Source organism: Pholcus phalangioides, unplaced genomic scaffold (genome assembly GCF_987345545.1).
Source record: "Pholcus phalangioides strain wild (caught in Gottingen) unplaced genomic scaffold, Ppha-v1.0 ptg000013l_1, whole genome shotgun sequence".
Classification (NCBI taxonomy): Eukaryota; Metazoa; Arthropoda; class Arachnida; order Araneae; family Pholcidae; genus Pholcus; species Pholcus phalangioides.
The window spans coordinates 8,669,212-8,799,793 of NW_028301606.1; the positions used below are offsets into that span (position 1 = coordinate 8,669,212).

The 130,582-nt window shown below is 35.3% G+C and overlaps 1 protein-coding gene across 1 annotated transcript; it reads right to left on the reverse strand.

Annotated features, from left to right (window-relative positions):
- Window positions 1-396: 396 nt before the first annotated feature.
- On the reverse strand, window positions 397-99,554 carry LOC149078564 (diuretic hormone receptor-like). The gene is made up of 12 exons (XM_089240683.1): window positions 99,365-99,554; window positions 47,757-47,879; window positions 45,212-45,309; window positions 40,500-40,600; window positions 38,048-38,168; window positions 33,725-33,875; window positions 22,889-22,976; window positions 13,466-13,532; window positions 11,941-12,026; window positions 10,281-10,413; window positions 5,931-5,972; window positions 397-2,722 (listed from the first exon to the last, which is right to left on the reverse strand). The coding sequence occupies exons 1-12, from the start codon at window positions 99,456-99,458 to the stop codon at window positions 2,459-2,461; spliced, it is 1,368 nt and encodes a 455-aa protein (XP_089096809.1). The 5' UTR covers window positions 99,459-99,554; the 3' UTR covers window positions 397-2,458.
- Between the last annotated feature and the right edge of the window lie 31,028 nt (window positions 99,555-130,582).

Below are 130,582 nucleotides of genomic sequence, written 5' to 3' on the forward strand. Positions count from 1 at the left end.
TTGAGTACGTCACGTTTCCGATTCTCTCTCTCGAAAAAATTATCCAACATGGAAAAAATGTTCAATTATTTCTAATTATCACAATTTCTTTTTCAATCAAATATGGCCACCCATGATAATAAAGACATAAAAAATTCATGCACAGTATGTGATTGACACTAATTATATTATTCACCAAAAGAGGTCTTAAAAAACGTCAATCTCGGTTGCAACAACCTTTCGGTTATCAAGACAAAATTTCGTATAATCTGCGATGTCGTTATAACCGAGTATGTAACTGTATATTTAATAAATCTGGTGTCATGCTTTGTATGTATTCATAAATATCGAATTTTAATAAATAAGGAAACAAGTACGAAAAACATTCATTTATTATTATTTTCTCTATTTTTTGAAAATACGCAGTCACATACAAATATCACACAAATACAACTGTTTTTTTTTTTTGTTCTGCAAATGACGGAATCGAAAGAAAACATCGTGGATGGTGCATTACCAGAAGCTCCTGAATGAAAAATTGTGAACCTCACCAGGAACAAATCGATCACAAAACGAGGATGGGTATCCAGGTTCGTAAGTGAGGAAAGGGGAGGCAAGATGGACAGCTACAGAAGGACAGTAGGTATGCGGGGTGTCCAACAAATATCCATGAATGGTTTAAAAATTCATAGAAACTGAATAAATATGTACATTTTTGGGGAATGCCGTTTGCGCAAAGTTATTATCGGGAAAAAAACTGGTTCAAATTTTTGTCGATAGAGGACGCTGCACGGAAGCTAATTACTAGAAATATGCTATATTACTAGAAGTAAGAGTACTATAAAAGACAGGTCGTACGATTTCCTGAGTTCTCTTCTGCTGGCGTTACATGAGATTTTCATTGTGATGTTGACATTGGTCGCTAAACCGCTGTCGGTGAAATTCTTTTACTTCAGTCACGAATTGCCGGCTGAAGTTCTTTACAAACGTTTCGGATACAGAAGAGGTTGAAGAGAGGTTCGGGTATAGATTTCTGCAATTTGCTTTCGTGCAATGCCCTCTATCGACAGAAATTTGAAGTTTCCTTTTTCTATACCCAAAGCAATCTCCCTTCACGAGGATAACTTTTTCACAAACTGCATTCAAATATACCGATTAATTCAATTTTGACAAAGTCTAAAATTATTAATGGATTTATGGGGGACAACCTGTATATTTCACATACAGGGTGGGCAAAAAAATCCGCAAACTGAAAATTAAAAAAAAAATTGAAAAATTATCGCATTGAGGTGCGCTTAGCAGAGCCATTGAAAGTCATTAAGACGGACTCGGCGTCAATTTTTTCTCATTTCGCCACTGAGTTGTGGGGAAACACTAGCTTCAGTGCATTCAGCAGCGTATTTTTTTAGCTATACCCCAGGGCGACAAATTTGAGATATGAGTAGTAAAGAAAATTAGTGGAATGGGAGAAGCGTGGCAAAATTTGTGTACGATAAAAAAACCATAAATTCACCTCTGTCTAGAAATCGAGTAGCCTAGATTGTGTATTAGTATGGAAGTGACCAAAAGAGTTTTACCCATAGAGCAAGGGGCAGCTCTTGACTGGCGTGACCTACGCAGCCTCAAGAAGCACAATCCTAGCCGGGGTGCCAAATCTAAGTTGAAAATCTTTGTCCACCGAAAAAAAGCATGGGGGGGAGGGGGCGCAGAATGAAAATTGGTCCCGCGTGGGTAGAGATTTTTTCTCGAGCCGCCAGAGTAGAAGGTACCGAGTCGGTGAGTGACCCAGAAAGTTAAACACTGGGCCAGTAAATGACCTAGAGCATGTGCAAGCATGTGAGTGACCCAAGGAGAGCGAATGATTAGGACAGTGAGTGACAAAAAAAAGTGTCCTATAAAGTTTGTGAACATGGGAGTAACCAAAACAGTAACCTAGAGAGTGTGTCACCATGGGAACAACCAAAAGAGTGACTTAGAGCGTTAATGTCAGGGCCAGTGAGCCACCAAAAGTGTGACCTAGAGATTGCATAAGCATGGAAGTGACCGAAAGGAGTTTCCTAGAGGGTGTTCCTAGATAAGCATGGGAGTGACCTAGAGAGTGTGTAAGGATGGGAACAACCAAAAGAATGACCTAGAGAGTGAAGGACCAGATCAGTGAGCCATCAAAATAGTGACCTAGACAGTGTATAAGCATGGAAGTGGGCAGAGGCTAAGCGGGCTATGGCCCAGGGCAGCGAATTTCAGGAATGCGTGGTGAAGAAAGTTAGACTGGAATGGGAAAAGGGTGGTAAAATTCAAGTAGCGCGCCCACAGGAGGCAAAACAATAAATCCGTCTTTGCACCCTGTTTAAAATTTGAATAAAAGCCACGCATCCCCTCTGCATAATCCCTCAAACACTTTTATGACAAACGTTTTTACTGACTTTATACCCACACTGTATATATAACATATAAAACCCATATGTATATATATATAGTTTTAGACCATATCTTCCCTGCAGTTCTCTTCACTGTTTTGGCGCGAGAAGCAGTCGGAGACGTTGGCGAAGGAGCAGTGAGCGTTGACGCAGATGGTGGTCGTTGTCAAGCTGACAGGGCTGTCAGACTTCAACGTCCTACTTTGCTGGTGCTTCTCGTGCGATGACTTCATCGTTCCGTATCGCATCGAATGATGACGCGACGATTTCCGGATCGAACGTCTAGTTTTCCGCCTTTCCAGATGATGTTTCAAGGAGTTTTGAACCTGAGGTGTAATGAACGATCCAAAGAAATAAATACATTCATTTTTTCATGCTCATCTATAAAATTGATTTTCTGTGTGTGTCTGTGTATGTTCTCTATACAAATCTACAATTTTAGATCTATCGTTACCAAACTTTGCATATATACCAAATGGGACCCCGACTTTAAAAGCTCGTCAGAGCAGGGCGAATGCCCGAAATGAGTGAAAAACTGTAGGGCAACAATGGTTTTTTTGGGTCTCAACAATCACTTTCGGAACGTTTACTTTGGTTGCTGTGGTTCCTAGCAATGCGTTCCAGACATGCCTATGCCTTTATAATGGTTTGCCATTTCTTTAATGTTGCCAGTATTATGCTGCATGATAGTTCATGCATTTGTGATGGTCTGTTCACTTTTTCAATCCTCTCAGTAATTGAAGAAAACCGGGGAAGCGCCGGCTATTACAGCAAGTATATACGGTCGAATCCCGTTATAACGAACGCCAAGAGACCGGAGGAATCACTTCGTTAAAACGAAATTTCGTTATAAAGGAATTCCAGGTTACCTAGCATTGTTCCTATGTAAACTTATTTCGGGGATTAAAAAAGTGTTCGTTAAAACGAGATTTTCACTAAAACAGTATTCGTTAAAATGGGATTCGACTGTATATACATACAATATTCTTGGGAAATCTCTGATTGGTGAAATTATTTCTTTTTTGGTAAATTTTGGAATTGATTTTCTGATAAGAGTTTTCCGACTGTAAACTGAGGAATTTGATTTCCTATCGCATAACTTGATACGATTTCAACGGCAGGGCTGTCTCAACAAAATCTTGAACCTATGGCCAAAATAATGCTCTGCCTTCGCCACCTACAGTTGTATAATTTCGAAAATCGTGATACCAGACCTAATACTTTTTTTTAACCGTACATGTACCTCGTAAACATTTCTATGAGGGATTTCCAACGAATTGGTACATGCAGGAACGTGTTTTGGTTGCATATATGCTTGACCCTAACGTACTTATGTTATCAAATTTAAGCTTGTTTCGTGTTATGCTAATGCTGTCACCTGTCTCCCATAACTTGAAGTGAAAATGGCAAATGTTTGAATTTTTTCACTTCGTGTGAGTTTCGTGTTGACGGCCTGCTTGCTCTCTGCGGAAAGAACCTTTTAAAACGAGCACCAAATCTCATTATTATGGGGGGCTTGGGGTGGGGGAGGACTCACAAGATCCAGGGGTTATCGGGCCGTTCTCCAGTGCTGGGGTTCATGTGATTAAACAGCGATGGATATTGCTAATCAGAGAAATATATTTTCTAGCTAAGTATTGTAAACTTCTTAAGCCATTCCTCAGGGCGTTGGCCTTAAGTGCAAAAGAGGGGAGGGGGCTAGTAATAATGATAGTTGATACTATTTTCAAGTACTGCCACTCCTTGATACAGGATCTGTTTCGCAAGTCGAAATCCCGTCAATTCATCAACTTAGAAACAGAAAAATGAGGCAGGTCTGATTGTAGCATTTTTGCCAAATATCGTCAAGGTCAATCTATAATTCCACACGAGTGCCAAATATTTTTGTAAATGACCGTAAGTCGGATAGTGACTGTGCATGAACTTGATGAGCAATCGATGCCCCCCACATCCTGCAGCAAGACCCGCAGAGAGCAGGCAGACTTAAAATACGATACTGCACTTACAGGAAAATGCAAGAATTTACCATCTTCAATTCAAAATATAGATGACAGATGGCAGCACCAGCAAGAAGACGAAACAATCACAGCGTAAATACCTTAGAGGCCACACATACACTCAGAACACACATTCCGGCACGTACTCATTCGTAAGGAATAGTAGGTTTATATCATAGGCGGAGATAGACTTGGAAGTCTGGGGGGGGGGCATGGTCATTATTGCTGGGGGGGGCAAGATGATGATGATGTCGATTCATTTATACATATACATTAGATTTGTCGACTTCACCTTTGATGCTGGGGGGGGCAATGCCCCCCACGCCCCCCGTATCTCCGCCCGTGGTTTATATACGGTTGAGTAGTAGCGAGACCCCTTTTTTGGGATTTTTGTCCAACCCTCAGGTCAGAGGGGCCCTCTATAAAAAAATCATAAAGAACCTTCTCGGGCCCTCATCCTGCAGCCCTGTCAGCCCCACCCTCGGGAGGGGCAGAATATCACTTCGTTTGTGGACCCATGGGGCTGTTATGAGGGCCCTGGCTTTGGGGCCGTTCAAGTATTGCGTCATCATCGATGGGGGGGGGAAGGGGTTTCCGATTTGCTGACTTTTGATGACAATGTGGGGAGGGGGTTTTGGATAATGCTTACGTCATCAACCACCCTTTATGAAAATATGAGTTAGGATTTAGAGGGGCAGAGCTGATGACGAAATTTTGCTGACAAGGAGGGGGGAGGGGGGTCAAAAATGGCTAAAAATTTGCTTACGTAATACAAATACTTGAACGGCCCCTTTGAAGATGCATAGAGCATGGATTGACCAATCCAAAAAAATATATATATATATTTAGGCGCCAGCCTAATCTCTTAGGAGCCGAGCGTGGAATTGTGCTCAAGAAAAACGGCCCTAAATAATGTTCTCTTTTACTTTCCCCCATGGGGCCGTTCAAGTATTACGTAAGCAAATTTTTAACCATTTTTGACCCCCTCGCCCCTCTTGTCAGCAAAATTTCGTCATCAGCTCTGCCCCTCTGAATCTTAACTCATATTTTCATAAAGGGTGGTTGATGACGTAAGCATTATCCAAACCCCCTCCCCCCTTGTCATCAAAAGTCAGCAAATCGGAAACCCCCCTCCTCCCCCATCGATGATGACGTAATACTTGAACGGTCCCCATGTTAAAACACGTAGCATAATGAAATCAGAAAGTTTTGTGTTACCCTCTTAGACTCTAATTTAGAAATGTATTCCAATTTAATAACCATATTTAGAAAATTTTAGGCGCAAATATCGATTATATATTCATCATGGCGACCTGCGATTTCTTCAGCCGTGGTATAAGATATCATAGAATTAATTATTTTTATATAATAATAATTTTTACAATTTTTATTACATAATGATGCAGAGATCCTTTTAAAAATAGACTCTTCTTACATTTCAATGGGTAAACACCTACCATTTCATGAAATTACAGTTGAAAAATGTTAATAATGGCTAAAAAAAGTTAGATGGAAAACGATAAAAGTGATTTCTTACCTCGCCATTCAAGAAACAGTATAAAATAGCCACCGAGAATCCCTGTGCATATGCATGAGGACAAAATGGAAAGACATTTCGGTAAATTAACATGCAGAGCAGATTTTGTTTTTGAATTCATAAAAATTACTTACGGCAGCTTCATTTCATACAAATATTCATTTTTGAGCAAGATAGTCTTTCCAAAAGACGAATTAATTAATTGAAACAATTTTTTCCCCCGTGTTTTACGCGATGAATGTAATCCCCGTTGAATTTCTGAGCTGATTGAAAAATCACGAAAATTCCCGTAAAGCTCTTCTAACCACTTTAAATCAGAATAATTTAATTAATTTGTTTTTCCGTCCCTCCCCCCTCTTAAATTTCAGTAAAATATTTCTCGAACATATAATTATTAAGTTTTCTAAAACGGATAATTTTTTTTTTTCTGTAGAAATTCCATCTAAGCTGAGAATTTAAAAAGTGTGGGTTGATGATAATACTTATAAAGGCAGGATTTGAATCAATGTAAGGTTTCCATTAGTGGTTTATTATGATTGGTCCTAGCGCTTCATTCTCCGGATGAATGATTATCGAGTTTCTAAGCTCGTAAATGGCTACTTGATGTCGGACTCTCAGTGTGTGTGCGTGTACAGGGTGCATAGGTAAGCCCTTTAAACCTGGATTAATTCGCGTACCTTTGATTTTAAAAACATACATACCTCAAATTGGAAAACGGTATCCAAATAACGTATAGGCCTCAGATGCGTCATTCATAATGCAAGGAGTTGTATAGTTATTAGAATAGAGAAATGAACGTTTTATTTGGTCACCTTGTTCTAAAAATCCAATTAGGAAGTTGTTCTGTCACCCTGTCTCTCCTGCGGGGAAAGAAAAACTTATGTCTTCAAGTGGTAAATTCGCTGAGATATTTGAATTCGAAAATTTATGAAAATGAGAGAAAGAAGAGTATATGAAACGTAGAATAAGCTTCTTCGTTACTTTATGCTGTTCTTCTTCCTCATTTTCATCGATTTTTCAATTCAAATATTTCAGCATATATTGCACTTCGAAACATGAAATTTTTTTGCTGGCTTCAAGAGAGACAGGGTAACAACTTTCTAATTGGATTTTTCAGGACATGTTGACCAAATAAAAAGAGTCACTATTTTTATTTCAATAACTATACACCCCCCATGCAATACGAATGACATCTGAGGTCTACACCTAATTTAGATACTTTCTCAAGTTCAAAGTACGCTTCTTGGAACAATGGTTCGCGAGTTATTCTAAGATAAAGGGACTTTCCTATGTACCCTGTATAGGGTATGGCAATGTTCTCCCTGCAATTTGTGGAGCAGGTGAAAAAGTATTTAAATAGGTGAAGTAATTTGAACACCGACGACAAAATACATAAACAGGGAAAATAATTTACGGACAGGCAGAAAAAAAATAAATAAGAGCACTGATTTGAGAACTGGAAATAAATAAATATACACTGAAGAGCCAAAAAACTGGTCCACCTGCCTAATATCGTGTAGGGCCCCCGCGAGCACGCAGAAGTGCCGCAACACGACGTGGCATGGACTCGACTCGACTAATGTCTGAAGTAGTGCTGGAGGTAATTGACACCCTGAATCCTGCAGGGCTGTCCATAAATCCGTAGGAGTAAGAGGGGGTGGAGATCTCTTCTGAACAGCACGTTGCAAGGCATCCCAGATATGTTCAGTAATGTTCATGTCTGGGGATTTTGGTTACCAGCGGAAGTGTCTAAAGTCAGAAGAGTGTTCCTGGAGCCACTTTGTAGCGATTCTGGAAGTGTGGGGTGTCGCATTGTCCAAGTCCATCGGAATGCACAATGGACATGAATGGGTGCAGGTGATCAGACAGGATGCTTACGTACCTGTTACCTGTCAGAGTCGTATCTAGACGCATCAGGGGTCCCATATCACGCCAACTGCACACGCCCCATACCATCACAGAGCCTCCACCAGCTTGAACAGTCCCCTGTTGATATGTAGGGTCCATGGATTCATGAGGTTGTCTCATGGATCCAGTCATGAGGTTGTCAACACCCGTACACGTCCATCAGCTCGAAGCAATTGGAACCGAGACTCGTCAGACCAGGCAACGTGTTTCCAGTCCTCAACAGTCCAATATCGGTGTTGTCGGGCCCAGGCGAGGCGTAAAGCTTTGTGTCGTGCAGTCATCAAAGGTACACGAGTGGGCTTTCGGCTCCGAAAGCCCATATCGATGATGTTTCGCACGCTGACACGTGTTGATGGCCCAGCATTGAAATCTGCAGCAATTTGCGGAAGGGTTACACGTCTGTCACGTTTAATGATTCTCGTTGGTCCCGTTCTTGCATGATCTTTTTCCGGCCGCAGCGATGTCGTAGATTTAATTTTTTACCGGATTCCCGATATTCACGGTACACTCGTGAAATGGTCGTACGTGAAAATCCAAATTTCATCGCTACCTCGGAGATGCTATGCCCCATCTCTCGTGCGCCGACTATAACACCACGTTCAAACTCACTTAAATCTCGATAACCTGCCATTGTAGCAGCAGTAACCGATCTAAGAACTATGCCAGACACTTGTTGTGTTATATAGGCGTTGCCGACCGCAGCGTCGCACTCTGATTGGTTCCATATCTCTTTATTTGCATACGCATGCCTGTACCAGTTTTTTTGGCTCTTCAGTTTATATATACATATGTAAGAGCAATAATTTTTTCGGACTGGCGATAAATAAATAGGAACAATAATTTGCGGACTGGCATCAAATGAATAGGAGAAAAAATTCCCGGCCCGCAAAAATAAATAAATTGGAAAAGCAATTTGTAGGCCAGAAATTTATTAATAAATAAGAGGAATATATAATAGGAGTACGGATGTAGGCAAAAATACATAAATGGGGAAATAATTTGAGAACCGGTAAAAAAATACATAGGAGAAGTAATTTGCAGACTGGCACATAATACATAAACAATATAATCGTAATAACCGTATAAATAAATCCAATAAATTTAAAAAATCGTATAAACCGTTAAATCTATATTGATGCAGCGCTCACACGAGTTGGCCGAAATGTTCCACGGATCGGCAGGAAATTTTCATTGAGCGGTGCCAGTTCGCGGATCACGCTGTAAAACACGTTTTAGCCCATTTATGCTGTTTTTTTCCTCAACTTTTCTCTGTTTTTGAATGCAAATATCTCATAGAATATCACACTTAGAAACGTGGAATATTTTTTGTTAGCCTCAGAAGAGACAGAGCAACAACTTTCATACGGGGTTTTCGATCACATCGTGTCCATATAAAAAGTTAATTTTTTATTTTATTTTAATAACTATACATCCACTTGCAGCATGAATAATGCGTCTGAGTTTTCCACATGTTATTTGGATACTTTTTCCTAATTGAAAGTATGCCTGTAGGATCAATGTTTCGCCAATGAAATGCGGTGCGTGCTGGTAGCTAGCTATGCACCCTGTGTTTTGAGTAGTTCGTTGTATTACTACTGCCATACTTAGCTTTAACTTGACCTACCATTAACAGATCATGCGAGAATTATCTATTTATCAGATATAGGAGTCCAGCTTAGTATATTCAAGAAGTATGCATGAAAAATAATAATGATAGGATGTCTCTACTTTTAGTAGAACTCTATCTGCTAAAAGGGGAGTGGTGATAATATATATATATGGAACCTCAAGTTAAATTTTTTCGATCATGTGCAATTTAAGTCACTGGCACCAAAAAGAGGGAAGAAAAATAAATTCTAAAGTAAACTTGGGAATGGGAGGGAAAATATTACCACACCCACCCTCACATACAATACCGTTGCAGAGGAAGAAGGGACGATTTTTTTTCAATCCCTAATGAATATGTTCATTATGCAGAATTTGGAAACCAATCCCTGAAAGGAATAAATTTCTTCGTCGATGCTCATGATATGAGCAAGGTTGCCATATTTTGGCGACTTCCGAACCGTGGTAATGCCAGTATCCCTCAAATAACTGGGTGACCACCCCGGGCTCAATTGCAATTATTTGACTTGACGTGTACTATCATCCCTCTTATTTTTGCGGTGGAGTTCTAGGTCACCCTGTAAATGATGACTTTCGAATAACAGCGTTTTTTCTAGCATGGCAAATGACGTAAATGACCGATCTCAGCAAAATCAGAAGTCACACGGCCTCTTAGCCTGAGAGAATCTTATTTTTCAAGTGATGGGTTGCAAACACCTAACCAAATACTCATAACCGCTTTTATTTTTGTTTTTTAGAGAAATAAATGGCACTATCACCTATGATTTTGGTGCAAAACTATTTGCGATAACGATAATACCGTGCGTTACAACTCACTTGCGTAGAAACCAACATTGCTTGAAGATAAGCGAACAAAACTCTAGCTACCCTCTGGCTAGGTGTTACAATTACGAATATGTAAGTCAAACCAAGAAGTGGTATCAACACTAGAAGAGCTTTTGCCGCTTTCCTACAAGAAAAAAAAAATAATATTGTAGATATAAATAGAGTATTTTTTCAATCATCTCATTGAAAGTGAAGGACGCTCAATGCGATCACGTCAGGACTCGGGGTTTCTGATAATAAAAACCGATTGATTATAATAGAAAAATTTCTACTTATATTAGAAAAAAAATCCCGGTTGTGTGATGACCATGTATCGTTTAGTCGAACGGAATGTATGGAAACATGACAACTCCGTTTTTCTTTCCAATATAACAGGTTTTAAAATGTTAAATCATGCCGTTTTTTTCAATTTGTTCTAAAACCAGATATCTACTCCCCCCCCCCTTGAGTTATAGCCATTAAAATAATTTTTTTTAATTCAGAAATTGTAAGGAGTATACGACAGAATGGTAATGTATATTAAGAATTACAATAGCTTTTTATAATATATGGTGCATTTCACAGATTCCCTTGCTGAAGTATTTTGGCCAAGGACTTGTGAATGTGGTCAGTTAAAAAAAACTGACCATGAACTGAAGAAAGTAAATTTTTTTCACCTTCACATGCCTTTACTTTTGAAAAGGCATTGCAAAAGCAGCGCTAGATGCACATGGACCATAGCGGCTATTACGGCCCGATTAGGACATTACGAACCTGAAGTTTCTGTCAATAAGGAAGATTCCTGACCTCCTACATAGTCTAGCATAGGGGGTGCACAATCTTTTTAGTTTGCGGGCCAGATATTTCTGCCGTTCGCGGGCGAGCTTTAACTGAGGGGGAAGGAGGACATGAAAGAGGCAGCTGCCCTGGGTGGCTAAACCTAAGGAGGCGGAAAATTTTAGTCGAAAAAAAAAAACTACTTTAAAGAAATCAAATTTTACAGTGAGGGGGTGGGAAAAAATTCACGTTTCCCCTTCTCCAAATTGCCAGGTATGGCCCTGGACTGTATGACCAGTATTTTACAGAACTTTCCCATAATTTTGGCCTTTCCAACTTTTTTCTATACAATATCTGATTTTTTTTGGCAACTAATTTGCAACTTTGCTTGGCTTTTAACTACTTTTTTTAGTTAGAATTGACTATTTTACTTGCATTTGAAAATTTTTTTGGTGATAATTCGTGACATTCCGTATGGATCCCTATTTCTCGTGTTTTTGAAGGAAATATGGTTAAGCCTAGGTATTTATCGTGTTGTGTGTGTTGATAATTTTTTTCCGGAGTACCTTTCGCGGGCTGGATGGAACCCCTGGGGCACATTGGGCCCGCTTGGTGGATGTTGTGCACCCCTGGTCTAGCAGATTGATAACGATATATAATAGGGGAAAAATGAGTCAGTGTGCGTGCGTTATAATTTGTTATTAAGACTGACTGTCGATTATCTTCATTTTCAAGTTTTCCATAGTGTATGTTTATTTCAAAAAATGACACCATTCAATACAGAAAAAACTACGTGATGGAGATTTTTTGCAATCATATGTGAATTCAGCAGCCCAAAATGGGCCTTAAAAAATTATTTCATTTAGGTTATAAAAAAAAGTAAAAATTGTCATACCTATACTGTTCAGATTCTGCCGTATTTGTTGCTTGTAACTTTGTTATAAGCACGTACATGATCTTTCCCAGGAAAAACAAGTTGATCTATAAATGAACGATAAAATAAGCTATTCTTTTCCTTTTAAAAAAATCTTAATTCTTCTATATGGTGATACAAAAACAATATATATTAATACAATTTTTTTTGTTAAAAATATTGTTTTGCTATACAGCTATATGTTCAATCAAAAATACACATTTTTGACGTGATTACGTCTTTTAAATAATCTGACGATGCTGGGAGCATTCGCCAAAAAGGTTGCGTGATGAAATTCTTTAAAGCAGCTCATATCTCAGGAAATACTCAACGCAAGCCATAAACAATAGTACCGTCAGATGCACATTGCAAAGGTGCATCTAAAGGCTGAAACACACTAAACTGACGTGGCGTGATTTCACGTGATGTCAGAGACGTTGTGAATTCCGATTCGTGGAAATTCTGTGATGTGGGAATTCCACGTCACATAATTTCGACGAATAAGGTTTCACAAATTCAACATCGTAGTGTGTGTTTTGGTCTTGATGCATCAGACCAGTGTGCACACCGTATAATGTCTGATATGATACTACGCCATCTGACGTCACGTGGTTACACGTCACGTCATAGTAGTGAGTATCCGCCTGAAGGATATCATTCCAGTTTCAATACCTCTTTCCGTCTGGGCATCAGGCGTGCGCCCCTGATTCATAACAAATATTTTTCCGCTCTATCTCGAGCAGTTCACAGTGGAAATAGACGACATTGGTATCGTTTGCTAGCTATTCCAAAGACAAAGCCGATGATCATGACATAATTACATCACGTCAGTATCTACCACGCGATTCAAGGCACAAAACAAAGCGTATTCACGTCAAAAATTGCGGCCGTGTCCATGGCACAGCCTACCCCAATTTCTCGAATTCAAATTACAGTGAAAAAAATTTACTACAGAAGTAACTCTGCTTAAGAAACTGCTTATTGCATCCGAAAACTAAATTATTGTCCGAATAGTTTGAGCGAGATACTTGCGTGTTTTTCTTATAATATTTTTGTTCTTTTTGCTAGTGTTAATATCCGTGTTTGTGAATATATCATCAGTTTTCCCTATAGGCTATAAATTTATCACTTTAAAAAAATTTTCAAAAAAAAGTTTTGTTGAAGGAAAGAAATACTTTTCTTCTGAGTTTATTAAATTTATTCAGAAAAGATTATGAAACTAAATTTAGAGAGATAACTAAAGATTATGAAACTAACTTTATGAACTAAAAAATTTACTTCAAGTATATCTTTCCAAATTAAATTGAAAAAAATTCACCTCAATGACATTGAAAGAAATAAATATTAGTAGTTATACTAGTTTCCACTAAGTTTGCGCAAAGATGGTTTTCTTTAATGATATTATAAAATTAAAATAATTTTCTAAAGTTATTTAAGCACGCAAATACATACGATTTGAAAACATTTTCGATTGACTCAGAAAAAATTATACTTATTTCATACATACCATAAGAACTGTTGCCATCGGGAATATAAATATGTAGTCATAATTGTCTCTGACTTGCCATAAGCATCTAAAGTGAATTAATGGATAAAAAAAAATGAATATAGCTGAAAATAAATTTTCTTTCGAAAAATTATTCTTCCAACGTTGAAGTCACTTGTAAGGTTTAAGAATTTTCTCCTTTTGAAGTTATACGATGTAAACTATCGTCATTAAAATTGACAGAAAATGTTCAGACGACCACAAGTTTTAAAATTCTTTACTAGGTCACGTGATCCAAACATTTTCTTCCCCGTCTTTTTCTTAAATCATTTTTTTCTATTTCTCCTTAGGAATTTCCCTCGACGTTTTCAAACAATTTTTGAAATCTTGACATAATCGAGGAAATCTTGACAAATCACGGGCCTCGAGGCCGAATAATGACGGGGCCCTCCCCCTACAAGTGTAACTCAATGTCTGTTAACTGACATGAAAGGTGATGGTAACTTTCGTGATGAAACGGGCCTACTAATAATTACTACTGCTAAATCACACATGCAACTCGTCCACATTAATTTGTGGAACTTCTAACGAATTGGTTCATGTTGGAATGTGCGTGAACGTACTGGGAACCTAAATATGTTGTTTGTTACTGTGTAATGTGTGTGTGTGTGTGCTAGTTATGTGTAGTGCTGCCATCTGTCATAAATTTTTCAGACTATGCATGAAGTGTAATGATTGAAGATTTGAACAGTTGTAGGCCTATTGATTAGAGGCCTCACGGATCGAGTCCCGGTGAGCCCACAAGGCGGGTCTACATACGCACACACATCTTCCATCTCACAGTTTCCAAAACTTTTTGTTCCAGTGTCACCCCCCTTCTTCAGAAAATTTTTCTTCTCATCCCCTCAACTGACCTAGGATCAGATCGAGTCTATATTAAACCCAAAGCTTCTACCTCCGGATCCTTCCATCTCCCAGCAAGAGGCGATATTGCTCACTTTGGGAAACAATGTTCTATCTGAAAGATGAGAACTTGAAGACGATTAGAATTCAACAAAAAACTTCTTCGATGGAGTTTGTTCAGAAGTAATGAAATAAACCTGAAATACCGTCTGGAAAATTCTCCATATTTTCTGGTTGGGTGCATGTTTTAGCTGCCGATGAACCCTTTTAGAACCCTTTTGAAACTGAACATTTTGCGTCAAGACAGGGAAGTAGAAAGTCTACCATGATATTAAATCCGGCTTTTATCGTGATAGGTAGGGTTCGAATACCTAAAAGCGTGTTTAATATGGATGATCTGTGGCTGCATTTAAAGCACTTGATTTAATCCTTTTTCAAAAAAAAGTAAGATAAGGCTTATCAATCTTATTTCAAAAAACCGGAGTGTGTTAAGTGTATGGAGATGATGGCCGCAAGTGAATCGTCAGTTCATCGGTGTCACAAAAGTTTGAAACAATTTCAGTCTAGAAAATGCCTCCAGGCACCATATTTGGATGACCCGCAAACTATTTTTCTCATTTATTTATGTTTTGCCGGTCCGCAAATAATTTCTCCTATTTATATCTTTTTTTCGATCCTCACAATATTTCTCCTATTTATATCTTTTTTTCGATCCTCACAATATTTCTCCCATTTATTTATTTTCCGCCGGAAAGTAAATCCTTTCACACATTTCCACCGGTTTACGAAATGTTTCAACTATTTTCACCGGTACACAGCTGCAAAAAGCTTGAACACTGGCATAGTGTGTATTATACTACATTACAAAGAAGTTCAATGCTGGAAGATTCTGATTAGTTATTCTGAGAAGCATTCAATATATATTTTATTACTGTACTTCAGTTTTTTTGTGTTAACTTAAAATTGAAATTTAATTACAATCGATTCAATTTTTATATTTTAAAGTTTGATTTTAATATTTAAATATATTTTGAATTTAATTTTATCGGACTTCTGTTGATATATTTATCACAAAAATTCAACTTAATTACGTGGTGGAAAACTTAATATATACATGTATTTATAACAACTCACAAGCAAGATGATACAAAGGCTACAGACAACACACAAGAGCATGGAAAGATGCATGTTAGGCATCACAAGGAGAGCCAGAAAACGAATCACTTGGATAAGGAACCACACAAACGTATATGATATCATAGAAAGAATTAAACATCTAAAAATGGAAATGATCTGGACATATTTCAAGAAGACAGGACAACAGATAGACCACAAGTATTCTGGGATGGTACCCCCGTGGTGTTAAACGTCAGAGAAGGCGTCCCCACACAAGAAGGATTGACGGGATCAGGAAAGTGGCTGGAGTCAACTGGATGATGGCTAAAGCATCAGACAGAGTAAAATGGAAAAATTTAGACCTTCATCCAGCAGTGGATTGAAAATGGTTGATGATGATGATATATAAGCAAATATTGATAAATTACGGTGGGGTTCGAACCCGGGAACTCATGACGCTAGTTCATCATTATGACCATTCGACCACCACAGCGGTAAGATTTTGGCAACAAATTGGGATTATATCTATTCGACGAATCGGCGATAAATCTGGTAAACTCGTCCTAATCTAACCGCACGTTAGAAAAAGGAAGGTGGAAGAAAAAATAATATATAAAAGGAAAAAGTACAATAGAGATAAGGTAGATGAGGGTCCTCTTTTTTTTTCACCCTCTCCCTACGCGTTCCCCGCATGCTATAATAAAAAGATACATTAAATGTGTGAAAAAACCCCCATCGACTAGAGTATGGAAAGAAAAAGAAACTTCAGTTGATAGGGTTGCTATACAGCTTCGCGATGGGGGGGGGGGAGAGGGAGAGAGAGAGAGAGAGGGAGAAGGGAGGGAGAGAGAGGGGGAGAGAGAGAAGAAAGAAAACACAGACAACACTTGTTTGAATTTATTCCACTGGCGTTTCGACGCAGTATTACGTCCGTGATCGTAGAGCGGTCAATTTTACGGATGAACTCAAAAACTGCAATCTGAGAAAAGTGTGTTCAAAGCGTTTTTTCTTGTATTACTTCTTCTTCTTATTTTGAAAGAACAAATTTACCGTCTAACACGAAGTTGTTTGCATTCGATTCGCAATTGAATGAGATATTTTTTTAAAGTCATTTTTGGAGGAAAAAAGGAAACGACTTTCAGGAGTGGTGACACCCTCTAATATAACTTCGTCGTTGAGATTCATGTAGAGTATTTCAGTATTAAAAAAAAAAAAAGAGAAAAGGTTAAATAGTTTGGATCGCCGTCCCCAGCTTTCCAACTGAGTTAACGTTGCCTACAATGGACGAGAGGAGCACGATGACAGCACTTTATGTCGATAGACGGATGAAGATGTATGGCTGTCACCAACATCGGAAGGCTGATCGATAAATTAATTGAATGAAGATAATGACATGAATTCCCTTCAGGCACGAAGGGAGGTCGGGGAGGTTAAACAACATGAGAATGAACACCAGCTAGTGATAATGAAACGCACCTGTATATGTAAGAACTAATCAATTATAGAGCTATCGGAAATCAATGCAATCAATTAATAAATCAATGGTGGGTAAATTACCAATTAACGAATGAATTATGGCGGTACAAAAGAGAAATAAAGAATGAGGATATTATCGGATGAATAAGAATATATTCAGCTCTCTCTCTACTGCACCTGTGGCTTTTCCTATTAAGGAGATGGCCGAACATTCTGTTTAATCTATGTGTAGTCATTGAGAGGAATGTAGTTCTATGTTGTGTTACCAGACCTCCTCATTTATGAGGACATGCTCTTCTATTTTTAACGACATTCTGAGAGAGTTCATACGTTTTCAAAATTTCCCGAGTTGTTCACATTTTTAGGGATTTTTTTTCTATTGCACTATGAAACAAAAATCTATTCGAATCTTCAGTAATGTTGAAGGATATCAATTAAGAAGCTCCTGTTTAACATTGCCTGATTGAACATCAGGAGTTGCAATGCCCCATTATCCATTCCAATACTTACTCACCCCAAGTCACTTCAACTAGAGCTCCTTGAAAATCCAGACCGACTCATTCGCCATCTTTGAGCGAATGCTTGACGCTGTAACTTTACCACACACCAACTCCGGTCATATATTGCCATACGGCAATTTCCAACCAGTTGAGTAGGGTAGAAATTAAGCGCAACAATAACGGAGATATTTGAATTTGAAGTTTCCAGCATATATCACCAATTATTGAGGGTGTGGTTCACAAATTTCGAAACGTAAATTAAATTCAAACTTGTAAAAATACTGTGTCACAATAATTGTCAAAAAATATTATTGCTATTTATTGCTAGTACAAAAATGAAATAGACGAGTCTATTCTATTCATGTAGAGTTTCTAAAAATATCAATTTTTGAGCCAATGGAAAATTTGCCAACACAGTGATTATACAATATGTAGATAGGTATCACATATAAAAATCAATATTTTTACCGCAAAAAAAAGAAACTTTTTTGCAAATGAATTTTCAGAAGGGCATCTAATTTCAATATTTGGAAGTTTTAGCATACGGGCGGAAGGGGGGGGGCATATAAGAAGTTAATTTCTTTATTTTTATGTAAATGACCCTTCAAACAAATTTTGAGATTTTAAGTAATTACATTTCAAAAACTTCTGTAATTAAAAGTATGTGTGTGTTTTGAAAATCAACGGTTGTATAAATATCTTTTTGTATAAACAATTTAGGAGGCTTCCTGTAGTATATATATAAAAAAAACTTTTTAGCTATTTTAACTTCATAGAGTCATCAATAAAGATGACTAAATCCATCGACGTGAGAAAATAGCCTAAGGTTTGATCCCGATGATAATTTAAAGACAAAAACGACAAAGTTTTAGAGGAATTTGATTAGATTAAATTTACAGACAGTGCAATGTTTTAATTAACTTAACTAGTTCTCCCGTCGAAGGAGCTAACTTTTAATAACTTCACGGTTATAACTGCTTAAGGTCATGTAATTACTGAAAAAAAAAAAGAACAACAAAGACGTCTCTTTTTCTGACATTTCATAACCTAAACTTTAAATATCATCTAGTTATAACAATAATGATAATAATATCAGAAACTAATATTGACGAATGTCATTTCCTTTGTATAATATACACATATTTTTACGAATATATCTTTTCTTAAAACTCCAAGTGATCAATCTTCGTCAAAGTCTAGACTAGACAATCCTCGCAATCTGAGACACTCAAACAAATAAAAATAAAACGTACAAAACACCGATATATCGCTCTTCTTTTCTATCATAATTCCCACAAAAAAATGAGACTATAAAATTTGATGTCTGAGATACGGAAACGATAGAATCTCTTTTACTCTATAACCCGATACAGATCTTCTCACGCAAACCTGATTTTTATCTGAATATTTTATAATGTCTACTCCCCATTGTCAGATTATTCTGATAATAATGTTTTATTATTATTATTATTAGAGAACCATAGGTATGAATAATTTATTGCAAGGTTTTGATGGACGTTATTTAGTCCGTTTAACCTAAAATAACTAAAAAATCGTTGCTTATATAAAAACGTACTTTTAGTTAGAAAAAGTATTCAAATAATGTTCCCCTATTTGACACACGTCCTTTTTTCTACTTGGGGTCGTATATGTATCGAGACGCAAAATTTAATTATTTATACCACCCTCCTATTCTCTAACTTCCAATTAAAAAGTTGTTGCTTTGTCTTTTCTGTGTGTGTGATACCAACGAAAAAAACTTCCATGTTTCCAATTGCAATATTAGCCATGATATCCGAATTCAGAATTACTGAAAATGAGGGGAAAGAAAAGCATATACGGAGGGATACTTCTCCTTGAAACCCCCAGGCTGGGCTCTTCCACCATATTTGGGTGAAGTGTGGTGTCAATATTATCGCCACAGCTAATAGCTGTTCGCTATGACGTTTTTTAAATGATTAGACGTCACTTTAAACAGAAAACTGGTTTTGCAACTCTAAGATAGAGGACGATGAGTCCACTCGGTTCTTTCCAGGGGCCTTATTGAGCGATAAAGTATATTAGTCAAGACTTTTCCGCCATAATTGTGACCCCCGTTAGCTATGACAACCCATGAAATCGCAGTCATGATGCGGTAATCACTTTTTTTTTTCAAAATTTGACAGAAAGAAACTATATATTATTATTTTTGTAGTTTTTCTCTCAATTTTCTTCTTTTTTCTCTCTCGTCACATGGAGCTAAACCAATATAGCTACCATTTTTATAGCCGTGTATCACACATTGGAGATGGATATGGTGCCTACAGGACCGTCTTATATCAGCAGCACATCGGACTTTGGCCAGGGATCTCCTACCACTCCGTAAATCGGTCGGCCAAAGCTCGAATCATTTCTGAAAATCGGACTTCAGCCAAACTTCTCGGCTATTTCGTGAATCGGCCGCAATTTGGGCTTTGGCGGTAACATAAATTTTCTTTGAAAAGTTCTTATTTGAAAAAGTCTTCCTGGAGAGAGAGAGAGAGAGAGAGAGAGCAGGGGCAGACTTTTAACACGACGATTGCTTCCGCCATTTTCTTGGCATTCAGTGGAAATGCAGCGCATATTTTTCGAGTTAAAGTTATTGAATTCTAAAAAACATAACTTCTCTCGGTTAAACATATTAATTTTAATTCCATACTTTTTAATTGCGAAGTTATAATTACATTAAATAACTTATGATAGACGAGTTTTTAATTATTTAATAACAATAATTCAGAGCGCATTCAAAACTTATCAATGAATTTCGAACATCAATGCCATTAATATGGTCTGAAAATATTAAATTGTTATAATGCCATTCCTTCCTACAAAATTAATCTAATCAGCATTATAATTATCAACATGATGTATTGAAACATCCGGTTCGCGGTAACACTTTGGCATAGGCTTCGAAACTCAGAAATTTGATGGATTTTAGAATAGGTGAATTATGTTTGAAATATTTCGTGGAGTTATTCGTAGGCCAATCGAGGATTCTGATGAAGAGTATAGTATTCAGGGAGCAGCATACATTAAATACATACACGCGTACAGCATCATACAAGACCGCAATTACCCAAATTATTCAGAGTTTCAGTTCCGGGGGAAGCTCCTATGACTCATTTGTATCTCCCCACTTGGTGTGGAGTTGCATCGAAAGGGCTTAATGGATTTATTGACTGCGGTGAAGCCTTCTGTAACTAAGATTCATCCAGTACAGTAGCTATTGGTCAGATCATCTCTTATTGCCGATCAGATATGTTAAACGCATAACCTGTGGAGCAGGGGGGAAGGGTGTTTGCTCGATCTGAATAGCAAATGCACTGAAAAACTTCGACCAAATACGTGGCTGTTGTTAAAATCACGCACAGAAATGATTAATTTGAAAAAATAAAAATGTATTTGAAGGGTACGCGTGTTTTTCCCGTTTAATCAATCTTTAGTGTCTTTGAAAATATTTCTCGTGTGACCTAGGTATCGATAAAAAATACTTATTATATTGAATTACAGAATATGAATCAGAGTTTACTAGAAATTTTGGTAGATGGAATTAAATGTTATTAATTTTGACAGTTAGTGCACACATTCTGAGTGAGCTTTATACATTAACATTTCATTAAATAGAATTTTATAAATTTAAGCTTTAATTTCGTTCAAAGACCGTTGATTTATCAAGAAAAGGTAAAAAGTTCACCAGTTGGCATTTTGGTTGTTAAATCTTAGAATCATTTTAGGATGCCCGGGAGCAAAAATGATAGATATGTGAAAGAAATAACGAACATTGGAAATTTCATATAATCTTGAATAACTCGTGAAATACGGTAGATAGGATCATGGAAATAGTGTAGTGGAATAGCAATATAAGTACGCGCCAAATGGTAAAAAAAAATTAGAACGGCACCTGGTGGAAAAATAAGAACTTTTTGCGTTATCTCGAAATTGTATTTTTTAAATATATGACATCCATATTTTTATGGGCATCTTTTTATCAGCCACCTCGTTGGGCATTTTGCCTGTTGTGGCGTTGTATTTGCATTTGTATTTATATAAACCAAACCTTTGGTGGAGCACAGTTTGAAAACCACAGAAAGTGGTTATGCTGCAGTTTTCTTGCGGTTACAATCTGGTGAAGATTTTATGACAAACAGCAACGGTGAAAACACAAAACTATTACGTAACTGTTTCTGTCATCGAGTACAGATAAAAACGCACATATATTCAAAACTGAAATGAATAAATATTGAATTTCTCCCATTTTCAAGAGATTTTTGCTACCGGTACACACCAATCAACTTTTACAGCTCATGACATTCGGCGGAAATTCTTCTGTTGTTGAATCAGATACTGTCCGTTTCTTGACGTTCCTTTACCCGTGGGCCAGTTTCGTCATAGATAGAACGAGATTGTTTTGACGTTTTATTACTATTATTTTATATATATTTCGTCGGAGAGAAAATCATTTCTGTAGGGATCTGAAACAAAGTTCTTTTCAAGAAAAAAAAAAAAGAATTCAGGGAAAGACAGTATTGGAATTCGAGGTACGTTGGAGGAAATATTTCCTCTTTCTGCGTTCAAGAAACAGCGTTCTCCCGTAGGTTTTACTGTAAATAATGAACATATTGAAGTAATGTAAGATTCCCTAAATTTAGGTTTACCAGATTATGAAAGGATGACGCTCGCACGCGCACTCTTGACAACATGTTTTACTTATGGTTATAACAGATGGCGCCACTATATCATCAAACACCAAAAGTTGTTTTCCAACTAAAATATAACCACATACAGTATTTTTTTGGAAAACTTTTTTAACGGAGGTAGTTTGTTTAGAATCAGGCATTGAATTGTCGTTTTACTCATTTTATTTATTTCTGAATGAAAGAAGAAAGGGGACCATGGAAGGAGTCAACAGTTCTGGCAAAAATGCTTTATGTCGTTGCTGCTTGAGCTTGTTGGGCAGCAAATTCCACTACTATTATAATCCTTTACGTGGATGATTCCCATCAGTAATTATTTTTTCTGTAATAAATTCGGTTCATCTCATTGTACAGATCAAGAACTGTTGAAGATTCTAAGAGAGATGCATGAAAATGACGAGAAGATAAAATGTGATAACATAAGCAAGAAGTCATACCAAATTCTGCTCTCTTAAAAATCAATAAAACTTAAAATAAATAGTCTTTGTAGCATTTTACTTCTTTAAAGGCAGTGCATTTCAGAACAAAGGCATAGCTATTCACTGCCTATTTTACAACGGAGTACGGAAAGTGATCACTTACCAAGGTTACGCAGTCAAGCACACTTTTCAACATATCCCATATACTTGGGATATGTTGTTCTAGCAATTTCAACTTAATAATTAGGATTGAATTTTTTATTTGGGATTTTCCATGTTCCACGGCCTACAGTTTAAAGTACAATCATAGGCACTTACTCGGAAGTATGATACACCAAGTCCTTGCTCGTAAAAGCGAAATACGATTTAGTCGATGCCCATAAGATTGCGATCACGGCGGGGAAACCTGAAATGAATTTAGGAATAATAAATAATTTATAATTATAGATCAAAAAATAATTCAGAAAATAATATTCAACACTAGTGGGTAATATTCGGAAATTAGATACATACTGTTCCCCCTATTATTTCTATGATTTATTCTAAAATCGAAGTATGAAGAATATATGAGTGTATATGTAAGAATGAGAAAGAGCGAGAAAAGAGGAGAGAGAGAGAAAAAGATAAATAATTCGAAGCTCAAGGGGAAAGGAAAAAAAAAAATATCGAAGTATCGAAAATTTAAATTATCCATTTCATCAATATAGGTGACTATATTTTCACGAAAAATCAAAAATTCTTCACGTAATTTATTTCATTTGAAAATATTTCGAATTTTCATGTTTCTTTTGTTTGTTTCTTTTTTTTGAATGCTCTCAAACGTTGTACAAAATCTTCAAGTTGATAAAAGAGAATGCGATATCCCAGCTTAATAACCCTAATTTTTTTTTTCTAACGTATCTGTACGCTCTGCAAGTATTGCAATACAAACCTTCCTTAGATTCGTTTTCATCCTCTTTCTGAGAAGATTCAGCGCGTATGTCTTTATTCTCTACTTCTTCTCGAATGTAAGGCCCCTTTCACACGGAGCGGATGCGGATGCGGACGCGGATGCGGATGCGGAAGCGGGTCCGCATACCCTTTCACACGAGCACTGAAGATGCAGGTGTTTCGCCCGCATCTTTAGGTTGAAATTCGTGCATAAAAACTATTTTTTCGCAATTTTTGTAACTGTTTTTCTCCTTCACCCCTGATTCAGTGCCTATAGGCAGCCTAGAGGTATTCTTTGGTGGTTTAGTCTAGAGCCACATAGAATATGGGAATAAAGATATCTTCATTCCGATCCTCACAAGTAGTCGATGGGAGAAAATGTCTTAAAATATTTTCAAAAGATTTTGAAAACAAATCTGTCTTTCCGGAAAAATATGAAAGAAAAATTCCAAAAACATCCAATGTTCGAAAAATCCAATCCAAAAACATCCGAAACTAATATGTTCCTAAAAAAAAAATTCAGGAGATATCAAAGAATTTGCAAGTAGAAAAAAAGGGGAGGGGTGGGGACGTTCAAAATGTCTGTGCTTAGAAATATTCACATCACAATTCTGTCTTAGGCCGGGATTACAGTATAAAAGTTTTATAAAAGTTAGTTTATAAAACTTGAAAAATGCAACCGATAGGCCGATCAGTTAAGTTCGTTCGAATGTAACAGATGTGTTTATTGATTACATTTTTCAAGTTTTATAGTGTAATACCAGCCTTAGGCCGGGATTACACTATAAAAGTTTTGTAAAAGCTCTTTGATAAAACGTGAAAAATTCAACCAATATTATCTTATTGGTTGAATTTTTTGAATGCAAAATGTGTGTGCGTGTGCACCGGTTGCATTTTCTGGAATGCAACCGATGCGCCTTTTGGTTGAATTTTTCAACTTTCATAAAAGTTCTTTTATAAAACTTTATAGTATAATCCCGGCCGGATTACACTATAAAAATTTTATAACAATTATTTAAAAAAAGCAACTAATAAATTTATCGGTTGCATTAGAGCAAATGCAACCGATAAATTTATTAGTTGCTTTTTTCAAGTTTTATAAAATAACTTTCATAAACCTTTTATAGTGAAATCCCATCCTTAGATTAGTCATTTCTGAAATATAAAATTTCATTTTTTAAGTTTATAGACTGAATATCGTGTAAAATAAACTTGTAGGTATCGAGGGAACCACCAAAAATATTCAAGTGCTAGTGTCTTCAAACGACTTAATCCGGCCCTGAGTGAACGTCGTACGGGGATAACGTTGTTTAATAAAAGTATTTTTTTTAAAGTTTAAAAAAATTAGATTAAAAATTTAAAAAAATAACAAATATTTAAAATAATATTTCAGATATTTTTAAATAATTTAAAAAATTTAAAAAGAAAAAAATTAAAATTTTTAAATTAAATTTAAAAGTTATTAAAGTATTTAGTCAATTAAATATTCGTAATGAACAGAACGGGTTATAATTTTGGTTCCGTCAGTGGCCGTTGTTGACAGGTTTTATTGTATAAAATTGTGAAATATGGACAAAAGGCAGTTAAAGTTGCTATATCTCAATCTCAGAACGAAACAAAGGGATAGACGTATGTAGGTACATTATATTAATGAGCAGGGACCATCATATGGTGTTTTATGATGGTCATTTTATCATTATGGCAAATAATTAAAAAAAATTCCGTGAAAAATCTCCTTCAAAAAGTAGCCAAAGATGCGGACGAATTCGCTCCGCATCCGCATCGTCTGAATAGCCCCGAATAAACCTATTGTCAAAACTTCTATGTGCGGATGCGGAGCCCGCACTTAGGTTTTGACACATGCGGACGACGTCCGGACCCGCATGAACATTTCCTAGGTGCGGAGATTTTTCGGCTCGTCTGAAAGGCGCAGTATATTCCAATTGTTAAAACTTCTTCCGGACCCGCATCCGCATCCGCTCCGTGTGAAAGGGCCCTAAGCATCCGAAAATCAACGATGAACAAGCGTACGAACCTCGTTTGTACATGGTGGGAAATGTTGTTAAGCTGCTACATTGATGTTCCAAAATAAATGATCAGTAATGCTAGAGGGACATGAATTCCCAAAACATTTTACCATCCAATAAACGGAGATTTCAGCGATCCTGGTTTTAAGCGTTCCGTTCGGGAAGAAATTGATCGTCACATACAACTTTCGTATTTCTTAGGCCGGCATTACACTATAAAAGTTTGATAAAAGTTCGTTTATAAAACTTAAAAAATTCAACCAATAGGCGCATCAGTTAATGTCGCTCGAATGTAACAGATGTGCTTATTGGTTACATTTTTCAAGTTTTATAAAATAATTTTTATCAAACTTTTATAGTGTAATACCAGCCTTAAGTACAGTAGTAGCATTTGCATCTGCCATTTGCAGGTGCTAATTAAGTCACCCAAGGTCCAGTAAAACAACAGCTACAGTGGAAAGCCAAACGCCAGTGTCTGGAACTGGTAACGGAAGCATTGTTTCTTACTTAAAGCCGCAACAAAAATGAATGCAGATTTTAAAATGATGATAATTTTTTTAATATACACTGCATCTTCTATTCTGAAAGAGATAAGTCAACGATGGAATAAAGAAAAGGGTTGCTAAGTGTTATCCTGGAATTCTAAGAAAAAAGACATTTTGCAAATAATGTATCTGAATCATACTTCGAATTACCCAAAATATTAAAGGAAAAATATCAAAATAAACAAGTAATTTCATCATTAAATTGAATTAGAAACTCAAGGTGAATTCTTGAAATTCGAATTAACCAAGTTTGAATTAGCCAAGTTTGCCTGTGTATCTAAAGAAATTTGCAACAATTAAGTGAAAATTCGATTATGAAGACACATATCGGTGTTTGAAATTTTTGACTTTTGCCACTTTTTACGAAAAAATATGTTTGAAAATTTATTTCAAAATGTGTTCAAAAACGAATTTTAAACACGGATATCCGGTGAATTTTCATTCAAATTTCATTTGGTGGATATTTTTGAATGTAAAGAAAAAAAAAGTCACAAATTTTGCTGATCGACATTTTTTTTGATCGTTATAAAAATTAAAATTTTAATACTTCCCACATTTTGGATAATAAGACACAATCAGAGCAGAATTTTTTTTTCCACTTTGCTCATATTTCGCTTTAGTTTCGACAATCGTATAATTTCTATTCCTTTCAGACACCCTTCGTGAAACAAACCTTACACAAAATAAGATGTACGCATTTTCAGTTCGAAGAGAAATATACGGTAAATGCTATATCTCCGATTGTTCGTTCGGCGGCAATGATTAAGTGCTGCTGTCTGTTTGCATTATGGAACAGTATTAAGCTACGCATTTCGCGTCCCGGACACGAGAAAAGAAACAGAAGCTTTGACATGACGTTAAGAAAACATGGATCTTTCCTTGTAATGTCCACAGATTCCTTTTTCCTGTGACCAATTCGTTTGATGGTTGCGGCGTCTAAGAGTCTGTGTCCTGTCACTGTGATGTTTACTGTCAAACAACGAGGAATGCACCGAATACGCGTGCCATTACGTGAGACGGACGTAAAGAAGCCCCAGAGATATTAAGTAAACGGGAATTACAGACGAATGCCTAAAAAACAGCTTCAATCCAAGTGTTTTGCCACAATATACAGTATCCTCATTTATAAAATTACCGGTTAATAAAATCAGCCGCTTTATAAAATCAATTTTAAAAATGAAACCAAATCGGTACCGATCACAATAAAATTTCCATTTTATAGAATCAATACCGCCTTTAAAAAAAATTAAATGAATTTTATATACAAAGAGAAATTGTGTGTAACTCAAACTCTAAAGGAAAATTAATTTTTTTTCAAATTGAAATTTAAAAAAAATTACATGAAATTAAAAGTTATGTAAAAATTACGAATTTCGTAGTTTATTGGCTGTATTTTTTGTTCTATCGTATCCACCACGGTTTTCACAATTTTATGAACGTACGTAATTTTGGAGACTAGTAGCGCTCATAATGATGCGGCACCTACACATTGACTTAGAAATTGTTCAGGAGCGCACAACAAGAAGTTGGAAAAGTGACAAACGAGAAACTTGGAACTAAGAGGTTAAAGGGGGTTTTCTACTTCTAAATTGAGCACAACTCCGATTTATCGCTATTGTTGGCAATCAAAAAGTATTTTGCAAGTACCGCAAAGGGAACCGCAAACGTCTATGGAAAAATCGAATACAAAAAAACTCAATAAATTATTTATTGATGCAAGTATAAATTCATCAATGTAGAATACATAATATTTTTACTTGGTAGAATTTCCCTTCCGAAAAATTCAGCTTTTGATTCGCCGGTTATAAAAATCAGTCGCTTAATAAAATCAAAATAATCAGGATGAAAATGATTGTAATAAGTGGCGGGTATAACACAGAAGAATCACGGAAAGTTATGCGAAAGAATTCACCTTCGAAATGGGCCGAGATAAGAAACGCATGATATATATTAATTACAACGTTACGACGGCCTTACTCTCATGAAATACGTTTTTATTTTACATTTATTATACTTTTTGGATGATGATAATAATAATAATGCTACAGTCTAATAAAACATGCCGAAGATGATCTCAGGTGGAATGGACTGAGGGGGGAGAAAGAGAAGAAATGTTATAGTAGGTACTACGGGGTCCTGTGTTTGACGTTAATCTGTGTTTAATTAAACATTGCGGTGCTCTGTTCGCTTTTGCATATTTAATAATCGGCCTTTCAATATGCACGAGGACAAGATGAGTAATTAGATGCCGGGCGGCTTTCTAAACGGGGGTGAAAGAGGATGAGAATGCCAGAGTTGAGAATATATTTGGAATTCTCCGATGATATTTCATCGAACGACGACGAAGACATTAACCTGTATGTGTGCGAGGATATTTAGTTTTTTTCTTTGTCGAATAATGCTATCATCGGAGGAGACGCATAACTACTCGTATCAAGATAGAGCCGTATTTTTATTACAACGCGTATATATTTTCCGTCCATACTTTAGAATATTTAACAAAAAAAATATTGTTATTCGCTGAATTTTCCAAGAGCAGACTAAAAATAGCACGAGAAGATGTCTTTGTGTCAGCGTGAATGGTTACAAAAAACCTGGTTATAGTCTACGAAAGGCTTGGAAAATACCATTCGCTGTGAAAGATTATTTGTTCCGCGAAAGAGTATTGTCGAAAAATAAAACTGAACTTGCAATGAATGATAATATTTTTCTCTGAGCTAAATCGTTAGTTAACAGAGTGCTTATACAGTATTAACTTAATTGGCTACGGCTCAGGATCACAGCTACATGGGCCAAAGACGATTCCCTACCACCATCATATCTGATTGAATCGGCAAAAGTAATCTGATGCAAAAGTTGGTGACGTGATGTAGTTTTTAATCGTTAATACTTTAACCCTTAAATGCTCAATTTTTTTTTCAAGCTGATAATTTTCTTCATAGTAGATGACACGTATGAAAAATCTGAAAAATCTTTCAAAAACCAATCTCAAATTTTACTGCTTAAACAGGGCCTTAAAGTTGTCATACAGAGCCTCAAAAATCACCCATGAAATAGATGTATTGAAGTAGTATCAAATTCTGAATATATACAGGGTGATTCAAAAGTCAACGTACCTTTTACGGGAAGGTATAAAACACAAAAGCAAAACAGAACAGAATCACAGGTTTTTTTTTGTGCATAACTGTGGATGGTAAGGCCTTTGAGCACTTGCTGTGGAACTTAACGTGTACACGTACTGTCCTCGTGTAAAGTATTGCTAAATAAAGAGTTTTTCCGCCCATTATTGACTTGTCATTTCTTCATCTTCGGTTATCCTCCAGCTGATCAGGTTGGGGTTTCCGGTCATGCATTCCTATGTGATTCTGTTTTGTTTTTGTGGTTTCTACATCCCCCAAAAGTTTGCACGTTGAGTTTTGAATCACCCTGTGTAATACATTAAATATATATAAAATAAAATATCTTCTTTGTGACTCATACTATAGTAAAAAAAATTTGGGTTGCTAACTTCAAGGTAAAAAAGAAAAGAAATGAAAGCAAAACATTTTACCAAATGTTCACATGGTCTGCAACAAAGAGTTGTTTGTTCGTTAATTATTAGTCATTAATTAATTAGCTGGACATCTACCAGCTAATTCAAAATACAAAATTGAAAGAAAATGACCTCAGCATATGTGCAAAGTTGATTCTGAATTTTTATATTCGAACGGGCTGCACTAATAAACGTCTAAAGGGCCCTTTGCATATATATGCAAAGCTACGCATTTAAGGGTTGAAATCGGAAACTAACCGGCTGCGAAGTAGAAAAATTGAGCATCGGGTCATGGGAATTAGTCACATTTTAAACGATTATTTCTTAAGAACAATACGGCGTTGGCTAAATGTCAGGTCAAATGTCATAGTGTGCGTGGATAGATCTCGTTTAGGCATAACCAACGTTATTAAAGTTACATGAATGAATCTTCAAATTGGATGCCAGACCGTCTGTAACGAACCATCATGAAAACAGGTCACAATTTTAACGCACTGATAGGTCAAAAAGATACACATGAATGTGCGTTATCTAAGAATAAAATCCACCGCCACATCCAAATTTTGAGTCTGGTTGTCATATCCGAGCATTTACATGATACAAATGTAGTAAAACCCCCTCGTAACGGTCATCCCTCTGATGCGGCCACCTGCGCTGTGGTGGTCGAGTGGTCATAGTGACGGACTCGTATCGCGAGGATACGGGTTCAAAGTCGGCTGAAGTGGGTATTCTGCGGTTCCCAACTTCGAGGTGCAAATGCAAGTTGATCTCCCCGTTAAAAGTTTCGCGCAACAGGCCTACAACGCTATAATTATTCATTCATTACGCTTCACGCTCTAGGGGTCGTTCAAATATAACGTCAGCATCGAGGAGAGGGGTTTCGGATTTGATGACAAGGGGGGAGGGGGTTGGAAGATTGCTTACATCATCAACAACCCCTTTTTTGAAGAAATGAAATATATTCTAAGCTGATGACGAAATTTTGCTGACGGGGGGGGGGGGGTCAGTGTTTTGCTGACTTTTGCTGACAAGGGGGGAGGCCAAAAATGGTTGAAAATCTGCTTACATAATACTTGAATGGCCCCCCTGTTAGTTGAGGAAAAGAAACTCATAGTTTAAAAAATTGATTGCAGATGGCAGCACTACACAGAGACAAACTTTACGGAAGGTTCACTATACATACACACACATTCCAACATGTACCAATTCGTTAGAGGTTGCGCAGAGGAATATGGAGGAGGTGCATGTCTGGTTTAGTAGTAGTAGATTCGGCCAACACTCTTTTACGGCCGAATAATAATTTCCTCTTGTATAATAAAAGTATGCATTTTAAACTCCTGATTAATGATCAAACTTCTCTTGCGGATGAATTTTTTTATTCCCACCGATGTCCGCAAAAGAGAGGTTTTACTGTATCTCGATAGATTGTCGTTTAGAGTTCAATATACGACATTCTATCAACTTCAACAATGTGAAGATACATATAGTGAAAATTAAGTTACATAATCCGGATATCGTTTCCTAAATATGTTTGTGCTGAAACTTTTGTCGAGAAAAATAAAAATTTCCAGTCACAAAATGGTGAATGTATCAATAAATGAAATCCACGAGTTGACCAATAACGTGTCCTATCGGGCAGAATCGAAACTATTCGGAAATATCCATTACCATAGCCACTAGGTAAAGTTGAATCCTTTTTCAGGAGTGATGCAAAGTCACTCTGTAGAAGCAAAGTAGATACAGATTACGGCAATTCTAATGTAATTTTTTTTGTAAGAAGATGCGTCTCATTCTTTTCAAGCATTTCAGAGAAAGTGATTTTATCCATTAGTTCCTGTGGAGGTGTCTGGTAACTCCCGTGATAAAGACTACTACCAGCCATATTTCTTCTCCAAAATTTTCACTATTTTAGAGATGGTGTGAAATGACCCTTAAATTGTCATCATTACTATTTTCTTATACAAACCATGGGTTAAATTCACTACAGCATTCAACCGATAGAGTGATGATATAGGGGTTGGGGTGTATGGGATGTTATAATCTCATCTACAGCACCCCCGATATACGACTGAAGGCTCAAGGTTGAAAGAAAGTGATTTCCGTCAGCTAAAGTAGTCGTTCTCAACTTGAGGCCATATGCTTCCTTGTGATCCTGCGATACTCTAAGGGGGCTACGGTTAAAAACAAAGTGGAATGACAACCATGATAAGTGGTAAAAAGAGGCCACAGAGAGCTGCGAAAAAACTGCATACGTGAAGAAATGGTGCTTTCCAGTAAAATATGGCGGAAAAAGGTGCGACTACTTTCAAAATCCAGCAAACCTGCCCATAGAACCATGACTACTTTAATGCATGGGACCATGCAGGCATGGCCCAAGAGATTCATATCGAAAGGGGGCCCTATACATGATGAAACCTGGAACTATGATTTTATAGGGTAAGCATGTAAAATGTAAGCTGTTACTTCCAGCCAAGTACGCCACCCCCCAAAACATCATAATGCCCGGGGGAACCCCTTGATGTTGAGACAGTCCTCCATGAAACCAAGACATAATGGTGAGACATAATGAAACTTTTGAAGGCCATTTCACACCATCTCTGACATAGCGAAAATTTTAGAGAAGAAATATGGCTGGTATTACATCTTTATCCCGGGAGTTACCAGCCACATCCACAAGAACTAATGGATACAATCACTTTCTCTGAAATGCTTGAAAAGAATGAGACGCATCTTCTTACAAAATAAAAAAATACATTAGAATTGCCGTAATCTGTGGCTACTTTGCTTCTACAGAGTGACTCTGCACCACTCCTGAAAAAGGATTCAACGTTATTTAATACCTAGTGGCTAGTGTAATGAATATTTCCGAATAGTTTCGATTCTGCCCGACATAATTCAACTGTTGCCGAGGGGTCTGAAAATAGACTTCACCATAACATATTTTTTGACTAAATTTACCGAAAAAAAAAAATCAAAAATCAGTTTCATCTGTAGAAAGGGTTTCACTCCTGGAAAAAACGGGGGGGGGGGAACTAAGAGGAAAATGTAATTCAAACAGGAACTATGGGGGAAAAAAAATGTCAAATGTCAAGAAACAATGAACAATAATTGAATTCACAGCTCTAGGATGTTGTTAAAACGGGATACGCGACAATTGTCTGCAGCTCTTCAATTTTGAAAGAGTATCTAAGTTTTTTTTTTTCTCATGTACATTACGGGACCAAATAGAATTTTTACTTAAGCTTCTGTTGTCAGTGGTCGGTCTCGAGGTGACTCAAGGTAATGGATCGAAATCTTTCTCGGAAGAAACGAAGTAGAAAACTCCTCGTCTATTAGAGCGTGATTTTAGTAGCGCTAGTTGTGAGAAAACAAAAAAAAAAAGTTCCCGAAACACTCTTTCTTCTTTTTTATTTTGAAGAACTTTGACTTCTTTTTAGCGGAAATTGGATGCATCGACCTTTTGTATTATGTTTCAGGATCACTTGTTCTATGATGAGACAAAAAGGAGTTGGAGAAGTTAGTTAGTTAGAGCTGTAAGAAGAGGGCGCGCATATCAATTGCAGCTTCTCTATACCAGATGCTTTTATTCGGCGAAGAAGAAATTCCCAAAACGACAGCAGTAGAGACGCTATAACGTACTTCATTATCCGAATGATCGAGAAGAGGTGACGTTAACCGAAGAAACTACAATAAATTATACGAATAGAAATATTCAGACACTTCTGCAAAAGTATTCGTCTCATTGATTCCGTCGAAGTCTTTCTCCGGGCGTTGAAGAAAGGTCACGTGGAACAAATAATCTTCACTGCCATACAATGTTGTTTTTAACAAGGTTTTCTCTCTCGACACTTTACGATTTCTTTCTTTACGCTTATTTGTTTGTTTGAAATCGAAATTTTTGCTGAAAAACCTTTCTTTATAAGGCAGAAATTATAGAAAATGATCTTACTCTCAAATATCTGGGTTTAATTCATGCTGAATGCTGATAGCTCATAGAGCCAAGAGATTCCAGAGAGGTTGGTTACAGCTGAAAAATTCTTTGAACAAGAAAGATTATTTTATACTCACCATGTAGATGTGAGTAAAAATGTATAAATCTAGAACATATAAATTCACTTACCCCATCCAATGATTGCGTAAAACCCCAGTGGTATATTTTCCACGGAGAACGTCTTCACGACCAACATGTACAGATAAAGCCCTTCAACGAACATCCAAAAGAAATTCGTACCCATCAAGTATATCAACAGAATCAACAGGAAACACGCCGCCTTGTTAGGAATTAAATGAAATCATTCTTCTCATCATCACCATTAGTATATACAACAGAACACTATAAATAATTCAGTAAATAATTTCTAGCAATTCGTCTTAAGTTCAAAACAGATATATAAGTACAAGAAAAGTAAAGAGAACCATTACCACTGCTGTCAAGATACTGATGAGATAATTCTTATAAACAAAGAGAATTTTCCAGAGAAAATTCTAGGATTCCAAACATCACGTTAGAGTAGTTTTAGTTGGACTTTTATAAGAATATAGGATTTAAGAGAAATCTCACGCTAGTTTATAGTAGACCAGCCAGACTTGAGATTTAAAGGTACGAGAAGAAAAAAAAAAAATGTTTTCTTCCCAGACGATATCGATCCAATTCACAGAAAACAGAAACTGACAAATAGACCGTACATAAGTATAAGAGAAATAGCGGAAATTCTCATCAAGAAAATGCAAGTGATTGATCATGAATCGCTATTCCTGCACTCGACATACCCATTTATGAAAGGTTCGAATCGAAATGATGGAGATATCATCCATTTGCTTCCGGACGGAAAAATTTTACTGATTTTTTTTTGTCCCATGCTGATATAGGTAGTTTCAGGAAATGACTCCTCCCCCCCCCCCCTAACTTTGAAATGATATAACTTCGAAATAGTAATTCGTGGAAAGATTAAACAAGTTATACGATCAATACGCAGCGCTGAAATTTTAAACACACCGGCATGAAAAGCCATTCACGACTTTGGCTATAATAGATGGCACCGCAGTCGCAGCGATGTTTAAACACGGTCCAGAAATAAAGATTGTTTAGGCCATAGTTTCCCAACCGTTTTTGTCTCATCGCCCCCTTCTTCAGAAATTTTTGTCCCCCATCGCCCCCAACACAATCTAACCCATAGGATCCTATGCTATACCCGTAGCTTCTACCGCCCCCCCCCCGGAACATTCCATCTCCTCCCAGGGAGCGTTAACGCCCTCGTTGGGAATCACTGGTTTAGGCTATTGCACGTTCTCTAGAGAAATCAGACAAATCTAAAACACGATACTCATACAATACGAAAATTCAGGCACATACTACTTTCGTTTTAAATATGGAAGGCAAATGGCGGTAGTTCTCGAACATGAAACATGCATAATTCCACCATAAATACGTAACAAGATCATGTATATACAGCAAAAATTCCCTCTTTTGTGGACACCGAAGGCACAAAAAATCCGTAAAAGAGTGGTGACGACATCTGGGGGGGGGGGGGGTTTCATTGAAGAGTTTGAGAGAAAAAGCAAGAAAAAAAACGTAATTAGTTTTTGGTCGTAATAAAGGGGTGTACGCATCTAAGGAGTTACCATTTTAGAAATTCCTCAGAAGAATTTTTATGATAATTGCACGTACGGTTTAGTCGTAGTAACTAATGTCTGTTTTCACTGCCGGAAGGTGTCAGGAAGTTTATCCATTATAATAATCCATTGTAATATGATTTAACCGGTATTTACCAAGTTCACCTTTATCGCATGTTTAACCCTTTGAGCGGTTTTAAAAATTTCACTGATCCTCATTATAACTGCTACAGTAGAAATCACTAAACGCTCTATAAAATGCCGCGCTTTTTTTCAAGAAGAATATTTTTCCAATTTAAGAGAAATACTCTAGCTTTTCCTATACAACCCCGAAGGGAAGGGGGAAAAAACACCCTCTCTCTCATATTATCACACTTTCAACACAAAAGCTGACTCCGCCCATTGGCAGTTGATCTGACCATTACCTCCTAGATACAGTATAACTCTGACTTTATAAAGGGTGGTGGGAGAGGGGGGGGGGGAGGATGTGCAACATGTTTGCGAACAAATCCTGCCTTACAGAGGTAGCTTCGTCGTTACCGAAATAAGAGGGTTTTAAAGAAGCGAGATATTTAGCCAATGACGCAGCAAGAGTTAAAAGACATTACACTGAGACCGCGGTTCCATCTATTAGCCAAAATTATAACTAATTTCGCAAGCTGGTGTGTTTAAAATTCCGATCCTTCTTATTGAAACGTATCATTTGTTTCATCTTTCTACCTGTCATTGTTTCGAAATTTGTCAAAGTCATTGATTTCAAAGTTAGAGAATCTTTTTATTTAGAGAATCTTACAGACACCCTGTAGGTTATTATAATTTGTACTTAAAGTGGAACCTCTCGATGACGGACACCAATGGGACCGAAATTTTTGTCCACTAAAAGGGAGTTGTCCGTTAATATACAAGGTGTCCTGTAAGTGCTAATGCGGCCTTTATCTCATCGACCGTCCATCGTACAGGTATGATTCCAATTTAAAAAATGCTCAGTATATGCTCAAAAATTACCCTGCACCAGTTTTGAGAGTGAAAGTACAGTTTGCCACAAAATAAAAAATCGATATTTTTATACCGTCCCCCTAACTTTCAATTAGAAAGTTGTTGCCCTGTATCTCCCGAGGCCCTTTTAGAAAAAAATCCATGTTTTAAGTGCAATATTGGCTAAGATATATGAATTCAAAAATGAGAGAAAAGAAAATAACAGCAAGAAACTAACAGACACAAGGCTCCTTCCCCTCATTTATGCTTTCTTTTTTTGAAACTTTTTCTGTTTCTTTCAAAGAAACTTGGAAGTTTTTTTGTTGGCCTCAGGAGAGACAGAGCAACAACTTTCCAATTAGACAAGAGGACAGTATAAAAATTTAGATTTTTTTTTAATTTTGTGATACACTGCATTTTTACTCTCAAACAGGTAAAGGGTAATTTATGAACGCCTTTTGAGCATTATTTACGATAATTGATGAGATAAAGGCCGCATTAGCACTTACAGGACACCCTGTATAGCGAAATACATTGCAGCCCAACTTTCACGGGCACCAAAAGTGTCCATTAACGTGATGCATCCGCTAATGGGGGTAAGTCCGTTACGAGAGGTTCTACGGTGTATTATACTCTTCCTTCACGCATCCAATATTTATCAATACACATTTCCTTCTGAATTCACTAATTTGATGAACTAGAAGCGTTGGTCGGAACATCGTGAATAATAAATCATAATAAAGTCTTCAAAAGGACACGCAAATGTTTGTAGTGAACTGAGCTTACAATCTGTGCGCAAATCGAATTTCCAAAAATTTGTAATTCGAATCCTTTCCGGACAACTCCATTGGAATCATCAAGATAAATTTTCGTTCAAAGTCTTCGGTTTCTTCTCGTTTGAAAGTCGATACGACGTCCATTATCAGAACAGAGAAATCAAAGTGTCGGGAAATCACTTCAAATACAAGTTTCCACCATTAAAATGGGGAACTAATTAGGACTTTGATAACATTATGGACACAGGGTTTTCTTACTCTCGCATTCTCCGGAACATTCTTACATCAAGGAAAAGATATTCATTCGGTGATGTAAGGTAAAATATTGGAATTTTTTTTTTATCTGAAGGTCCGACATCAAAAGCGTTTACTTGACAGTAGAAAGTCATAGCAGCTTGTGTGATTTTGGATCCCCTCCCAGTTAAGTAACCGGGATATAATTACAAACAAAATAACCGGAGCATGAATAACTCTTTTACAGATCGATGGAGGAGAACAAAACAATGTTCCACGGACATATCTTCCAATGGATCTCTAATTAAAACTGCAAAAGAGAGAGAGAGAGAGATGCATCATGAACTCGTTACTGCATAGCTTGCAACCCAAGCAGACAACGCTCCCAAGATAATGCAATAGGTTGGCATTATTATACCCCTCTAAATACCAGTGTAATGAGAGAATTTTAATTAGAACACGCCTAATAAAGATATGAAATAATAAAGAAGAAAGATATGAAATAATTAATGGCAGGTAAAAAAAAAGGGGAAATAATTAGTATTTTTGATGAAATATTTCATACAAAAAATCTTTGCAAAAAGTTACTGAAAATCTGATTAAAGATTAATCTATTGATTTCTTCTAATTAATTAAAATAAATAAAATCAAAACAATAATTAAACAGCTATTAAAAATGATTCTTAATTGATGTTTTTTTTATGTTAAAAAGAAAAATGTTCAATTATTATTTTTTTGATAATTTTTTCAATTCTAACCGGAGAGAGTAAGAAGAAAAGATGATTAGTGGGACAATTTATAATTAGTCAATAATAGGCAGTACGTAAAAAATAAAAATGGCTCACCTTGTGCTCATTTTTGGAAGGAAGTGATTGAAGAGTTGCCGTGATTATCCATATCAGATCAATCATGAAATAGGTTACCATTAAGTTTGCATGGATGTGATTTCTCAGGCAACGGAGGTCTCTGAAATCACAGAGAGACTGTGATCATATAGTAATCATGAATATTATAATGGTAATAGCTTAAATTAGCACATAAGAAAATTATCAAAATTTTAAAAAATATACATATTAAAGTATTTTAAAAAATAACTCATGGTCAGACTCCATTTTGGGATTTCGCCCATTTGTTATCTTAGCGAACGGGAGACGGGAGAGGGGGGGGGGGAGATAACATAATCCTTACGAAAGCAGCTAAAAGTTATATTATCCTTATTATTATTATCATATTCAGTCAAACATGGTTATAACGACATCGAAGATTCCACGAAATTTTGTCGTTGTAACTGAGGTTGACGTTTTCGAGACCGTTTAAGTACTGAAATTATAATCGGATGCAATCAAATCCTATTAAATTACATAAACTTATTAAAAAATTGTCAAAAATTTTACCATTTGACGACGAAATCACCAATTATTACTTTAAAAAAAATCTGACGGAAACTAAAATTCTACAGCACGTGCAGCCGCCAATTCTGATCAAAAATGTGGAGAATTGGTCGCTGATTCTCGCCGAAATGTTACCAATACTCGGTGTAATAGCCAATTATTGAATAGAAATCAGAATTGGCGAGAAATGAAATGCTACTACAAGTCTGCGTTAAATTAAAATTTTAAATGTATTTCTCTGAAAAAATGTTGAGGAAGTAACGGGAATGTCTCGAATGAATATGTTTCATATCGATAAGCAAGTTGGGGCGTCAAACATGTAATAACATGTAATGAATCTTTTTTCATCGTTTTCAACATCAAACGAATATTCCCTCAATGTAATGAGCTCTAGTTCTAGGAATTTCTTGAGACAACTCTCATAAAATCGGTGAAAAGTGTCTTTATATCCAAGGTCGTTCACGACGTTATAAGCAAGGTTCATTAACATTTTTCTCTGCAGGCTTTCCCAAATCGTTTGCACACAGCTGATATCTCTGCAACCATTGACTTTAGATAAACGTACTTTCTCAATTACAAAAAGGTTTTGAAATGACGCACTAAAACTTCTAATGGTGAAATGTAAATACGGTTTTGAGAAGTATTTTACAAAAAACACATATATTTACAAAAAAAAAAACAAAAAAAACAACGATATTTTTGAAAGCAATATTAACAAACAGAAGATATTTGTCTTTGAAGTTTTCAGCATCTGTTGTCAATGATTGAGGGCGTGGTGCACAAATTGCGAAACGCAAATTGAATTTAAAGTTGTGAAAAAATGTAGTTGTTGCGAATGAAAAAATGAAATGTATGTGTGTATTGTTGAGTTCATTCGGTTTGTGTAAAGTCCCTAAAAATGGCAATTTTGAAGCCAATGAAAACTTGTCAACACAGTAATAAGTTGGCAAAACCCATATTGATTTTATATGTTTCATACCCCCCCTCTATAAATATTAATTTTTTTCAAATTATTTTTCAGAGTTGGATCTTAAATATTAATAATTCGAACCTTTAGCACATAGGGACTTAATATAAATTATAAAATTAATTTTTTTTCATTTTTTATGTGTACGATCCCTCAAACAAATTTTGAGATTTCAAGTAACTACACGTCATTCGAAAACTTTTTGTGCAATTGTGAAAGTTTGAAGGTGTGTTTTCAAAGTCAACGGTTGCAAAGATATCTGCTGTGTGCAAATCATTTGGGTCAGATTATACAGGGTGATCAAAAAACATCGCCAAACTGGAAAGACAATTTAGGCATAAGGTCACAATCCAAAATCATATAGGAACATAGGTACTCATACTCCATCCGGAGCCGCTACAGGGAGTTGTTGCGTCACTCACTTTTAAAGCAGTCCCGAACTAAACAAGCATGAAGTCGCAACAACATAATGCATTAGGAGCCCCACATTCAGGCATGCACCAATTCGTTATAAATTCCGCATGAACTGCATACTTGATAGAACTACTTAACCCTACATGCACCTCGTACACATTCCTCTGCGGAATTTCTGTGTGGCCCTAACGTATTTATGTTGGCAGAGTTGCGACTTCATGCTTGCTGAGTTCGGTATTGCTTTAAAAGTGCGTGACGCAACAATTCCTTGCAGCGGCTCCGGATGGCGTTTACGCACCTATGTCCCTTTGTGATTTTGGATTGTTATCGTATGCCTTAATTATTGCCCTTTCAGTTTGCCGATGTTTTCCTGAATCACCCTGTATAGGAATCAGCCGTAACCGTCTATCATTGACGTTACAGCTGAGTTGTCGTTATAAAGGTCGTTAAAAAACCGCATTTGCATTTATTATTATTTCCGATACAGTAGTTATTGGTCGATTCAAAAAATTGATGTGTACTTACCTGAAGTATGAGAATATGAGAAGAGCAAATACCAAAGCTACAAGAGATATGCTATAGCCAATGTAGTACACTGTGGAAGTTTCTTTTATGTCCCAAAGCACCTGTTCCAAAAGAAATCTCTTTATTGATAACACGAGAGCCTATTGAAAAATTCTAGCTCATATATTTCTCTGTATATAGCCATTACTTATTAATAAGTCCGTTTGACACAATGGCATTAATTCGAGAAAAAAAAGAGGTTCATAACTTCTTGCATTTCAACAAGACCTAAATACTTCTCAGATTTTACATTTCTTTAATTTGTAAAGTATATCGAATCCAAGAAATATATTGTACATAAAACTGGAAAGAAAAGAAGAAATGACTAAAACATATTTAATACTCTCAAAATGCTGAATCAGCTTTCCCGTTCTATCCTGGCGAAGAATTATCTTTTCAAGTTCAGCGGAAAGGTCACGTTTAGCGTTAAAAGCATCAGTATATTTGTATATTAAGGACCGTACGCTTTCTATAAAGCAGGTGTCTCGTGGGCGAAAAAGCTTTCATAGTTTCAGATGTTTTTGTTTATTTTTGTGCATTTTTTGTCTTTTTGTTATCTGTTTTCCCTATGTACTTTGTCATGTGTTATGTTAAAAAAAATCTTTAATTCAGTTGCTTACATAAGTCTCACCTTTATAAAATTAGAATTTGAAGAAACTTGAAAAATCTAAGATTTTATGCGATTTACAGTAAACAAAATGCAAATTCGTCAAATATGCAATTCAATTTTATACCGAAAGAAATTCACCCCGTGACATTTAAAGAAATATTTTCAAGATATCGAAGGTTGAAAATTTTTTTTTCAAAGTAGTAGATGGTATATAAAATGTTAAAATTTTTTACAGTCAGTACGAATTTTGAGTAAGCTCGCTGATTTGTCAAGATAAGGCAAAAAAAAGTACGAAAATTTTCCACCTGGTGGAATTTTTGGTTGTTATTATCATGCAGTACATGTCCGATTTAGCATACTTAGACACTTCTTCCATCGCTCTATCTTCATCCATTCAAAACTTATGAACACTCGAAGATTTCGCATACAATGACATACGCGCAGCCTCTTACAATCAATTGTACCTCTAAAAATCATTTTGGGATGCCCGGGAGCAAAATTGATAAATGTTTAAGAAAATAAAGAACATTAGAAATTTCATATAATCGTGAATAACTCCTGAAATATGGCAGATAGAGTCATGAAAGTAGTGTAATAGTATAGCAATATGGGTACGCGTCAAATGATCAGAAAGGTCAGAACGACACCTGGTGGGAAATTTAGGAACTTTTTGCGTTAACTTAAAATCTAAGCAAATTGGCCAAAAAATTTCAACAACCATGTCTTAGGAATGTGTTTAGTTAATGAAAATCATATTTGGTTATGTGTAACGTACGTGAAGATGTTGAAAAAAAATCAGTGTACTTAAGTCAAGCGCGATCATTATTCGGTATTTTGGTGCCGAATGTGTGCCGGTGTATCAGTGTTTCTCAACCGCCATGACACGGCCCAGTATCGGGCCCTAACACTAGTCACACCAGGATGTGAGTGATTCGCAGTTGCATTTTCCCATTAATTTCTCGTTATTTGTGTGTATGACAGGGCCTTTCACTTACGCGAAAGAGATTTACCGGGCTTCCAAAGAGTGAGAGGCTTCCTAAGGCACGTACCACTATTCCCTATAAAATTTTTATATTTTTATTTGCCAAATCAAAAGGAACCTTCGTTGGCAAGGGATTTGAATTCACAAAAGCTGCGGCTCATGGGTTAAATGGTATTTTGAAAGGTATATTGGTTGAGAAGCTCCAGAATGCTTGAAGGAAATGGTTAGGAAAAAATGCAAAAGTGCATTGATGCTAGAGAGGTGACATGGCTTGAGAAAACGCAAAATTTCTTTGACTACATGCACAAAAATGGAAAGAGAAGAAATTAAAGGTAGTCTGTGTTTTTCGGAGAAGCACTAAAAAGTGTTTTTACGTGCATAAATCTGTTACGGCAAATGTGATAAATCGGTTATTATGCATTATCACCAATCGTACCGGTAAGTTTGATAAATTTATCACTATTACTGGTGGTTATGCATAATACGTAAGTGTCGTTGGTAAATTTGATAAATGTTAAAAAAACTAAACGAATAATAAGTTGATAAAATGGTACGTAATATCGAGGTACAATCATTAAAATTTGTTAAATTGCAGTTCGTTACATTGAGGTCGGATTGCAGAATTTGTTAGGAGTTTGTTATATTGAGGCCTTATTGTATACGCACGAAAGCTTGTAAAAATTCGTTAAATCAGAGAATTTATCAAATAAAACTTCGTTATAGTGGAGTAAAATCGTAAAAATTTGTAAAACAAGAGTTCATTATATCGCGGTCTGATTTCAGGATTCGTCAAATAGGAGTTCTTTCGGGATATTCGTTAAATCAGAGTTCAATGTATCCGTTTCAGGCTCTGGCTCACAAGTATGGTGATTAAAATAAGAAGTCACGGCAATGGGACTAATTTATCATTTATCAATGCGAAATGGCGATTATGTATAATAACCCTAGATGTTATGAATTTAGCACGATTTATTCTGTTTACCAACGACGCTTGGGTATTATACAAAATCACCAGTACAAGTGATAAATTTAGGTAAACTTATCAAACTAACCAAAATGGTGCGTGAATATGCATAATGACCAGATTCATCACTTTTACCGTAACAAACTATTCTGTATTTCGTACGAGCAAAAAATAATCATCCATCTCTACTGCCGCCACCTGGAGGCCATTAGCTGAAGTTAAAAAAAGTTTGCAATGTCTCTACTCAGTCAAATCACGCTACAGTGCGTGTTTTAAGATAAAAAAAAAAAGATTTCCTCTCTATGGTATAATGGAAAGTGCGCTTGCCCGGTATGCAAGAGGTCCTGGGTTCGATTCCCGGTGGAGAGGAACAACACTTTTTTCTTGTTCACCTTGGTAAAACATCCAGAAAGCCTATTGAAATCATGTATCTTAGCCGAGCAAAAATACATCATCCATCTCTATTTCGTATTTGCTGTGAACATATTGAGGTTCAAAAACATTTACTGCAATTTGGGCACCAATATCTTTGCGGAGCACTAACACATCTTGGGCGGAGCACAGTTTAGGAACCACTGCTTTACATACATCTTATTTCTCACATGAAGAATCATTAAATCAGAAGCACGTAAGACACATGTTGTATCAGTGAGTTTTCATTAATTCATAAAGCTAAGACGTTGCAATTATGTATTATCTTATGCATAAATTGAAGCGTGATGATGAAAATTTATTCTTTGTTGCTAACACAATGGTTGAGGATGACATTTCAATAATTCTATGATTTTGAAAATCTTAAGAGCGGGTCTCCACCACCTCCACGGGTCGCATGCATGTGCCCTACCTTCGAGAAAGCTTATATAGTTACAGCATTTATAAAAATGCAGAAAAAACCCCTCAGAGAAGATACTTGGGCCTCGACGAGAACCGAAGATTGGGGGCTTTGGGTGCAGTGCACCCCCTTCCCATCCCGCTCGAGAGGACAGCTAAAAGAGAAACAAATACAAATACAACGCCACAACAGGCAAATTGCCCAACGAGGTGAACATCATGGATCCCCGAGCTATTTTTTGGAGGCCCTACCTACTACTGCTACACCACATATGCACCCCCCACACCCCCCCCCCCCCACCGCGGAACCCCCAACGAATCGGTACATGCGGGAATGTGCGTGTACGTGTAGTGAAACCTGACGGGAAGTGTTTTGTTTCTCTGTAATGCTTGTTATATGTAGTGCTGCCATCTGCCACCAGTTTTTCTAACTATGAGTGAAGTGTTATGATTGAATGATTTATCATTGTAGGATTGTTGCTCTCTGTGGCGAGACTTTTTAACGGGGAGATCGGCTCGCATTTGCGCCTTGAAGTTGGGAACCACAGAAAACCAACTTCAGCCGGACACAAATAAGAATTCCAGAACTGGTGAAAGAAGTGTAAAATTTCAAAATTACTTTAGAGAAAACATTTCCGAGCTAATTAGAGAAATAATTTTAGAACTATCGAGCATTTTTTTTCCTAATTATTGTAAAATAATTTAGAATTATTGAGAAATTATTGAAAGAAATGTTTTCAAAAGATTCATATTTAATGAAAAAATTCAGAATAATTTCAGAATAAAAGAAAAAGTAATATGTCAGAGTTTATGGAAATTTTTAATCAAACAACAAAACCCGAATAAATGAAATTCTCCAATAATACAGGGCCCCTCTTTTTGATTTGGAGTACTGGGTTCCGTCAGTCAATACGTCAAGACGCCACTGTGTGAATCTAGATACCATAGTATGATTTGCTGACCGCAGAGTTTCATAGAATTTTTTTTTTTTTTGCCCACAATGTCTGAAAGGTTGAAGACCCGTCTCAAGAGGTCAGATTATAAGCTTACCAAAGAAGTGTCATCATTTCTAAAAATTACTGAACATTACAACAGGAAATAGAAGAAGCAGAGGTAGTACCAAAACGGCATTTTATCGCGGTAATCAAAGAAATTCTTGGATTAAAATGTCAACAGGGATTTACATTCATAATCAACGTACACAGAGAAGTAATTAACGGACAGAATTTCCTGACGTTTAATTTTTCAAACTGGATTAAAACATTGGAAAAACGAGAAATAATAACCTGAACTGTTTCATCTTCTTTGATAAGTGGGCGACAGGACGAATAATCGGATTTGTTGGCCCACTGTCCACTTTTTTGGCAGTATCTTGTCGCATTTCCTGTAAATTTATAATATTTTACATATATCTAAAACAAAACATTACACATATTTAAAAGTTAAAGGACGTTACAGGCAATTTGCCAAACCTGGTGGCAGAGAAATTAAAAAAAATATCAAGAAAAACGTCCATAAGAAAAGATAGATATCAATTATACAGGGTGATTACTTGATTCTCCCGTTGCCGCATTTTACTGGCGAACCGTTTTACTGTAGAGAAATGTTTCCAATCAGGGAAAGGTATCCAAATAACGTGTAGATCCAGCCCCTCTTAGAGATAAAAAGCCTCCGCAGTCTACTTAGGACGTCAGTAAGTAGTCCATTTTCCCTCAGAATATTAAAGGGAAAAAAAATTCACTGCTCGTACCAGTATCATCGTTGTGAGGAAAAGAAATGATCAGGCTAAGAATTGGCGATTTCTATGCCCCTAATTGCCTATCTTCTGAGGCCGACAAAAAAAATTTAACGTTTCTAAATGCAATAATCGCTGCGATATTTGAATTAAAAAATCGGAAGAAAGTTGGGAAAGAACAGCATAAATCAGGGAAAGAAGCGTGGTATGTTTGTGCAATTTTTTTCCATAACTTTTCGTATACATAGATTTTGAATTCAAATATTTCTGCTAATATTGCACTAAGAAACAGGGTTTTTTTTTTGTTGGCCTCAGGAGAACAGCTTTCTACGTGGGCGCGGTAGCCCAGTAGGATAAGATACTCGCCTGAAATACCACAGGATGTTTAGAGGTGTCGCGAGTTCGATTCCCGCTTCGTCCTTGTCAGAAACTTTCCTGACACAGGGGTACAACAGAAACGGCGACATGACCCCGGAAAAAGATTGCTACCGCAGGGAGTTCCACATCAAGGGGTTAGAGCACCAACCTCTCGATGAGTATGATAAAAAGGCTGCCGTTCGGTGTCGGCAATAAATTGTAGGTCCCGGTCTAATTATCCCTCGTGTGCAGAAAATGACCGTGGTGCGAGAAAAATTATCAATGAGCTTTTTTACACAGTTTTATCAAGACAGGTATTCTGTATAAAATGTTAATTTTTTTTAATTTTAATAACTGTACAACCTCTTGCAACTCGAATGACGTATCTAAGTTCTATATACACTTTATCTGGAAATTTTTTCTAATGGGAAGTATGCCTCTAGATTCTATAGTTTAAAATGAATGGTTCACTTGTAAAATGCTGCAAGAGTAACTAAGCAATTACTCTGCATGTAGTCTCAATACAGGCTGTCCCAAATTATTTGCACAGAAGACATCTCTGCGTATCCGTTGACTTTAGAAACTACTTTCAATTACAAAAATTTTCCAAATGACGTACGTTTACTCAAATTCATAAAATTTGTTTGAAAAGTCGAAAACATAAATAATGAAGAAATTTAACTTTTTTTAAACAGTTTTTCCGTAAGCCGAAACTTCCAATTATTGAAATGTAGATTCCCTTCTGAAATGTCATTTGCAAAAAAAAAAATTAATATTTTCAAATGCAATATTTGTTGGCATATTAAATATATAAAATCACTGTTTTGAGAATTTATCACTGTTTTGAGAATTTATCACTGTTTTGAGAATTTATCACTGTTTTGAGAATTTATCACTATATGTTTTGAGAATTTATCACTATATGTTTTGAGAATTTATCACTATATGTTTTGAGAATTTATCACTATATGTTTTGAGAATTTATCACTATATGTTTTGACAGCTTGTCACTATGTTTTGACAAGTTTTCATTGACATTAATGATACCATTTTATGGACTGCACACTAATAAAATGAAATCAATCATTTTATTTTTTTAATTCCCTACAAATAGTAAAAAAATATTTTGAAAATTACAGAAATTTTATAACTTTGAATTCAATTCACATTCTTCAATTTGTGAATCCCACCGTCAATCATTGGCCACAAATGCTCAAAACTTCAAAGTCAAACATCTCCGTTAATACTAAATTAAAAAAGTATTGAATTTCGTGAAAATGTCTTCTTATCAGAACCGCATATACATTTCCCTCATTTGAAGTTTCAGCACCTGTTGTCTACATAAATAGTTAATTTTTATATTTTTTCCATGTATACGACAGCTTGGAAAATTTAAAACATTTTGAATAATCGCTTGCCATCTGAAATCTTTTTGTATTTAAAAGTATATTTCTAAAGTCAACGGTAGCAAAGATATCCGCTGTGCAAACAATTGGGACAGCCTGTATGTACAGCAAACCAAATACTAAATGGAATTATACCGAAGGAACTAAAAATACTTTGAAGGTAACAAACTATGACTATCATCAGATGAGACTGGATATCTTGACACGAACATCATGCATCTTAGTTCAATTTGTCGATTGTTGGTAGACAGATTAAGTTATATAATATCGTTTTATTTTGTAATTCCTCATTGATTTTGAAATTTTATCAGGAAAAAAAAAAAAAATTCTTACGGCTTGTGTCGTACTCGACGCCATTGAGGTTGCGGAAACAAGGTATGATCGCCCACGAATCAGAAAGCGTTGCTGACCAGCAGGATAAACCATCCCATGTTACATTGCAATAAGTAGCACCATCTGAAGAATTAAAAATATATATATATTAGAAATTAGTAGGATGTATCATTAATTTGATTTATTTAAATCTTTCATCGTTGATATTTTTTCAGTAATGTATGTTCTTCACTAATCGGTCAATGGTGCGACCAGTTTTCCCATTAACCCGTCGCGACGAAGAAGGACGCGTCGGTGTTGGCGTTTGCTGTTGGCGAAGAAAGTCACTGGCGTTTCTTCCATATTGGAAGCGAAAAATAGCCACGTCAGCTCTAATCGACAATGCAAGTGGTTCTCAAACTTTTTCGACCCGAGGCTAATTTGCCCTATCATCGTATATCCATGGCGTCCCAAAACGGTCTGAAGAAGAACGATCTTGAAAGCACTGAACAGGTGCACATTGATGTCACTAGTTCTTTACGACGACACCCCTAATAAAGATCAATCACGTAAGAACCGTAGCTGGACAAACCACAAAAAAAATTCTAGGCACCAGAAAACATTTTTAGGTGACAAAAAAAGCTTACCCGGAGAAAAAAGTACAAAATAATGCTTCTTTTTACTTTTTCAAATCATAGTGACCCTCTTTCTTTCATGTCGACAGATACACCGCTGTAAATTTGAAACATGCTGTGCTACTCACAGCTTGCAGTTCAGTAACTACACAAAGAAAATTTTTGATGTCAATACCAATTTTTTAGTCGCCATGGTGATCTGGCACCTGAAATTTGTCCAGCCCTGGTGAGGACTGCGAGTGAAATAGCGATTTTCTGAAGTTATATGATGTCTATTCCATCCCAGTGACAGCGCTCGAGTACACTCGAACTGTGAAAAGATTAATTAACCTAAAATCTTTGGATGACTAATCATATATGTTTGCCACTATTTTTCTTCCCTATTCTGTATACCTTCTCAGCGGCATTTATGACACATTTCACCTCCTTAAAACCCTCTTATTTCAGTAATTATGAGCCTAAAGAGCTTATTGAATTCCGTTTCTCCTTATAGCTTGTTTTCCATCCCCGCCCCTCCCAAGTTGTCACATCAACTGCCAGTGGGCCGAGACAATTAGCTTTTGTATACATTTTTGTTAAGAGAAGACAAAGAAATTACTTTTGATATACGAACATTATTGTATACGCTTTTCCCGTCCGTTTGGTGGGATGGTATAGGAATATATGCACAGTATTATTAATAGAAAAAGATTAATCCCGCTTATAACATTCCAACGTAAAACTTTTTTGAGCTTGGTGTGACTCATTTTCATGGTCCTAATTAGTAATTCTCATTGAAATTTGCCGTTTAAAGAGTTTTCCCGCTGATAACGTTTTTGGTTTTTTGAAAAACGTTATAAGCGGGATCTACTGTATCTCTCTCTTCTTCGGTTTATTACTCTCGGAGTTGAGGAAGGGAAGTTGGGAAGCTCTATCACCTGCACAGAATCGGGAAAAATTCGTCTTGAAAAAAAAAGATGTAATTTTTTAGGTAACTCCAAAGATGAGTCATTTTACAGAGGGTTTGGCTATTTCTACTGCGCCAGTTATAATGATCAGTGAAATTTATAAAACCATGGAAAGGGTTTAATAAAATGTGGAGAATTTAAATATGACGTCGTGTATACATCTTGTTCGAGAATTTTAATAGCGAAATTCTTAATAATGTTTTTGCAAAGAAAATTGTTTTTTATAATATGATAAAAATGGTTTAAAAAAATAAGCTCGTTCCCGAAGCAAACTCTGGAAAATTTCTCCTGCTCGAGGGACAAAACAAAATGGCAGTTTTTGATGAATCCACAGCTCCTAAAAGATTGCGATTAAATCATCTATGCAACTATAAATTTCACTCAAGCTTAAACTCTTTCTCAAAATTGATGGATTGGGCTCCCGCTATCGGAAAAAAGCCATTTCCTATCGAATAAAAATGTATTCTTCAATCGAAAAATAAAGTATTTTAAAGTCTTTGGGGTCAACTCGTAAGAGTTTATTCTTTTATTTCTTATGTACCATTACGTGAAGTCGGTATGGAATGAATTTACATCACTAAAGTAACGCGTTCGTATCTAATTGTAACTATATATGGATATTTTTTCATTAGATATATATTTAATTAATGAAACTCCACTACGTTCTGGATTAGTTGATTCCGAAAAATATGATTTATACTTTCCGTCGGAATAAGCGAGAGTTTCATAGAGATATGGGGAGCTAATTAGTAATTAATGTGGAGCTTTACTGATAAAATATCACGGAATCGACGAGACTTGAAAAAAAAGTGAAACAGTTTATTCCATTTAGCAAATGGTGAAATGTTCTAGTACCTGTTGGTTTTGAATTTTAATATTGTACCGAATAAAATATCTGTATTAGGACGTCATGTGTATTCCAGTTACTGCGAGTGACTTTCTTTCAAAAATTTTGTTTCGGAGTCATTTATTTAATGGAACCAATACAGGGGATTTTGTCAGCAGGATTGAAAAGTACCAGTGAAACATCACTACAGAGATATCCGATACAACGATAATCCCTCTGCAACGACATTTTTTTCTTTGGCAGCGTATAGTTATATCGGAATTTCATTCAGACAATTTTGAAGATGGTAAAAAGTACTGCTTGATCGTATGCGTTCGCTATTTTTTCATTTGTGGGTTCATTTATACCAGAGGTTCTTAACTTCTTTCATCCGTGGCCTAAAATCAACAGCACGATCGAGTTTGCAACTCATCGGTCTATTTTTGATTTTAAAATTCTTATTAAATATTAACAAAATGTTTCATTTTAGAAAGAAGTGAAACTTTTCTACGGAATCTTAACAGTTGGGCTAAAAAGGGCTGAGCCCAGAGCTCCGAAGAAAATAGAGACCCCCCCCCCCTCGAGTTACTGAAAGCTTTCATAACTTTTAAAATCATTTCTTTCGTAAATTCTGGAATCATTTCTCTCATTAGTTTCAGTTCTTGAATATTATATCACCTATTATTTCAATTATATTTCACCAATTGAGAAATTATTTTTCCATCAACTATGAAAATTATTTATATTTGTACGGGAAAATAAGCACTTATAGCAAACAAAGAAGTATTTAATAATTAAAGTATAAAAGGTGAATAAATCTATATGTATAAAATTGATTTTTTCTGTCTGTGTAAGTTCTGCATACAAAATATATAGTTTTTTACCAATCTCCGTGTTTACTTTGGTTCCCGTGGTTCCCAAGCAATGCGTTTCAGACATGCTTATCCCTTGGACTTGACTTTCTTCCATTTGAATGATTGGAGCTGAATCTTTCTTCAATCCCTTCTGTGCCTGAAACGCTCGTTAAGCTTCGGCCAGTGTTTTGTGGCTGAGGTAAAACAACTTCACCAATAATGCTTCATCCACCAATGTCAACATCACAATAGAAATCTTAGGTAAGCTCCAGTAACAGGAAAATTCAGAAATGAGCTTTTAACCGTACACCCGGCATTTTATATGACTCATTTTCAGATTTCCAATGATTTACTTTCATGCAGCGCCCTTAATCGACAAAATTTAAACTATATTTTTTCAGTGTTTAAAAAATCCCCCTTAGTGACAATAACTTTTTCGCAAACGGCATTCAAATGCACAAATTTCTTCATTTTTTATGAATTTTAAAACTACTGTAATTACACACTTATGGCACACCCTGTAGTTTTAAACAGTGGTAAAAGTTATTGTCGCGCATACAATAAATTTTAGCATTCTTAAATTTAGCCCGTATATTACAGTTCTAAAATTTTACAGTAGAGTTTCGGTAATCCAAGGTAAAAGGGACCGAGCCTATCTCGTATTATTGAAAACTCAGATTTTCCGAAAAAGCAATATAAATCGCCTTTCGGAAGGGGCTTATACCCATGTGTTAGTACCTATTCTTACCTATTTTGTCCTTAATTAAACTGCTCAGGCCATTAGTATTAGAACTGCCGAGACAGATGGTCTCTTTATAAGGGAGGTTGAAAGTGGCTGTCTAAGACCCAATATGTGAATGTTATTATTTTTTTTAATTATAAATTTACTCTAGAGAATGTGAAGTGTGAGAATAAGAGAGAAACGTAAAAATTCTCTCGCGGTTGTCCACTGAAATTCCCAGCCAATGGATCAAGACCCCTTAAAACTGAAATTATTCACATTCGTTGGAAGAATCAAACAAAACGAGTGTTGTCTTGGCAATAAACAGAAAGAGAGAGTTATTTTGGAAAATTCCAGAACCTCGGATTATCCGGAACCTAGAACTTTAGAGACTTTACTGTAATAAAGTCCCGAAGAAGAAATAGAACTCCCGAAAATAGTATAAGATATGAACTTTAGTTCCAATCAAATTTCGAGTGAGGGTGGGAACGTGATGCCTTTCCCATATTTTATAACGAGACGTTCGCCATAAAGAACTCACCTACTTCGCTGAATAATAATATCCACCACTGCGAACAGTAATAAATCACAATTACTTTTATACCGTTATATATCAGATCAATTCAGAGCACGGAGATAGGAAACTTTAACGCGCATAACTTGGCGAACCTAAAATCCCAACTCCCGACTCAAATTTTTGTCTATTAATGACGACAGCGAAAGCCATAAAATTACGCATTCCATCAATGATCTCTTTCACGTCTTTATCTTTCTAATTCGGATAAATCTCAGCTCCACTATCTCTCTCTCTCTCTCTCTGCACCTTTCTTCTCCCGAATTTTCTAGAAAATCGATCATGACAGACAAGTACTGTCCGGATCGCACGCCTTATCGCATCTTTATGGGTGTTGATTCGGGGACTAGATTTATTGTGAAAATTCCAAGGTGATGGCTGACATGCTAGGTAGTGATGATACTATTAAGGCATTGCCCTATCGACGGACGTAGTCAAACAGCGCCAGTCACTAAAACCCTCCGGGAAAAACAATTCTTCCGTTGTATTCGGTTCAGAGAAAACTTGATTATGGACTCTTCATAAAGACAATAATGGTGTTGGATTTTTCGGGATGAAAGAAAATTGGAAGTGGGTGGCGGATGCGGAAGCTAAAGCGGGAAGAAATTTCCGCTCGGTGGAAATAAAATTATGTCTCCAGCTTTTCAAATTTATAGGAGCTCTGCGAGGAATCTTACAACTGTCGGAAGATTTTTGTGCGCTGAAATAGGTGATTTCATCTCTTATGAAACAATTCTATCGGCTGTTTCTTGTTTTCTTCGTATCATGGAATGAATTTCAAAATCTCTGCTAAAATATAGATTAACTAAAAAAAATCATTAAAGAATATTTATGCTACTGCCAGAGCCCGAAATGCAGCCAATCCGCGAAATAGCCGGCCGCGAGAGGTTTGGCTGAAGTCCGATTTTCAGATATGATTCGGGCTTTGGCCAAAGTTCGAAGTGCTGATGTAAGACGGTCCGGTAGGGGCCAAATCCATTTTTTTTAATCGCCAACGTGTGTTACATGATGTATATAGCTCTCTTGGATTGGCTTCATGTGAAGAGGGAGAGAAAAAAAGAGAAATTTGAGAAAGGAAAATACCATTCATATAATAAAAAATATATACAGTAAAAGCCCATGATAATGACAGTTTGCAATCAGAAAAAAGGAAAATCGTCGTTATAGCGGATTTCTCGTTATATACGAATTTTAGTTTTTTGCGCTGTAGAAACATATAAATGAAAAAAAAATGAATGAGAAATGAATTGCGCAAACACTTTTTTACATTCTGCAACCTTTACTGCTTTAGCATTCTTTCAAAAAACATAAATTCCATAATTCCAAGAAATGAATGCAGACCAATAAGAAATTCCAAAGAGTAGTTTATTATGCTGGAAGAAATTTTACCGTCAGATTATGATGGAAATTCACAAATATTTGGGATTAAAATCCACAATTTTTACCACTTTACGCGTCTTTTTAAAGTCTTAGAAATTTATGAGAAACAGTTGTTTCATTACCTACGAAAAAGAAAATATTCTACAATCTCAATCAGCGATATATATTCCATGAATTTTTATCAAAACGCCATGAGGAAAATATTTTTCAAATGAAAAATATATATAAAAGCCGCCAAAATTTGGTAGTTTTCTTAGTGGTATTATCGAAAATTTATATGTTTATCCAAGTTATTGTTTTCACCGAAGTGCCTCTATTACAGCTGAATTTCTCAAGCTGAACATCTTTGATATTTTCAAAATTAAATATAGAAACGTTTTATTTAATTTAATTTTTTTTTCACACACTCTTCTTGAAACACATTCGTATAATTGTAATTCACGATTTCCGATTTCTAAATTCCATCATTTACGAATCTGATGACAAATATTCACAGTATATTTCATTATGTGAAGAACAGTCATTATGAGTCATACCATACGTTCGTACAGTTTTGCACCAAATCTTTTACCGTAAAAGGATTTACCTTAATATAATAACCGAAGAAACACGAGAAAAATCTCTATCCTTTGATGGTTTTTTTCTTCTTCTTATAATGATAATACTGTATACGTGTGCGAGATCATCGGCAGAGAAAACGAGTTTTAGAAAATTCTAATCCCACGTAAGAAAATTCCCATTTAGAAACAATAAGCTCTTGTTAAAATTAGAGGCGAAAAAACTCAAGAGCTAAATAAGTAAAGAGGTTTCTCCTCGAAAATAAATCCCAAATCCCAAAGCACACAGCGTTTATGTTCTGAATGTTTCTAAAAAGCTTGAGAATAAGAAATATATATGCGGAACGAAAATATCGGGTTTTTTTTTAAGTTTCCTGTGTAAATGTAAATAATTTCTCAGATATGAATATATATGTATTTCTATAGAATATGGAGTGAGTAAAAGAATGCAAATCAGGTTTATGAAAAACAATATTTTTGCAAAAAATTTTTCCCGATATTCTGAAAAGCTATTTCGAGCTTACGAAACTGGATGTTTCATATTCGGTAGCAGTGTTTCTCAACCTGTTGCTGAACCCTTGAAAATGGTATCCACGTTGAACCTTCAAAACTGTACTCGCGTAACAGGGAAATTCGGGCATTTGCTATATCTACTTCGAAATACGGAAGACAGATGGCACCAACAGTATAACACGAAACACGCATAACTCTGACCATATAAGTACATAAGGGGTAAGGTTACTAGATTCGAAAACTGGAAAGGAGGGCATCTGCGTGCTCATCGTTAGTAACATCACTTTTCCCAATTTTCACAATAGATGGCACTACTATTCTAACTTAATAAAACCTACCCAACAATAATTTTTCCCAACTCAATTGATATAATAACAATATTAAAAAACAACAACAGAAAAAGTTCTGGGAATTTCGACTACTATTGGTGAATGCGTGTAGGAAAAAACCCCATAAAAACTCTCATATCAACGAAGAGATATGCGTTTTAAAGTGGAGAAAAACCATTTTCCCCGAAAAAAAAGAAAAATAATTCTGGAAACGTGAAAAGGAGGATAAAAGGGCAAATTTTCCCAAACGTAAGAGGACGCTTGAAATTACATCAAAAAGGAGAACATGACCTTTTAAAGGAGGACGGTTGGTAACCCTAATCAGGGGTCATACATATAACTTAGAGTACATGTTCCAGGACGTATGAATGCGTTATAAATTCCGCAGAAGAATGTTTATGAAGGGTTTTTACAGTTTAATACGGTAGTAAAAACGGTATCCACGTGGTATCCATCTATGTCGTACTCATCCATCCGCTCCAAACAGGGTATTCATGTTGTATAAAGCTCTTGGTATCCTCGTTCAACATCAACATGAAATAGATCCTGCTATAGAATTATTGAATTATTATCCATCTCCTCTAGGGCAGTGGGTCCGAAATTGCTCCCCGTTGGACGACGGGAAAACGGTTTCCTTGTATACAGGGTGTCCTTTAAGTCCTAACGCGTCTTTTACCTCCTCAACTGTTCGTCGTAGAGGTATGGTTCCAATTCAATAAATGCTCAAAAATATTTTCAGAAATCATCCTGTACCAGTTTTGAGAGTGAAAATGTATTGTGTCAAGAAATAAAAAATAAAAATTTTTATAGTCTGTTAGGTCTTCTAACTTCCAATTAAAAAGTTTTTGCCCTGTTCCACCAGCGGCAATATATATATATATATGTATATTTGATGTTTTTAACTGCAATCTTTGCTGAGATATTTAAATTTGAAAATTGAAGAAAAGTTGGGAAAGAACAGCATAAACTAGCAGACAACTCTTCTTTCCCTCATTTATGCTATGCTTTCCCACCTCCTCTACTTTTTTTAAAATTCAAATATCTCAGTGAATATTGCAGTTAAAAACGTGAAATTTTCTTTGGGCGCAGAAGAGACAGGCCAACAACTCTATAATTAGGAGTTAGAAGACTCTATATTAGGAGTTATTTTGTGTCACTCCATATTTTTATTCTCAAAATTGGTAGAGGGCGCTTTTTGCAACCATTTTGAGCATTTTTGAAATTGTACCCTTACTTCTACGACGAATATATGAGATGAAGGCCGCATTAGGACCTACAGGACAACCTGTATATCCATGTTTCATTAGAGGCTAGATGAACATTAGTGATCTGTTACTAGAAAAACATAGAAACACCACTGCTCTAGACAATACTTAAAATATCTATTTTCTGAAGCGGCGTTCTTCAACTATTTTACAGCTGCGGACCCGTGAAAGTATTTAAACAATTTTGCGGACTGGCAAAATATAAATGAATGGAAGATATACATATATATATAAATTAGCGGACAGCAAAAAATGAAGAAATGGGAGAAATAATTTTTAATATAGAAACGGCGTAGATTCAAATTCAATCTGAAATTATGTAGTGGCTACATGAATTGGTCGATATCATGTCATCGGAAAAAATAATTTTGAATAGTAATTCCATTTTTCTCAAAAATTTTAAGTAGTTCAGAAAAAACGAGATTTTAAAAAAAAAATAAAAACAGAGTAATAACTAGTAAAAAAATAGCTAGCATTTGAAGTAGTATTTTCAGTTCTCAACGAAATTTGGAGGAATAAAACTGAATTTTGATGCGTGAATTAAGCATCTAGATGCGTATTGGCGAACGCTAGTCAAAATGTTTTTTGACCGGCAGCGGTCCGTTGACCAGGACCGGTGTTGTTGAGGCTCCTAACAAGAAGCAATGATTTCGTTACCAGTTTTATACACATTGGCTTTTGTCCTTCCGTGGGCTACTGGGGAGTTCTAGCGGATATTGAATTTCATTAGCACCTGCATATGCTACCATTCAAGCAATATGAAAGTGTGTGTGTGTGGTGATCAACTCCCTACGTACGGAATTGTTAAAGCTCGAGTGCTGTAATCCCATTCACTTAATTGTCTGACGAAAATGTGTTGGAGATTCATATCAATTGTTATTGTTCATTTACTTTAATGTCGCTTTGCAAAATTTTTCACGTGCCCCAACGAGATTCATACGCTTGTTCAACTCTATAAAAAAATTTCGATTAATTTACGGATGTGGTTAGAAAGTAAAAAATAAAGTCACATTGAATTCGAGAACGAATCTAAGAAAGCAACAGAGGTCTCCCCATTCCAACACTTAAAAAAAACTACGGAAATGTTAGAAAAAAAATCGGCTGTTGAAACTCGAAAATCGTATCCTCCGCTCTCCAAAAATCCAAAAATCAACCTGAAGATTCCGTACAATGTTTAAAAGCATCTAAAAGAAAACATATGGAAATTTTTCCAATTTACAAATGAAATAGCTTTCGCGATCATTTACGCTTCATACAAAAAATAATTGCAACAACGAGGAAATCGGCATGGTAAGTGATAATTTCAATGTATATTTTTTTTTTATTTGTCGCATTTAAGTTTTTGTGAAAGTCTAGTTATCTTATATGGATGAATTGGATAATTTGAACTTTTCTGCTGTCCGTTGAGCTTCTAATTAACCAAGTTCGAACCTATAAGTATTACGAAATTCCAAAGTCTAACAACGGAATATCTCGTAATTTCACTGTTCAAACAAGAAAGAAACCTTCTCATGATTAATTAACCATTTCTGAATTATTTTACTTCCTTTTATGTCTCGTTACTTTTTTTGAGCATTCAAGGAAAAATTCGAGGAATGTTCTATATTATCCCTAATCGAAGTGTTTTTACACAAGCGAAAGTATAGTTCTAACAGAATTCCTTAGCGTTAAAATTTTTCTTCTATAAATATCGCCTTTGAAAAGCGAGTTTCAAGAAATTTTACAAAGAAGTCGAAGTGGTTGAAATTCTTTGAAAATTTACTATACGGCTCAATTCCCAGAGAGTAAATAAAAATCTCATTTTCTCTTATAGGCATAGTACGTAATTTTTCTTTTTGTCCCCTCAGAATTCAGATATTTAAAAATGTTCTCTATTTACAGAGATTTAATTTCCACGCGCGTTCACCATTGGTGTCATTCCTCTTCAAATATACGAAATTAAAATGAAGCTGTGAGTAAATATGCAAATATAAAACTTAAATACTGTGATATGTATGTGGAGATTTACTTTTGCTAGGGTGTTTCTTGATGTCGAGGCCATAAGCTGGTGGGGGGTCCCTCGGAAAGCGGCCCTCGAAAGCGATTGAAATTGCAGTTTCTAAGTTTGAGGGAGTCGAGCATTTGATGTGAATTATCACTTATTTATTAATTTTTTGTTAATTTGTAGATTATTTCTCCCATTTATTAATTTTTTGTTAATTCGTAGATTATTTCTCCCATTTATTTATTTTTTGCCGGCTCACAAATTATTTTTCACATTTGTTTATTTTTATGCCCGTCTTTAAATAAATTCCCCTACTTATTTATTTTTTGTGAAAAATCAAGAATTTAAACCATTAGTATCTCGACGAATTTTCATTAAAATATTAGAGGACAATATTTATTTATATATTTATTCATACAAATACTGTTGGCCCTGTGGCCTATATAAGAGGATGCGATTGAAAATGACAAAGATATTGTGCACAAAACTAGTGATAGTGGGGGAGTCGACAATAGAGTTGGGGAGTTTGTTCCATTCATTAATGATATGAGGACAGAAGCTGTATTTAAAGCAGTCCGTAGAAGCTAAAATAGGTTTTATTTTAAGGGAATGGTTGACTCTTTTGGAGACGTAAGATGGTTTGGCTAGGACACCAGAAGTATCACAGATGAAATGACCATGGAAAACCTTGTATAACAGAGATAATCGACAAATGAGACAAAGAGTGGTATAGTATAGGGAAATATTACTGAAATATTACTGTGGTATATGCTATTTCATACTTGTCCTAATTATTGTGTAAAAGAATTAAACTCTCACTGCTGTCGCTTTTTATTGATAATTTTTCTCATTCCACTTTAATTTTAGAATCAGCAATATTCGGACAATTTCCGTAAAATACCTTGTATACATATAGCTTATTATTGTTATTGATAACATATGGTTATTATCGTTATTTACACACAATAATAACCATGGATTCAAATTTAATCAAAATATTACAATTTTTCAAAATGGTAATCTTTTTTTTGAAATCAAAACAGCAAAAACTTTCAGCTAATTTGAATGATAGCATATCAAAAATAATAAACTTATTTATAACTTCATAATATTTGTTTCTTCTCCTATCTTCTCTGGGATACCGTATTTGCTTTACGTCAATCAAGATTTAATTTCACGGATCAAATAAGAGACACTAAACAAAAGGAAAGAAAAAATCTCCGTTGATTTATTCCCGAAATTTCAACCAAATGAGATTTTTCTTCTCCGGGAATATGATCCTCAGGAATCATTAAAAAAAAAAATTCCCGCATATTTGAAATAAAAGTAATAAAACACCAAGGAAAATTAGTTTTCTAAAAGTTTGTGAAAAATTAAATTGTTTGATGTCTTCGTCTTCTTTTCATTTTCGTAATATGAGGGGAGATATATGATTTTTTTAAACTTTTATTTATGTGCTCCCTTCAGTAACAATACGCTCTCTAATGTTATTGAACGGTAATGTTATCAACGTTCTGTCGTTGTATGTTATTGAACGGTTACGGCTTATACGCTTGTTTTCGCGAGCTTGAAATCAATCACTAAATTTTTAATTTGGAATCAGAGAAATATAGAGCTTCTTTTTATTTTATGAGAGAGCCCAATAAATAACAAATGATGTTTTTCTTGTGATTGGGAGTTTCAATTGTCTGTTGATAAATCAATACTTTTTAGAGTTTCATTCATGTACCGACCTATCCATTTATTCTAGGGCCCTTTTGGACATTGCGAGCCGAATTAAAGCTTACCATGAATCCCGCAGACCACCAAGTCATATATAAGAGCGGCATTAGAATTGCATGATGGTATCCAGAACAAACAAAAAAACACACGCGCGCGCGCACACACATCACTAAGTCCGGATGAAATACAGTGGTGTAGTCATTCCTTTCCCCGTCCCCCCCAGAAGGGTAGAGCTGACAGGGCTCCACCGCTGAAAAATTGTCAGAAAACCTAATCAATCAACACTAAAGGTCATGCTCCATTCATTAGCCCATGCTGCAATCATTTTCAAGTTCGTTTGGAGTGTCTCCCTATCGCTTGGATTCCCAACTACCCTCATTAAGCTGCACGTCATCTGCAAATTCGCTAACAATCCCATCGATGCACTGATTGAGTTTACCGATAGAAAGGGGGAAAAAGTACGGGCCCAAGGACGCTTCTTTGAGGGACTGCACTTGCGACAACTGTCCAATCAGAAAATTCCTCGTTCACCATAACTCGGTGGGAACTATCTCTCAAACTCGATTCTATCCAATTCAAAAAACAAGTTGACTTCCATCCCAATCTCAAACTCTTCAAGAGTTTACCATGTTGGACCCGATAGAATGCCTTCTGGAAATTAAGATAAAACATCGACGTTTTTGACTTTTCCCAAAGCCTTAGACACGTGGTCATAGAAGCAAAGCAGGTTGATTACATATGACTTCCTCTTCGTGAACCCATTCACGTTTCCGACAATACATTATTTTCGTCTATGCACTTCACCAATTGCCTTTCGATAATAATTTCCAAAATTTTCGAGAGGGAGCTCTTCAAATTCACTGAACGATAATTGGACACGGCTACTCTCTACAACCCTTTTTAAATATCAGAACGACATTAGCAAGCTTCCAGTTCCTTGGGACTATACCCTCATCAACACTACTTCTGTAAATCTGTGTAACTGGCCCCAACAGTACATTAGCGCATTCCCTAAGGACCCTAGGAAAAATTTCGTCGATTTCAAAATGATCTCTTTCATTAAATACGGATTCCAATTTTTTTGTTAACTTATTTTTTTTATTAATTATAAAACTAATGTTTTTGATAATTATTAAACTATTTTTTTCAATTATTATGAATTTTTTACATCAATTCTGAAATAATTTCTTTCATTAACCTGTTTTTAATACTTTCTGTAAATTATACATATAACAGTGTTGGAAAAATTATAAAAAAAAATTTATAACTTTTTTCAAGTCGACTCCCCGTTCCCCTTATGGAATAAGGGTCCCCAAAAAAGTGTTTAGGCGCGCCCCTCCCCCGAACTCGTTAAGACAGCCGTTGTAATGCATCATATTCACAACACTGAAAAGCATCTCTGGCCTCATGACTTTAAATTCTTTTGTAATTTTTTTTAATTGCCTTTCAATATTTAGTAGACATTTCCTCTAGATACTCGACAAATAGCTCCAAGGGCCACATGTGGCCCGTGATTCACTCTTTGATTTACATGTACTCAAAATAAAAGTTTCAACGCTATTGGATGAAAAACTAAAAATGAATTATTTAGGTGAGTAAAGACGCACAAAATAAGCCAGCAATAAATTCTGACGAATGTTAAGATAACGAGCAAAACTTTATACACAAAGTAAAAAATACAGAATGGCCATAAAGTAAATTCATTTTAAGGCACAATACTAGCAAACGAAATAAAAGCAAGTGGAAATGAATTCTACGAAAAAAGTTCAATATCAAAATACACCGATGGAGTAAATTTTAGCGCTATCGAAGGCCCAAAATTTGATGAACAATCACATTGAACAGGAATTAAAAGTTTTGACGTAAATTTGTGCAATGAGTCGGGTTGCTTGTTTACAACAATTCGCGCTATGTTAGCTAGCTTTCACGATACTCATGTTGGGAACATCACCAGCATATCTAACGGATTTCGAGAATCCCTACAGCCAAAAGTGACAGTGTGGAGTGATTGATATCCGGGGATCGAAGCAGCCGTTTCAGTCAAAAAAAACTGGCTTATAACCTTCTCATCATTGTAATGGTAGTGTAGTAGGCGCTGTATTAGGCGTTTAGTATGTGCCCGTGTCCCATTCTGCTTTTAAACGAGTGCAAACATTTTCATTGCTGCAGGAATTACAAAATTTTACAGCTTTCCTTGATAATTCATGCCATTCACGAAAATGATTGCATATAGGATTAATACGCTCACAAAAGTTTAATTATGAAATTATCTGTAAAGCCGCGCCATGAGGTTATTTTTTTGGAGAATGAAGAACTTCAAAATTTCTGAATATCCCTATCTTTAATTTACCGAATATTTTCAACGGATCTGGAAACGCAAAACTTTAGCTCATTGAGTATAAGAAGAATAAGAAAAATAACAATCCGTAGAGTTCTGTTCTTATTTTTGACAAGAAGTTCCTCTTAATGGCGACTGCATCAAGCGGTCTTACAGAATAGCTTTCTGCCATCATAAATCGCGTATCTGGCTGTCTTTTCTTACGTGTACCATCACTTACCTATATATTTCTCCAACCTGCACTTTATTGCTACTTGGTGACGAGTATATCATTCCATCTTTGCGAAGCGAAAAAAAAAATGTTGATGAAGAACGAGAAAGAAAGAGAGAGACAATAATGTTCTGGGGTTGTATTTATTTGGCCGCTGTAGCGCGGTTATTAAGTGGTGAGTGAAATTTGATTGGTGAGCGCAAGGTCATGAAATACGTGCCGGTAACATGAATCAAAATTAACAACTTTCTGCCAAATAAATCAGTCGGACATCGCACTCCACTTGAACAAAGACAATATATATATATACCATATAAATTGAGATACTCTTTCTATTTCCTTCTTTCCTTCAAATAAGAAATATCAAGGTAAGATCATTCGCCCAGCGTCAAGTCCATTTATAGTTATAAGGGTGGAGTGCTTCACAGTTTGACACTATGAATCTAGAAATTGAATGCATTTTGCTCTTCTCTTGATTCGTCACGTAATTTCTTAGTTTTATGACTCCTTTATAACGTTATATTGAAAACTAATTTTGGATTATTCTAGTTCATTGATCGTGTGCAGATGAATATGCAATTGTGGTCGCTTTAGTTCGTAAGTTCAAAATTATTTCAGTCTAATAATGCAACTATGAAACCTCCTGATCACGTTAACCACTAGCATTTCACACACAACGTGTTTTGGCATGCAGGGGAATTGTTAAAATACGTCTACATATGCTTATGTTGTGTTGCGCTGAACGGGACCTTTTAACAATGGACAGCCCGACTTGACTTAGATAACAGCTCATGACGGCAATGGCACGACATACAGAGATGATGCCATTATTCATACATGCACTCTATCCTGCACGCACCTGAGGTAAAACTGAAACTGAATATTAAAAAACATAAATTTTTTGTTTGATTTGTATTTAATGAATGTCAAAATGCTTTTTAAAAACAAAAACAAAAAAATTAAACGAATGAATTAGTTGATTTGGGTCGATATCTTTACTAGGACCATTTGAGTTAGGTACACACACATATGTATGTACCCCTAAGCTCTTATAACTTGGAAAAAGAATCAAAACATTTTAAAACAGTTAGAAGTGAATTAAATTTAATCATTTTAATACATTCAATGATTTTTAAAACACTTAAAAATGAGCATCTCTGGAGCGAAGAGGATAACTGAATAAAATCCAGAGATGAATTTTTGGAAGGAAAAATTCAGTAATTTCTAATTGGCACGATATTTGCTCTCATCACCTTTTTATTTTAATCGAAGTTCGTAAACTTCGGAGAAAAAAACAAAACAAAACCACAGCAGAAAAGAAAAACGTAATACAATGTTAAACATCAGTTAAGACAGTTCAAAATATTTTACGTACAATATCTTTGAGGCGCTCTTTTTAGACACTTCTTCTAAAACATCGTATTTTTAATGAGATTTTCGTTTCACAATGAGATTAACATGCACTCAATCGGCTCGTACGTAAAAGGGGAATATAAAGCACATCCACACAATCTAATATTCCTTTTTCCTCTCCAGATTTAGTGTTGACTGATCAATTATTGATTTTTTGGCCGTAAAATTTCGGATAAAAATACCTTGTACACATACATTTCAGTGACTTTTCAGTCTCCCATTTCTTTCCTTTTTTTAATGAGATTAAATCTAATACATCAACCAGTGAAGATTAAAAAAAGAATATTTTAATTGAGTTTAATTAGCGCTGAAAAGAAATAAAATTAAAGAGAATTCAAGTTTTTTTAAATAAGCAATTCAAAAAAATATATATTATGTTTCTCAATATGAGAAGAAAAATATTGTTTTGTGATTGTATGTTTGCTTCAATGTATTTATCGTGTTTTTAAGGATCGGGAAGTATTTTGATTGATTATGAGGTATCGTGACAAGATAAATCGCATCCTATCTGAGATTTTTTCCAAGAGTTTTAATGTTTGTTTGAAGATAATAGATAATTATCTCATCATGATTCTGTATCATTAAACCATGCGCTTTTTACTAGAGAAATCTTTTATTTATTTATTTATAGATACTCTGTATTTACGTATTATAATTCGCTTTCCCCCGAAAAAAAAGTTTCAAAATTTCCTGAAAGTATTTTTTCATGTTTAAATACGATTCATCGCGTGTGAAAATTATGTGATGTTTGTTCAGATTAATTCATGTCGAATTATGTATTATTTGATTATTGACCGAAATATGAATATTAAGTTAAAAAATGAATATGAAGAATTTGGAACATATTTATTTTAATAAAATGAACATTTAGAGAGAGATTATATTTGATGGGAAAAAAAGCGGGTAATTGGAATAGTAAATACGGGATAAATACAGGACGTTGTTAAATTGTCCCCAAAATTATAGGAAATTTTGTTCTCGAAACGCTCATTTTTTTTTATATCTCTTCCCGTACAGGGATGAGATATCACGTGTAAGAGGTAAGTAGAAGGAAAATTTTAATTCGTATTTTCACTTCAAAATATGGAAGACAGGCGGCAGGACCAGTAAACATAACTATGATAAAAATACTTTTTGTCATAATAATTTTCGTCAAAAATAGCAATTTTTGAACAGTTTGGCTTTTACACAAACAAAAACACAATACATAAACCTGCTCACGCACAGGCGTTTGGCAACAAATTTGGTTGATCTGTACTCGAAGTACAGGTAAATCTCAAAAAACTGTTTTTTTCGTTCGCATATTAGAAATAGAAGGAGTAAAAAGGGTGCAGTGATTTCTCTTCAGTGATTTTTGATTGAAAAAATCCGTCACGCGAGAAGAATAAATATTTACACAGCTACACTACGAAAGACGATAAAAGGGAAAGAAAATGCTGAGGTGAATGGGGAGGAAAGAATAACACTTCCACTGATAAGGTTGCAACGAAGGTTTGCAATGATGATAAAAGAGGTAAAGAAAACAAAGGGGGAATCTGAAGCGCGAATTTCTTCCATTTGAGTTGGAACGAGGTATCTCGTCCGTGATCGTTAAGGGTTAATGCATGCAACCAATTCGTTAGAAATTCCCCTGAGGAATGTTCATGAAGTGCATGTGCGGTTGACTAGTGGTAATGGGTGAATGGAGGAAACAGTATTGATCTCTCTCTCTCTTTCTTTCTCTCTTCTTTCCCTTTCATCATCGTGACGTTTTACTGGTAACAAATGAATGAAAGTTGATTTTTTTACGTTTGTCTAATAATTTTCTTTCACTTTCTCGATCGCGAGAAAAGAGAGGCTACAGTTCGAGATCATCAGCTTTCTCTATTCGTTTCTGGAATGCTCAAAGGTTCCAGTTTCCAAGATTTATCGCTTGTGTATCAACTAAATATTTTTCAAAAATTTGTTGCCGAAATCCTCTTCGTAAAGAGATTAAGCTGCCGACGAATGTTAACGATTAGAAATAAATTGCCAATAAGAAAAAAATTTCAAGACCTCAACCTCATTCAGATTCAAACCAATTACAGCAAAATCGGGGAGCAAATCTGCAGTGGGGTTTAGCTTATAGTTTGTCCAAGAGATGCTTTGAGATCGTGGGGACATCGTACCGGACTCTCATCGCGAGCATTCAGGATCGTGGATACTCGCTTTTCCACCACTGTGGTGCGAACAGAGGCACAATGGTGGTTGGCTGAAGTTGGTTTTCTGCGGTTTTCCAACTTCGAGGCGACCTCTGGAAAGAAGAGGTAAAAGCGTCGTTGTTGCCTGCTTCCCTGCGGAAAGACTTTTTTTCAAATGAGGGACACTCTCTCATTCACGCCTCGAAGTTGGAAAACCGCAGAAAACCAACTTCAGCCAACCACCATTGTGCCTCTGTTCGCACCACAGTGGTGGAAAAGCGAGTATCCACGCGTCATTTTTAACGGTTTTAAATGGTTTTAAGGATTTGAATTTCAAGTTAAGACCTGAAAAGTACACATATATATACCTAACTCGAATGGTCCCAGTAGAGATATCGACCCAACTTAATTAATTAATCAATCAATCAATAAATTGTTTTTTTTCGTTTTTAAAGGACATTTTTATATACAATCAACACAAATCTATCCAAAAAACACTTTTTTAACAGTGGCTCAGGTTTGAAGTTGTTGATACAAAAATTCAGTCATTTGCCATTTTCACTTCATAATATGGAAGGCAGACGGAAACACCAGTGTAACACGAACCAAGCATAACTCTAACAACATAGGCAAGGGCATCAAACTGCTGAAACCCGAAACGCTCTTTATTACATGCTTTAGTCGGTTGTCTCATCTGGGGCTACTTATATAAGTTGTATATTTTTGTTTGAGTAATAATCTGCATATAAGAAGAGCTGTCTCATGAGGCGCCAGTCGGTACCAGCTGGTGTCACGCGTGACGTCATTCCCCTGCAGAACCGAGTGCACCTGATTTTGCTACCTTGCTAATTACGGTAGTTTGCACGATCGTTGTACTACCCGATTTCCTTAATTCTTCCCAAAATTATCTTTTCGATTATTTTCATTAGTATCTGTTTATTTTTTGACCCGCTTCGTTCAGCCATTCAAACATTTAAAATAAAAAGTTTTGCATTCGCTTATGAGATAACTTCCACTAAGAATATTTTTGTCTGATCCATTTCAGTTGAATCACGTACGTTAGTTAACTTTTATTGGGTTGATTGAAAGCCAACACGAGACAGATAATTTCAAATGACTTTTGAATTTTCTAATAGTTTTTAATTACCTTTTCATTTGAATTACGTGCAGTTTTTAAAAGCCTTGGACTTCGTTATTACCTATAAAACTGCAACATAAAAACCTGAGAAGTAAATATAAGCGTACTCATACAGTTCACTCGATCGAACCTCTTACATTTTGCAAGCACCCATATTTTGCAAGTCTCTGGGTCTCTAAGAAAAGTATCAGAAGTGACTTGAATGCTAAGTTTGTTTGTCTTCCGAGAATGGCTCTTGGACGTTGCAATCACACAAGAACTCATATTTGTTTCCCATTGATTCACACAAGAATCACAGAAAAATATTATAAAAATACCACTATACAGTAACACTAAAACAGCACCATGAGCGAAAGACTACTCACTTAAAACAGTAAAACAAACAGTTAAAATATAAAATAATCCTCTTCAATACAGTACGTTTTGTAAGCTGATGTCTGCGCGAAAAAACTAGCAGAGCCATGACGTCACACAGCAGCTCCGAGACCACGCCCACTGAGCCAAGGTGGCAAGCCAATCATCAAAGAGATGAAACAGCCCTTAAAATATAGCCCTTGGATATTTCCCTGATAATCTTTCTCTGTTAAAAATTTAATTATAGAAATAGCAGTGTGCTACTATTTTTTGTACAAGAATTTTTGGCGCAATATCAAAAGAAATCGCTTTGATGCCAAAGAGAACAACACATAACCCTTTTTAATTATATCCTTGTATTTTTTTTTCCAAAACAAGAAAAACTTGAGAAAAAAATAAAACTTTCATTAATTAACTAAAACTTTTCAATATTGAAAGCAACTTTTTTCCACATAAATTACTCGACATCAATGGATGAAAAAAAAGTCAATTACGTTTTTTCATACGAAAAGATATATTGACGTTATGAATATTCATAAAGCACAGAACTTGATGTGAGTAATTCATAACCCAAGGAGCAAAATATTGCCATTTATTTTTTTCGACCTTATTATTATTATAGTCATATTTAAAAAACGGGACAGAAATGAATGCCTATCCGAGTTTAATTATGAGTAAATGTGAAGTACTTCAGTGGCTAACAATGAGTCCCGCATAATATGACAGCCATAGAATGGAAGCTTTTTTTTTTATCTTACGTAGCTCGTTGGAGCCCATAGGGTAAGCCACTTACTCCAGTTTATTCTTAGATCTATTAAACATCATGCTATGCCAATTTACCTTAGATGTTGTGCCAACTTGCCCTCACATCTGGGGTGAATTGACAGTTTTTAAAGATTTTTTTAAACGGGTTTGAAGAAATGAGCGCACAATTTTTTAAGTGATATTTTCATCATTAATTTGTAACCAAGCAGTACCGATATCCGCAGCATTGGTGACATTTGCTGTATTATAGGGAAAAAAAAAAAAAAAAAAATAGCAAAAACCAAAAAGTAAAAACTATCCCAATCAGTCCCGGTCTCCCCTATGATTTTTTTTATTCCATCTGAATATGAAACTGTTTTAAGTATATCTAATATTTTTCCAACGTTCTTTATAACGATTTTCCAATATAACGTCCGTTTCCCGCGGAGCGCTGAGGGTCGTTACAACGAGCGTCGACTGTAGTAAGTAGGTAGGTATCGCTAATAAAAAGTGCACGGGAATTAATAAATTCTATGAAGCAAACAAATTGGATGAAGAATTTTTTTTTAGTTGAAAGACTTACCGTGTTTCTTTCCCATTAATGCACTCAGATCTCGACGAATACGAGATCTAAAAAATTTAATAACCCCCGAGATTTTTCATCAATTACAGTATCAAAGAAAATGTTATTTTAATCCACCGCATTCAGGATATTAGCTCATTTATTAATCAGTTATGTTGACGAAATATACGAAAAAATTTTATTTTAAAATAGCCTTAAGGAGAGCGAAAGTATTTAATCTCATCTCGAGAAATCTCATGAGTTTGAGAGAGAACACACACACACATATAATATACACTCATAAATACATAAGTAATCATATTTTCGTTAATATAAATTTTGTTACATTTTATGATCTATTTATTAATATGAAAAATTTAAAGAAAAAGAATGAATTTTTTTAAATGTGAATATGATATTTTTACTTCATTTTCTATGATTTGCAGTAGAGAAATGTTTCACGTGTTTTATATTCCGATCCACATCTCCAATACGTAATTTCATTACTGCAGCTGATACACGGCTGATATCCATATAAATAATTATATATATATTCGATTTTCCATTAGTATTTCATGTGATTAATTTCACACGGAAAAATCCGCTAATTTTTTTTTCCTCAACATCAGCAATGATTTTGCAAATAAAGATTTTCAAGGGCGAAAAGCGAATAGAAGTGAAATGTTTTCATGTGAGAGTGAGCCTTTGATTATTTGTTCAACTCGAGTCCCCGTTGACTCTTTTTGTCAAGACGCCACTGTACATTAATTATTTTGAGCCCTTTTGAATCTGAATCCCATCTTAGAATTCTAAATGTAAGTTGGCCGCCAGAGGGTTTCGGGAAAAGTTTCAATTTGGTTTGCAATGCCTGAAAGGATGAAGCCCCCCCACCCCGGTTCTAGATTAAAATTTCCGGATTTAAAACTTCACGAAATCCTCCAAGTGTGATTCATGTGTGGGCAACATGATCTCCATAACCTTCAACTTATTAAATGTTGCCACAAGATTTTGGGCCGCATCATTTTCCTTTAAATCAAGAACCTGAAACGCAGCTTTTGATGATCCATTATTGTAAAAAATATTCAAAATACACTGATCACGATAGAAACCAGACTGGTCTCATCTTATCAGAATTCCAATATCCCCGTTTTGCCACAAATTTTTTTTATTTCAATGTGATATAAAGACACAATACAGCTGCAACTGAAACGTATATGAAAGAAAATCTCGGAACTCTCTTTCATGACGAATCAATATTTTTTTTTAAATAATGATAAATTTTAATAATTATTTTTAATATATATTGATTCTTCAATATTTCTCCAGTATTTTGTTAATAAATTTTTCAATATTTCTCCAGTATTTTGTTAATAAATTTTTCAATATTTTGTTGAATTTTTTAATATATTTTGTTATATAATAATTTTTTCAATATTTGGTTAAAACATTTTCCAATAATTTTTGAAATTTTATTAAAAGTTTCAAAAGTACTGAGACTAATCGTGATAGGGTGACTACAATCGATTGAAATGAAATGTAAAATGATACAGGATTGTAGGATGAAATTTGCACAACTGTGATAAAGAACCCTATCTGAAGGTATATCCTATCCATTATGGACTTCGCGTACCTATATCGAAATTTTTCAACCTTTCGGTGCCTTTCGAAAGATCACTAATTGACAATATAGGTAGGCTTTATTTATAATTTGAAACTTGAGTTGAAAATTTAATCATAATTTTCATTTAAATAGAATTAAATTACCACATCTCTTATTTTTACGGATCATCTCTGGTCCGTTGGTTGAGAAACGCTGATCTAAATAGTTCAAGAAGCATTCATTCAAAAAATCCAAGCCATACCAAGCTTATCACACAGTGATAATTTCAAGAATTTCATGATTGTGATCTGAAAACAATCAATATATTCTTTACTACCGATGTGATGTAAATTACGTATATATAAATGATTATTCTTTCATTTCATTCCATTTAAAATTTATATTGCATTTCCTCAAAAGTAATTAATCGTACTATAAGTTACATTGCACTGATTTATCACAGCTGACACGACAGGATGTTCACTATTGAAAATAATTAGTCTTTGCTTCGTGCCCTCAATATTAATTGCTCAGTGCGACTGGACACGAGTGTTCGAAATTCGTTCGAAATATACCCAAAATTTTCTTAAATGAATATTGATTCGGATACTAAAGCCAACGTCACGCAACCACAGTATTTAATTATTTTACCTGTATTTACCCTTAATTGCGTTGAAAGAATTAATTTGCATTATTTTTTTTTTCAATTTTGAATACCCAGAATAATGTTAATATCATCGATTGATCTTTTTTTATGTGACATGCAAAGTGGTGCTGAAATTTAATTATGACCATCGAGGAAACACATTAAAAATGGTGAAAAAATTGGAGCAGAAAAGAATGTCTACGGAAAGAAAGGTCTTCAATTTTTAAGGTAAAAAAATGGATATTGAAAGAGATGTGTTGAGAAAACGTGCGCAAAATACATAACCAATTTAATCTCTTTTGAGCATACATTTTTTTTTACGTTTCTTAAAAATAAAATCGCGATTTTTTTTCTCATCATCTTCAACAAAGCTAAGGACCTTAACATATTTTATAGGAACCACGAAAAATTTACGAAATTCAATGATTGATAATTCTCATAAATATCGTAATTATGAGTGTGATTTGCTACTTTCATGAAAAATAATTCCAAGGAAATGGATATTATTACTCCTAAAAACGAAACTAGAATATTGCTTTTTTTTTATCTTAATGACGCGATATTGTTCATTTAAGAAATGTAGAAATACAAAGGAAGCAACTACTCAAATTTATGAATAAAAAATCGTCATTAAAATATTGTACTGTTTGTGTAGAGAAATATTAAAAAATATATTGTTTCGAACATTGAGCAAACTGTTTCGTAAAATGAATAGTGATTCTTAAAAGAAACATGATTACTGAATAATATGATATTGTTAATTGCTACTACTGTATAACAATTTTAATGATAGCTTAGGTAATCAAGGGGTTAAAAATAACTACTTTTTTTTTGCAATACAAAATTATTTCGTCCAAGAGGGACAACAGGTATCTGAGGCAGTCAGCGATCTTACAAGTTACATATTGAAATATCCTGAATGAAATAAAAACCAATTCCATTTGGGCATAGTCTCTAAAAATAGAGATTGTCAAGCCAAAACGAACTTGCCAACATGGTGATAAGTTTCCAAAACATAGTGATTTTACATCTTGAATATCTCTTGATAAATATCGCATTTGAAAATATATTGAATTTCTTGTAAATTATTTTGAGCCCGTTGTTATTTGTGCTGTGGTGGAGAACTAGTGTTGTTCTGGTACTCCCCAGCACGACCCAACTCACGCAAGGGTAAAGAAAGGGCTTATGTCCCGGAAGGGACAGAGCCCGTTCCCCGTCTCTGGTCTGACGGTGTGGTTCTGGTACATCTGGGACGCCTGTTGCTGGGGACTGCACGGGACTTTGGCACGGAGGTATGTTTTTAAGAAGAAATGGTGACTCAAAGCGGGTTCTACATTTAAATATTTTGAAATTTTAGTACATACTGGGGACTGTATAAAAAGTTATTTATTTTACTTTTTTAATGCATATGTTCCGATAAATGTGATAAATCATTAATTATGTATTATTTAATAACCGGTTATTTATGATGTATAATCAAATCGGATCGGTAAATTTCATAAATTTCGCTGCATTTATAACTTTTACCTATGATTATGTATAATTTCAAAATTAAATTGGTAAGTTTGATAAAGACAAATAAAACAATATGGAAATATCCTTCTAATTTAACCACTTATCAGTATTGATAAGTGGTTAAATTAATAATTAATCAGTAATTAATGATCAAATTAATTTTTGGTGTAAAAATTAATTTGAATTGAAATAAGTGTGAAGATAGGGAAAAATAATTTTCTTTGTGTCTTGTTAATATTGACTTTTTGTATATCTATCAACATGCACAAACATAAAACATAACCAAAACATTATGAACATTCATCAATTAAAAACTATATTGAAGTTTTTGTAAAATGTCCGGTAAATTTAATAAATTGATTTACGATTTATAGAATTTACAAAAGCTGTGGATTACCGGTATACGTAATCACCGCTAAATGTGATTAATTCACAAAACTTATCAAACTTACCAAAATGATCGTGGTGATTACGCATAATAACCGGTTAATCATCAGCCCAAAAAAGGGATTCATTCCACTCATTCGTTTTGAGAAGCTTGTGAACACACATTCAGAAAAAGAAATAATAAAAATATGGTAGCGTGTGTGGAGAGAGATGTCAATTATAATGGCTAAAAAATTAGATAAGTGTTCCAATATATTCTAATATATATTGGATTTGCATTTTACATTTTTGTCAATATAATGGAACGACAAAAATATAAAATGAACGACATTTTCCGAAAAAAAATATGGAAGGAGAGCCTAATCTCCAAATTTTTCCGAGTGTAATTTTAAGACGTATTCAAACAAAAGTCTGGATACTTCACCGCAATTTTATCTCAGAAGCTGTCAATAAAACCGGAAAGATCCTGCTCATTATTTTGGGCATAAATCATATTATGACATATATGCGTATATAAATTAGGTATCGGAAGAACGCAAGAGTCCCGTCACTGCATTTCCTATAACCTCTCAAATACCATCCGCCATCGGAACCAATCTGGAGTGATGAGTAAATATCACTGCTTTTTCCTTATACAGGGTGTATAGGAAATTCTCTTTATCCTGGAATAACTTGCGAACCGTTGATCTTCCAGTTGGAAAAAGTATCTGAATAACGTGTAGAGACCTCAGATACGTCATTCCTTTCATGGGGTTGTATAATAGTTATTAAAATTAAAAAAAATAATAAACAATTTATTTCGCCATCATGTTCTACAAAACCCCAATTAGAAAGTTGTTGCCCTGTCTCTTATGAGCCCAAAAATAAAAAATCCATATTTGCTGAGATATTTGAATTTGAAAATCACTGAAAATGAACGAAAGAACCACATAAACCAGGGGTGCGCATTGCGCAACCTTTTCAGTCCGCGAGCCAGATATGCAATTTTTCGAGCTCGTGGGCCAGTAACCTGTATACATAAGAGTGACCATAAGACCCGTATTTTACGGAACATTCCGTATCGAGCAGAGATGTTAGGACTAGATATAGATCATATTGTTACTTTTCTACCAGCTGTAATAAACGATTTGGAGGCGTTCTGTTCGTTATTTGCGTATCTTTTCTTTGACTTGTGTACGTCAGCACCACCTATGGGCTGTTTTTTGAGTTTGTTTTTTCTCTGTGTTGGAAAGGTTCCCGTGATCTAGTGATACTGACCCTGCAAACCGTTTTTTATTTCGGTTGCTTTTCCGGTTATTGTGAATTCTTAGAGTTTCTACGGACTTTTTCTCACCCTGTATTTTTTTATTATGTGTTTGTTTAATGATTTTATTTTTAACGTGTCAATTTGACGAATTATTATCATATTTTACTTTTCTTTTACATTGTATTTTTGGTATTATTTATGTCCGTAGTGGTTTCCCATCTCTGCAATTGGGCTCAGTCTGTTGAGATGTGTAAATAAATAAATAAGTAAATAAATAGAAAAGCTTTCGCATGTCGGATGGAATAAATTGGTGAGCCGCATTTGGTCCGTGGGCTGGAAATGGTGCACCCTTGGCATAAACTAACAGAAAAACTCATTCTATGATCATGGAAACTATTATTAACGCAGTGTTATCATAAACAGTAATACAATGCGACAATTTCCTCGGCAACCTTGAAAGTGTACAAAAACAATAACATTCGATAATAAATACACAATAAACAACAATACTTAATATCAAAATTAACTCCTGTTTTTTTTTGAAAAAAATATTACTTAAATGTTTAAATGTTACCCCTTCCCTCTCAAATTACAGCTATTAGTTAATTATCAAATAAAATGAATCGTTCAATATCCGTTATTTCAAATACACAGTTTATTATAATTTTTTTAACCGTATTAAGCGAAAACTATTGTCTATTGATACCATTGAATTCATTGCCTAACCTTGGAGCAAGAAAGCATAAAGATTTTTTGTAAATTGCTTTTTTTGGTAATGGTATATGAGTATATGATAGATTCTCTGTTCGTATAGTGCTTCTTTGTGCAATTGCTCTATTTGGATACCAGTCAGGATTTTAATACATGAAACAGCAGTACTTTGCATAAATAAAGTTGACGTACATTAAAATAAATTGGTGATACATATATATATAAGTCGTATAATACTCACCATACTAAAGATAGCCACGTTAAATCTATAACACTATGCTATAATGAATTTTTTGAATACATTAAAATGAGACGTTCACCTGACCCTAATGGAAAAAACCGTAAATAATAAGGAAATAAATTATTATTTTATTGTGTTTAAAGGATTACGAGTGTTTGACTAGATTCTTTAGTCAATACACGTTTATTAACGCTCTTTTTCCAGAGAGTATTCCCTCTAAGCAAACACATAAACGCTTATTATATTTTCACTACCTTATCTATTATGTATTACGCTTTATGTATTATAACATACTCACTACAGATAATTTGCATTTTACTTAAATGGATTAATTTTAAAAGAATAAAAAAGTTTGCATCCATTTTCTCTAATAACATTCATCCATAGGCAGCTGAAAGGTCAATAAATTTTCTAAATGATACGTGCTTGTTAAAAGAATAGTGGAGAAAAAGACTATTATATTAATAATGCATGAGTTGAAAATATTGACCTACAAAAATACAAGTACATCAATTCTCATACAATGAAAATAAAGTCACGTCTTTTAAAAATTGAATTTCGAAAATTTACATGTAATAATTTACCATAAGTACACACGCCTGAATACGGAAAAATGATTTTTTCTCTTTTTTCTCTTTTTTTTTATCGGGATTTCACAATAATTTTAAAATTGCAATGGAAAACTTTCTCCGGACTTGAAATATACCTGATATAAATTAATTTATTCACTTAAGCTTGAAATTAATTCCTTCTCAATTATTTTCATCAAAGTGAAACTTTTTTTTCTATTACAATTATTAATGTTAAATTTATATTAATCTAAAAGTAATTGATGGAGAAAGTTGGGAAATTAATTTAATTATCTAATAATCATCGGGAAATGAATTTTTTTTTGCACTCGATTATTTTGGCACAATGTCGACGATAATCATTTTTTCTTTGTGGTGAATCTTGCGGCTCTTTTTGGCTTTATTACTGGCTTCAATGACGTACAGAAAAAGTACAGTATTCGGTAGAAAAACCTAAAAACGAGATCAGCTTTTGCACCTTGTTTGACGATGCTATAAATTGGATTGAGCCCTGCGAGTACTGATTTAACTTGTTTTCCTTTTATCGGTGTTCTCTTGACATGATTAAGATAATACTTTTCGTAGGTCAGTGTTGATCTTCATCAGTTTGCAGTAATTTCCACTTTAACAAGATCAAACGAATTATAGAGAAGTTTCCATGAAATATCAAGTTTCATTAGATATCAATTCTTATTTTGCTTGAAACGGGAAAATCATTATCTTGTGCGAATTTAAGTTTTTAACTTTGATTTCTTTCGTATAAACATGATGTCATGAGGACCATCTCATGGAAATTGACATACAACAGTCGAATCCCGTTATAACGAACTCCAAGAGACCGAAGAAATCACTTTGTTGTAACGAAACTTCGTTATAAAGGAAATACAGGTATTTGCATTGTTGTTATGTAAACTAATCTGAGGGATTAGTTCGTTAAAACGAGATTTTCGCTATAACGGTATTCGTTAAAATGGTATTCGCGCGTGACTATATTATAAAAACTTAGCTTAATGCTATTCCATATACAGTATGTAATTTGTGTGGTATTTATAGAATATTGTAGAATATGTATAATATTTATAGATACAACTCAACCAGACATGCACCTCGTCCATATTCCTCTGCGGAACTTGTAACGAATTGGTACATGTTGGAATGTGCGTATCCGCGTATTAAACCTAACGTGAAACTTGTTTCCGCGTAATGCTTGTTATAGTGCTGCCATCTGCCATCTATTTTTCAAATTATGAGTGAAGTGTGATGATTGAAGATTTGTATAATTGTAGGCCTGTTGCTTTCTGTACAGTAGAATCTCGATAATAGATACAGCATATACTAGATACGGTAGTACCTGAATAACTCGACACTCCAAAAGTATCGATGGGCATGTCGACTTAAGCAGATGTCATGTTTCATTTGATCTTTCTCTGTCCCAATTTTTAAACATGATTTACGTCATGTACATGTACTTATGTACTTAGTTGAACAATTCCATTCCAACATCTGTAAATTAATATTTAAAGAAGTAAATTGTAATTTACAACGAAAAGTTTCCGAATAATCCTGAATTCTGGTGAAAAAACATGTGGGTATCGAAATATCAGTTATTTACGAATGAGCAATGCTAAAAAAATAAATGCGACATTACCCGCATAACCACCGAGCATTTCGGTAAATTTGATAAATTTCCCTAAATTTATCACTTTTACCGGTGATTATGCATAATACCCAAGCATCGCATCGCGTCGTTGATAAACATGATAAATTATACTATATGATATGCTACACATGATAATTCATACATGTATTCCATCATTTTATCAGGGTACGATCGCAAAATTTGTTATCATTATATCGGAGTCCGACTATTGTCATCACACATAATAGACTCATTTGGAAATATTTTCATATTTATCAAATTCACCAATTGCGGTATACATAATATAATACATATACATAATAAAATATACATAATCGCAGATAAACACGATAAATTTCACGTATTTATCAAATTTACCCTCGAGGGATGTGGGTATTATGCATGATCTCCGGTAAAAGTGATATATTTTTTTTGTATTTATCAACTTTAGGGCGCGGTAGCCCAGGGCGATAAGATACTCGCCTGAAGTATCACAGGATGTTTAGTAGGGGTGTCGCGAGTTTGATTCCCGGTTCGTCCTTGTCAGAAACTTACCAGACGTAGCGGTGCAACAGAAACGGCAACATAGCCACAGAAAAAGATTGCTACCGCAGGGTGACAAAAATGATCAAATGATTATCAAATTTACGAACGACGTTTGTTTAATATACGAGTCAGCACCTCCTAGAGATAGAAGACCACTGCACTGTTTGCCATAAACGTCATTCAGACTACCTAGCAAGTTTGCCACACTTTGAACCACAGCATCCTATTTCGTTTCTTCTTATTTTGGCGCAGAATCTTCCCGGATAGCTCTCAAATACCTCATGGTGATTGGACGTTGGGTATAGAAATCAACAATTCTGAGCCCGATAATTTCTTTTCCGCACAACGATGATACTGACAGGAGCAGGAAATTTTTTCCCCTGAATATTCTGAGGAAAAGTGGGCTATTTGTTGGCGTCACGAGCAGCCTGCGGAGGTCTTCTATCTCTAGGAGGTGCTGGACGAATTCTCCAGTAAAAGTGACAAATTTATCAAACCATGACGATTGGTAAGTATGCATATTAATCGGTAACTATGTATAATAACCGATTTATTACATTTACCGTAAACGTCTTTTGTTTCGTAACATAAATAAAAATTACGTGCAATTAGGTTGAGAACTGGAAAGAGACATCAAAAATGGGTTTGACATCAACTAATTGAGAGCGTCCTCGTGCGAATTCTGTTGCATCACCCTAAAGATACGGCTCCATTCACTGAGAAATTTCATTAATGATTCGGAAACTATCGGAAGAGCAATAAAAATTTTCGCGTCGATGAGATGAATGAACGAAATTCTTATTATTCTCCTATTAATCTCAGGTTTTATGATTTTGTGCCCGGAAAAAAAAAAGAATGTAATGCCACCTATTGTACTTATATTGAATGCTAGTTCGCTAATTTTGAATAAGGTTTCGGTATTAGAAAATACCTTTCCTCATCATCCCACTCTCATGAATAAAGATAGTGAATACTCAATTTCCTTACTTCCTATCGTCCCAGAACCCTCTTTCATGTTTCACTCATTGAAAACATTGCGCTTGATACTTCGAAGGCAATTTATCCTTCATTGCGGAATAATGCTTTGATATTATGCAGTAAGCCGCCATAAATGAGCAAAATGCCGCGAAATTAAACTTCTTTTGTTTCGATGGACCGAAAATTTTGATCTTGCAAAAGCTATTGCAGTTACGAGAGAAAAACGTTTATACTCACCTTCATGCTGTGAAAAGGATCAATATATCGCATTCAACAAGATTTCTAAACTTTGCGTATGAGAGGAAAATGTATAGGTGGGATTTCATTATAATGCTTTAATATTTTTGGTAGTATTTTTTCTACACATAATATCCATGCATAGTATGACTGGTACTGTACATGTTCTTAACCGTGTATGCATTTCGTAAACATTCCTCGGAAAAATTTCTAACGAATTGGTACATGCCAGAACGTGTTGTGTGCATTTGTTACGGTAAATGTCATAAATCGGTTATTATTCATAAAAATAGGCAATTATGCATACTCACCAATCGTCTTGTTAAGTTTTTTTTTGATTAAAACAAACAACTTACTAGATACAAATACAAAATGCAATACAATATACAAATACCGACAACAACACCAGATACACACACACATATATTACATCCCCAAGGAACGGTAAGGTCCTTCTTGCAGGCCTATATAATTTTTATTATAGATTTTTTTTCCCTTCAGAAACAGCTCTTTTATGTATTAGATGTATTTTACTATATTTACATGCATTGTACAATAACTGATTTCAAATTACTGCATTTATGTCTGTGTTTTTGATCATATTAAAGATATTATATTCTGTATTTCTATTACTATATATATATTTATTTATGTGATTATTAGTGTAAATGAAGTTTATTATTTTTGGAGGGATGTAAAAAACAAAAACTTTTTTGAAATAATGTTTTATTACTTTTAGGCACTTGATAAATATTTCTATATCTATTCGGGGTTCTATTTTGATTTTCACTGACCATCCTTCATTTCTGATGATGAATTTAAAAATTCTGTACATGTAGTTTTGTCTCAGTGTCGATATGTAGCACTGTATTTTTTTGTTATCTATTGGAACATTTATTAATTTCCTTAGTTTATTGTAAAAATTGTCTAACACTTACAGGAAAAAGAATAGGTTCAGTTAAACCTTTGCTTCAGAATGCGCAAAAACAATTTCGACGAAAAAAAAAATATAACAATATCCGATGACTCGAAAACTACACAAGAATTTTTTCCCCATGTTATAATATCGTCCCGTTTTGTTCTTTGCAAAAGTGATGACAATACCATGAATAATAACATTATTCATGATTATAATAAGCGGCGTCAACGTATATTTCTCTGTTCCGTTCTTCTCAAAAATGATAACAATAACCGAACAACTTTATCCGCGATTCTAACAAAAGACGTTGACTGTAAAATAATATTGCAGCTTGAATGTTCCATCCGAAAGGATTAAATCGGTCAAAATGGAATGGCGTCCGATTGTAACTCGGTTCACAAATCAAGAAATAAAATTCACTTCCATTTCTCGAGGAGTAATTTTACCGTCCAACATTAGCAGGAAGCATCCAATCAGAAAGTTCTTACTCGTCTGATTGCTCTTCACGATCCAAACGTTTACGGTTGCGCAATCTTGAAAAGGGTTTAAATACTCAAGACGAATATTATTATCGTTTCACAGTTCGTGTACACATGCGTATTTTGGCGAACACAATTCCACTGCTTTTCTTGAAGAAACTGATTTGGACGACGACGACGTGGTGATGGAATGTCGAATCCATGTCATCACCAAAATTCCTTTCACCAAAAAAACGGCGTTTACGCAGCTTCTTACACGTATAACAGCCATAAATAATTCGGTACAGATCGGGTGCTTCGATGTAAGGAAAAGAAAATGTTTCCTATCAGATTCCTTGAAGATGTCCTCGGACTAAAAAATTCATTTCTTTCTTTAAAATTCGATTCTTGAAGATTGGAATGAGTTCAGGGAATAGTTCAAAAAAGTGATATTTCCGCCGTAAAAAATAAATAAATATAAATAGAATGCTCTTCTCTTGTATATATTATAAGCTATTCGATCGATCAGAATCACTTGCATATAGTTTTTATCCTCCTCAAGCTTTAAAATTTCAACACTCGTCAGAGAGTTTGCGAAATGTTTGCTATCTGGAAGTACGCAAAAAAAACGAAACTGCATGAAATTTGATTCCAAATGAGTTCATTATGTTCTTTTCTATTCTTATTTAATTAATATCGGGAATTTATTTGCGACTTTTAGAGATGTAATTGGAAATGATTATCAAGGTGAGAATTCAGTGCTGATAAACGATAAATATCTCGGTTGATGAGATTCTGTTAAAATACAAGGATTTGATTTGGTTTCAAAACGTTAATGGCATCCTAAAGGATGGGATAATAAAGTCAAAAACCAGCGCACGTTGTAAGACACGAAAACTTTTACGCAATCTGGCAGTAAAAATATCATTATTATCATCGTTATGATCAGTATCTAAAAACCAAGATAAATAATGTCAGAAAATTAGATAAAATAAACACGTTTTCATGTGTATGTGATATGTGACTGTAAATGCGGTTGTTATGCATAATAAATTGGTTATTACGCACAATCGCTAAGAATTTTGGTAAGTTTGATAGATTTTTCTCAAATTTATCACTTTTACCAACCATTATGCATAGTATCCAAGCGTCGTTGGAAAATTTGATAAATTTCCCTTAGCTAATCACTTTTACCGGTGATTATGCATAATACCCAAGTGTCGCGTCATTGGCAAACATAAATCGTACTATATGATATCGATACATGGTAATTTATACATGTATTGTATCATTATATCGGGGTCAGACTGTATTCATCACACATACTAGACTCATTTGGAAATTTTTTTCATATTTATCAAATTTATTAATTGTACTAGGGTATTATGCATAATCATGATAAATTTCAAGTATTTATCAAACTTACCAACGACACTTGGTTATTATGCATATTCACCGGTGAAGGTAATACATTTATCAAATTTAGCAAGACGATTGGTAAGTAAGCATAATAACCGATTTATCACATTTATCGTAACACATATTATAAGCTATTCGATCGATGAGAATCACTTGCATAAAGTTGTTTTTCCCTCTCAAGCGATAAGATTTACACTCTCGTCTAAGAGACAACGGTGTTTACGAAATGCCTGATTTCTGGAAGTACGCAAAAAAAAATTGCATGAAATTTGATTCCAAATGCGTTTATCATGTGCTTTTCTATTCTTAATTAATGTCGAGAATTTGTTTGCGACTTTTAGAGATGTAATTGAAAATGATTATTAAGGTGAGAATTCAGCGCGGATAAACGATAAATATCTCGGTTGATGAAATTCCATTAAAGAGGAAGCAAGGGTTCCTCTTTAGGGAAGGAAGGGATTCCAAGCAAGGGTTTGATTTGGTTTCGAAACGTTAATGGCATCCCAAGTGATGGGATAAGGAAGTCAAAAACCACAGCGCACGTTGTAAGGCACTAAACATTTTACACAATCTGGCAGTAAAAATTTTAAAATCTGGCAGTATCATTATTATCATCGTTATCATCAGCAACTGAAAACCAAGATAGAATAATGTCAGAAAACTAGAAAAAATAAACATGTTTTCATGTATATGTGATATGTGACTGTAAATGTGATAAATGTGGTTATTATACATAATAAATTGATTATTACGCACAATCCCCGAGAATTTTGGTAAGTTTGATAAATTTCCATAAATTTATCACTTTTACCGGCGATTATGCATGGTACCCAAGCGCCATTGATAAATTTAATGAGTACTAAAAAAATTATCACTTTTGCCAGCGATCACGTATAATACTCAAGCGTCGCCTCGTTGGTAAACATGATAAATCATACTATACGATACACTATACATATGATAATTCATGCATGTATTGTATCATTATATCGGGGTACGATCGTAAAATTTATTATCATTATATCGGGGTACGATCGTAAAATTTATTATCATTATATCGGGGTACGATCGTAAAATTTGTTATCATTATATCGGGGTACGATCGTAAAATTTGTTATCATTATATCGGGGTCCGACTATATTTATCACACTTACCAGACTCATTTGGAATTATTTTCCATATTTATCAAATTCACCAATTACGCTACGTAATCACAAATAAATTCGATAAATTTCAAGTATTTATCAAATTTGCCAACGCCACTTGCTTTCTTATGTATAATCTCCGGCAAAGGTGATATTTTATTTAGTAATTATCAAATTTACCAATGACTCTTGGATATTACGCATATTCGCCAGTATACGTGAAAAAAACGATCAAACTCCACAAAACGATTAGTAAGTACGCATAATAACAGGTTATTACATATAATAACCGATTTATATATCACATTCACAGTAAAATCTATAACATAAGCTATTTGATCGATCAAAATCACGTATATAAAAAAATTCAACTGAAATATGATTGTTAATTTCATTTATATTAAAAATAGTTGTTTTTCGTCGAACGTTAAAATTTAAACACTCGTCAGAGAGACATCGGGGTTTACGAAATGTTTGATTTCTGGAAGTACGTAAAAGGAACAAAACGTATGAAATTCGATTCCAAATGTGTTAATTGTTCTTTTTTTTCCTTAATGTTAGGGACTTATTTGTGAATTTTAGAGATAAAATTGGAAATGATTAATGAGGTTAAATTCAGTGCGGATGAACGACAATATCTAAGAGAGAGAGAGAGTTTCCGTAAGAAACGCTGATGGAATCTTAAATGATGTCCTAAGAAAGTAAAAATCTAGCATATGTTTTGAGACACTAAAAATTAGGCAATCTTGATGGTAGAAGTATCATCATTATCACAATTGTCAACAGTAAATGACTAAGAAAGAATAATGTCGGACGCAAATATCCCCAGAAATTTAATTTTTTCTCCCTTCGGCGATAAATCTCAATTCATATTCGCCAGCTTATATGTGATTATATGATAGAGAGAAAACTTATTGTGTGTAAACACTTTTAAATGTTCTTACTAGTCGTATAATTCTTAAATGCATAACCTCTGCATATGTGTAAAGTATTCATTAAACGTTCGTTACTGCAGTCAGTTTGAAGATAAAAATTCAGAATTTCCTTTCTACATAAGCTTGTGAGGAAATGTTCTTTCCATTTCATATTTAGAATTTGCTGCTAGACGTCCCAATTAACGACAATGACTGTTTGTTTGTTTCAGATTTGCGACTGTGATTTCGCTAATTTCTTAGAATGTTCTGTTTGCATTTCTTATTTTTTACCTTGAAGTTTGAAATTGCTTTAGTTTGAATCACAAAGAAAGCGCCGTCAACTGGGGTGAGTGACTGCCAAGTTTTAAAATTGAAATTAAAAATTTTCATTCAACCCTTTGGTTAAGAGTGGAAAATAAAATTTTTGTGTTTGGTTCATGGTTCGTTGATATGATTTATGTAATTTTTATTTTCATGGGTAAAAAAATTCTCTCTTTTTATGAAAAAAATAAAAACAGGGTGGACAAAGTCACCCACCACATAATGGGGTGACTTTGCCCACCACCTGGTTTGTATGTATAACAAGGATGGAGTGGATTTGAGACAATGTGACCCAACGGGTGTCGTGAGAACTGTAATGACAACAAAATAACGCAAAAAAATTCAATGAAATTTTATTTTTGAAACATGACTTAACTATGGCTCTTCCTTAAAGCGAGTCCACAAAACATTACGATAAATTGAAAAGTGCACGTATAAGTTCGAATTAGGTAGCTAATATGCATTAAAAATTCACTTGTTGCTGTAAGGATGTAAGCTTTCTCGAAAAAAGGAATTTCGAAGAGAACGAGGAAAAAAATAATTTAAAAAAAACTACTGAATCAATGACTTCACTGCAGTATGAATGGATATACTGAGGAAACAACTTAACACACGCATGGTCCAAAGCTCAAAGGCACGCATTATCTTTAGAAAATACGTGAAATCTGAATATTGAGACGAAAAAATATCCTGAATCGAAAGGAAAACATACTGGTTCAAACAGTAAAAGTTACAAGTTGAATGGCTCCTTAAGAAATGTCATGAGTATGCCCTGGAACAAATCAATAAAGTCAAATTGTTTTCTGTGTATATTGGTTCTTTTTATAAGAGCGAATCTCGTGTTCGAAATAAACTTCAGTTTTTTTTCAAGATGCTGAATAGTTTCAGTTTATATTTACCTTATAAGATTTCATCTGGTTATACCTTTCTAGTTGGTAGTCAGAGACAAAATGACAATTATACATAGAAAAAATGTGGACAAATTTCCCATGGAACATGACAATGCCCACTAAAATCAAAATCTTCAGGTAAAGTGCATAACCAAAACTCTCTTCAATTATACGAAGTACAGATGAGACTGGATACCGAGCGAAGATAATTGGAAAGAAAAATCACATTCCTATTTGGGGAATCGAACCACCAACCTCGCATTTTCCTGGCGCGTGCTCTGACGGAAAGTGCGGAGTTGGTGGTTCGATTCCCCAAATAGGAATGTGACTTTTCTTTCCAATTTTTCCCCCTGTATCCTGTCATCTGTACTTTGTATATTTAGAGGAGAGGTTCATATCGTTTTGTTCTCTCTCCAATTGCTTTACAATCTTCATTACATCTAATAATAATAATAACTGATGGAACTCGCTTTGTTATCAAAAAGGGTGCATAAATGAAGGGTTGAGGTCTTGATATTTTTCTTGATATTGAATCTCGTCGCAAAGTCAGCTTATTGGCAATATCCCTTATCAGGAAACGACCCGAAACCTCAGGTCGTCTGATTTATGTGTAAAGCAAATGCCTTGATGACTGCAGCGCCACAAACGATCAACCAAGTAAGTTTTTTACACTGCGAAAAAACTTTTTTTTCAAAACTGGGCAAAGTGACTCCAGTTGACGATAGTTATGTATTAGGAAAGTGATATTTTTTACTTCAACCGGGGATGTATTGAATAAATTAAAATACATCATGACCATGTGAACTGCACTTATGGGTAATGGCAAAATACGTACTGAATGTATTTTGTCACATAAACTAAATTAAATTCAAATAAATGTTGAAAAAATAAAAATTATTATCTCTTGTAATGGGGGTTTTCTTCACATGTATGAACATGCGAAAACACGTAACCAACATTACCGAGCGAATTCATCATCTTAGACGTAAACGCATGATTCTCGATAAAATTGAGAAAAATTTCATTGACGATTTCTCAAATTTACCAGCACGTGAGCTGGATATTGTACACAATCTCCAGAAAATATGATAAATTTACAAAAAACTTACAAAGATGATCTGTGAATATGCATGATAACATTCGGTAAATCACCAGATTTATCATATTTTCCGTAAGGGCATATTGTACAGGGGCCCACACCCTCCATCCCGCGAACTAAATGCGTCCCGCCAAGTGGTTCCAACCGGCCGGTAGAAATAAGTTTATACAACACGATAAATGCATATACTGAACATATTTCCTTCCTAAAAATATAGGATCGGGATTCATATGGGATATAGCCAATTTCAGCAAAAAAATTGTCAAATGCTGATTACAGCCACAAAAATTATCAAAGTCAAACAAAGTCACCAATTACAGCTAAAAAATTATCAGAGGGTAAGTAAAGTTGTCAATTATCGTTAAAAAAGTTGCCAAAGGCTTTATAGTTGTCAAAGTAAAGCTTGTAGTATGTTTGACAAATATGTAAAATTAATACATTTATTATGAGTATAATTAATTACGATAGGGTCGTATATTAATATAATTTTGTAAGTCATAAAAATATTAACAATCGGTGATTTCAAAAATTCAACTAAGTCTCGTTGAAAATGAGGGGGGAAAAGTAGGCGATTTTAGAAAAAAAGTTGAAATGGCCAAAATTACGGGGATGTCCCGTAAAAGGCAAAAGTCATACAACCACCCTACATGCACAAGTTTCTCGCCCGCGAGCAGCAAAAACACCGCATATCTGGCACACGGACTGAACAGGTTGCGCACCCCTGCTGTACACACTGCCTGGTTAAAATATCGCACACGCTAATTCTCTTTTAAGTCGGACAGACAGACAGAATTTAATTTTTCTCGTCGCTGCCCAGCCCAAAGGGACTGCCTGGCGATTTACAGACTGCTCTTGCTAGCTATGAAGGGGGTTATAGACAAGTTTGTGCGTGTGTGTGTAAAGTGCTTGTAAGTTAATAGAAAAAAAAATCATACAGTCCGATAAATGCTACCATCAGAATAGCAAAATACACAAAGATCAGCCAAACTTTATCAAAATGTTACGCTATGCAATAGAGTTGATCGGTAAAATCAATAGTAGTAAAAAAAATATATATATATATATATATATATATAATATATATATATATTATGCGATAAATACAAGTATTATAATGGACACAAAAATGAAATCACTTATGTATAAATCACCAAAATGCTACATAATGCATTAATGAGAAAATAATAATAAAAAATAAATCTAACGCACAAAAGAAGTAATAGAAAAACAAATGTGTTAGCCGAAATTATACAAATTGGTGCAGTGCAAGATCAGTCATGGACATTTAACCCCAATGTTACTCTATGCAATGGAGTTGATCGATAATTTCGATAGCAAGATAAAAGTACAAAAATATTATGGTAGATAGACGAAGATTATACAGCTCAGTAATTCTGACCCTAACGTACCGACCATGGCACGTGCAGAACGTTTTGAGGCCTGAGAAATTTTAGTCTTTGACGTGGGTTGTAATCGAACAGCTCTCTCAGATGCTCGTATTCTGAGTTCCTCATCCTTTCAAAGTGATCCTCTGAGATTTGTTGGATGAAGCTGAGGAAGGTTGGAATCTTCAGGTCTTTTCTAATGTCAGCCCCTCTGATGTACTTTGGGGCGGTCTCTTTTAAGTCGGGATTACACTATGTAAGTTTCATAAAAAAAATCTTTTATCAAACTTTTACAGTGTTTTATCCCCCGGCTCTGGTCATATTTATTTGTCTATTTCTTCTCTCTCAAAAAAAAAAATTCAGAGGAGAGATTTTTTTTATTGATAAAATGATCTTTAAGTATTTTCAGAATCTCAATTTGATTTGCTTTTGTCGCTTCAAAGTACTACTGCCAACCCTATTCCGGTCCAACAAAAACAGTTCCAGGTTATAGCTCTTAATTCTGGAACTTAGTAATGTGAGGAAAGTATGTTGTGATGGTAAATTGGACATGACAGGTCCAATTTTACCCCCTCTGGCGCGTCCTTTCGTGCTAGAATGGAATAAATTTAGAATCGCCGGACCACATGCTGCTGCTTTTCCGTTGCTTTGGAGACCTATCTTCGTATAGTTAGACAGAATAGTCTTTTATTTTCGATTAGTCTCGCTGAGTAGTCTTGTGTTGTGTTTATAACGCAGCTGTTTAATGCCAATCCTTTGATCTCTCGTCTCGTTCGAATTGAAGTGGCATCTTCTTCTATTGAACATGGTTGGCAGCTTTGTTTTTGATTTTTTTGAGATTGGATTTTTTTTTCACGTATTATGCATGGAGAAATTTTTACTAAAAGTTTTACCCAGTGCTGCATTAAGTTTAGACGCGGGACATTTGGTCCGTGCCGTTTGGACATCGGCTGATTGGACGCCGCCGTTTCGACGCAGCGATTCCCAATGTCATTAGAACTTCAGAAATCGAGAAATGATCAAACTCTACAACTTTATGCTATAACTTAATGTAATATTGTTATAACTTAATGTGATTATGCTAGTTACTCAATGTGATTATGCTAGTTACTCAATGTGATTATGCTAGTTACTCAATGTGATTATGCTAGTTACTCAATGTGAATTTACTAGTTACTCAATGTGAATTTACTAGTTACTCAATGTGAATTTACTAGTTACTCAATGTGAATTTACTAGTTACTCAATGTGAATTTACTAGTTACTCAATGTGATTATGCTAGTTACTCAATGTGATTATGCTAGTTACTCAATGTGATTATGCTAGTTACTCAATGTGATTATGCTAGTCACTCAATGTGATATGCTAGTTACTCAATGTGATTATGCTAGTTACTCAATGTGATTGTACTAGTTACTCAATGTGATTGTACTAGTTACTCAATGTGATTGTACTAGTTACTCAATGTGATTGTACTAGTTACTCTGAAATGAAATGTGTGACTATGAAATGTGTGAGATGTATAATATTTTTTTTTTACATCAAGTTTTTAAGCATTTTATGGTTTAAATTTTTCATTGGTGTGGTTTTATTAATTTTTTTTTTTTTGCTTTTTTCAAAAATTCGTTATTACATGTGATACTATTAATGTGATATGTAATAATAATGTAAGACATTCATGTAAAATGTAACAATGATGTAATAAATATTAATGATTAATAATGATTATTTAGAAAACTTAGTAAATAAGAGTAAAAACTTAATAATATAAGTTTTATAAAATGCAGTTTTTTCCCCCCACGATTAACTGATTAGGAAATAGTTATTGAACAACGGTAAGAGTGAACACCAGATATAACTGACGTACAAATTTAATTTACCGTATTACTTGACCTATTCACATGCAGCGCTTACGTTTTTTGAAGGGGGAAAAAACCCCATAATTTTAGAGGTTTACAACACTTCCGATGCCTATATTTGCTTTTCCATCAATGAAGACAATTTTCGAGAAACTAAATATGAAATTTATCGTACAACATAGAAATATTAAATAATAAAATATCAATTCAAGTGCCGAGAACAGAGGCACGACACGAAGGAAACATGGCTCCCTCTTCCATTTGATTTTCATCTTTGCCCTCTTTGAATATCCCAAGACCGAAAGCGGGGAGGGGGGGGGGGGGTTCATGTACCTCCAGGTTAAGGAACGTTGCTGTAGCCAAAAATTTGGTCCAAAAATAGAGGGCGTGTTTTATACAATGTAACCTCTGTTAACGGCACTCCTCAGTTGCAGACGACAACCCTCTTTTACGGTCAAATAATAATTTTCCAATATATAACGAAAGTATGTATTTCAAACCCCTGATTAATGGTCACCCCTTTTTTTGCAGAGTATGGACGAATATTTTTGTCCTGTTGGTGTCCGTAAAAAAGAGGTTTTACTCTGTACATGGATATCTTTTCATATTATATATCTTTTCAATTTTTTTCCAAATTTTAAGCCCAAAAACTCGGGGGGCTCCTTAACACGTTAACATACGATATATTTTTATCTAAAATAGAAGATAACTGATTACACGTAAGTTAAAATTTTTCGTTGTTACAAAAATTGTACGTTGATTACATTAAAAAATTATTATTAACGATTAATTTCATCTTAACTGTACAATTTTTTCAGTACATCATTAGCAAAATAATTATACCTTTTCTTAAGGGGGTTAGTGCACGCAAAATGTAAAAAAAAACAACATTTTTTTGAATTTTTCAATTTTCAAATACTATAATATTTTTGTCATCTGTGTCTGAGATTCAGTTTTACCTGAGTTAGAAGTATTTTCAACATATTTCAATATAAACCGCTGGCAGGCATTATATATGCTAATGTTTCCCATTAAAATTCTGTTTTCCTAAAGCCGAGTTTTTTTGTCAGATAAGGAACATTTTTTTCCAAACAACACTTGTTCAAATGTCTTGAAACTTCTGCGTATCTCTCAACACTAAAGTGTTACATACTGTAACGCGAAGAGTTCTTATTAAAATGAGTTAAAGAAATTTTATGGCGCAAAGTAGAAGTAAATTTTACTGATTTTTGGAAAACCTGCACGTTGTTGAACTTAAAATTCCATACAAAAAAAAAGAAATATTAAAACCATAAACGCTCTCGTTAAATTGTATAAAAATATCTATAGCACAGTGAAACCCTCTTAACGGACAGCCCCTTCAGATACGGTCACCCTCTTAAATAATTTCACCTTGTATAATAAATAATAATTTCACATTGTATAATAAATAATAATTTCACATTGTATAATAAATAATAATTTCTCCTTGTATAATAAATAATAATTTCTCCTTGTATAATAAATAATAATTTCTCCTTGTATAATAAATAATAATTTCTCCTTATATAATAATAATTCTCCCTTGTATAATAATAATTTCCCCTTGTATAATAATAATTCCCCCTTGTATAATAATAATAATTTCCCCTTATATAATAAAAGTATGCATTTCAAACCCCCTGATTAAGGATCACCGCTGTTTTACAGACGAATTTTTTTGTCCCGCTGGTGTCCGCAAAAGAAAAGTTTTACTGTACTTGAGAGAAAAAAATTGAATGTCTAAAGTGAATAGAATATTTTTCAGTATTCCTTAAAGGAAGGAGACTTTTTCCCATAGGAAAGCACGGAAAGTCAAGATTGCGCATCCAACCCACTTAGATACAGTATAACCCCTCTTAACAAACACCACCCCCTAAGATACGGTCACCCCTCTTTAACGGCCAAATAGTAATTTTCCCTTGCATTATAAAAGAATTCATTTCAAACCCCTGATTAACGGCCACCCTCTCTTTTACACGGACGAATTTCTTATCCCACCGTTCCACAAAGAGAGGTTTTACTGTATTAGTATCATTTTTGTCGGTGTGTAAATGTATAAACCACATTGTTCTTAATGGTCAAAAAGGAACATATTTCACATTTTGAAAAAAAAAAGTGTAACACACACGCACGCTAAAATTTTACATAGAATTAATTCTACTACATCGAAGGTTTTATTCTGAAATCCAATGAGTTATTTATATTCTGAATATCTGAGATTCTACGTGTCTTTGACATCATTCATTCCATCTCTTCACTCGGATATTCCCTATTTATTGCACTCGATCCCTTATCCAAAAGTATTTTCTCTGTTTACACTCTAGGGCCCCCCCTCCCTCGATGTTCGTAGTTTTATGACGTTTTTTTTAAAAAAAATCTTTATTTCAGATCTCCTGTTACTGGAATGAATCCAGTTTCCGGGATCGAGAATAGAAACTACGATATTTCATTTTCATGAGCAATACTTTTATTTTTCTTTCCCAACTTTTCGAAAAACTTGAATTGTTTATTTGATGACATGCAAACGCCCTGCACGGTACGAATACATGAACCGTATCTTTTTTATATGCAAAAGTAGTATTTTCTTTGAACTATTCTATCAAAAATTGCTGATGAGAATATCGGTACCCTACAACTTCAGGTGGTCATCGTCGCTGTGGTCAGTTTTATTATAGCGACGTAGCGAAATACCAAAAAAATACTAAAATACCAATTTATAATAATTTGTGATAGAGTAAAACCTCTCTTTTACGGACAACAACGGGGCAAATAAATTCATCCGCATAAGAGGGGTGGCTGTTAATCAGGCATTACAAATGCATACTTTCGTTATATAATGGGAAATTGTTATTTGGCAATAAAAGAGGGGTGTGCGCTAAGAGGGGTATTACTGTACATAGGAAATAAAAAAAATAAATATGTATAATTAAAAATAATGCAGTCTATATCAAAAGTTCAGATAACGCACTTTTCTTGAAATAACAAGGAAATACGGTGATTAAAATTAGCACATTTTAATAGATAATACCTGAAGCATTTCTACATTTATAGAAAAAAATTTCTACAAGAGAACATTCAGAACATTTATAGTATCGAAAATACAAAAAATGGATGTCTCAAAAGTTTAGAGAAAATTCAAATTTACAGAAGTTACAAGGTTTTAATAGTTAATAGACTTTTCATTTTTTTTCTAACAACCTCAACCATACTATCCTCTATGGATCTAATTAAATTATGTAGGGTTTCAACATCAAAACTGTACCAAACTTCCTCGATAGAGCTCTTCAAGTCATTTACAGTCGAATACTGCATTTCATTTGCAAACACATACATCGTAAGTATGTCCCATACATTCCTAATAGGATTCAGGTCAGGACTCGTCGATGGCCAGTCTAAAACAAATACATTTTCACGATTAAAGAGTTTTTTTTTTGTGCCAGAAGATCTTTGAATAGACACGTTATAATGTTGAAAATGTCAAGTTTGGTCCTCATAAATCTTTTTCAATCAGTAGCAAAATGTGTTCTCGAGGATCTCCTTTAAGCATCAGAGTTTTGGCGACGAATTTCAAAAGTTAAGGAACCATGACCATTAGAAGCAAATGCTGCCCATACCGTTATCGAAGCTCCACCTTACTGCAGGACCATCTTAAAAACATAATGGGCCCCCGGGCCAAGTGGTTTTTCTGAGGCCCTTCCTGGTAAATTCTAGAAAATTGCAATCGGATCTCATTTTTGTGAGGTCCTTTTTCTCTTGAGTCCCCCGGGTCGTGCCCGCGTGGGCACATGCGTTAAGACGGCACTGCCTGACTGTCTGCTGGAAATATCAGTCTGGAACATGTGAATTTAATTTTTTGCACTACTTAAAACGATACCAAGCTATTTGTCTACATAAAACATGATTTCATGCCCATTTCGGTTTCTCTTCTCCATCTCCCTTTGGTGCTTCCTTGTGACAGGCGATTTCCTCACCAATTTTTCTTTTAAATTAAATACAAGCCTCTCGGATCTATGTAAGAACTGTATATGTTGAAATTTTCAGGGTCCTTCATAATTTCATAAAGGTCATTTTTTTTGCATTGAAGTCCGCATAAACTTGTACTGCGTTACCCACCATAACCAGGTTTTGGCTTTTGGGGAGACACGTTAGATCAACGCACGTCAGATTCCGACCTGCTCAAAGCAATAGCAATGCCTTTTAAAGCCTTTCTTTTTTTTGCTTTTAGATGAAATACTCGGAGAATTTCATCGCACAAAATATGCGACGACTTAGACAATTTTTCTTTAAATGAAAACCCGTCCGATAGCTACTATTACATCTCTGATATGCCATATAGACGCAATCTTTGTAAGTTGCAAACAATCGGCAGTTTTTCTAAGCTTTTGAAACAGCTATTTTTCGAAATTTTGGGTTTAAAAAATCCAAAACTTATTTTCCTTGACAATGACAGAAACTTAAAGCAGGTTTTTGCCTTCTGATCACAAGCAAAAAGAAAAAAAATTTAAATTTAAAACGGTATCCATGGTGCAGTTAAAAGTTCATAGTGTCTGAACTTTTGAGACGGACTGTAATTTAAGTAGGATGTCCACACGCTGCATAGCGTCCCCTCCATACCATACAGTCGTACCCCCCGACGTTTCTCAACTTCGGTACGGAAATGCGAGCCGATCACCCCATTAAATAGTCTCACCACAGGGAACAACACGCCTACAACGGCACAATTCTTCAATCAATCACACTTCACTCAAAGTTAGAAAAATTGATGGTAGATGACACATTACACATAACAAGCATTACACACAAACAAACTTCAGGTCAGGTTCACGACACGTACATGCACGTTCCAATGTGTACCTTCACGTAGTTCTTTAGAAGTTCCGGAGAAGAATATGGACGAGGTGCATGTGTGGTTTAGTAGCAGTAGTCGAACCCTAACATATATATATATATATATATGTGTGTGTGTGTGTGTGTTGGGGTGCATATATATATATATGCCCCTTTTATTTAGTGTCATTCCACTTAGCAGATGACATTTTTATATGCCCTGGGGATGTCGGGCAATCAGTCCAGCCCTGCTTTAAATACAAATGCCACAACAAACAGGCAAACTAAACAACAAGGTGGCTGAAAAAGATGCCCATAAAAGATATGGATGTCAAATATAGCCAAAATACATCATCCCAATATAAACAATATATAAGTATATATCACAGAAAAACATTCCTATATTCAATTATAATAAACACTAGAAATACGATTACAATGAACGGGCATCAAACTTTTTAACGTTATTTTTGTTGTTCACGCTCATGAAAGCAGAAGAAACATCGTATTAAACGATATTTCACTGTATCCGATTATTTTACATATAAGTGAGCACAACTTATACAAATAATTAATTTTTATTTAAATTATTGAGAAATTTATGTTCCGCATGAAAAAAGCGATAGAATGTGAAAAAATATTACCAGAATTTATGCGTATATATATATATAATTATAATGTAATATTTAAAGTCACCGATAGATGACGCTAAAACAAAGCTAATTTATTTAGATGCGCTTGAAATCGAAACTTAAACTGACTCGAAACAATATTTGTTCATTTACGAAAATAAAAATTAACCGATATTTGACTGCATCAAATTTCTATATAATTGAGTTCAACAAGGATAAATTTCGTTTAACTAATGACGTAATGCATAAATTTTTCCAAACAAAACAAATTAAAAAAACATATCTCTAATATTCATTAACTCAGAAATTAATGTTTCAAGTCAACAGCATTTCTTTTCTGGCAGGCGAAACAACACATTTTTAATCAACCTTTTAGATTTCTAAATCAAATTGTACTTAAGTTTTACATATGATTATTGGTTAGTTAGTTTTGAATAACGTTTGAGAAGTTTCTAAATCCCCCCTCCCATCACCTACAATGAAACAAATCAGACTGCGTGGGGGGGGGGAACTGCAAAAAATCGATTCTCTCTCTCTTGTTGAGGGATTACGTTTAAAATTCAAATCACTCCGTCAGGTAGGAAATCGACCGAGTCGATTACACTTTTAAGAGTTCTCAATGCTAAGACTATCGAAGTTCTACAGCACACATACTCAACCCATAGCCTACGGGCCAAATGGGGTCCTCGGAGTCATCCCGTTTAAAGCGTTACGTTTACAACGTTTTTTTATGACGATTTTTTGAAAAACGTTAAAAGCGAGATGCACTCTAAACATATATTTTGCTTTATATATAGGGTGCATAACTAACAGGGCGAGTGGTATTTTACTGGCAAACTGTTGATCCCAGAGGCATACTTCCAATTAGGAAATGAATCCAAATAACGCGTAGAATTCGCATACTCTCGCCATTCATGTTGCAAGGAGTTTTGTATAGTTATTAAAATAAAAATGTCAACTTTTTATACGTCCCCGTATGCCCAAAAAACCCAATTAGAAAGTTATTGCCCTGTATCTGCCCTGATGTCAATAAAAAATACCACGCTTTCAAGTCCAATATTCGCTGAGATATCTGAATTCGAAAAAACGGAGGAAAGTTGAAAAAAAACAACAACATTGAATGTGAATAAAACGGTTTACCTGTATTTAATTCTGTTTTTTCCCAACTTTTCTTAGTTTTTTGAATTCAAATATTTCTGTGAATATTGCGTTTGGAAACGTGGAATTTTTTAATCACAGCGTGTCCGTCCGTATAAAAACTTAACATTTGTATTCTAGTTACTATACAACCTTAGGGATATGCTAAAATTGCCCGACGGCGATACAGCATAGATCGGGTTCGGTTTTAAAGAAAGTAACCATACACAATATCCCTTGCAACATGAACGACATATCTGAGTACCATTGGCGTACGGAAAACCTCAAGCCGAGATTATAGTGTTACTTTGCAGGGGATAAACGTAACCCCCCCCCCCCGGGAAAATTCTACGTACGCCTGTGCTTTATAATATACGTTATTTTCTAATTGGAAGTATGCCTCTAGGATCAACTGTTCGCCAGTAAAATGCCATACGCCTTGATATACGTAATAAATAAATATATATATAGTATACAGCAGTGTTTCTCTCAACCACCGGGCCGCAGCCCGGTATTGGGCCGTGACATCATTCATACCGGGTCGCGACTGATCTGCCGTTTCCTTTTCCCCCATTCATGTTCCGTTAATCATGTGTTTGACCGGACCTTCCACTTACAAAAATAAATGAAACCGGGCCGCGGGCTTCCAAAGCTTGAGAACCACTGGTATACAGGGTGCATAGCTAACAGGGCGTATGGTAGTTTACTGGCGAACCCTTGACTCTAGAGCACTCGGTATATATATAAGACTTCCGATATTTTTCAACCAAAATATCTCAACTGCTTAACAGAGTTTCATGACATATAACAATTTAACAGAGAAATATTTACCTATTGTTACATATCACCCCCCCCCCCATGCTAGAAGTACGAATGTGCAGGGTCCTTGAAAAACAAAGAACGTGGGAAATGAAGTCTGAATGTTTACTTTACCCATGTTACTCTATTAGTTGTTTTCCTAAAATTTTACTCTATTAGTTGTTTCCTAAAATGTTACTCTATTAGTTGTTTTGCTAAAATTTTACTCTATTGTTGTCTCTATCATGTTACTCTATTAGTTATTTTCCTAAAATGTTTTGTAACGTGTTTCCGGCAAAACTTAGATACAAGATAAGGTATTCAGCCAGCTGGGGGGGGGGGAGTGAAAATGTGCACATTCGTGTTTCAAGCATGACGGGGACCATACGTATTTATTTTTAAATTAACTATGTTGCGATCGTACAACAAGAAAACCATATTTCTTAAAATTAAAATTCAATACGTATTTTTGAAAGACTATTTGATCTCGGTGTGGATACCCACATATCGAAATTTCATCCACAAATTTAACTACATGAGTTCTATAATGTGAAATTCTTATAATGCATTTCGGTGAAAAAACGCAGCATATCGTTATGGGTGTGACAATATATATATATATATAGCCGATGATGAATTACTAATGAAATTTTGAAGAATATAATGGGTTATACTGAAGCTCTCGTGTGTGTTTCTAGAGCAGAATCGGTTCTGAAAAACAATTCTTTTCTCATTTGTTGAAATAAATCGAATACTCTTTTATTCTATTTATTTGATTTAAAAAAATATCTTTATTTCTTTATTTGTTGCATATTATTAATAGCATTCAAGAATTTTAAAGTTATAGAAAATTTCTAAAAAGTAATATATATAAAAGAACTCTATAATGTATAATGTATGTCCATACTGGGTAGATCACATAATACTTTTGTATTCACCTGTATGGATCCTATGGGATCCCTTGCTAGATTTTCTCTGCGCTTTGCGCTTTGTGTGCTGTACTAATAACTATAAATTTTAAAAAATTTAAAAATAGAAAATAAAAGCAAAATTTTACAATATCTATAAAAGCCGAGATGAATAGTTTTGGGCATTTAGTAGGGGGGAAATAGTCTATTGTGTGCGAAAAATAAAAGTAATCATTGCCATAGGAAGTGTGCAGGGTTGCGTTATGGACTGCTGGAAGGTTAGAGCCCGGATGCTATTCCTTCTACATCAAACACCAAGAAGTCCCTGCCCCAAAAGCTTGGAGTCCCGGCTGCCCCTGCGTAGTTGCGTCCTTGGAAGTTTGGTGTATATTAAATTTTATGCGCGATACAAATTTGCTTTTCTTTCGCTTTTTCAAATCAGATCTATTTTTAGAAATATTATACATCATTAGCATTAAAAATTTTATATATTTACTATTCTTTTAATTTATTTATGAATGTTTTTGCAGTATTATTTATTAATAAATATTTTTTAATGTAAAAATTTTATGATATATTTCGGTGGAGAAAAAGCCACCATATTATTGGTGTGATAAAAAAATATTGCCGGTGTACTAATCAAGTTTTGGAACATAATAAATGATGTACTAGAACTGCTCATGTTTCTAGAACAGAATTATTTCCTTCCATTTGTCAGAAAAAATTTAACAAAATATGTTATTCTATTAACGTATTATCTCTTTGAAAATCGAGATGAATAAGAGAAATAGGCTTGTGATTTTTGGACGTAATGGAGAAAAGAATCATCCGAGATCCACAATCCTAAAAAATACAAGTATGTATTATCAGAAGCATGCAGGGCAATACTGTAGACTACCGCCCTGTGAAAGGTTGACATCCAGGCTCTAGGTAACAATCTTCCTACATGAAATTAGGGTCCATTTACTTCCTACCTAGAAGCCCTCTTCTGTAGCTCAGGGAAGTATGGCATTGTGTAATAATTTCTATGCACACAATACAACAATTTGCTTTAAACAAGATCTAATTTTATAAAAACTATGACATAATCAGCACATTAAAAGTGCAATTAATATGTATCGAGAATTCATTAAGTTTATTCTCGCAAATTGCAATTTTTACAATTTTCTATGTATTTGGTTTATTGATTTCATTCAATAATCTATATCGAAACTTTGTGAATTTTCATTGATTTAATAAATGCATTTCACGAAGCAAAATAAAAAGTAAAATAAGAATCTGATTTGAAAATAAATTTGAAATCTATTTTATGTTGCAAAAAGATTGTATTTGTGTGACTATATGAATAATTTACCTTCGGACCCGAACTGTTCTCCCACAAATGATGTAAAACATTCTTTTTCTTCGAGAACCGGGATCAAACCGTCCACGATAATAGCGGTCGACATTTGTGTGTAGTCCGGTAAAATTCTCTAAAATTTATCTGAGAGGAGACGAGAAATTCTATTTTTAATACCGGTGGAAATTCCCGGAGGTTTCGTTGCCATTTGTTGAGCGAGGGATGAGATTCAACAAGCAAGCACAGAACTCGAAGCAAATGAACGAAATGAAGTCAATAGTAGTTATAGAAGAGCGCCGCGAACCGAGAGAAGCGCGCGTCGAATAGCGGAATGCGCGAGCGCGGACACCTTTTTGCGAATTGAAGAGTTTTTTGGCGCTAAACTTCAACTTGTTGATCGCTTTTACCTCTTGGTCGCATCTCCTTATATCATGCTATATTGGGTTTCACGCAAAAAGTATCATCGAGTAAATCTGATTATAATGTGATCACATGCATTACAGCAACGAACCCAGTGCCCAAGAGTAAGGCACCAAGAGGACTTGTCGTTCTTCATCTTAAGCCGCATTCACACCCACAGTGCTATGCAGTTTCGACCCGTGGGGAAAGTCAGTTTTTAAAGATAGCTGGCATTGCTCGGGCTATTTTAATGGTCGATTTTACATAGCCACTCCTCCAAAACTAGTTTCAGCGCCAGGATCGCGTAGCGTGGCCGGTGTAGACCCGGCTTTAGAGTGGCAGTTTTCAGTTCAAAGTGATTTCTAATCGTTAAAAAAAACGGAATAAGGAACAGCAGTTTTATATAGCGATAATATTGGCTCACACCACTTTGGGTAACCAAGCCAAAAAGCGATTGTTGGCTTTTTGGCTTGGTTAGTAGCGATAATATTGACATCGCACTTTGTACAAAGAGAGGGGTTAGTCAGCCTGGGGTTTTCAGGGCTTTACAAACGAGCACCTGGCATCAGGGAACAGCCAACAAGCTACTATGTCAGAGCAACCCTTCTTTATTGCACCCTTGTTAGACCACAGGTTTGAGTGCAGTATTTATGCCCGTTGTTCTCGTGGAAATTAACACAATCTTCCCTCGGTTCTTATTGGTGCGGAATCAACTAACCTAGCGCACAGCAGTTTATATCTCACAGGATATTGGTTGAGGATTACTACTGCTAAACTGCGCATATACGTTATAAACATTGCTCTTAGGAATTTCTAATAAATTGATGCAAGCCGGAAAGTACTGTAAATGTTTTGTATAACAAACGTGACGTTTATTGTCCAGGAATGCATATTATGTGTTCGATAAGTGCTTCCCTCTTTCTTTCACACTCGGAATCAGCAAGTTGGCAGGATATTCTGCGTGAACTCCAAATAATCTCTACGGAGAGACATAGAGGTTGAGAATCGGGAGCAGTTTGAGAAAAAATTCTCACCAGAGCGAGATGTAGAGTTTTTGTGCCCACCCCGCGTATAAGAAGTGCCAGCTAAAATATCCCCAGAACTCGCAACGGTATTCCAAGCTAGATAAAATGCATTAAAAATTACAGATATTTTCTGGGAATCAGTTACATCCAATGCATCCATGGTTTGAATTTTACAGACGAAAAATTGTCTCTAAATTTATATGCAACTATTTTTTCCTGAGATTTAGCATCTTTCATACAGCAACGCCCCGTTTGGCCCCATGAGTCACAAAGCTCTTCAACCGCTCCTGTTGAGAACCAACGCATTTAACCATTAACTGCATGCAATGCACACACTTTCTCCTCTATTTTCCAAACTAATAACGATACTGCATTTATAACGATTTCAAGTAGAGCGAAAATGTTAAAAAAACAACATCAGCGATGAAAATGAATCGAAATACATTGAAGGAATTTATTTAAAAAAAAAACCCCACAATAGCACTCATATACAGCACCTTGGATTATTATTTGCCGATCATTAATAAACTCCATGCACAACCAGTCTTCAGATAATTACCACAAGGTAAACAATTGTTTTGTTCGAATAAAATATTTTATCACAAAAATATACTCAAACGTCCAGTTACATTAATAATCAAATGGAACTAACTACTTTCTATAAACCGTTGTGAAATTCACCCAGAATTAGTCGGAATCTTAATGCCTTCGTTAATAATCGATAAGCATGAAGGAGAGGGGAAAAACAAAACGTTAAAGATAAAAAGAGGTTTTACCATAAATTTTCGATGAGAAGCGAAAATAAAAATCATGCATTTTTATAATTATTCAGTAAAGATCCTCCAAGAAGTATTGGAAAGAAATTCATCGTCTCGCATTCGTAAAAATTCTTATAAAAACATACGTATACTTCGCTTCGAGTTGAAAGAGAAATTAGCGTCACTTTTGAGTTTAGAGATACTAAAAATGTTTGAGAGTAATCGATGGGGATAATAAAAAAAATAAATCAACGTAAACTACAAGGTAGAGACGCTTTCATGGCAATATTAATTGAGGACATACAGTACATATCCATTAAATCGAACACGATTTTTGAGAATTGAAAGTTTTATACGCGTATCGTTTTCCCTTATACGTTGCCGTTGCTTTTATTATTATTTTAGTCATGAAAGAGTATTTATTTACTCTACCCCCCCCCAAGCCCTACAGTACACGCCACTGTGCGGGCATCGTGCTTAATTCTCGTCGTGAGAATCTCGAACCTCGTTAGCGTCACAGTGGTGGTGGTCGGCTGAAGTTGCTTTCCCGCGGTTTTTTTATTTTCGAGATTCGAATGCGAGCCGATCATTTTAATAGGTCTTTCTGCAGATAGCAAGCAGACCTTCAACATGATACTTACATAATATGAAAATTCAAGCATTTACTATCTACACAGCTAAATATATGAAAACAGATGGCAGCACCAGAACAATAACACGAAACAAGCACAACTCTGACAATATAAATACGTTATATAGAGACACGCATACATTCACAACACGTTTTCCAGCATGTACCGATTCATTAGAAATTCCGCAGAGAAATGTGTACGAGATGCATGCAAGATTAAGTTAGTGGTATTCAATTTAGGAAGAGGTGTGTGTGCGGAGGAGGGCATTAAGAGCTCATCCCCCAAGCTAACCAAAAATTTAATTTTTCTAAAATATTCAAGATAGGAAAAATAAAATATATCATTAAATATCTAATATTTTCGTAATAAATTAAGATATCGAAAAACATAACTTTTAAATACTATTTTAATCAATTTCTGTTGAATTCAATGCTATTTATTGGCTAATAACTCAAAATTTCTCTCGAAGTAATTCCTTGTCTCCTCCAAGTCTTTTGTGCCCCTTTCCCTCCCCCCATAAGGTCGATCCTGAGTATGTCCCAGAACGTATTGCCAGATCACTATAACCGGCACTAAAAGTAATTTCCGTTAAATAAGCCACATCCAGAAAAATGACCAGAGAAATTTTTTTTCTCGTTGAAATACCTGTGCTTTTCATACGACATACCTTTGTACAAAAGGCACGTAATTTTCATAAAAACAACTGAAGAAAATACTGTTACAACTTAACCGTACATGCATCTCGTACACATTCCTGTGCGGAATTTCTAACGAATCGGTACATGCCGGACTATGTGGCTTTAGTTTCTGTATGGCCCTTAAAGACATGTATACATGCACATTAGCGCGCCGACCGTGTAGCGTACGACCCTCCTGCAGCGGTTCTAATCCTCTCGTAAGTACATAAACTTCCTTTGCGTTCGTTGAAAAAAAACAGATTCCAGGTGTGGGTCCAGTTTTCAAACAGCTCAAGAATCGTTCACAACACCGTACAAGTTACTGAACAGCCAATTTCGAATGCTTACATTGCATGATCCGCGCGCTAATGTATACACGCCTTTACGTATTTATATTGTCAAAGTTGCGCTCGCTTCGTCTTATTACTTCATCAAACACCAACTCAACGGCCATATCGCTATACTGCAATTTACTGTCATTAATGAGTTCGGTTGGGAACGAAGGCGCCATCTATCGGTGGTCGCGAGGGAAAATATCTTATAACGTTCCCGGGGTTTGAACCTGGGATCACGATGGAAACGTTCACGGTAGTAGACCAGCATCTTACCACCACGTCACTACTAGTGCTGCTATATTTTTTCCATGATTTGGACAATCAAAAGTTGACAAGACCTTCAAAAGTTGAAGGGGAGACATTTTCAACGTTAATTCAAGGAATGTTATGAAATTTTAGTATATAAACATATCGATGGATGCAAACACAATATACAAGAATTATTCAGTACAGAAATGGTTGGGTTTCACTGTGATGACGACCACCATTATTCTTCATTTCTAGTCGCACTAATGTACGAAAAAAATATATTTATTTATTTATTTTTATTTGGATGACTGTTTAGGTCTTTGAACATTGTGTGAGTGTGTTGCGCGAGCTACCGGAAACGAAATCTAATTTCCTCGTATAGTATATGTACACAGAGAGAGTCCATTATATATTTAAGAATCTGCGAAAAGCTGAAAGAAAATCTCTCTCTTTTCATTACCGTTTTCACGAATAATTGAAGAACGGGAAGGAAAAAAAAAATCTACTAAATTTATATGATATCGGGATTGAAAAAAAAAAAAGAACCGGGAGTTTTTTCCTTTTTTTGTGGATTTAGTTCTAACAATAGGGTAATGCATCATAATAATTCAATAGGGAACATTCCTCATAATAGAGAAGACGTTGTTTGATATAAGCTTCTGGTTCGATATTTCCATATTGTTAAGTCTGTAAATGTCGGTGAAATATTTAAATAGTATTTTTTCTAAAATACTATTACAAATATCCGAAAAAATATTTTAATAGAATTTTACGTTAAGAAAAATGTCCATATCCAATTTTCGTTTGAAAACACTATTTTGTTACTCAATTTTTAATCCACTATGTTCAGGTATACAGGGTGTCCCATCAAGACCGCCCAAACTCAGCACAGCCTGATTCCTCACTTGGAATACATAAAAAATGTCCACGGAACCTTAACTGTACGACCTATAGTTTTCGAGAAAAATGCGAAAGAAAAGTATGACGTTATATCAGGTGCAGGGAAAAGAAAAACTTCATTGGAAATATGGCATATCGGTATTTTCATATGTTTACATACGAACCTGTTCAAAATATCCACCGCGCATATCGAAGCATGCATGCGTGTGCCGTGGAATGACGTCAAGCTGTCCAATAAAGTTATTTTTTTTCCCTTGAACCGGATATGGCGTCATACTTTTCTTTCGCATTTTTCTCGAAAACCATAGGTCGTACAGGTACAGTTTTTTAGGCATTTTTGATGTATTCCAAGCGAGGAATCTGGCTGTGCAGAGTTTGGGTGGTCTTGATAGGGCACCCTGTATACAAGGTGATTCCATTACTCCCTACCGCTTTTACTGGAATACTTCAAATTAGAAAAAGTATTCAAATAACGTCTAGAACTCATATAAGTAATATATGTATAGTTATTATATATAAAATATAAAAATTAACTTTTCATACGCACACACTGTCCTCAAAAACCCAGTTTGAAAGTTGTTGCCTTGTCTCTTTTGAGGTCAACAAGAAAATTCCTTGTTTCTATGTGCAATGTTCACTGAGATATTCGAATTCAAAAATTGGAGAGAAATTGGAAAAGAACAAAGAAAAACTAACGCACAAAGCTTCTTTCACTTATTTAGTCTGTTCTTCTCCAATTTTTCTCCATTTTGTGAATTGAAATATCTCAGTGAATATTTTTCTTAGAAACGTGGAGTTTTTTTTGTTGGTATCGAGAAAGACAGGACAACAACTCTCTGATTGGGTTCTTGAGGACACTCATTCGAAGTGTGCCTCTAGGATCAACGGTTCACCAGTAAATTGCGGCAAGGGGAATTATACGTAATCACTTTGGTATATTAATTATAAATTGCTAATGCATGGTCCAAAAATACACATTATGCCGAATTTTTTTCTCTCTTTTTTTTAAATATTTTAGAGGGTACAGTTGAATCCCGTTTTAACGAATACCGTTATAACGAAAATCTCATTTCAACGAACACTTTTCTAATCCCCCCCATTTGTTTACATAGGAACAATGCAAAACAAAATCTAATTCCTTTATAACGAAATTTCGTTATAACGATGTGATTTCTCCGGTCTCTTGGAGTTCGTTATAACGGGATTCGACTGTATATATTTTAGAGTCGTTGTAATACAAATTTTACGGCTATATAAGTGCAATACTTTTTATCTGGAAACAGTTGATTCCTTGGTGATGTCATTTTCCAAGAGTTGTTGGAATTTTACGTGTTCAGAGATAAAATAACAACAAGTTGAAGGGATCGTAAATAAAATTGAAGGCAAAGCTATTCATCTGAGCAAGATTTTATCTGTTTATAGACAACATTGGGCGCGGTAGCCCGGGTCGATAAGATAATCAAGTACCAAAGGACGTTTAAAGATGTCGCGAGTTCGATACCCAGTTCGTTCTTGTCAGAAAACTTTCCCGGCACCGGGGCACAACAGAAACGTTGACATGACCACAGAAAGAGACGTGACCACTACCGCAGGGAGTCCTACATCAAGGGGTTAAAACAGTATTCTCAACGTGGGCGTTAACGCCCCCTGGGGGGGAAGATGGAATTTTCCAGGGGAGCAGTAGAAAAGCTACGGGTATAACATAGGATCCTATGGGTTAGATTGCGTTGGGGGGCGATGGGAGAAAAAAAAATTCTGAAGGGGGTGATGGGACGAAAAAGAATGGGAAACTATGTATTAGCAACAACCTCTCGGTGAGTATAAAAAAAATGGCTACCGTTCGTAATCAGCAATAAGTTGCAGGTCCCGGTGTAAAATTAGTCCTCGTGTGCAGAAAATGCCCGTGGTGCAACAAAAATGATCAAATAGATAATATTAAAATCAAAGCAAACTGTATAGCTATGGTAACTAATCGAAAAAATCCACTCTCTAAGTAATTAAATTGCAGTGTTGATGTATTGTTTCAATTAAAAATGTGCTAACAGCACACACACACACATTTGTATTTGTAAAAAAACACTAATTTTCAATACCTTTTTATGGGGATGAACCATTAAGGGTTAAGAGAAAGTAACCATTTCCCATATAATATATTTCTTCATGGACGACAATCCCATAATGCTTCTCTTGGAATTTTTTTTATCCTATTCTTAAGAAAGAATTTCGTGTTTACGGAAGTAAATTAAGTAAAGCTTCACACACATACACAGGCATTTATAGAAAGTTTCAAAATATACGAGGGATATTTTTAGAATAAAAACGTCCGGGCAATAAATATCTTTTACGAAAGGTCGAATTCGTAGCGTCTCCCGTGCGCACACAAACCGATGACATTTTGAAACTGGTCGACTGTTTGAATGTGTGGGTTTCGTCTTTTGTTGTGGTGTTGCACGTTACATATAAATTTACAAAAGAAAATCGAGCTGCGAACCGACAACGATGTGATGAGGAGGTACATCATATTTATCCTCCTCGTCCGCCATAAATGCGACAGCGGTCGAAATTCATTGCCATCTGTGTGAAGGGTTTAGTCTGAGTGCCATGAAACGTGATGGACAAGTTTGCGAATGAGTGAAACATTTTAAAGAAAGCCGGGAGAACGTACTACATGATGGAGCATACGTTCGGACCGGCATGAATATTTGTAATTGATGGTGATTTTTTGTGAGTGAAACTTACCATGATTCATACGTCATAAATCTCAGCTTTCGTGAATCCATTTGCATTACGGCTTCAAATATGGTACTCATTTCATAAATCCGATGCACCATCAACTCACGGTCGATTTATATCACCATTCATCGAAAACGAAACTGGTTTTTACAAATCTTTATTACTATGTGTGTATCAAGCTTGGCGACATTTGGCGAAGAAAAGGCCGAAATTGGTAAATTTGAACAACAGGGTAACTACAGTATTTGAACTTATTGGAGTTTATTGGACCCAGTCGAATTATAGAAACTTCAAGTATTTTATTTGAACTTTTTTTTTAAACCGAGCACAACTTCGATCCATCGGCGTGGGTGATTTACTACCGTGTCAGTTGTGTAGTAATAGTCTGAGTATATCTGTACCTAATAGTTTGAGTGCGTATCAAGTGTTATTTGATGGCGGCACTAAAATTTGCCACCACTATTTTTCCAACTATGAGTGAAGTGTAGATGGAATATCTGTACCGTTGTTGGGATCTACTGTACTCTGTGACATGACCTCGATCCAACGGGGAGATCGGCTCGCATATAAACTCCAACATTGGAAACTACAGAAAACCAACTTCACTTAACTTCGTTTATTTCTAGAAACACTAGCTTATTGCTTAAAATTTGGCGCTTATCGGTGACCAATGACACTAGCAGTCTATCCTGCTTCTGATGATAAAGAACAGGCACCACTTTGCGAATTATTTCGTGCTTGGTTATGAGGGAAAACACAAATTCGTGGATTATTCTGCTTGTGGATGCAAATGGGTTAAAACAGTTTCGCTCATTCACGAACTCCGTTATTATTTATTAACCATATACTTTCTCCACAGGTTTGTCGATGAATGTGTCTGCCAGTGAGCTGGCTGTGCACAGCTCAGGCTGTGTACAGATTCATTTTCGCGAACATTTTCATTTCACGATTTCAAACAGGATTCAAAATAGCGTCAGTTTTTGTACAAGGGGAAGGGGGGGGAAAAAGGCACTGCGCACGCGCAAAATTACAAGCATTGGCTTTTTGAGAAAACACATTGCCAAATGATCCATACCCCCGTGCACCTGCCATTCCAAACTGCTTGCTTCGACCCAATATACAGGGTGAACATGATATGTTATGCAAATGGAAGAGAACAATAAACGAGCCCAAGTGAAACATGAAACACACAACCAACCCTGTCCTATCTCGAACCGTTTCCGAGTTATGGTCGATAATCGATTATGGAGAAAAAATGCGTCAAGCCTGAAAAAACTTGAATTTGTGAAATTTCTGAAAGATATACAAGCAAAATGGGCACATATTTGAAAAGAACAGAAAACACCCTATATATATAAGTTAACACCAATTTCATCAAAATATCTAGATTTAGTGACGAGCTACAAGCACTGAAAAATTGGCAAAGTTCAAAATCCAATTGTCGCCAAAATGCTTCATCGTCAATTCCGCAAACACCCTTGTAGCTACAATCGGTCAAATTTACCAAAAAGACTTGTCCTTGACTTAAACTTGTCCATTGCATCAGCTTTCGAAATAAACCATATCATCGATCTGATTCAGGAAAAATTTATATAGTCTTTTGTTTGCGATACATCACTGAGAAATCTGCGTTCGTCGAATATAAGTAGATTTTGGCGAGAATTCAATTTTTCACTTCATCGATCTCTCAGCGCTTGAAGCTCGCCATTAAATATAGATATCCTGCAGATTGAGGTAATGCCACCTAATAATTTTTCATTTCTGCAAAATCAAATTGTCACAAAAATCTGTAGCCACCAATTTCGATTATTCATCGAAAACTACTTCGACAAACGCTGATTTCAGTAATGTATATTGTATACAAAAAAGCTAAATTTCTCCTGAACCAGATCACCGATATGGTATATTGTAGGTTCTTTCGAAAGCTGGATTCAATTGATAAGTTTTTGGTAAAATACTTATAAGTTTTGGATTGTAGCTGTAAGTGTGTTTGAGGAATTGGCAATTAAAAATTTTCGTGACAATGAATTTTGAACTTCCCCAATCTTTTAGCGCTTGTAGCTCACCACTAAATCTGGGTATTTGGATGAAAATGGTGTCACCTTATAGCATTTTTCTGCTTTTTCCAAATGTGCGCTCCAATTTGCGTATATATCTTACAGAAACTTTACAAATTTGGGTTTTGATTTTTCCCCCCTTTTATAATATTCTTCTATCAATTCAAACCAAGAAAAAGACAAAAAAATCACACTTCCGTGTTTTTTTTATCGAAAATTTAATTCCTCGACTAAATTATTTCGAAGTTCAAGTAGCGATGCAACCACTTTGGAAGTGGAAGCTTCCGTATCCCGTAAGGTAGCTGCCAGTTTTCGTTCAGCCTTTCCCTGATGACGTGCCTGCAAGAATGTATCAAGCTACTTGGCTTGTTCCGTCCAAACTCCAATCCTGGGAAGAAAGCGTCGTAAAACTGTACCATGCGGTCTATCTCCGGAATGCGCCAAGAACGGAACGTCGTTCCAGCCAGCAGGAAGGTCGTCACGCATGGGTTTGGCGTGGCCGTGACGAACGTTCGGAAATTCGTCAGCATCGTTTTGGTCATCGCGTTGACGTTCGACGGTTCCGTCAACAGTTCCAGCGTGAAAGGATTCCACATGCCCTCGCTCTGGAACCCGAAGATTATCCTGCCAATCTCTCCGAAAAATAACGGTGGCATGGGACCATCGGTGTTGACGTACCGTGCCGTAAACCTGTGCGTTCCATTTTTGAATTTGGTTTTGTTAGACTTTCATCAAACACGCATATACAAGATGCGCAACAGAGAATCATACAAATCTAAATCGTCTAAATTAGTGTTTCTCAACCTTTCTGAAAGCAAGGAGCAGTAAAATGCCTGAGAGAATTTGACAGCCAACTTGTGTCCCGTATTACGGGACATTATTCTTGCTGTTTTCATTTTTTGAATACATTTCTTGTGTTTTTTCAACGATACTTATTTGAATTTATAATATTTATTTTAGGTCGTGAAGACACACACACACAACCGTTTTCATAATATATAAATTATATTATGATATTTATGCCAAAATTATAAATATTCCTCTCGCATATTTGTCGGGTTTAACATTTTGTCCACAATTTTTTAAATTACGATTGGAAAGGAAATTTGTGGGAAAAACAGCAATAAATGCGGAAAAAAACATTTTACCCGCATTTAATCCTATTCTTTCCCAAATTTCCTTCGTTTTTCGAATTCGAATATCTCTGTGAATATTCCACTTGGAAGCATGGATTTTATTTCTTGGCATCAGGAGGGACAGGGCAACAACTTTCTAAATGGAAGTTAGGGCACGGGGGGGGGGGCAATTGCGTAAAAATTTAGATTTTTTTTATTTTGTTACACATTGTATTTTCACTTTCAAAACTGGTACAGGGAAGGGTAATTTTTGATCGCCTGTTGAGCATTTTCAAACTGGAATCATCCCTTTAAGACGGACGGTCGATGAGATAAAGGCCGTGCTAGCACTTACAGGACACCCTATATGCAAAATATTAAAGCACAAAAATTGAAAAAAAAAAATTACAACGAATGGATACAAAAACACAAAAACAGTACAAGAATACAAAAACAATGCAAATATATAAACATACTGAAGAAATGTGAAAATACAAAAACAGTTATTCACAGTGCGCCGCCCAAAAAGTGTCTATACTTTTTAAATCATTGAATTTTCACTTTTTTTGTGATTTTAGGATCACCTAGTGCAGTGTTTCCCAAAAGTGGGCAATATCGGGGGTGGGGGGGGGGGGGGTGATAGAAGCTACGGACTTAACATAGGATCCTATGGGTTCACTTGAGTTGGGAGCGATGAGAAGAAAAAAATTGCTGATGAAGGGGGCGATGGAACAAAAAGTTTGAGAAACTATGACCTAGTGCATCAAGCTATTACATTAAGTGTTATAAAGTTCCCCCCCCCCACTGACTATCTTTTCTAACAGTTTCTCCGTTACGTATGAATGTGAATATAGTATAATTCATGTACATAATCATGTTTCCTATCACCTCTCAAAGTTTCACCAACTTTGAGACATACATTGACACAAGTAGCTGCATAATTTTACACTGCATATACGAAAGAGTGCCGCAATCTCACAATAGAATCTGAGGAAGGAAGTTTTTATAAGGTTCTTAGAATGTCAAATAAAATTAGCAAAAGTTCTCAAAATATCATGAGATTGTCGTATTTTGAGTTGATAAAATCAACTGAAATTTTTATTTCAGATAATTTCTCCTATACAAGTTATCTTTAAGTCACTTAAAAATTATAAATATATCATTTTTATTAACATTTGACAACTACACAACATGAATTCTGAAGTTTAAATTTTTTCTTCTATTCAAAATCCTCTGAATTACTGAATGAAATACTTCTAATTACTAAGTACTTTAAAATGGGAAAATACCAAATAAATTTTGAGAATGGTTGCATATCTTTTTAAGGTTTCGTGTCAATAGAAAATATCAACTTAATTGAGATGATGTTAAAGGTAAATGGATGAAATTTATGGTCAGGAAATAAAAGGAAATGATATGTAATTACCTGTTCACAAAGCAAATTAACGAATTAGGTTAATGGCCGAACATTAGCCAAAAGAAAGAGGCTAAAAATAGTGTAAGAAGGAAATAGTCGAAAATAGCTTCTTCCATTGCTTTTCGTTGAGAGCGTGTGTAATCGTATTTTAAAATTAGAAAAAATTATCATTATTACAAAAAAAATATTTTCATCATCATCGATATTCTGCACAGTATAAGAGAATCAATAATAATTTTTTTTTTCTCTTTAATTTCAATTTTTAATGATTTTTCAAGACTGTTTTCTTCCTTAATCACTTCCGTCATGAAGATAAAGTTGACGCTCGATATAACGACCCTCCTTCGTTCCGTCGAAAACGGACGTTATATTGGGAGAGTCGTTGTTATCGAAATGAAAACAATGATAGTCGTTATATGAAAGCCTTTGGGACTTATCTTACCGGTCGTTGTAATGGAATGGTCGCTATAACGAGCGTCCATTGCATTTAATAAAAGTCGTATTTAATACCAAATAGTTGCAACTCCATACTTCATAAGTGTTTTTCAAGTAGCCACTACACACATATTCTCTCGAATATTGTTAGCTGTTGAGGGGAGAAAGATTATTGGTGATTCAGTTACTTTGCAGCGTTAGGTCGGTCTACTTTTGTGAGATTATTGCTATAGTTACTATAGAGATGGCTTCTCGGAAATATTAATGACGTAGTAACCACTAGAGATAAAAAAAAAAAAAAAGAGAGAGAGCTAGAGAGCCATTAATCACTTTACTAAAGGTGTAAAAGTACATGGTAAGATCGTCACAGTCTCGGGTATCCTCCGCAAATACTGCAGTAACTGTAGATCTTCAAAATGATTAGATACGGCAGCAAATATTTGATGATATATTCGCAAAACTCATCAATTTTCAGGTTTAATGTAACTGTATGCAAATATTTGTTTTCCGGTCGCCAAATAATTATCTAAATGTTTAAATCTTCACTAATAAGTGGATGGGAAATTTCACATGAATATGTTACGACTGTACATTTATGAATACAGGGTGACACCATAACTCGCTCTGCCGCCTTTTACTGGCGAACCGTTGATCCTAGAGACATACTTCTAATTAGAAAAAGTATTCAAATAACGTGTAAACATCAGATGCGTCATTCATGTTGCAAAGGGTTTTAATATAGTTATTAAAATATAAAAATTAACTTTTTATACAGACACCCTGACTTCAAAAACTCAATTAGAAAGTTGTTGCCCTGTCTCTCCTGAGGTCAACAAAAGTAATTCCGTGTTTCCAAGTGTAATATTCGTGGAGAAATTTGAATTCAAAAATCAGAGAAAAGTTGGGAAATAACAACATAAATGAGGGAAAGAAGCGTTGTCGTTAGTGTTTATGCTGTTCTGTCCTAACTTTTTTTCCTGTTTTTGAACAAATATTTCAGTGAAAATATTGTACTTAGAAATGCGGAATTTTCTTTGTTGGCCTCGGGAGAGACAGGGCATCAACTTTTTAATTGGTTTCCATTAGGTCAGCGTGACCGAATTGAGAGTTTATTTTTTTTAGTAACCGTACAACCCCTTGCAATATGATTGACGTATCTGAAGTCCACACGTTATTTGGATACTTTTTCAGTATTGGAAGTATTACTCTCTATGATCAACGGTTTGCCAGTAAAATACGTCAAGGGGAATTATGGAATCACCCTGTATAACTGAACATCTAAGCAAACGCAATTTAATAATACATGAGCTCTGACGTCGCATACGTCGAACCAATGGCGAGAAAACAACTAATCGATTAATCGGCAGCCCCCAAATGACTACATAAGTTCATTCAAAATTAAATATGCGAGCTATTTTTAAACGTACTATGAATATCGCAAGCCTAACATGTGCCACCGAATGCTTTAAGAGAATGAATTGGAATCACGCAAATTCAATATCGCTGTCGTTGCGCGAACTCAAATCAGATTAAATGCTCTGTATGCTTCTATATGTTTAATGCATTCGGGAATTACATAATGCTACGTTTGGATCAGTGTTCGCCAATACGCATCTAGGCGCGTGATTCACGCATCAAAATTCAATTTTGCTCCTCCAAGTTTCGTTGAGGAGTGAAAATACTCCTTTAAATTTTAGGTATTTTTTTTTAAATACAGTTATTTCTCACTGATTAAAAAAATATCCCTTGTTTTACACAAATATAACGCTTAAAATTTTGGAGAGGAGTGAAATTACTTTCGAAAATTATATTTTTGGATAATACTGGTTTGGATGAAACATTGATATCTCTTTAATAGTGAAAATTATATGCATAAGGGGATTGAATAAATCGAAAAAATGGAATTTCGGGAAGTAAATTTTCTGAGAGTATCGATGCTGGACAAAATTTGGGTTTACGGAAATTCACCGACAATAATTCACCGCCATGCAATTCCCCACTAGGAAAATTCACCGACAACAGTTCGTCATGAAGCTTGACGAGTCCGCGAGAGAGCGAAATATTGAGTGACTGAGCGAGCTATTGAGTCCATGAGCGAGTGGGTAAATGAGTGAGAGAGTCAGTGAGCAGTGACTTAGCGAGTGGGTAAATGAGTGAGAGAGTCAGTGAGCAGTGACTTAGCGAGTGGGTAAATGAGTGAGAGAGTCAGTGAGCAGTGACTTAGCGAGTGGGTAAATGAGTGAGAGAGTCAGTGAGCAGTGACTTAGCGAGTGTGTAAATGAGTGAGAGAGTCAGTGAGCAGTGACTTAGCGAGTGGGTAAATGAGTGAGAGAGTCAGTGAGCAGTGACTTAGCGAGTGGGTAAATGAGTGAGAGAGTCAGTGGGCAGTGACTTAGCGAATGAGTAAATGAGTGAGAGAGTCAGTGAGCAGTGACTTAGCGAGTGGGTAAATGAGTGAGAGAGTCAGTGGGCAGTGACTTAGCGAATGAGTAAATGAGTGAGAGAGTCAGTGAGCAGTGACTTAGCGAGTGGGTAAATGAGTGAGAGAGTCAGTGAGCAGTGACTTAGCGAATGGGTAAATGAGTGAGAGAGTCAGTGAGCAGTGACTTAATGAGCGAGTGAACGGCTAGTCTGTGGGTGAATGAGTGGGAGAGCGAGTCCGTAAGCGGGAATAGTGAGTGAGGGGAGCGAGTGAGTGGATGAGTGAGCGAGGGTGTAGGCAAGTGAGGGAATGAATGAGCGAGGGTGTAGGCAAGTGAGGGAATGAATGAGCGAGGGTGTAGGCAAGTGAGGGAATGAATGAGCGTGTGGGTGTGCGAACGATTAGGCGAGCGAGCTACTGAGTCCGTGCACGGGTAAATGAGCCCATTACGTTTCAAGGTTGGTCATGGGCAAGTATTGTGGCCGCTCCAACATTGGCAACAGTCATAAATTTTAGAGGCTGTAAGGTATTGAAAGGCTGATCGAACAGAACGATCAGTACCTTCTAGCTTCCAACCTAAATCAAAGGTGCCGCCTTCCTTCCCGATCTTCCAATCCGTCTGGCCACACATGGTCGAAGAACGCTAAAAGTCATTACAAGGAAAGTGTTTTAGAAGCAAATATTCGCCAAGGAATATTGGGCCAAGCTGAACCAGTGTCTAGCCAGCTAATGCCACTGCTTCTTCTTTGCATCAGGGGAAAGACAAATGTTGGAACCAAATATTTGCAAATGACTATTGGGCCAGGCTTGACATGAGTGTGGCCTTGGTTTAAGCCATTTTACTTTTGGGTACCTTTAGTCCAAAAGCCATATCAAGGCGAGCCAAATTTTTACAATATAAAAAAAATAATTTACAACGTGTATGCCAAGTGATATAAGCAACCCCCCCCCCCCATTCAGTGTTAACCACTAGAAAGGATAGACTATATAATATTGGGGTAGATGTCTCATTGATAATACACCTATTCAAAATGTTTAATTTCATGTGCGATTTGAGGGGCGTAAGGATGGATATGCAGCATCAAAAAATATGAAGAATGAGGCCATAATGTGCAATAAAAATCCGAAATATTTGTTCAAAGGGGGTGAAGGTTCATTTGATTTCAGAACATCAATCAAATGGTTCTAGAAATTTCAATCAAATAGCAAGTTACCAGAGTGGGGATATGAAGCGATCATTTCTCCCGGGAGGCGAATGAAACAGGAAAACTATTCTGTGCCGTATCACCCTGGACCTGGCCCCTACTCTGGGCTAGAGCTCAGTGAGCTTCATTCTTATGGAAGTTCTTAGCAAGGCCATCTCCACAGCCAAAATCACATCATGCAAAGTGATTTCTTTTGAGACCCCCCCATACTCAGCTGGAAGTTACAGCTACATATTTGCGTACTTGCACACAAATATCGTACTACCAGATTTCATCTTGTAGGTCTCCTGACGGCATAAGCCTCCCCCCCCCCTCCAGGTCATTCTCGGTGAGCCCATGCGTTGAAACGCACAAGTTCTATGGGCAGCTCTGCTTTATTATGAAAGTAGTCACATTCACCCCCTCCCCGCCCTATTTCACTTAAATTGTTTATTTCTTCACATCTGAATTTTTTTCACACCTTCTCGGGCCCGTTAACCCCTGTCGTGGCTCTCCTTTCACTTCATTTTCATCTGCGGCCCTCTCAGAATATTCTAGGACCACAAGGTGGCCATATGGCCCCAGGTCGAGAAACACTGGGCTAACTAAATGATTAATTTATTGAAAAACTATTGACTCATCCTATTTTCGATAAAACCCATTGAGCAAACCTAGCTTAGAGAAACCAACTTACGTAGCTCCGTATCGGTGTAGAAGCATAACCGTGTCGGAATCGTAGCTGAGTAGCGAATTCGCAAGGACGCCGGTCCTCAAGATGATGTAATTGACTCGTTCCCATATCACATCCGTTATCCTGTGGCCCCGGAAAGTCAGCCTCTTAATCGTACTGTGGTGTAGGAAAAACTCGACGAATTCCATGATCTTCTTATTCCTCCGGATCTTATCCTCACACGCGACTGGACTCGGCCTCGGCAGATCACCCGGGAAGTTCCAGAGCAGATAGAACAGGACGTTGACGTGTGGCATGATGAAAACTTCGTGCAGAGATGCCAGAACTTCGACCACGATCTCACTGTCCTCGATTTGATTCTCGTAACAGATATTGCAGAGTTCCGTCTTGATGACGCGATCTATCAGCAACCTTTGCGAATCACATATTAAAAAAAAAACGCACGTAAATAGCGGCAAAGTCGAGTTGGGAAGATTCATATAATCTACAGATACAGTCAGAATCAGTTATTACGACCACGGATGTAACGACACCTCGGCCTATAGCGTCAGTAGTCGGCGGCATGGACTAATTTCCATAGAGCAGGGGGTTTTCAATCCTTTGTCCTCACGCCAAATGTGGCCCTCTGAACTTTTTTCCTCGGCCCGTTTATCCATTTTTAGAAAATAGCTATTTTATATATTTATATACAGGGTGATTCAGAAAGGATGGGAAAAATTTTAAGAGGTTATAGTACAAACCAATACAAGCAATTGCCATGAAATAATGCATAGTCCAACATGAAACTCAAACGCTCTAGCGCGTTTCGAAACGGCAGCTCCGCAAACGTTAAAACGGCATTCCTGTTGAAATTTATCGAGAGAAAAAGAATACCATTCATATGCAAATGTAACCATCACTCTCTCTTCAAAAGTATAGAAATTCTACCACTTAGATACTTATATTTTTATAAATCCCTGTTACTTCTCTTTAAACGTCAATACTCCCTACCATAAATATCCACTCGATCTTCTGCTAGGCGTAACGCTACATATTCTTTGCCAATTGTTCACAAAAACATAAAAAAAAATTCATTTCTCTTACCTAATACCTAGGTTTTATAACTTTCTGCCCATTGAAATTAGGAACGCTTCCCCTCTTTACAAGAAGTACCTTAAGAGATATTTATTGTCTATTGATATTTCCGTGCACTTTTAGTCTTTTGTTCTTTTAAAGAAATCGCCCCTCACACTAATTAAAGTAATTGATTTTCTCCCATTATATTTATCAACATTTTAAGTATTTTGCCTTTCTGACAGTAGCTCAATTATTCAAATCATATTTATTATCTCTAAATTTGATATTTAAAATGCATCCACCATGCGTTGCCACAATGATGTTATTATTATTTTTTTTTGTTTTTCTCCCTTCACCCATCTATTTGATATTTAACTATCAATTTCCCTCCCCATTTATATTTGCGTTTATGTAAAAGTGTTTATATATATATAGGTATTTCCCCTCTCACACACTACAGTACTTTTTTTTTTAATCAATAACCCATCATCCAGTATGTGACAGTCATGTTCACCTTGGATGAAAAGTTGTCTCTATTTGTATATGTATGCTTGTACATTTCTTGGATAAATTAAAAAAAAAAAACCTGGGGAAGAAGAAGAAACCGTATGCAAATCTGCGTCACAGTGAATAAATGGTGCAGACGCCAGCCCTGCGAAACTATTCCAGCGTAAAAACCGTTCACTTCGCCACTAAAGTGATCTACAAATATGCCGTGGGTTACTTAAGTGATCTGAAACTGTCCTAGTGGTTACTAAAGTGCTTTGGAAATGTGTCGTTGTTCACTCAGTTAATTTAAAATCTGTAAATATGCGGCCGGTCACTTAATTGATCTGTAAATGTGCCGCGGATCACTCAAGTGCTCAGGAACCGCATCGCGGTTCACTTAAGTGATTTGCAAAAAGCTCCACGGGTTGCTTAAGTGCTCTTGAACTGTGACGCGGTTCTCTTAGGTGATCTGTAAATGTGCCTCTAAATTCATTTTTATAAAATTAGGTTAGAGGATGGGCCACATCAGATGATTCCGGGGGCCACATTTGGCCTGCGGGTCATTGCTTGAGCATATGTGGTATTTACAGAATTTACAGGACTGCTGAAAAACACCTTAATGAAAGAAATAGTTTTAGAATTATTGGAAAAAATAATTTCATGATTTAATTAATGAAAAAACAGCTACAAATTTCAGAATTACTGAAATAAATAATTGCAAATTTATATATATATATACACACACGCACACACACACACACACACACTGATAGAAAAATAATTTCAGAATAATTCAGAGTAATTTCAGAATTATTGAAAGTAATTTCAAAAGTGTTCAAAGCAATAATTCATAAAAAGAATTAATAAAAAATAATTTCATAATTAATGAAAGTTTAAAATTAATGAGAAAATAATTTCGTAATTAATGAAAATTTAAAATTAATGAGAAAATAATTTCGTAATTAATGAAAATTTAAAATTAATGAGAAAATAATTTCGTAATTAATGAAATTTTAAAATTAATGAAAAAATAATTCCCGAATTATCAGGACAAATTTCGGAATTTATACAGAAATAATTAATTTAAAAAAATCGGAAAATATTCCGTTTTTTCAACGAAGCTTGCTTCAATTCCCAATCTTTTCTAGAATCAGGAAAATGAAGCTACTTCGCATTATTTATAAATATTCTGTTTGGTCGGCATTACACAATAAAATAAATCTGTAAATGTGCAACTTTAAAATGCAACCAATAAGCATTTCGGTTACGTTCGAGCGGATGTAACCAATAGGCAGATTATTGGTTGTTTTTCTCCAGTTTCTGAAAAAGATCTTTTATTACACTTTTAGAGAGTAATCCTGGCTTTATAATGAATATGACTATAAACGTGTGTTCGTTTCACATTATTTGTCAATTTCAGTTTTCTTCCGTGAAATACATTTTAGCAAACTTGCTGTAGCACTTTATTTTTTCTCGCCAAGGGATATTTATAAACAATATCAATTAGTAATTTCACCGGTATTTGGCAACATGTTTGGCGAGAATCGACATTGTTTCTAAATTATCCCAATTATTCGTATTTTTTTCGATCTTCTTAATCATAAAGAAAAAGAAACTTCAACGTTTGATTGTCACCCTCTGATTATATTTTTCGTCAAAAAAGGTTTTGAAAACGCCAGCGCCTCGGTTATAACGACAAAATTTGGTGGAATCTTCGATGACGCGTTGTAACCAAGTTTGACTGTAAAACCAAATAAGGATTTTCTTTTACAAAGACCAAAACTTATAAGACTTTTCCATGGAACAGTTTTATCTTAACTTTTGTGGCAGCTGTTGCGTGACATTTTTCTCGGAATCCTCTCATCAATTAACGTCAAATAAAGCATTGATGCAGTTTTTTTTGCTGAGGAAAATAAAGAAATTCTTTATAGAAAATAATCCCGAGAAAAGTCTTGGGAGAATCTCCATCGCAAAGAAAATAGAATATGTCTTTGCGAGGATTTATTTGTGATAATGATCTGGTTGGATAACGTTTATGATTCCCGTATTCGCGTCAGTGACACGAACTGCTGTTGGTTATAGCAATATATTCCGGCAATTTCGCTAATTAATCATCAAATCGTAAAAACTCTCTCGAATATCAATGATTGTAATTTTTGAACTGAAATTTTTATTTTTCGAAGATATGGGCTTGACATCTTGCCAATTCGACGGCTACTGATGATGGATACTGAGAAATTTCGTGGCATTACAGAGAGACATTAGAATCTTCTTTATCCGAAATGATTACGACTGACTTTGGATGAGAAGAATTTTGAATATGAGAGAATAATTCTGTACAGCCTTTAAAGAGTTGAAATTATGGGGGCTTTAGTGAAAAATTTACCCTTAAATGTTCAATTTTTTTTAGCTGAAAAAGGAATTTTTTCATAGTTAATCACGCGTATTGCAAGCCGGAAAAACCATTTTAAAAAATGTATTTCGAATTTTACTGCTCATACAAAGCCTTACTGAAGACGTGCAAAGCCTCAAGAATCACTCATAAAATAAATGTATTGAAGTAACATTACTTACCAAATATATACAATGATATATATTTTTTTTTGATTGAAACTATGGGAAAAAAATTAGGATTTCAAATTTCAAGGTAAAAAAAAGAAATGCAAGCAAAACTTTTGAATTAATTAGCGAAATCACAGCCGCACATGCTCTGCAGTAAACAAAGACTTGTTGTCGTTAATTGGGACATCTACCAGCAAATTCAAAATATAAAATGGAAATAATACGACCTCATTTTATGTACAAAGGCAATTCTGAATTTTTATCTTCAAACTGGCGGAAGTAGCGAAAATATAAAGAACCCTTTGTGCGTATGGAAAGCTAAACATTTTTAAGGATTTACCCACGCGGGGTCTCATACTTTTTGATATAATCGGAAAGTCTCAAAGACAATGAGGTTGATGAAATGGCATTAAAAGTATTATTTAACCATTGATTTATTTCAAGTTTTTTACTCGTATTTCTGATTGCACATGCTATGCTCTGTCAGCACAATATTTTCCATACTTCTGATGCTTATTTTTTTGCAAAGTTTCAAACTTTAAGGGAAAAAAATAATACATTATTAACACCTCACGCGCATGATAAAATAGCATGACATCAATGTAACTGAATAAAAATTGATTCACGTAAAATAAAACAAAAGATTGAGATTTCATTCACAAAATCGTATTCAAAACCAAATTTAAAATTCAAATTTTTGAAAAAGAAAAAAAATCGTAAATAAATCAACTATGAATCTCAAAAAATTTTGTCTTATTTCATGAACTCTAAACAGTGTTCTTTCTTTGCATTAGTATTTACTCCGTTACATTGGTGTCATGCTATTTTATCATGCGTGCAAGACATTAATAATGCATTTTCCTTGATGTTTGAAAATTTGCAGAAAAAAGTATTAAAGATATGTAGAACATTGTGCTGGCATAGCATAGCTTATACAATCGAAAATATGAGTGAACAGATTGAAATAAATCAATGATTAAATAATATTTATAATGATGTATCTACTAGGGCATAGTTTTTAAGACTTTTTGCCCATGTTGAAAAGTAAGACATCCTTTAAAGCTAAAATTTTTATTTTGTGTTGTTTATCATTTTTCAATTTAAAGCTTAAAAGATAAACCCGTAACAATTTTTGTGTAATATTAAAATGCATAAATGAGTAAGTGTTGTGCAATATTTCTTTGTTCCTACCATTTTGTTTCTAAAAACATATGAGTAAAGTTTGAGTTTTGAATACGCTTTTACACATGTGCAAAGCTAAGTATCTAAGGGTTGGCAACGTGAAAATTTGCATGATTCACTATTAAAATTTCACATTAAATCTAATAATGCCGGCTCACTAACGATTTTCACTACTTTCTGGTCGTTGACTTTTGAATACACCTTTTCAGCCAGCACCTATCTCCCATTTGCTCGTGTTAAAAAAATGTTTGTGTTTTAATTTTCCTGCCTTTTTAATTCTACCTGCAGAATTTCTGATGAATTAGTTACATGCAGGAAATTGTGTGGGTGCGTCTGGAATCTGGCTTCCACATTTTCAAGTGAAAATAACAAATGCTCGAATTTTCATGTTACGTAAGGATGGTGTTGAAAGTCTATAAAGGTATTTACGAACTAATTTTTTTGTCAAAGAAGTCGGAATGGGCAAAATTACGGGAAAATACGAGAATGTCAATAATTAAGTTGGAGCGTCAAACATAAAATAAATCTTATTTTTAACGATAGTTATATCAGAACGACAGACAGACATACATGACCCCTGACCGCCCAGAGAGACCACCTTGGGATGGTTTGTGGTCTTTTCCAAAGAGATGGACGGTCTCGGAGAGCCTGGTGATGTCAAACTCGATGAATCGAATCAGAAGCCCTCTAGCATCCAGCATAAACTAATTTAACATGTGCTCTCATGCTAAACACTATTTTGATTTCTAGACATGGGAGGTTTTGTTGTATAAACCGTTTAATTTCTGCTTTTATTGAAATTTTAATTTTTCTCAGAACATGGTCATTTTCTGTATACGAAAGCTGATTAGACAGGGACCTATAGTTTATCGCCTGGGCTACCACATGCACGTTTATGTTTTCCCCCAATAAAATATGATTTTCACATGGATAAAAGTGCATACCTGTTTATGAAATTTTTGTTACGTTTGTAGAAATCGAGCAAGGTCCTGATCTTTGTCTCCATCACCGCGATGTACTCTTTGACAAAAAGGCGTTTGTACAAATACAGGAACTGTTCGGTCGCTTCCACTGTGATCGACGCATCGACGTATTTGAAGAACATGGGATCATACGGCTTGCTTGCAATCGAACTTCTCTCTGCTATCTCTTCGTCAAGAAGACCTTCTCTCAAGCTCCTAGAACTCATCGTCTACAAAATAACTCGGGGAAACCCCCCTAAAAATTTAAATTATCCGGTAATCGAAAAATACAATTTTTTTTCTTCCCTAATCTAATCTGAACTGAATTTGCGTCTGACTACTGAGAATTCCTGTTGAAGTAAAAGACTGGTTTCAAAAGTGTGGTTAAGTTTCCCTAGATGGATTACTATATTGTTGGGAATTCAACAGCTAAAGTGTACTGAAGAATGAAGGACGTAAAACAGACATGATTTCAGAAAAGCAGGTTGTCGTTTTTGATGAATAGTTTCGGTGAAAAGTGCGGAAAGAATTGGATATGATTACCACAAACGTTTCATATACCGTAAACACGGGCTACTTGGATTTCTTAGGATGTTACTTTGTCCCAAAAGGGGAAAAAATTGTTATGTTTCAATGACATGTGTGCCACTGATTTCTTCAGGTTAGAATGGCAGCCAGCGATTCAAGAACCTAAATAGAAGGGGGAGGGGAACCTCACAAACTTAGATCTGGTTGAAATTTCTACGGTAAGTATATAAATTTGCTATCTAGGGCCTCATAAAAATCACTTTTCTCGGGGGGGGGGGCATGATGCTCCAAAGACCGCTCTTGAGTGACCTAGAGCGTGTGCAAGCATGAGAGTGAGCCCCAGCCTGTGCCGTGCACAGATTGGGGACCTAAAGGGGGAGGGGGAGCCTCGTAAAAATGAGATCTGGTTGAAATTTCCAAGCTAAGCATGTAAATTTGCCAAGTAGGCCCTCAAAAACATCACTTGGCTCGGAGAATTGCATGATGAGTGACCACAAGAGTGACTTATAAACAAAGTGGCTGTGTTCAGGGCAGTGAATTTGAAGAATGAGTGGTCAAGAGAAATAGAGTAGAATGGGTAAAGGACAGCAAAATTTGTATAGCCCACAGGCAGAAAACCCTTAAATCCGCTTCTGACCATCGCCAAAATAAAAATACTACAATAAATGACTAAAAATTGAAAAACTATTGACTCATCCTAATACTGTTAATAAAACCCTTTGAGCCTTCCCCAACCTTTTTGATGTCACAGACCCTCTGTAATGAAAACCAATGCCCCGCGGACCCTCTGAAGCGGAAGTCAATTTGGATTGAACCCCCCCCCCTTTCCATAAAGAATTGATAAGATTGATCCAGCGGAGACCCCTGGTGAACTATCACGTTTTTTGGTAAAATACATAGATCCAAAAATAATAATGCTAACTCCAAAAAAAGGGTTATTTTGTCCCGAAAAAAAAAGGAATGAAGTTGCGGAAAATGCTTGAGCCAACACCGGGAGCTGATAGTGGTAAAACTCACAAGTCTGTTGAGGAAAATGAGCCGTTGGAATCAACTCCACTAGGAAAAAACTGTGGAAATCCAATCTCTAAAAGACACTTTGGAAGAAAGAAATATTATAGTGTTGCTTCGAAGAGGAAAAATATTTTTCAGGACTGGTTATATATCAGTATATCAGGGATTGACACTATTATATTGCGTGGAGCCCACAATAAAGGCTTGAAGTAGTCAACAGAAACAAAGACACCTTTTCCTACAAATGGTCTAATGTCGAACAAGTGATAAAGAATTCAAAATTATTGAAAAACGAAGATTTTTCTGTCAATATTATATAGCCAAGAATTTGAAATTGTTTTTGAACTTATTAAAGACTGATAAAAAAGTTATACTTAGATACCGTGCTTTTTTGTAAGACTTCCAGTGAGAGATTGATGTTATATAGGCTTTTTTTCGTTATTGATTTGTAAATATTTCTCTTTTTTTTTGACAAATGACCTATGTAAACTAAGAATAAAGTGTATTTTTGTATTGATATGTGAGAGTAGTTTTTCTTCCTAACCAGTGGGTTCCATTGCTTCAAGAATGTTTCACAGTGTTTTAAAATACGGATATTCGATTTGGGGCAAAGTTACCATAACGTATAGGCTACATTGGCCCAAAGTAAAAAATAAATAAATTTCATCAGAATATTATACAAATACAAATACAACGCCACAACAGACAAAATGCCCAACGAGGTGGCTGAGAAAAAGATGCCCATAACAAATATGGATGTCACATATTTCAAAAATACAGCAACCCAATTAAAAATGCAATTAATAAAAATTATAAACAATAAATACACGTGATAAAATATTATACAATGCCCATAAAGGTTTGCCAGAAAGGTTTGAACTATCTAAAAATTACCTCACTTATTTTTTTTATTTTCTAGCTTAAGATTAAACAAAAACTTTTATAAAAGTATGCAAAAGTAAACTCGTGTTTACGGTACAGCTGATTACAAATGCATGCCATCTCAATAATTATGTAATATAAAACGGAGTAGGAACAAAAATACACATATGCGTAACATTCACTCTTATTTATCGAAATGGATGTTCAAAACTCCGGTGTTTTTCTTTTGCCTTAGTTGCCTCTATCTATTCGAAATGCGTTCTGACGATTCTTTTTGCTGTTCCTTCGATTTTTTATGACTACTATATTCTCAGACTATATACGACCTTAAGAGCACAATACAATGGTTATATTAAGACAGTTTCAACTCTTTTCGTTAAAACGAGTAGATTTAGTCCTTATTAAAAACGGAACCATTTCAACAACCGTCATAGGCCTTTCTTTCTTTGGATTATCTCAAACACAGTAACGATTTTTTTCACATGTAATCGATATTTTTACTGGGGTCCACCGACCCTTTGGAGTAAGTTCAGGACAATGTACGCTTGGATTAACGAATACGAAAAGAATTAACTCATTTTTTTTTTACATTGCTGTGCCATGAACCCGAGTGGCGCAGTGATGAGATGCTCTTCTTTCAATAAGAAGGTTACCGTCCACGGGTTAGAATCCGGGCAAGAACATCAGAAAATAGTTTTTTACCAAGAGTGCTTGGTGTGACCACCGATAGATGGCGCCTTCATTTCGAATCCAACTCCACTGGTTGGAAATTGTCGGATGGAGATAAATGACCGGAGTTGGTGTGCAGTGTAGTAGTAGTGCAACATCATATGAACATTATTTTCTAAAGAGTTTTGTGGCCTTCATTTTATTATCACTAGGGATTTGCGGAATTAATCTTATTGGAACAAAGGGTCCTTGAAACACGAAAGGTTAAGAACCTCTGCTAGAAATTCTTATACCGTAGTGACTTCAATCTTCCGCTTATTAATGCAAAAGACAGAGCCCTCATTATCGATGGACGATGTCGTAGAGAACTGAGTATATATTTCTAGTTACGTCTATTTCGCAGCTTTTGATGTTATATAGGGTGATCCCATAATTCCCCCTTGCCGCCTTTTACCGGCAAACCGTTGGTCCTAGAGGCATACTTCCAATTTGAAAAAGTATCTAAACAACGTGTAGACCTCTGATACGTTATTCCCGTTGCTAGGGATTGTATAGTTATTAAAATAAAAAATTTAACTTTTTATACAGAGACACCATCCTCCAAAACCTAATCAGAAAGTTGTTTCCCCGTCTCTCCTGAGGTCAAAACAATGAAAATTACACGTTTCTAATTAAGTTGAATATTCGCTGAGGTGTTTGAAATGGAAAAATCGGAAAAAAATTAGGAAAAAGAACAGCTTTAACCATAATGAACAACGCTTCTCTCTCTTACTTTTTTATGCTGTTCTTTCAATACCTGGGAACTCTTGGTGAGAGATACCGTAGCTTTTTGGTTGGAGGAGCTGAGAATACAGGTTGCGCGATGAAATATGCTGAGAAAATGAAATGCGGGAAAATTGAAAATTTGTGCGATTTATCAAGTGCGGCTCTCCTGAAATTACTTGTCCGGATTGTTTGCCTTTTTGCTTTGTGGATGCTTTTCACATTTTATTCGTATTGAAAAAGAAAGGTAGAATGATCTTTTGCACTTATGCATGCATTGTATGAATCGAATTTTGCACGTAATGAGGCATAATATGAACAAATATTTTAATGTATCCGATTATTTTATAAGTGGGTGTGACATAAAAGTTATCAAATATTTTGTAAGTTTTTGAGAAATCAATTTTTCGGACAGAAGAAACGAGATAGAAAATAAAAAGATATCACCAAAGTATATATTCATACGAGTAAAATCAGAAAGTTTCATTTGAAGTCAAAGACAGATGACGCTGAAAAGCAAAACTAATTCATCTTGGCACGTTTCATGGCTTGACGGTCACAAGGTTGGAAGAGAAAACGTATTAACAAATATTTTGTTATATCCGATTTTGCTGCAAGCGGGCTCAAATTTCTTAAATATTTTCGAAATGAACAGAAAATATTTAAAAAACAAGTTGCTTTTAGGAGAAAATACGTACAGATAAAATCAAAAATTATGATCTATAATTAACGATAGATGCCACTAGTTAAACCGAAACTAATTTTGATTGGAACGCGTAATTAACGAAACCGAAACTTGAAACGGATGTCAATGTAGTGATAATGATTCAGGTTCACGAGGAGAAAATACATAAAAATAAGTTTTAACCGATATTTGGCTGTAATGCATTTCACTAATTTAGTTTAGTTGTAAAAAATTAATCAAAATAATAACTTAAAATTTAATTTTCTCAAAAAAAAAAAATAAAGATATTTCTAAAATGTACATCAATTCCGAAATTAGTGTTTTGAATCAACAGTAGATGACGCTAGTAAAAAACTTTTTTTCTGGCATGCGCATTTACATATTTTCAAGGTAACCGACTACCTTTCTTAGCACTTTTCTATAAAAATGAAGGGAAATTTAGTAACAGTTTTTGACAGAAAGTGTCTCACTTGAAAACAATAATGTATTTTGGACAGCCTATGTCATTTTCTATGAAATATATTATCATTTTTATGCCAAATTTCAAGCCAAATTAATGCAATGTTCGAAACCCGATTGCAAAAACTGTCATAGAATGAAATGTTTGGATATTTTGACAGTACATTCAGCTGGTGATGATGCAGGTTTTGAACCAACATTTAAGGATTTTATGATATGCTCATAAGTTACATTGAAATCTGTTAATGTGCTCGTGTGTGAATTTTCTTAAATTTCATTCAACGCATCGTGTATAAAACACCGTAATTAGTACAGTGATAGATTTTAGATTTTGGTTCGTAACCTTAACAATATATATGATAAAATATTATATTGAAATTTTGTACAATCAATAGATTTTTAGAAATCATTTTTCAAACTCAATAAATATCAAAAATAGCATTTCTTCTTAAAAACACGTTAAAAATGTTTATTCACAGATTACTTTATGGACAAATGCAAAACTAAAGTGGACATAACTTCCGTTCTATGGAGATCAAACACCGGCCAAGACAGGTCTACGACAAAGAAAAGACTAGAACCTGTTTTTACAAGTCAGTTTCCGTATGAGTGTGTGCAGTGTAACGAGAAAGAGAATTTTGACGAAAAATCGAGATACTACTTTACCGCACACCAACTCCGGTCATATATCGACCCTACGGCAATTTTCAACAATGGAGTTGAGTGGGAAATGAAGGTTTCATTTATCGGTGGTCGCCCCAGGACTGGCAGTTAAAGAACTGGATTCTGGTGTTCTTTGGCCAAATTCGAACCCATGGATATTGACGGTAACCTTCAAAGTGGAAGACGAACATCTTACCACTGCGCCACTCAGGTGCTAAATCCCAACGTACTGGTCATGGCTTATATAATTTAACGACATGGATATTTTCTGGATATGCCGAGGTTAACTCTGAAAGAAAAGTTATATGGTCTCCACCGGGACTCAAACCCTGGGGTTATCTACTTATTAAACGCTTCTGGTGCTCCCTTGTTGAAGCAGTTGATTGACGTTGAAATAATTACTCATGACCCTTCCTGTCCATCTCGCTGAAAATTTTAAACACTTCGATCATATCTCACCCCTCCTCCCGACACCTGTGCTCATCCAATGTAAAAATATGCAAGGAATCAAGTCTTTCTTCATAGCTCAAGCCTTGTGTACCAACAAGAGCACGCGTAGCTCTTCCCAGCACACCCTCAACCAAGTCTATGTCCCTCTGTAAGTATGGTCTTCAAAACCTTACGGCATACTCTAGCCCAGGACAAACTAAGCCCCGGAAAAGTAAAAGGATGATTTTAGGGGAACGCGAAAAGAAACTTAGGTTGATATCGGTGAAGCAATTTTCAATCCACTTAGCATAAAAATTATTATCTCATGCAGGTAAGGTTACCAGATTTTTTACTTATAAACTAAGGATGCCCACGAATGGCCATATTTCTTTGGGGCGGATGGTAGATGTAACAAATAAAAAAAAATAATAAGATGGACAAATATCTCACGCAAGTCATAAATATTTTAGTTGATTTTTATTAAGAGAACTTCTTCACAGTCGTATAAAAAAATCAAGGGGATAAATATGTTTTTCCCGGCATAAATTTAAAAAGCAAAAATCTTCATAGATCCCATTTTCTCCATAATTTTAATAAAATATGAGATGTTTATATGGAATATTCTACTTTTTTTTCCCAGGAATTTAAAATAAAATGATGTTATTCCCAATGAGAGAACATCTTATTTTTCGCGATACTTTTCTTCTGATCTTGTATCCAAATGGGAATTCCAAACGCGTGGAAAGAAAATTTGCGGAAAATAAATAATATTCGAATCGAGAAATATCTATAGTGGTAATATGTTTTCGGAAAATTCGGCTATAACGCTCGAATTTATATACGTCAAAATGTTTGCGCAAGCAACTCAGCAAATATATTACTTTGTAAACGACACTCTGTTGGAGCTATGTAAATGCAAAACTTTCTGAAATCCTAGCCAAATGCGAGAAGACACGAAACTAGCACTGATATCTCGCACGAATGTACTCACGCACACGAAACTGCATTTATTTGAGGAGAGACAAATGTACCATTTGTTCACGCAAACAGACCACGTTTTGACTTCATTATTAATCCCACCGCATCTCTATTCTGAAAGACTTGAAAAGAGGTTTTCCTAAGGAAACTATCTATAAGAACCACACATGGTTTGAATAACATTGAAATTCAGAAATGTTCTGAAATATAATCATATTATAATACGATATGCTTCACGGAAAGTGTTCGGAATGAATAAATATTCTACGGTTGGTTCTCTGATATGAAAGTCAAGATATGAAAAAAGAAAAGCAGAAATTGAGCTACGGTAATGGCACTTCCATGAAATAGTAACCAGATGAGATAAAATTTTCTGCAGCTCATAATGAATAAAAATATCTCTCAGTGAAATTTAAGCCTTTTTAAAAAATTATAATGAACGAAATTTACTCTGAAAACCACTACCTGAAAAAATACCCCTACAAAAATTACCCACAATGAAAATTTTCATTTTTGCCCCTCTGTGGTGGTCCTGTGTATATTTGAATATACATTTGTAAATATCGTATTCGTAAAAAATGTGTTTTACGAATACGAATTTATTTTCTCAATTTTTTTTTGACATTATAGAAAGCACATCTTTTAGAGTCATTTCAGTACAAAATACGGCTATAGAAATATATTATTTTTTTTTGATCGAGAACGAGTTGATTCCTTATCGGTGTCTTTTTTTCGAGAGTTGCCGAAACTTTACTTTTCAGAGATTTGTAAAATCCCATGAATCGAGGGGATTGGAAATAAATTTCAAGTAAAACTATTGAATAAAACCAAACATTTGTTCACGCAAACAGACCACGTTTGGACTTCATTATCAATCCCACCGCATC

Bases quoted from the DNA above. Each gene is read 5' to 3' on its own strand.
- LOC149078564 (XM_089240683.1), bottom strand. From the start codon at position 99,458: ATGTCGACCGCTATTATCGTGGACGGTTTGATCCCGGTTCTCGAAGAA. The intron at 45,310-47,756 runs GTAAGAATTTTT...ATAAATTTACAG, and splicing joins CGTCGAGTACGACACAAGCC to GAAATGCGACAAGATACTGC. The intron at 22,977-33,724 runs GTAAGTGAATTT...AATTCATTTCAG, and splicing joins TTACGCAATCATTGGATGGG to GTTTCCCCGCCGTGATCGCA.